Genomic DNA, 144,179 nt, shown 5'->3' with positions numbered 1-144,179 from the left:
TGGGTAGTGGAAACATCAGCTATGATTCTCAGTTTATCCCAGTGGTTAGCTCCAGAGAAAAACCTTACAAGCTATGCTTCTTGGTATTCTGTTATGTTTTGGTTCCCTTTCCCCTCTCACTTCCATATATGGAGAATGGCTGCAGTAGCTTCAGGAGGGAATGAATCCAAATTGATACTGCCCATGTTGGTACTTCCTAAACTTATCTTTCCTAGTTGCAGGCACAAGTTTTTCACCCAGATGAGAACAACTGGATATGGAGAGGCAAACACACCAAATCATCATGCACTACAATTAGAAAAACACAAAAACACACTCTATACTCTCTGGCTTCTGGTCATGGGGAAGCCCAGCAGAAGATGGGATATAAGAAGGGCTTTTACCCCTTGTCTCCCTCTGGTGAAGTTACCTGGGGTTGTCTGTGTCCTCTCCAGATGTCCTCTGTCTTTTTCTCTTCCCCCCTTACCATCTCTGGACATGGGGTGGGAAAGGAAAATAAGAGCTCTATTGCTGCTAACTTCTGGGACCCTCTGTGATCCTAGCAATTTCCTAAACTCCATTCATATCTTGGTCATTTGTTTCTGTAAATAAACACTCCTTAAGTTACTCTGAAGTGAGTGGACCATCTGTTTCCCGTGAGGAAGGTCTCAGACTGACATTTAGATGACTGATAACAAACATGCCAAAACCAACTTCAGAATGCACAGAGGCAAATTTGGCAAGCTTCACAGTCAAAAAAGAAATCCCTCTGTTGTGTATCTTTTTTGAAAAAGACGTCACTGGGTCATCTAGGAGAGCACAGGTTTCAGCCTCCGATCATTCGTGAAATGGTATGGTGCTACTGCTCACATTCCACATTAGCACTGTGGAAGAGCCCAGCCGTGGACATGCTTTGAAGAGAGAGCCCAGCCCCTGACTTCAGCTGCTTCTCTCAGTTCAGAACATGCAGGAATGGAGGCAGTAGGTTCCTAAAACTTTAAAAAGTTCTAAAATATACTTCACTTAGCACAAAGGCACTTAGTGCAAGGATCTTTTGATCCCTCCTCTTCTCATTTTACATTTGCTTATTCACACTAATTATGCTTGACATTGTATACATCATGTACTTGGAGAACTTTCATATATGATGGTGGATTTTTACTGATTCAATGTCATTGTTTATTTTTCAGGTAACTAATATCAAGTAAAGTGAGATGGTAACTCGTTAGTAATTAAATTTCTTACATGGGTTATTAACTAATGGGTTAATAAACTTCTACCAAACTATAGAAATACATTTCCAGTTATTCAAATCTATTAGGTTCTCTGGCTCTTACCTAAAAACTGGAAACAAATAAAAAGAAAAATGTCCTATGTTAGATCAGTCTTATTTGTCTTTTATTACTTGACATTTTCATGAATGCAGCCAGCATTTGAACACTAAAGTATGAGCTCAAGTACTGGTGATGAAAAATAAAGATAAAGGTAAAACAAAATAATATCATACTATGCTTTTGAAGTCTCTAATCCAGTTGGGGATTTCCATAGTAGGAGGTGAATGCTGTAGTAAGGTGAATCACATGCACACAGAGCAAAACCACCTACAACTAGTGGAACATTGATTGCCCAGATCTTGGGACATGGTTAGAAAAGTTTGGGAGGATAAGCACAGTTAGATAAGCCTTATAAAGGGATGTGGATACTTTTGGAGAAGGGCAAAGACAAAGACAGAAACTTCTGAAAGGGATGAAGTGTTCAGGACCTGCTGCTGTTGCTTTATACCTGGAGAAAGGGCAGATTAAGAGTAAGCAGGAATCAGGTCACAAAGCCTGGGCCAGTCTATGATGACACTTTACAGTTCTAGGAACTACAGTTAGAAGCAGCAAAACCTTTCAAGGTAAATGACATAACATAAGGAAGCGCACTGGTTTGGAAAATTGAAAACCCAGGACGGTGGTGGCTTCACAGTGAGCTAAATGCAAGTGCTCTCTGAGATTTCCTGAGGGTTCCTTTTTTTGTGTGTGTTTTTTTCTTTTTTGTGGGTCCCACCTCAGGTTTCCAAAATGCCTCAGGGGAAAAAAGTAATTTTTCAGAGAAAGATAAAAAGCTTCTAGCCTACTATTAGAGGTGAGAGTTCTGACTTTTTAGGTCATCTACGCCCCATTAAACAAGTGAGTACCCTGCCACAAAAATTTCCCATGAGGAACACATGCCAACTTCTTAAAACTTATTTGGGTCCTTGAGCAAGGCTTAAATTCTTCAAGTCTTAATTTTTCCTCCTTATGAGATATACCCATGACTTGAGCATATTGCAAGATTATTATAATCAAACAACTTCATTAGAAAAATGTTATGCAAGTATAAAAAGAAAATATAGCAAGGTAGTATGACATTTATCACATTATTATTCTGTTTTTCTAGTTAAACAGGTGGAAAGAATTCATTTTCTACCACCTCAATTTTGGGAGTATTTAACACCGTGAGTTTAAAATTTTTTTGTTTTTGTTTTTGTTTTTGTTTTTTGTTTTGTTTTGTTTTTTTTGGTTTTGTGTGACAGGGTCTAGCTAGGGTGCCAGGCTAGCCTAGAACTGCTGGCCCAAGTAATCCTTCTACCTCAGCCTCCCAGTAACCAGGATGACAGGGGCTTGGGACTATACACAGCTAAGCACAGCTTTAGGATAAGGAGAAGGTGTGTTTGTGTGTAGAGCACCTTGATGATGGAGGTGCAACAATGCTTCCCTCCGGTACCAGTCTCATCTTCTGGGGTGATTGTTTTGTAGGGCACTGGGGGAGAACTGTTGAGGACTCAAGCAACATTGAAATTGACTCAGACTTGAAGAGACCAGTTTGTACTAAAGACCATTATCTTGATCAAGGCATCTTGTCTAAATTCTTGGTCTGTCTTTTCAAATTAATGCCCCTGTGACTTGGGTAAATTCTGTAAACTTGCATTTTGTTTTGTTTGTTTGTTTTTGTATTTTGCCCTGGAAAGAAGAGTACAAAAGACATACCTAAGATTTTTTACATTCCTTTTAAACTTATTTTTGGTTAACTCTCCCCGTCTCCCTGCCCCCTTCCTGCTTTCATCCTCCCACTTCAAGTATTACACTTTACCATTCCTATTACATAAGATCTGCTATCTCCCATGCCCTTCCCCCTTAAACACTCATTTTCCCCTCTCTCATAGGCCCCTTTCTAATTTTTTGGCATTTACACACACTTCCTCAATCACACACATATATAGAAGTTATAAGCTAGGATCCACCTGTCATGTGAATCTCTGGTTATCAAGTTGACAGGATTTAGAATGACCATGGAAACCAATCTCTGCTCCTGTCTGTGAGGGATTATCTAGATGAAATTATCTAGATGGAAGGATCCACCCTCTCTGTGGGGGGCTCCATCTCATGGGCTGTGTTTTTGGTCCATTCAAAAGGCAGAAAGCTAGCTGAGCATTCAACATTTATTCTTCTCTCCTTCCTCCATACTGATATGACAATGTAACAAGTTGTTTCCTACTTTTGCCACACTTTTCCTATTATGTTGGACTGTATGCCTTCTGGAACTGTAAATTGAATTAAACCTTTTCTTTCCTTAAGCTGCTTCTGGTCAGATATTTTATTCCAGCAATGAGAAAGTAATGGATGTACTGCATATGAGAGAGATTATGGTTGTCATTCTATCCTGGGTTACCTTGATTAATGAAATATTTTCAAGGTCCCTCCATTTGCCAACAGATTTCATTTTTGAAAAGCTGGATATAAGTTCACTGTATGTATGTACCATATTTTCATTATCTATCCCTTCTTTGATGGACATCTGACTGATTCCAGCCCTTTGCAGCTGTAGAGAGTAGCAATGTACATGGACAAGCAGCTCTGCAGCAGGGCACAGAATCCTTAGGGTATGCCCAGGAGTTGTATAACTAGCTTATATGATAGTTCAAATTTTAGTTTTCATAGAAATATTTTTATTTATTTATTTGAAAGGAAAGATATATATATATATATATATATATATATATATATATATATATATATATATATATATAGAGAGAGAGAGAGAGAGAGAGAGAGAGAGAGAGAGAATACACCAGGGTTTCCTGCCACTGCAACCAACTCCAGATGCATGTGACACTCTGTGCATCTGGTTTACATGGGTAAAGGGGAATTAAATTTGGGCCTTTGGCTTTGCAAGCAAGAACCTTAACTGCTGAGGCATCTTTCTAGCCTCTAATTTTCAGCTTTCTGAGAAACTTCCACACTGATTTCCATAGTGGCTGCAACAGTTCATAGCCCCACCAACAATGACAATGAATAGTTCTTCTTTCTACATACCTGGCCAGCATTTGAGATTTACTGTTTTCTTGCTGATAGCCATTCTGACAGGTGTCACATAGAATCATCAAGCAGTTGTTATTTGTATTTTCCTCATAGCTGAGGATATTGAACACTTTTTAAAACATCCTTGGCCATTGAAGGCTGCACACTGAGAGCCTTCAGATTGACCTTCATTTCCAGCGAACTGTACGCAGCTGAGAGTGCAGGCCTTCATTTGCAGGAAATTCTGCATCCCCAAAGCCACCTTACTTTCAAATAAAGATTCTAGGAATATAATAATAAAACAAGTTACTGATACTGTTTTAGAGCCAACAGATATTCAAAAAACTCCATAAAGGATGCTAGAATTTTGATTTTTGCCTTCTTATGTCACCAGAAAATGTAGTTCAATTTTTATGTACGTAGTTACTGAAAAAATTAGAAAATGCTAATAGCCACAAAACAAACTTAAATAATCTTAATTTCACCAACTATATCTTACCAACATTAAAAAACTAAATACATTTTTCCATAAAATCACTCACAAACCAAATACACATTATAAACAAATATAACAGATATAAACTGATTGGTAATGCTGGTAACCTGTTTTTACAGACTCACATAACAGAAACATTTTTTAAATAATAATCAGATTTCCTCTGTGGAATGAATTTCATGAGGATAGGAGGACTTTTTTGTTGTTGTTGTTCACCATTACTTTCAGCATGAGTTATGTTTGTTGAAGAGAGAAATGAATGCCTATAAAACCACTAAGATTTCTGTTTTTCTTAATATTTTGTTATTTATTTATTTGAAAGAGAGAGAATGGGTGTACCAGGGCCTCTAGCGTCTGCAAATGAACTCTGGCTTATATGGGTCCTGGGAATTTGAACCTGGGTCCTTTGACTTAGCAGACAAGTGCCTTATCTGCTAAGCCATAAGATTATTCCTTTTTTATTTTTAAATTTATTTTTATTTTTATTTTTATTTTTTTACTTTATATTACTTACTTGAGAGAAAAAGAGAGAGAGAGAGGCAGACAGACAGACAGAGAGAATGGGTGTACCAGGGCCTTTAGCCACTGAAAATGAACTCTAGATGCGTGTAACACCTTGTGCATCTGGCTTATGGTAGAACTGGAGAATTGAACCTGGGTTGTTTGGCTTTGCAGGCAAGTGCCTTAACCACTAAGCAATCTTTCCAGTCAAGTGATTATTTCTTATCTAATACAATTCAGGCCATGTAGTGCATAAAGAGGAAAGATCATATCAAGATGATTTCTTTATATGTGCTCTTTTAACTTAAAGCTTCTAAAAGGACTGTATATAGTTCATTCACCTAATCATTCACAAAAATCTTGATGAATTGATTTTTTTAAGGCCTTTGCCATTTTGACAGATAAAAATTTGTATCACATGATTATTGGCATTATATGAAACCAAATAGAGAAGTCGGGTGCTAGATATATTTTAAGCTCTTTTACTAGATATTCTCTTTCTTTTCCTCCCTCCCTCCTCCCTCCTTTTCATTCTTATTTTCTTTCTGAAACAGGTAGCCCAGGAAGTCCTAGAATTCCTCCAGCCTTAGCCACCTGAGTGCAAGTGTTATAGCTGATAGCTGACCACCACCAAGCCTAGCATGATAAGTCATTTTCTCTTACTCAATTACATTGGTCAAAGTGCCTTGACACATTAGGAAACAGTATATTATATGCAAAGGGGAAACAGTCTTGTCGAGTATCATAAATTTGCAACATTGCATAAGCTACACCCATGCCAGTTAAATGATTTTATGAGTGTGTATATAGATTTGATTAAGTTTTATTTACTGTTTGTATTAATAACAGCAGATTTTCTCCTTCATACTTGTTTCTTCTACATTTGTCCATGTTTCTGTGCCTGTGGACAAGAATGGTCAATTTCTTCTTAAATACTTTCAGATTTCTAACACTTGTTTGAGTCAACTTTTGCACACAACTTCCTACTGATTATGCATTAACATTTTCATAAAATGATAGATTTTTAAAAAAAATTGATTCTTTTAATTAGCATTTAGATTTCATTATGGGATTTTCAAACTTTATTTTAAAGATAACATTAGTGTTTTCCTTCTCAATTATTTGATATATCATCTACATATGATTGAAAAGTAAGTCATATTTTAAAAATCAAGGTAGGAAACTGCTTAAACATACCCTTACTTGTGTTCATGATTAAACCAATTGTCTTGCCTGAAGATGTCCTGTCAGTATGACATTACGCCCACATATCTGTTAATGACATCTTCCTTATACAAGTGGTTTCCATTTACCATTGTGGCAGATGATCCAAAATACCAAGTTGAGAATTTGTTTATTAAATTTCCAGACAATTCTAAATTTATAGGAGTAACAAAAAATTGGTTACACATAAACCTGTGTCAACAATTTAGAAAATCCAAGGAGTTTACTATGTTAAGGTATTTATAAGACTACTGAAGGACAAAAATCACAAGACTTTTTACACTTGCACATGTGTAGCAGACAGATTCAGGTTCACTGAGATGAACTTCCAGACCAGGCACAGTTATGGAGGAAGGGATATTTATTGAAGCCTACAGTTCCAGGGGAAGTTCCATAAATGGCAGAAGAAGTTGGCCTTCCTTCACAGGACCAAGTAGAGAAAGAGAAGTATAAGCCTAAAGGTTAAAAGCTACAGCACACTTCAGGAACTCCAGCTAAGCACACTTTGCATATCTTTAGATTGAAATCTGAAACTCATCACCACACCTTAAGATTCACCCAGTGATACTGCTTCCAGTCAGGTGGCAGCAGATGCAAACTACAAATAAATAAACAACTGAATATATTGGGGGCCTTCTATTCAAACCAACACATTCCACCCCTGGCCCCCAATTGATTTATAACCATCACACATTGTAAATTGTACTCAGTTCAATTTCAAAGGTCCACATAATCTTGACCAATTTAAGATTTTAAGACCTGTAAAATCAAACAAGTTAAACATTTCTAACATATAAAGGCACAGAGTAAACATTTTCAACTGGTATAAGACATAGCAAGGAGAGACTAAAACAATTCAAACTCAACCACCATCAAACAAACATCAAACTTCTGCAGTTCAAGTCCAATACAACCAAAGACTGACAGTCTCCACATTTTCCAATTCTGCCCATTCAGCTGGACAGAGTAGCCAGGGAACACTTCCATCTCAGGCCAACAGTGCACTGTAAGGTAGAACTCGCACAGTCCTGGTATATCCAAAACATCTTGAGGTCTTCATGCAAACCATGGTCCATCCTCCAAAGGCTCTTTCAGACTATCAGGGCATCATGTCCTGCGTCATGTTGCATCTCAGCAGCAGCTCCTGGAACCATGTGAAATTCATGACCACTCCTCACATTTTTCATGCTTCTGAAACCAATACCAGGTGTGCAGGACACAGCCATATTCTTAATTCAGGGATGAAACAAATCATAGCCTTGAAAAGCAGGTTCCTTCTCCAGTCAACTCTGCTTGCATTTCTATAATAGTCTTTCCTCAGGCATCCTTTCCATGGTAAAGCAACTGGACCATCTTCCTTAAGATTGCTAATAGCAGATTCAGTAACCTAAAACCAGTCTCAGTGCCTGTAATTTTAACTTGCTTGAGATTTTCCAGCTTAAAATCTTAAATCTCTTAGTCCAATATCTCTAGCCAAGCACATCAGTCCATTACAAATTTAACCTTGATCAAACTCTCTGGGCCTGGGCAGCAGGACACAGCCAGCCCTTATGCCAGTAGCCCAGTTCCAACAAAGTCCTCTGTAGTCTTTCCTTCCCCTTAGAAAGCTCATAAGCCAGGCCTTGAAGTTCAATGCTATCTGAACTTAGCATTCTCAGACTCATCAGAATAGTCCATAAAACTTGGCTTACCACTCCAGAAGACATCTTCAGTTGCAAGTGCCAAGTCCATACCTATTCCTCCAAAACAAAGGTTCCAAAAGATCAATATCCACATGGTCAGGTTCATCTCACCCTACTCGTGGTACCAAATGGAATGGCATGGCTGGAAGCTAGAAGAGAGTCAGTCCCAAGACAGTCAGCGCGTCTAGTGCCAGAAGGTGCTACATGGGCTACTGAGGGAAAATGACCAATATCTGTCCAAGCAACCCATGGTCTAACCTACTTAACAGCAAATAACCTATTGTGATGCTCACACAAGTGCAATATTAGTGCACAGCCATGGTAGAAAAGCAACTACTCTTGATTTGGCTGATCCCCTCAGTGGAATGGGACCCATAGCTAGAGCTGGGAAATAAGTCAGAACCATATCCAAACATGAATCTGCTCTCCATTATCAAGCTACCCCAACTCGTGTGCTACAAGAGGGCCTACACCTATTAAATTCTCTATAAAAAAAAGGGGTTATCCCATCTGGTGTTAACTTTACTCTCTGTTGGAGAATCTGCTTCTCTTTTCCAGATAGATGCAGATCTTAGGAGAGAACCACCTCATCATACCTCAAAAGGACCCCAGCTGAAACTAAGAATAATTTGCAAAACAAGCAAGGGTGCTGTTTCCTTGGTGAACCTGGTCCCAGCACAAGGGTGAAGGGGATTGACACAGAAAACAACCAACTCCTACCAAATCAGATATCCAGAGACCCAGAGGCTCCCAACACCTCATCACTCAAGCAGACACAAAATGAACCCAACATGGCTCAGAGAAATTTTGTGAAAGAGGGGGAGGAGAAAGTCAGAGCCACAGATTGGGTCATGATATGCAGAGACATTTCTCCTACCCATAACAGTGGGCTAACTCCACAATGCATGACCCATATACCTCAACAAGAAGGAGCCAGGTGGAGGGGTTAGGACATGGATGAGCCTAACAATGGTGCCAACTTGACTGTATTCACTGAATGGAAAAGTAATTAATAAAAATAAATTAATTAAAAAATATTCACTGTGGATATTCTGTGCTGTGAATGATTTATGTAAAGACCTGCAAGCGAACCACATGGCTACCTTGTTTCTTGCTATCTGCCAAAGTCCATCTGATACAAAATACAAATAATTCCTTTATTAAAATCCATGCTCCCTTGTGTTAACTGTAGCATGACTTGTAATTGAAGCAAATAATTTGAGAAAGTATCTGGTGAGAAAACATATATATTCAGTGACAGATCAATTTCATGAAAAGTCCTTTATGAATGATTGCAGATGATATTTTAGTGGCAAGGATGTCAAATAGCTCTCCAGACATGTGAAGTATTTCATACCCAGGACTTCCCAGCAGCAGTGAGGTTGTGGGGTTTTCAGGACGCTCATGATGTTATTAAACTGTAGCAACTGCTTTTGCACTTCAGCCATTTACAAAATTATCACTCTGTTTGTGCAAATATGCACCAAGATCTCTTGTTGCTGCAAATGAATGCCCACCTGGTTTTATTTGGGTGGTTGGGGAATCGAACATTGGCTGACAGGCTTTGCAAGCAAGTGCCTTTAACCACTGAGCAGTTTCCCCATCTGCAACTATGCTGCTTTTAAGGTAAATAAATTTTAGTTATAAGTAAACAAAATAAACAGAGAAAATTTTAGAAGAATTTGTTAAGTCATATAATATCAATATAATTATGTTCTGAACTGAATTACAGAATCACTGAATATTTGGTTTGATTTTTTTAAAAAAAAATATTTACACGTGTCTGTGTGTGTAGGTTTGTATTTGTATGCCAGGGTCCTTTGCCATTACAAATTACTGCCATATTCTTAAGAACTTACTCTAGTTCACTTTGGTTTCTAATAATTTATCCCTAGCACTATAGAATAATGTAATGTAACCCTCCAAGAAATGAATACTTACTCAAAGTATTATTTATGATCATGCTGTTATGTGGAGTCTACCTTCTAAGCTACTCAATAAGCCAATGATTAAACACTTATACTTTCTCTTTTACAATTACTACTTCACTGTATGAATACTGTTTGCTCATAAGGTTAAACTAAGTAACATGCTGCTATAGGAAATTGTGATTCACCTTCTGAAAGCATAACATGCAAAAGTGTGGATCAATTAGGAAAATGTATATTTCCTCTAACACATGATATATCTCTCAGAAATCATCATTAAGGCTATCTTCCCATCTCATTTTACACCAAGCAACAAGAAGCCAGATGGTTCCTTCAGCACTCTGCCTAGTAATCACCATCTGGGTCACCTAGGTCATGAGGTACATTCCCACTTTCACATTAGTGTAGGAAATGTGTCACTCTCTAACAGGGACCGTTTTCTTCCATTATCCAGTAACATTCCCTCACTTACCCTCAGGCTGTCCAAGCAGCCTCCTTCAGTGTGGTTTGGCTTTAATGAAAGTCTTTCCTGCCTTTATTAGCACTCTCCACTGACCCCTGCTGCTTCTTTCTACAATGTTACTCTCAAAGGTGCGGCATATCTGAGACCGCTTGTGATAGCATCTTGACTGTGTATCATGGCAGAAGGCATCATCTCAAAATGGAATAACATAATATAATATGATCCATCATAATTTTTTGAGTGAGGATCTGGGAATAACTTCCTGGGAGCTGGGATTGTGGTCTTCCATGAAGTTCAAGTTGAGCTAGGAAAGTCATGATCTGCAGGTGCAAAGGAGGCTGGAGTCTCCTTTCCATGGAGCTCAGACACTTGGCTAGCAGAAGGTGGGTTTTGGATGAAGGTTTCAGTTCAGCAGCTCATGGATTCTTCTTAGGACTGCCAGGGCTGGGAGACAATTTCCCATGGTTCTAGCACAGCCTGAAAGCAAAGAAACTGAAACTTTCTTCTGTTTTAAATAATCTTTTCAAAGATGTTTGAATAACAAATGGTCTTGGTAGAGATAGTTGCTCTCTAGAGCAAAGGGTAAGATTATTTCTTTCATCTCTGATATAATAAAGATAACTCCTTAAATCAAAGATCAAACTATTTTATGACATATTATAAAAAAAAAAAAAAAGGATTCCCCAAACTTCAAGTTCACCTCCTTTGACCCAAGCCACTCAATTTATAGGCATGCGTTGGCCCTCTTAGCTCTGGCCTGTGCACAGTGGGGATCGAGCGGCTGCACATGTTTTACTTCTGGTTGTTGGCCATTGTTTCCGTAACCAACCCTCTTTTGGCTATAACCCAGCAGTTCTCTGGGCCTACAACCATCCATGAAACTGTGGCAGGATCATTAGCTAGTTTGTAAATTGTAAATCTTAGATACTATATAGCTCTTGACAGAGCTTCCTCCAAAATGAGGGATGCAACAGGTCAAAGCAGAAGCTTCTTAGTGTTGTCTTTGAATCAGCTGAGTCACAAGCCACCATTCCCACTGCAGTCTCTTCTGCTGGAAATCTCCACTCAGTGCAGGAAGTGATGATCAATACAAAGTTGGAAGCACCGGAAAGTAAGGAACATTGAATTCCATCTTAAACTTTCTATCACAACTCTCCTAAAAAGTGTAAAAACCTGACCTCAGGGATAATGTACGGAGAATCTTCATGTTCCTTGTAGAGATACCACTAATGACTTTATATAGTATGCAAATGCATTTATATAACATACACTTTAAAGTGGTTATTGGCTGTCTTTGCTCTCAAATGTTTTATGTGGTGTTGGGAGCAAGATTCCATATGAAATGTGATGAGTCAGCTTATATAGAAAATATTTCTTAGTTTACTTTATGTTACCTAATAAGCAAAAGTCTCAGCACAGAAACTAACCCTGTCAATGTCCCTGCCACATGAGTAGCTAATTTGATGACCTAGGATTTTCTGTTTTATAAATATACTCTGAACACTATAGAATGAAAGCTGGAGAATAAAATTTATGGAATTTGTAGCTAAATTTTAACACACACACTCATATGAGTTTTTCAAAGGGCAAAAGGGAAAAGGACAAAAATAGTCAATTCAAGGGCTGAAGAAATGGCTTGGTGATTAAGGTGCCTGCCCAAAAACCCTAGGTACCTAGGTTCTATTCCCTAGTCCTCATATAAACCAGATGCACATGGTGGCATATGCGACTGGAGTTTTTTTGCATTGGCTGGAGGCCCTGGCATGCCCATTCTTCCTCTCTGTGTATGTAATAAATAAGTTTTTTAAAACTGCAAAAAAAAAAAAAAAGTCAAGTCATTTAGCTTAAATGATGAACAACTGGCCAAATGAAAGATTTTCAAGTGCTATGTAGGAGTACTTCCTGAACTCTGGCAATCTGAAAGCTGAGGCAAAGAGTTTGTCCCAAGTTAGAGTCCAGCCTGGGCCACAAAGCAAGTACTAGGTCAGTCTGGGCTGCACAGCAAAACCCTGTCTCAAAAGATAGAAAAAGCAAAAACAAAATCAAGGTTTTCTTTTCAAACAAAAATGTAGCTTTCAACATGAATTTTACTTCAAAGATATTATAGGATTGATAATCAGACAAGGGTAAATGACTTGTGCTATTCCTTGGATGGCTCACAGGAATATTTATGAAGATAATTAAATAATTTTTTGGTAGAAAAGTATTAGAATTCATAAAAGTAAATGAAGTAAGTTAGGGAACTCATATAGTCATGATTCATTTAATGCATATTTGAATTTTAAAGTTAAACTTTACAAATTGAAAAGGAAAGTGTTTTTTTCACAAAGCAAAGTCCTTAACCAGAAGCAGATTATTTGTTCTGATGGTGAGTCACAGGCACAGCAGTCTACACATCCTCCTGGAGAACAATGTGCAGCAGAGAGTCTCTTCAGAGATAGATCTATACCCAGGTCATCTGCACTCCAGGCACAGTTTAAAGAACATTCATATTTAACTTTGCCATTAGGATTCTTTCTGTATTGGGTATTCAGAATGTAATGTCTAAAAATATCACAAACACACAGTGTAATATTCTTAGAAAAATTTGAGGACAGGAGCAAAGAGAAGTGCATATGGTTCAGCTTTGTATCTCCATGTTCCTGGATCTGTCAGCTGCCTGGAAGTTCTGTTGGCTTGTTCAGGTCAGCTGGTGGCACCAACTTTGAATCCAAGTGACTGAAATTTATCCCAAAAAAGAAGAAAAAGAAGGAAGAGGAGGAGGAGGAGAAGCAGCAGCATCAGCTGCTGCCATGAACTCAAGGGAAATAATTTCCAAATTCTTCTACAGTTATTATATTTCCTGGCCTGGGAGTATAATGAGGTTAAAGCGTTAATTAGGAACACAGTCCATCTTTCACCACCTATGGTTTAGCTGTTTAATTAAAAGGCCTTGAAACCTTCTGGGCAAAACTGTGGGCACATGGTATAATCATGTCTCCTTATTCTCTTCGCTTTGTACCTCCTCAAATGTTTGGAATGTAATTCATTTATTCTAGGACTATTTGGCACTACACACTTTGCAAGCAGTAGACAGAAATCAGCAGGAGATAGGTTTGTGGATCCTTGGAGATGGTGATTTCTGATGGACAAAGACAGTCATTCATTACACATTGTTTGTTGAAGGCCAAGTAAGGATCATTGCAGTGTGCTGGGTGTGCTGAAGTAGTGGAGGAATCTGATAGAGCTTCTTGTTTACCCCTCAAGGCATGTTCAGGAAGGAAGGTGAGATGAGCCAGGGACATCCCAGTCTACAACCAAGAGGCAAGTGGCAAGGGCATGGGGCGGTATATATACAATATATACACACATGTGGAAGTCAGAGGACAACCTTGGGTGTCAGTCTCCACCTTCTACCATGTTTGTAGCAGTATCTCTGTTCACCAACTTGTTTTCCAGACTAGCTGGTCTGGAAGCTCCTGTCTCCACCTGCCTTCTTGTCATAAGTGTGCTGGAACCCAAGCCCACAGTGTCCAGCTTTATGTGGGCTCTTGGGATCCAAACTCAGGTAATTCCATTTGTACAGCAAACATGTCACCCACTGAGCCTTCTCCCTACCACAGAAGTTACTTCATGATGGAAGAAATGAAGAAATGGTACATGGATGATGTGGCCTTTAGGTCCCACTAGAAAGTGGTTAGAAAGACAAAGGCTGCATGAAGGAGAATGGGATACAAAGAGCAAGTAGGCAGTGATTGTGCGGTGTGAAAAGGGAAACAAAATGTATTAGAGAGGAGGAAAGACAGGGAATCTGGATTTCTGATTGTGTAGCTCGTAAGCCACTGAAATCCTTTTGTTTTGGTGCTTGTTTTTTTTTAATTAGGATACTGATGTTGTCCAAGTTTGCCTTAGGATTTGAGAACAACAGAGTGAAGGTCATGGGGCCACTTACAGGTCATTCAGGGTTTTGTTAAATATTTTACCTCAAAACCAAGAACAGAATATTACAAGGCTCTTATTTGCCTTCCAGAACTAGATGATAAAACCCTTGAGACACTACATGCTTTGGTTGTAGGACACTGAGACATCAAGCTGGAGGCTTCCTCTCTTCTGACTGGCTGTCATAGTTCTAGAAAGTGCTATACAGTCTTAACCAGCAGTGGACCCTGGGAGCTATACAAGGGCCATGCAGGCAAGATGTGCCCACTGGTTCAATTGTGGCATGACTATAACCAACTGTTCTCTAACTGGATTTGAGGCTTGCTCCATAGGAAGGAACTGAAAATCTAGTTAAAAGTTTATGGCTAAGAAGCTTATACACCTTAGGCAGGAAACTAGTACTGTTCTTTGGCTAAATGGATATGTTGAGTCCATAGACTTGACCTCTAAATATTATGTTTATGCCTTTGGATTAGTGATGCTCTTACCATTGGTCAGAGAAGTTTCTTTTTGCATATGATGGTGACTACTAGGGAGACCCAAATCTTGTCAAATTGCTGAGAAGTGACTATTAAATGCTCAGCACTGAATGAAACATCTTTATTACCTCTTCCAAAACTCAAGGGATATTGAGATTGTGTGTGTGTGTGTGTGTGTGTGTGTGTGTGTAATAGCTGGAGATGGGGAGGAGTGCTTTTGAACACTGTCTTCCATATATGAAGGGGGCATTGCATTCTTGACATCCCAGGAGCTATTGTCACCTGCCTAAGACTTGCACAATAAATATTGGGCCCATTAATATTTCATCAGATATGATGGAGGAGGGCAGAAAAAAAGGCTTACAAAAAAAAAAAAGGCTTCAAAAGGGGGAAAAAATAGAAGAGGGACTAGTTGGGAAGAAGGGGTCCAGTGGAAGTTGGTGGTGGAGCCTTCCCTTTATGCTAATAATCCGTGTTAGACATTGAACCCCTCTGGCTTGCTTCTGTGACTGTGTTATGATATCCACTTACTAGTCTCTTCCTCTCCTTTTGGCCACAGCTGCGAATTGCCCTTTGTTTCAGGTGATTCAGTGCCTTCTGCTCACCCAGGACATTCAGTACTCTGCCTGGGAGGAACGAGGGTGAGCGAAGGTGAACGAATATTACTGCCAATTGTTATTGGGTTGTAGATTTTTCTGAGCTTACCTCAACAGTTGTTGTGCATGTGTGTGTACATTGCATCTCAGTACTGTGTAGAAAGCACAAGCACTCATGCATGAACGGCAGGAGAGTGGCTGGTGACTGCAGGTAAGAGATACAGGAAATCAGAATTAAGCCTTAGATTCAACAGTTTGAAACTTTTAAGTTTCAATGGGAATAGCTGAGGGACCATATGTGAAATAAATATTCTACTTGATTTTTGCCAAATGATCATTTGAGTGAATTCCGAAGGGCTACGGGAGAGCATGTATGGATACTTTCCCACCTACTGTCTTTCTTCTGTATAATTTGATTTTTGATTGAAAAATACTAATTACATATATATGTATGTGATACAAGATGCTGTTTCAATATTCTGATTTGATCATCAGCTATTTACTTTCTTAAAATAAGAGAACAGGGTCTATAGTAAAAACCCTAGCCATTTAAATGCCTGTGAATAACACATTTTTATACCTTTTGATTAAAATGATGATTGTCAAACCCATTGTAAATATAACCTGTTGTTAAGTGACAATACATCTTCCAGGGAAGGAATAGATATGGATGCAAGAAAATTCTATGATGTCATTTATGGCAAATTCCTCTGAATCTAAAAAGTAAACAACTATAGCAAGCTTTATCAAAAGCAGCCGGTGCATCTCATGAGAGACTCTCGACGTTGGGCCATTCCTGCATAGAAAAAAGGGTGTGGGGGAAGGTCTTTAGACCCCAACCTAAGCAGCTGCATGACATGATGCAAGAAGTCTCAGTGCTTCACAGGGAGAGAGAGTAGATAGAGGGTAAAAAGATCAAGTGACAGCCAACAGCATTTAAGCAGTCATGAGGAGGTTGCCATCCAATCTGGGTTGAGATTTCTTGATGTTACGGCTGCTTTGGGGCTCCATGTTCCTATAAGTAACCTCTCACCCTGCTTTGTAAGTAACCCCATTAAACTCATTGGTCAACACTTCCACTATGGCATGATGTAAATAGATCACCTATGTATCGTTGTAGGTGAATAAACGTGAATCGAAAGAGGCTGAGTCTCTTGTTCAAGGTGTCATGGCAATGTGCCATTGTTCATACAACTTATGATCAGGGTAATGGTGAGCTCACATTTGTGAGGATGACAGAATAAGCTTGAGACCTCGTGAACAAAAATGGTGATGATGTAGAAGAAAGGATGCCATGTCCTAAGGCTCATGAGTACCACTGCTACTTGATTCCAAAGCTCTGCATAATGACATTCATAAACCTTTAGTGTGTGTAACATACATACTTGACTAGAATGAACGCCATGCATCCATGACAATTAGGTATAAAGTAAACATTTAATTTAAGAAAAGTTCATTAGAAAATTATAAAAGAAAGATCCATCAAGATATAGTGCCTCGTCATGTCATTCATTCAAGTTGGTTACAGGTTGTTTGCATGATTTAAAAAATTATATGCATGTTGCTGAATAATTATAGGAAATTTTATATAACAGTAGCTGTATTTGGGGATAGAGGTATAAAAGTGCATGCCTACCTGGATGTGTTAGCCAGTGTTGCACAGAAAACAGATAAAATTAAAATTTGCCATTCAATTATAATACAAAGTAAAATGTGGTGGTTTGATTCAGGTGACCCCCATAATTAGGTGTTCTGAATGTTAGATTACCAGATGATGGGAATTTGGCAATTAATGACTTCTGGAGTCAGTGTATTATTGGGGGCAGGCTTATGGGTGTGATATAGTTTCCCTTGCCAATGTTTGGCACACTCTCCTGTTCCTGTTGTCCACCTTACGTGGGCCAGGGGGTGATGTCCACCCTGTGCTCATGCTGTCATTTTTTCCAGCCATCGTGGAGCTTCCCCTCAAGCCTGTTAACCAAAATAAGCCTCTTTTACCCACAAGCTGCTCTTAGTTGGGTGATTTCTACCAGCAATGTGAACCTGACTGTAACAGTAAAGGGGTACCGAGGAGTGGGTTTGCTGCTAGACACTTGATTATGTGGCTTTGGTCTTTTGGAGCTGATTTTCAAGAGGAATGTGGAAAGATTTGAAACCTTGGCCTAAGAGCTGCCTTGTAGTGCTATAAGTACAGCTTGATGGACTATTCTGGTTAGAGTTGAAAGGCCTAAATGCAGTAAGGACTATGGACTATGAGGTTTGGTTTATGAGGGTAAGAAAAAGCTTTGCCTGTACTGGGCTAGCAGTTTGTGTGGGAAGCTTGTTGTTATGCCCATGTCCTGAGAAGTTGTGCAGGTTTGCTTTACCTAGAAATGAACTGGTGTGAACAGAGGGATATGGCACAGAAAAATTGAAATTGGTCGGCTTAAACTGCTGCCCATCCAGCTGCAGTTGAGAGATTACAATCTTTGAGATTGGGCCAGCTGATCTGCATTGGGGAAAGAGGAAGAATGTATACTCTTTTGAAGGGGCCTGAGTGCTCAAGGAGTGTCCTATTCATCAAAGTCAGCTTTATTGCACCAGGGTTAAAAAATTGGCACCCTACCTGGTATTGTGGAGTGTAAGAAATGCAGGAAAGAGAGGGTCATTGAGTTTGCAACATGGTCTTGTGTTTTGGAAATGGCCATGGGCAGTGTGAAGTGTGTTTACTGGTTGCCTGCATGATGAGCCCACGGGGCCATGAGGATGAGCCATGGCTTACAGTGGAGACCCAGGGGAGATGCCAGGACCATGAGATGGCTGCTAAGGAAAGCTGCTGGCCCTGGATGAAGTTTTCCAGGACAGTGAGTAGCCTAGCTGGAGGGGTGGAATTGGAACTCCAGAGACTTGTTGCTGGTTAGCATTATCAGACTTGGAGACTTGTTAATGGCTAGAGTTGCTGCACTTGAAGCTACAGAGTTTGTTGTTTGTCCTGCTTGTTTTAAATCATATATTGGCTGAATACTTCTTTGCTATGCACAGTGCCATCTTCTGCAGTGTGAATGTTTATTCTGTACCATTATGAGTTTTTTTTAGGTTTTCTATTTTTGGCATTATGGCTCAGTTAAAAGATCTTGGACTATGGGGATGTATGGGCATCATTGGAATTGATAAAAAAAAAAAAAACAACTATGGGAACTTTTAAAGTTAGATGAATGCATTGCATTTTATATCATGCATGGTTATCAGTTTATGGGGGCCAGGCATGGAATGGGGTGGCTTGATTCAGGTGTCCTCCATAAACTTAGGTGTTCTGACTCCTAGGTTCCCAGCTGATGGAGATTTAGGAATTAACATCTGCTGAAAGCAGTGTATTGTTGGGGACAGGTTTATGGGTGTTATGGCCAATTTCCCCATGCCAGTGTTTGGCACACTCTTCTATTCCTATTGTACACCTTATGTGGTTCAGGGGGTGATATCCACCCACTGCTCATGCCATTGTTTTCTGTTCCATTGTGGAGCTTCCCCTCCAGCCTGTAAGCCAAAATAAACCTCTTTTCCCCACAGGCTGTTCTTGGTTGGGTGATTTCTACCAGCAATGTGAACCTGAATGCAACATAAAAATAAAATTATTCAACCATAGAAAACTTTCAAAACTTTTCAGCATTTTCCTATATTGATTTCCTGACATTTGCTGATTAATTTATGAATGCAACAGATATTTACCCATTGTCAAATACTATAGAAATTGATAGTATAGGAAGAGAAATAAATCACACATATATCTTAGACAAACTCAGCTAATTTCTATTAAACTCTTCCCCCATTTTTATATGTGAGAAAAAGACACATAGTATTTTCTGTAAATATTTTATTTTAAAATCTATTTGTAGACTCACTTTAAAGAATCTTATTTTGGAGGACTTCCGGTTAAGATGGTGGTGTAGGTACCATGCCAAAGTAGCCTAGGGGGAAAAAGACCAAAAAAACTCAGCAAAATACACACTTTTACTAAAAAATGAGGTATATAGGAAATTGAAACAGCAGCGGAGAAGTAGAAGAGATCTAGAGCATCCAGAGCCCGCACAGACTGGCAAAAGTGGTCCCAGCAGGTCTGCTGACACCAGAAAGCTGCCAGGCTTGGCTTGAGCTGCAGGAAAAACCAGGTGAGGGGAGCTTCCACTCACACTGGAGCTCTCTGCAAAGTCTAGAAATGTGAAGGGAGAGCGGCAGTGAACAATGGAGGAGCAGATAACAAGGCAGAAGAACATATGGAACAGTGAGAGAACTGGGAGCAGCATCGGCTCCCTCCCCTCGCAACCGCCTGTGCCCAGCTCCAGTGAACCAGTGGTCCTGGGACCCAGCCATGCCACGTTGAGCTGACAGCGGGACCCAAGCAGGAGCACAGTCTGGCAGCAACATCAGCAGCACCAGCAACAGTGGCCCCAGCAGCAGCAGATCTAGCAGTGGCAGCTTCAGCAGCAGCAGTAGCAGTTCCAGAACCAGGGGTGCCAATCTGCAGGGCCACAGTTGCCAGGCTCGGTTTGCCCCACAGGAAAAGCCAGTGCCCAGTTCCAGAAATCAGAACAGCAGCCCAACAACCCAGCCAGCAACTTGACTGAGACCAAAATCATCCAAAAACGTAACTGGGATTACACCAGGGAAGGGTCTCACTTGGTCACAAACTGACTTGAAACCTTCAACAGACCAGAAATCTTAACCTCTTTGTTGATAGAGGATCTGGTTGTTATAATACCTACTCTTACATAAATACTCGGTGCAGTTTTGATTGAATGTGTACAGTGTTTAGTTAAATTTTAGAATCTACCTATATTTTATTCCACTCAGCCTACTTGAATACTCCCATAGCAGGCAAACTCAACCCCTAGGAACACCTTTGTAGATACCCTGAGAGTCTTAAGAGTTACACCTAACACCTTAAGCTCCTACCCTAAAGATCAATTGATACAGCTAATACCCAGCTAGCTAGAAAATCCAAGCATTAACTTAAAGCAAGATGCAAAAATATATACATTATAACACAAGAAACACTAAAAAGTAAGAAAATATAAATCCACCTAAAAGTATTAATACATCAGAAATGACCTCTAGTGGGTTAGAGGAAATGCCTGAGAAAGATTTCAAAAGAATGATTATAAATATGTTCAAAGAAGTCAAAGAACAAATCAAAAGAGTCAAAGAGGAAAGCAAAGAATACACAGGACACCAATTTCATGAAATAAAGAAGGCAATACAAGACATAAATAAGGAAATAGAAATAATAAAGAAAAACCAGTCAGAATTACTAGCAATGAAGAACACAGTTCATGAAGTAAAAAAACTCTGTAGAAAATCGCACCAGTAGAATGGATGAAGGAGAGGACAGAATATCTAAGCTAGAAGACCAGGTGGCAGATCTAATGCAGTCCAACAAAGAGAAAGGCAAACTTATAGAAAAGTATGAGTGAGAATTTCAAGATATTTGGGACACTATGAAAAGATCATATATAAGAATTCAGGGCATAGGAGAAGGAGAAGAATTCGACTCCAAAGGTATAGTAGCCGTCTTCAACAAAATAATTGAAGAAAACATTCCCCAAATTGGGAAAGAGGTACTGATGCAGATACAGGAAGCCTTTAGGACCTCAGCCAGACAAAACCTGGGAAGAACCTCTCCTTGCCATATTATAATCAAACTACCAAACACACAAACCAAGGAAAAAAATATTGAAAGCAGTTAGAGAGAAAAATCAAGTTACCTACAAAGGCAAGCCCATCAGGATTACAGCAGATTATTCAACACAAACTTTAAAAGCCAGAAGGGCTTGGAGTGATGTATTCCAAGATCTGAAAGATAACAACTGTCAACCAAGGTTACTTTATCCTGCAAAGCGATCCATTCAAATAGACGGAGAATTAAGGACATTCCATTACAAAAGAAGGTTAAAGGAGTATTTGAAGACAAAACCAGCTCTACAGAAAATACTTGAAAGACTCGTCCATGGTGAAGAAAAGAAAAAGCACACATATAAGGAACCTACAAACACAAGCAATACTCAAATACTAGTTAACACAAAAGAGCAAAGGTAGAACTGGAACCATACACACACACAAAGAAAAATGGCAAACATAAATACACAGCTTTCAATAATATCTCTTAATATCAACAGCCTCAATGCCCCAAGCAAAAGATAGGTTTGCAGACTGGGTTAAAAAGCAAGATCCTACAATTTGTTGTCTCCAAGAAACTCACTATTCTACAAAGTATAGACATTACCTTAGGGTGAAATGTTGGAAGACAGTGTTTCAAGCAAATGGGCCTAGAAAACAAGCAGGGGCTGCTATTCCAATATCGGACAAGGTAGACTTCAGTCCAACGGAGGTCAAGAAAGAAAAGGAAGGTCACTTTGTATTGACTAAGGGCACACTCCAACAGGAGGACATTACAATCCTAAACATATATGCACCTAACATGGGGGCTCCCAAATTCATCAAACAAACACTATTAGAACTAAGGTCGCAGATAACACCAAACACAGTGGTGGTGGGTGACATTAACACCCCACTCTCATCAATTGACAGGTCAGCCTGGGAAAGAATAAACAGAGAGGCATCTGGACTAAATGAGGTCATAGAAGGAATGGACCTAACAGATATATACAGGACATTTCATTGAAATATTGCAGAATATACATTCTTTTCAGCAGCACATGGAACATTCTGTAAAATAGACCATACATTAGGACACAAAGCAAATCTTAACAAATTCAGGAAAATTGAAATAAATCTTTGAATTCTATCTGAACACAATGGAAATAAAGTCTAAATCAATAGCAAAAAAGGCTATAGAGCATACACAAAATCCTGGATACTAAACAATACATTACTAAATGACGAATGGGTCAAAGAAGAAATCAAGAAGGAAATCAAAAAATTTATAGAGTCAAATAAATGAGAACACAACATACCAAAATCTCTGGGACACAATGAAGGCAGTCCTAACAGGTAAATTTATAGCTTTAAGTGCCTATATTAAGAAATTAGAAAGGTTGCAAGTAAATGACCTAATGCTTCACCTTAAAGCCTTGGAAAAAGAAGAATAAGGCAAACCAAAAATCAGGAGGTGGGAAGAAATAATAAAGATTAGGGCAGAAATTATTTAAATAGAAACAAAAGAAAATCCAAAAAATTAATGAAACAAAGAGTTAGTTCTTTGAAAGAATAAACAAGATAGATAAACCTTTAGCAATTCTGACCAAAAGAAAGAGAGAAGTGACACAAATTAATAACATTAGAGATGAAAACGGTAACATCACAACAGATGCCAGAGAAATTCAAAATACCACAGGGACATAATATAAAAGCATATACTCCAGAAAGTATGAAAATCTGAAAGAAATGGATGATTTCCTTGATTTATATGACCTACCTAAATTAAATCAAGATGAGATTAATCACTTCAATGGACCTATAACAAGCATGGATATCCAAACAGTTATCAATAATCTCCCAATTAAAAAAAGCCCAGGCACAGATGGATTCACTGCTGAATTTTACCAGACTTTCAAGGAAGAGCTAATACCATTGCTTCTTAAGCTTTTCCAGGAAACAGAAAAAGAAGGAATTCTACCAAATTCCTTCTATGAAGCCAGCATCACCTTGATACCACAACTAGGCAAAGATAGAACAAAAAAAGAAAATTTCAAACCAATCTCCCTCATGAACAGAGATGCAAAAATTCTCAACAAAATATTGGCAAACAGAATACAAGAATATATCAGAAAGATCATTCACCCTGACCAAGTAGGCTTTATCCCAGAGATGCAGAGATGGTTCAATATACGCAAATCTATAAATGTAATACATTATATAAATGGGTTGAAGGACAAAAATCACATGATCATCTTATTAAATGCAGAGAAAGCATTTGACAAAATCCAACATCCCTTCATGATAAAAGTCCTACAGAGACTGGGAATAGAAGGAATATATCTCTATATAATAAAAGCTATTTATGTCAAGCCTACAGCCAACATATTATTCAATGGGAAAAAGTGGAAGCTTTCCACTTAATCAGAACAAGACAAGGGTGTCCACTGTCCCCACTTTTATTTAATATACTTGTGAAGGTCTTAGCCATAGCAACAAGGCAAGAGACACACATAAAAGGGATGCAAATTGGAAAGGAAGAGATCAAATTATCATTATTTGCAGATGACATGATTCTATACATAAAGGACCCTAAAATCTCTACTAGCAAACTGTTAGAGCTGATAAAACCTAGACATGTAGTAGGATACAAAATAAATACTTAGAAACCAGTAGCCTTCATATATGTTAACAACAAACACACAGAGGATGAAATCAGAGAACCACTTCCATTCACAATTGCATTAAAAAAAATAAAGTACCTTGGAATAAACCTAACCAAGGAAGTAAAGAATCTCTACAATGAGAACTTTAAAACACTCATGCGAGAAATTGCAGAAGACACTAGAAAGTGGAGAAACATCCCTTGTTCCTGGATTGGAAGAACCAATATTGTGAAAATGACAATTTTACCAAAAGAAATCTATATATTTAATGCAATCTCTATCAAAATTCCAAAGTCATTCTTCATGGAAATAGAAAAAACAATTCAAAAATTCATTTGGAATCACAAAAAAACCTAGTATATCTAAAATAATACTGAGCAACAAAAATAAGGCTGGTGGTATCACAATACCTGATTTTGACCTATACTACAGAGCCTTAGTAATAAAAGCAGCGTGGTACTGGCACAAAAACAGACATGTAGATCAATGGAACAGAATAGAGGACCCAGATGTAAGTCCAGGTAGCTATAGCCACCTGATATTCATAAAAATGCCAAAAATACTCATTGGAGAAAAGGCAGCCTCTTCAGCAAATGGTGTTGGGAAATCTGGATATATATCTGCAGAGGATGAAAATAGATTCTTCTCTCTCTCCATGCACAAGAATTAAGTCCAAATGGATTAAAGACCCTAACATCAGACCTGAAACTCTGAAACTGCTAGAGGAAAAAGTAGGGGAAACCCTTCAACATATTGGTCTTGGCAAAGACTTTCTGAATACAACCACAGATTAATCACTGGGACCTCATGAAATTACAAAGATTTTGTGCTGCAATAGACACAGTGAATAAAGTAAAGAGGTAACCTACATAATGGGAAAAAATCTTTGCCACCTATACATCTGATAGTGGATTAATATCTAGGATATACAAAGAACACAAAAAGTTAAATAATAAGGAATCAAATTAGCCAATCAAAAAAATGGGCTATGGAGCTAAATAGAGAATTCTGAAAGGAAGAAATAGGAATTGCATATAAGCATCTAAAAAATATGTTCTACGTCTCTAGTCATCAGGGAAATGCAGAATAAAACCACATTAAGATTCCATCTCACTCCTGTCAGATTGGCCACCATCATGAAAACAAATGATCATAAATGTTGTCGAGGATGTGGAAAAAGAGGAACCCTTCTACACTGCTGGTGGGAATGCAATCTGGTCCAGCCATTGTGGAAATCAGTGTGGAGGTTCCTAAAACAGCTAAAGATTGATCTACTATATGACCCAGCTATAGCACTCCTAGGCCTATATCCAAAGGACTCATCTCATTTCTTTAGAAGTACATGCTCAACCATGTTTATTGCTGCTCAATTTATAATAGCTGGGAAATGGAATCAGCCTAGATGTCCCTCAAGTGATGAGTGGATAATGAAGATGTGGCACATTTATCCAATTTACTCAGCAGTAAAGAAAAAGGAAGTTATGAAATTTGCAGAAAAATGGATGGATCGGGAAAGGATTATACTAAGTGAGGTAACCCAGGCCCAGAATGCCAGGCGCCACATGTTCTCTCTCATATGTGGATCCTAGCTACAGATGATTGGGCTTTTGTGAGAAGGAAAAAACTCAGTAGCAGAGGCCAGTAAGTTAAAAAGGAGATATAAAGGGAAGAGAAAGGAAGGGAGGAGGGTACTTAATAGGTTGGTACTGTATATATGTAAGTACAATGATTGAGATGGGGAGGTGATATGATGGAGAATGGAATATCAAAGGGGAAAGTCTGGTGTGGGGAAGGTATTACCATGGGATATTTTTATAATCATGGAAAATGTTAATAAAAATTGTGAAAAGATAAAAATAAAATAAAATAAAATTACCAAAAAAGAAAAATAAACATGAATAAAAGAGAGTCTGATTGAGAGGGGAAGCAGATATGATGGAGAGTGGAGTTTCAAAGGGGAAAGTGGGGGAAGGGAGGGAATTGCCATGGGTTATTGTCTTCAATTATGGAAATTGTCAATAAATAAATAAATAAAAACAAAAAAAACTTATTTTGTTATTTTAGACTTTGGATTTGGTTCAACTTTCCCTACTATAAGATTTATGAAGAATTATCTCATATATTTTTATAGTATGTTGTGGTTTCAATTTTATACTTATGTAAAGTTTCTACAATACAGTATGAAAATGAATTTTTAAATGCCTAGCACTACTTAGTATTTTCTCTACTTAAAATGTTACGATATAAATTACTCTCACTCTTGGGGGAGGAGTTTTTAATTGTTTATTATTTTAGTATTTTATAGCTATCATTGAGAATTTTTTGTGAACTTTTCAATTTATTTTAATCTGACTAGATACCAGTGACAATTAAATCCTCTTTTGGGGACTGGAAAGATTCCTCAGTGGTTAAAGCACTTACCTGCAAAGCCTAATGACCCAGGTTTGATTCCCCAGTACCCATATAAACCATATGCAAAAAGTGGTGCATGTCTGGAGTTCATTTCAGTGACTAGAGGCCCTGGAGTGCCCATTCTCTCTCCTCTCTCTGTCTCTCTCTGTCTCTCTCTCTCTCTCTCTCTCTCCATCTCTCTCTCTATCTATCTATCTCTATTTCTCCTTGGGAATAAACATATCCTCTGTGTTGGCTTGATTCATGTGTCCTCCATAAACTTAGGTGTTCTGAATGCTAGGGTCCCAGCTAATAGAGATTTGGGAATTAACACCTCCTGGAGGCAGTGCATTGTTGGGGGTGAGGCAAAATCTTTACCCATGGAACCATCTCCCTTAAGCCCTCTTTTAATTGTTGAAACTGGAATTGGGCTTGATAGCACCACCGTTTCACTGTGCCTCACTGGAGACTCTCAGCACCCCTGGTCAGCACTGTTTCTATTGCTATACTCTCCCACCTGTCTTGGGAATAGTTAAAATTGTAAAATATCTCATCAATATGTCTTCATTTAAGAAATGTATTAACAAACTCGTGTGGCAGATACAGCCATGACTAAAGCTTGCATGTTTTCTGTACATGCCAAACAGGCGTGGACCGTCAAGTAGTGACAAGTGCTGTGAAGACACCATAAACCTGGGAAAGGGCAAGAAGTGCCACTTGACAAGAGTAGTCCTTCTAATGCCTGAGACTAGAATGTCCTAAACTGAGGTTAGAACACATACTTCATATATGACAAGTACATGTAACTTCTGTGTGAACTTTGGTGATGTCTCGTAAGGTCTCCCTTAGGATCCTCTCCACCACAGGTCCTCTATCTTTTAATTTTGTTGATGTAAGAAATCATTTTCCTATTTGTGAGACTCTCCTATGTGGTGGTTTCACTTCTTTCTCAACAGCTTGCTTTAATCATTTCATCTGTCTCTGTCTCATTTTCCTTCTACTATCATTTACTTGTAAATATATAAACATGCTGATGTTTCTCATATCTTAAGATAATAATTATGATAATTCTAGAACATATTTCCTTAACCTTCTAATCTCTTAGCAACTTTTAAATTACTCTATAATTCCTTTATAGTAAGCTACCTATTTTTATTACCTTCTTTCTCTCAATCCACTAGTCTTGTTTCCATCATGCCAGAAGATTATTTTTCAGTGTATCTGACAGTATGCCATACCTTGGATTCTAGAAATGAGGAGCATTACAAAGCATAAGATGATAGAAAAATGCTGTAGAAAAAAGAACATAAAAGTTACACTAGAGATCAAAGTCATAAAGAGCCTGTTGTAACGTGACAGGTTAGAGGTAGACTAGGTTTATGATGGGCAATTTCCACATGAGTCCATGGGAATGTTGGCAGAAAATGGAAGGGAACTTAAGGTCAAATGACATGGTAAACTGTCAAGAGAGAGCTGTTTCATGGATCACTTTTACCAGCTTCAGAGTATTATACCAGTGAACCAGATAATAGGTTTTCATAATGATGAGGGGATACTGATACGTAAAAGAAGCAAATGAAGAATAATTGGTTCTGGGGAGATAGTTCAGTTGGAAAAGTGCTTGCCTCACAAGCATGAGGCCTGAATTCAATCCCCAGTTTCCATGTAAATGCTGGGTGCAGTAGCACCTGCCTCAAAGCCTAGAGCTGGCAAAACAGAGACAGGCGGATTCCGGAGGCTTGATGGCCAGCCAGGCTAGCCTATTCAGAGAGTTTCAGGCTAATGAGAGGCCCTGTTTCAAAGGCTTTGGTTGGTGTTCTTGAATATAACATCAAGGTCATTTTCTGACTTCTCAACACATGCATATGCCCTTGCACCCCCCACATAAATATTCCCCCCAAAACATGCATGCACATGTATAACACACACACAATGTCTTTATGAATGGAAAAGTTTTCATACCTTTTCCGAACATGGTGAGGGTCATAGGCATTAGCTATGTAACAAAAGACAGGCTATCACAGAAGGGTACAGCTAATATAGTTTGTTCCTTCAGAAGCTCATGTTGAAGTCAAATGCTCCTTTGACATGGTGAGAGTAGAAGGTTCCTCTAACTATAGTGTCCAGAGTATGGCTTTGGGGAGGTGGACAGAATTAGATAAGGTCGGCCATCAGAACACACATTCATGCATGACCTCCTTGTATCTAGTTACACAGTGCCACATGTCACCTCTAGCTTTTGCCAGCAAAAATGCCATCCCCAGATAGGGCTCCTTGTCCTTGAATGAACCAAAATAAGTTTTCTTTATAACTCTTCCAGTTTGTGATACTGTGTTTTTAGTAACAGAAAATGAGCAAAGAAACAAATATATTCAATAAAAATTTCATGTGATAGGGGAACAATCAGAAGTGAAGGCCCAGAGGAGATGCTTATTTTCTGTTTAGGTTTGATGAGTATCTTTGTTGACTTGTGGCCAGACAAGAGTATGAACTAACTGTAATACACTGAGGGGGAACCAGTGACACTTGTCTCTTAGGTTTTTCCCTATGTAGCATTTTTCCCTCTTGGGCAAGGGGCAGGAACCCCTCTCCAAAGAGGATTCTGTCCTACATGCATCAGACTACATGCATCAGAAAGTGCTTTGTGGCCAGCTCAATGGGAGGGGAGGATGGGAGGTCAGAGAGAGATGGCTTATGAAGCTGAAGTTATTTCCAGGGCTTTCCAATCTCCTTTAATTCATAGTCCTCAGCATGCCAAAGAGCCACACTTTGAGGTACTAGCTGAATCCCCATAACTGTAGATGTGTGATTGACCCTGAAATAATTGCCTAGAAGTAATTAAGGGAAAACCATGTGCCAAGTGAAACAACTCTTCTCTAATTACATCATAAATTATACAAATCAAGGGATTTAAAAAATATATTACTTAGTATACCCACTATCCAAAATTGACCATTTTTATGTTCTTTGCTCCTAACAAAGAGTGCTTAAGAATCTTATTTAATATTTTTACAGAAGTAATGATATGGTGTCATATTTAAGGAGGAGGTCAAGAGTACACCTGGATTAGAAGCCAGGCTCAACAATTGACTATTGTATGATCTTGGGCACATCATTAGCCTTCCAGATACTCAGTTTGCTCATTTGTAAATTAAGGACAATAATAGTAACTGGCTCATAGAACCTACAAGAGGGTTATATTAACTTATAAATGTGTTATGGTTTGAGTCTGAAATGTCCTCCACAGGCCAGTGGTCTGTATATCTAGGCCCTTGCTTTAGTGCTATTTTGATGGCCATGGAGCTTCCTTTAGGACATGCAACCTGGTCAATTACTAGCAGAGGCTCCAGACTGCACTTGCTGTTTGTTACCAAGTGAACAGGTCTGTCACATGCTCCTGCCACCACAGGCAAAGCCATCACTGCTATGTCTTCCCCATCACAATGGACTGAAATCCCACTGAAACTGAGCCAGAATGAAGACTTCTTCCCCATAAGCTGTTTCTACCAGATATTTGGTCACAGCAATGCAAAAGTAATGAATAAAATATGTAAAAGTTTGTCAATCATATCTGTAATGTGGTAGGAATGTGATAATCATTGTTATTGATAACAGCATTATTATAATATCAGAGCAGCAAAACCTACTTTCTTGAATGAAGGAAATGTCTTACAGTTAGTTATATAAAATATTCCAATATTTCACAAATAAATATATAAATTCATTGCTTTTTTAATACTTTAAATTTATCCAATGATGTGAAGGTGGAAAAACACAGAGCATACCATTTTATTATTTTTTAAAAATATTCTATTTATTTGAGAGAGAGAGAACAAGGTAGATACAGAGAGACAGAATGGGCATGTCAGGGCCTCTAATCACTACAAACAAACTCCAGACTCATGCACCACCTTGTGCATCTGGCTTACATGAGGTACTGGGTAATAAAACCTAGGTCGTTCAACTTCACAGGCAAGTGCCTTAAGCACTAAGCCATCTTTCCAGCCCCCATTTGTTTTCAATTTCATTTATTATATGTCATAACTAATGCTTTAGCTGCTAATATTCTTAAATATTAATTTATATATAATTTATTCATTCTCTGTGTGTCATTCTAGCAGCAGATGGTTTAGTTGCTCTCTCTAAATTTAGTATCTTTTAATTTTTTTTATAATTAACAACTTCCATGATTATAAACAATATCCCATGGTAATTCCCTCCCTCCCCCACTTTCCCCTTTGAAACTACACTCTCCATCATATCCCCTTTCCCCCCTAAATCTGTCTCTCTTTTATTTTGATGTCATGATCTTTTCCTCCTCTTATGATGGTCTTGTGTAGGTATTGTCAGGCACTGTGAGGTCATGGATATCCAGGCCATTTTGTGTCTGGAGGAGCACATTGTAAGGAGTCCTACCCTTCCTTCGGCTCTTACATTCTTTCCACCACCTCTTCTACAATGGACCCTGAGCCTTGGAAGGTGTGATAGAGATACTGCATTTCTGAGCACTCCTCTGTCACTTCTCAGTACTGTGATGCCTTCTGAGTCATCCCAAGGTCATTGCCATCTGAAAAGAGAAAGTTCTTTAACTAAAAAGTGAGAGTAGCATTAATATATGGGTATGAACATTAAGAGAAGTGCTTACTGGGCAATTCGATGAGCATAGTGTATACATTTAGCTATACAGCAGCAGACGTTACACCCCTAGGGCTCATGACTACCCCTGATGTAGGTTTTCAGGATCGGGGGTGTATTCCGTTCCATGGAGCAGGCCTCCTGTCCAGTTAGAGGGCAGTTGATTTCCCCCAAACAGATGTGCCACTATTGCACCCATTGGTTCATTTGGTCCATTTGACCAAATATAAGGCTTGCAGTGTCCACTGTGGAGTATCTGTGCTGGTGATTTCTCTCTTTCCCATTGAACTGAACACAATATGGATTTTTCCAGTTTTCTGTCATCTGGTCTACATGATGGAGGTTTTTAGCTCAGTTACAGCAGGATTTCTCAGTGATCTTGCAGCCCAAGTATATAGAGTCTTCAGCAATAGGGTCTTGCCATCTATTCCTGGTGGGAAACCAAGGTCCTTGACAATGACCTGTAATGTTTTGGGGGTATCAGAGACCTCCCTGGCCAACAACTCACTGGAAGATATCCCATCCCTGGCACTGAAAATTTTCTAGTAACAAGCTATGGCTTCTGGGTGTTCCACTGTCCAAAAAAGTAGGTTTCTACATGATTAATTTATATCCTCTTAGATTTTGATTAGCCTCCCTCCATCTTTCCTTTACTCAAGTCTCCTCCCCTGACCTCACTTAGGCCTTTGCACCCCGATTAATCTATTCTTATACTTACATATATAAAATACCATCCTATTAAGTTCCTGTCTCCCTTCCTTTCTATTCCCTTTATATCTCCTTTCTAGTTTACTAGCCTGTGCTACTGAGTTTTCTTCTAGCTAGAATCCACATATGAGAGAGAACATGTGACATTTAGCTTTCTTTTCTTCTAAATTCTGAACTATAAAGTCACCTTGTGAAATCAGAGTATTTTAAAAATACTTTGAAAGTTAATGACACAAAAAATAGGTCATGATGGTATAAAGTTAAATACCAAAGCAGATAGGGAGTGATACCCATGCATTAAGCATTAAATCATAAAACACAACAAAAATGAAATGTCACACTTGACTTTTAGTTTTAGAAAAGTCAGTTGTTTTGTAAATCTCTAGTATGACAGAAAGTTGGAAAAATCTGGAACTCACAAACTGATAGCAAAAGAATAAAGAGACATAGTACTGAAGTGGATAATTTCTGCAGCATCAATCAATCAATATTTATTTATTTATTTATTTGTTCACTTATTTATTTTTCCATGAGATCCTCATAAATTACTGGCTGGTTCATAACTTATGAAGTAGACCAGGCTAGCCTCAGACTTACAGTAACCTTCCTAAGTATTAAGATTACAAGCATGTCTTGGCCACCTACCAATATTTAAAAGACATACAGTCTTTGATCCAACAATCCCACATTTATGACTCTCAGGTTAAAAAAAAAAAAAAAAAAAAAAAAAGCCCACAAGTGTTACAATCCAGGAAGGAGTCCAGTGTAGAAATCAGAGGAGCATGGGTCCTGAGCTGCTTTCAAGAGAAGGCACCTGGTCACTGTGCTAAAGGCCACTTCATATTCACTAAGCTCCTTTTGTTACCATGTGAATATGTATCCTAGGAGATCTACTTAAAATGCAGATTCTTGGATGATTTTCTAATAATCACTAGAAGATAATGGTTCTGAAATCTCACTTTAAATACCAAGGCTCAAGTATTTCCTTCTATGGGAGTTCTTTAAAGGTGAAAAAAAAATATATGGCCACTGTAGTCCTCACTTTAACATTCCCTACCATCAGACAATAGCAATTCACTCCAAAACACCTATTCTTCAGTCTATTTTATTGTATATTTTGACGAATTCACTGAATTCATACTTTATCTTAGATCCAGCCAAATGTCCAACTTTTGAACTATAATTGCAAAGTTCTACTTGAAATATGTACATATAGATATATTCATAGGTTAAGCCACCTTTTACGTTGTTTTAATCTGAGGGAAGGGTTCTTGAGTGTAGGTGTGTTCCAGAGTCACAGCGCTGCTACAACAGACCTCTCTGAGTCTGACACCCACATGTTTTGCTTCAGAAAGTCTGAAATGGGAAAGTGTCAGATCCTCTAACAAGCTCCCAAGTGATGCCAGTGCAGCTTTTCAGGGACATCAATCTGACAACCCCTCAGCCATCATTTCTATACAAGAAGCAAAAGGACAAAAACATATACCAAGTGATGAATGCCAGAAAGTTTGAATCAATTCTAAAGAAATATTTTTGTTTTTTTCATAACTCAATCTGGAAAAGCAGGGTCATTCAATCTTCCCAGAAGAAAGATAACTTCAAAGCCAAGGTCATTCCCCTGGGAAATACTTCACTTCCAAGCTGAGAGGATTAGAAGTGTGAAAGAAAACCTTAATCACTTTCTGGAGGAAGAACAACATTGATTCATAAGATATGTAATGCTGGATAAGGATCCATCACATCGCCACAGAAGGAAGGGAAACCTGAAATGCACTCATATTAAGATATTTCACAACTATTTTCCTGATAAATCTGTTAATATAAAGTATTCAAGTTTGGGTGTGACTCAATATCAACAGGAAGAAGAGAAGAGGAATTCTTTCACCTTCTTGCTTACCTCAAACATTTTGAGGACTAAAGCAGCAGAGGGGAGCAAACATAGAAAGATTCTCTGTGGTAATAATACCTCTGGATCCTGTAAGTTTTTATTTCTGAAACAAAGCCTTTAGGAATAAAATTGTTTTCCTAGAGTTTTTTTGGGGAAAGTAATGGTAGTGGTGGTGTCTATATATATATATACACACACATTTGCCACTTACACTGATTTGAATTTTAGAGCACTAACATGGACATTTCCAAGCTTCTGTGTGAATCATTTTTATTTCTAATGATAATTGAGTTAACAATGAACCACCAGGCATTTATCCAAAATGATTCACCATATCAATTAGACATCTGTTGCATGAAACTTTTCCCTGGGAAAACATGAACATGCTATTCACCCCAGATAGGACTCAGACAACAAACCAAAGTATGATTATACCAGAACCAATTTTTGTGAACTAATGAGCTTATGAGGGTCACTTATGAGAGCATGGGCGACTCAAAGGCACCTACATCTTCACAGAGTCCCACCCTGTCCCACATAGTAATCACCTGCAAGCTGCATCATCAAGTCCCCTAAATTCTACATCTCTAGGCTCTCTTTAGATCACTTGCAGTTGTGTGTGTGGAGGGGGACCAGGAAGGTAAAATCATTGTCCCACGTAAGGGTCTTGTGACTGTCTCTCCTTCCCTTTAATAGGGAGTGTTAGTAACTCTGTTACTGTAGCCATCGACTTGGGTATCACTGGGTTGTTCTGCTCCAAAGTTGCCATACCCACCCAACCACACCGTTCTTCACTTCAAGATGGCAGCCTGTTGTGTCTGGGGGAAAATGTCATATAACAGCAGCCATTTATATATATTTTTTCACATTCTGTGTCTATTTTGTGCAGGTTTGTGTGTGATTGTTTTCGTAGGCCATGGGGGCATGTGTAGAGGCCAGGGAACCGCACTTAGGTGACAGTCCTCCCCTCCACCTTGTTCAATGCAGGGTCTGTCATTCACACTGCATTCACTAGCTGCCCTGTGACCTTCCAGGGATTCTCCTTCTTTACCTCCTCTCTCACTGCAGGCATGCTGGGATTACAGATGCTGCTGCTTCAGGGTCTGGCTGCATGAGGGTGCTGAGGGTCCAGAGAAATGCTTGCACAGCAAGTGCTTTATCTACTGAGCCATCTCCTCAGCCCCAAAATGCTGTATTTTCAAAGATGAATTAATGTCTTATCTTGAGGGGAAAATCCATTTACATTTGAAAATTGTAAATTAAGCAGTAGGATTAATTATTGCCCTAAATACATAAAATACTTCAGGAAGATTATCAACTTGCTCTTTTAAAAAGGAAATGTGTTACATTTATATTTTTTTCAAAGCAGCATCTATGACCCTTTTAAACCCTCTAATATTTTATTTTTGCTGTGTTTAAATATTTGATGATTAAACAAGTATATAAAATTTATTAAATGTTGATATGTGAACAGTTCAATGAAAGTTTTCCAATACCTGTTAAAGAATTTAATAGTAGCTGATGGTGGCGGAGGGTGGGTAGCATGAGAGAAAGTTCAATCAAAGTGTTTACCTGGAAATCATAAGGACCAGAATTCAGTTCTTAGAACCCATATGTGAATGCCTGGCATGATGATGTGCTGTTGTAAAAACACATGGAGGTGGAGGCAACCACATTGTTATGGTACACTGGCTTGCATAGTTTGTAAGTTTTCTCCTTATTTCTTTCTCTAACACACACTTTTCTTCTCATGTAACGTCTAGCCAACCTGAGTTGGTTGGCCAGCTTGCTCATGAAGTCAGAGATTCTGGGTCATAGCTTTTTGTATATTATCTTAGTCTGTATGGTGGAGGCTAGATTGTCACATATCTATATAAGCTTATGAGAAGGGAACACATAGAAAAAAGGAGAATGAAATGTGTGGTCTCTACTTAGATATCTATGGGCAGATTTTAGTGATGATGTTCAGAATGCATCTTGGCATTTGGGAAGACAGGATGACCAAGAAAATATGCCTCTTTTTCCTTTCTTTCTACCCAGACACAGGTCATAATGAATCCTTAGGGTGGGAAGGCGGGGGGGGGGGGAAGTAAATACATGGAGGGCAGAGTTATATGGGGGATATGTCCAAAGTACAAAAGTACATTATATATTTGTATAAAATGTCCTTATCAAGCCAGTACCATGGACAATGAGTTTATATTGATTCCTGTGATCTTTCTCTAAAGTAGATTGTAAGATCCTATTCCAGAGAGCTATCCTTCCACCTTACACATGGAGGGAAAAAAGCCATATAGTGAAGCCCAGAAAAGGCTGAACAAACAGGTCTTCCTTGGTCCCCAGTATATTACCATCTGATCATGTTATCTTGTCTTACCTTTGACAGCTGTCCATAAAAATTAAGTTTCCACATTCTCTTCATTTCTGATGGTTTCCATGACATAAAGTTCATATTCAATAAATATTTCTTTTCTCTTATACTCTATATATTTTACAAGACTCCTGGTCCCTGCCAAAAATTCAGCAATGACTGAGAAAAGAAATTTTCTCTGATTCTTCTGAGAGCTGGACCTCAAGTAGAGATACTTGCTTTGACCCAAACTTCTAGGCATTTGGCTTATAAGTGCCACACATCATACAGTATTTTCAAAGATTGAGTACAAAGTTTTTATTCTATCTGGTACGTAGTTGTTCTTGTAGGAACCTGAGGCTATGCTAATTTCCACAAGTCAAGATAATGACTCTGTAGTAGCAGCTACAATTAGATGGTTTTTTGGTGATTCAGTCGTCACTCTCTAACATCCACTTCACCTTCTTTCCAGGGGCTGACTCACAGAGACCTTCTTCAAGAAACTCCTAGACCTGGAAACTCAATGGAAAGCTATTAGTCCCAAATTCTGTCCTGTCTTGGGTGACTCAAATCAGATTCCTGTGTACCTGATGCACTTTCCACTGTGTAGATAAAGACAGGCCTGCTGGATGCTCTGCCATGTTCTGCTTCATTCCAGCAACACTGTCACTCACCAGCCACAGCCACAGGTTTCTTCAGGTCCAAATGCTCTCACTCCATCTCTGGAGCTGATTATGGTCATTGGAACCACCTTTTTTGTGCATGTGGGTGTATTATGTTTTGTGTGTGTGCACATGTGTGTGCACATGTGCACATCTCATTCACATGCATGTGAAGGCTGAAGGAAGACATTGGGTGTCTCTTCTATTACTTTCCCACCATATTTCCCTGTGTCAGAGTGTCTCACAGTGCTCAGAGCCTGGAGCTCTCCCAGTTTTCCCGTTATACTGGCTAACTAACAATCCCCAGCAATCCAACCTGTCTCTGTCCCTCTTAGCACTGCAGTTAACAGGCGTGAGTGGTCATGCTCAGCCAGTGTTTCGTGCTGGTGCTAAGGATTGAACTTAAGTCCTCATGCTTGTGCAGCAAGCGCTCTTACCTGATGATTCATCTTCCAACCCATACTCACCTGAGGGCTATGCAATATCACATGACCTCTTCCAAACCCAAATTGATTTTCTCCTCTTAAAATGAGGGATTGTGACGTAGAGGTAACATTGCCCACGGTAGTCAGGTTGCTGAAGAGGACCACCATAGTCACTGGTGTTTAAAGAGGTTAGAGTCTCCTCTGTGAATTTCTTCACTATTGCCTTGTTGGAAAGAATGTTTGTTTTTTGGCAATTCCTAGTGGACATGGAAGGAAGGTATGTTAATTGTCTATAGTAAATTTATTTCAAGAGTTTTTGGATTCCATTCTTCATGGTAAGGCTAGAAAATTCTAGCATCATAAAATGGTGGTTTTTCATTAAATCCAGGCTCCAATAGCCAACAAAAGAAACTTCTAGAGATATCTAGTAGTTTAAATGAATGAAAGGCCCCCAATATATTCAGGATTTTATTACAGTTTTTAATTTAGATTTGCAGCTGTCTGCATGGAGGAGGTGTCACTGGGCAGATCTTAGGGTCCAGCCCTAAGGTGTGGTGGTGGATTTGAAATTCCATTCTAAAAATAGGCAAAATACCTGGAGTTCCAGAAGTAGTGCATGGCTTTTGAATTTTTTTTTTTTTTTTTTTCTCTTGAGGCCTCTCTCTGCTTTGTCCTGTGAAAGCAGGCTAGCTTCTTCTGCCATTATGGAACATTCCCTGGATCTGTAAGCTTCAATAAATATCACTTTCTCCATAATTATGCCTGGTTTGGAAGTTCATCTCAGTGACCTGAAGCTATCTACTATGAGGTACTTAAAGTGCTTTGGCCTGCACACTAAATTCAAAATTCTAAGTTAGTACACCTTGTAGGAAAGGTTGGCAGTCCATACTGATATTTTATTTCCTTTGGGATAACTCTCTTCAACAACATGCCTATGTAGCTCATCAGGTACCTGATGGTGAACTTTTGCAAGATCCTTTAAGCCTTAAATTATGTTCTTTGAACCTTCTGGAAGTAGGATTAGTGATTTCCTACCAGAGGGATGCTGGTCCTGAAGCAAGGACAGATAATAGGATAGATCTTGAGAACTAGCATCTCTTTGTAAATCAAAAGCTGAAATGAGGCCACCCAAAGGACTTTTTGCATGGAGAAACTCTTTTTCCTCAAATAGGAAGAAAGCCTCCTTCTTTGTACAAAATAATCTTGAGAAGATTTGGTGACTCAAGTTCATGCTTACCATTTACCTGCATGTTTTCATTCCAGTTCATACAGTTTCTTGACATTACTTTTAGGGCCTTGTTAATGTTACACATTTATAAGATGTGAATTTCTGCCTTTTCCACAATTGCATTGTGGGCTCATTCCCCAGGCATGTCTGCCCTGTAGTTACCAGGCATAAAGGATTCTTTTAATGTCATTATAATAGGGCTCTAGTTCTCCACTATATCTTTGAGCTTTAAATATACCTCTCTGTGCTTGTCCTTTATTTTCTTTGTAAGCACCTCAGCCTAGTCATAAAAGCAAGTCAACCCTATAGTCTTTTAAATTACCATATTTCCAAAAGAACCAAATGCAAAAGCCATTTGATATCTGACTCTCCATTCCACTCTGGCACTGGCACTAACCTGGGTAATTATGACACATAGCATACCCTTTTCCTCCAGGAAGGTCAGGCACTTCTCAAATAACAAGTCAGCTCCAGAGCTGCACTGAGACTATATTTTATGTGGATACCCCTGCTATTAAGTACAATACCATGGAGCATCCCTATGGGAATCAGAGCTCTCCCAGAATGGTTTAAATGAAGAGACTTGAGTTAAGAATTGCAGTGGACATGTGTGTAGAGCAAATGGTAGTGAATCAGCCACAGACTAGCATCAACAGGAAAGCATGCTTTTCATCATTCACAGTGTTTTGAGCCAGAGGGAGCCCAGAGAAGAAAGTATGATGTGGGCCACTTTGCAGAAGCTTTGGCTTTCAAAGGATGCAGCTAGTGCTAAGTACACCTGACTAGGCAAGAGACATACTAACCTCTGATAGCATCCTTCAATCTACTTCCAGTGACAGGAGGCAGCTTAGGGGTGACAGACTTCAAAGTGAATACATTTATGTTGACTAAGTCCAGGAATTGTCTTTGGGCCTGTAGGAGAAAGTGTAGGCCATTACACTTTACTACAGGTCAGAAACATTAGAAGGACCTGGCCTTTCCTTATCTTGGCTCCTTAGGGAGTCCATCCACTTCCTTCTTAGAGAATTAAGATTACTGAGAAGATGACTGCAGACACTTGACACCAGGCCTAGACTGGCTACATCAGCTGCCCATCCATGGGCTCATAAAAATCCCAAACCTGAGTCTGGAGGTGGGCTTCTTGAAACCCCTCTTGCCTCCCTGAGCAAGAGGTCTGCCTTACTTCCTGCTTCCCAAGCCCCATCTTACCTCTTTGGGCAAGAGCTATGTCTTCTTTTTTTCTTTTTAAGCCTCTTTGCTCTTAAAGCTCTCCCCACTTACAGCTCTAAGATATAATAAAATCTTTCTGAACTTTATCATCTGGTCTATGGATTTCTTTCTTCAAAATCATAAGACAAGGATTGGGAACACCTCAAACTATTGGTGTGTTGGCCTATGTTGGTACATTGGTAGGGAAACCCCAAAATTCCTGTATCAGGGTTTCAATTAGCTGAGCTAAAGTAGAAACCAATCAACTAGGGAAAGTGGGATATTTATGCCATGGTGGTCAACCTCTTGAACACAGGAAAAGGCAGTGGAAGGGACAGATGGATTTGTGACAGAGTGCATGCATGGTATGAAATCCAAATGCATAATTATTATGCACCATCTCACTTTATGCTTGCATGACTGCCATTGCCACACTTCACAAATTAAGAAAGTATACTGTTCAACTTCCTGTTAGTCTAACAAAACAGCTGACATGAGTTTATGATCCTAGATCAAGATTCAGATACTCTAATTATTTGGGCTTCTAGTGAAGGCAGCATGCCATATTGGGAGTTCATGTTGGAGTGAGGGGTCATATTTCAAGCCCGAGTGTGTGTGTGTGTGTGTGTGTGAGAGAGAGAGAGAGAGATAGAGAGGGGGGGGAGAGGGAGAGGGAGAGGGAGAGGGAGAGGGAGAGGGAGAGAGAGAGAGAGAGAGAGAGAGAGAGAGAATATGATGGGATCTCATAGTCTCCCTCAAGAACACACTGCCAATGACCTAGGGACCTCCATGAGGTCCTGCCTCTTAACTAACAGTCTACAATACCTTCCCATCCTGCCACACTGAAGACCAAGCCTTTGACTAACTTATAGGCTTTTCAGGGATATTTCCCATTCACAGTATAGCAGAAAGTAAGGGCCAATTTGGCTAAAGTGTTTAAGATCACATACTTAGCAACTGGGCAAAATGGGCATGAAGCAAGTTTGTCCAGTGGATATCTCTTTATATTCTATTCCACTGCATATATATAGCACACCATCTCGATCTAAACATGGCAATGACAGGAAATTGAAAATGATGGAATTGAAATAGAGGAAGGGCACAAATAAAGCATCAATATTTTATGCTCTTTTAAAGAGTTTTAAATGTTAAAGACTTTTTTCTGATAGAACCTATCAATATCTATAAATGCTCACAAACTTATGATCTATTTCCTTATTAGAATGTGAGGATACAAAGGATAATGACTTTGTTGCTTAGTTTAGGGATGAACATCATTGAAAAAAAACACTGTCCCCTTAGCTTTCAGTTCTGGCCTTTACTGAAGCATGCAACTGAATGAATGCCATCCACCTATATTACAACCTCAGTTGTGAATTTTTTTCATTAATGTGAGCAGAGAATAAAGATGCATAGTGGCAAAGGGAAGAGCCCAGTTTGTCTAAAGTTCCACCGGGTGACGGAAGGAAGCACTGATGGGGCAGGAGTCAGTCTGCTTTCGTCACCTTTCCAGGGAAATCCTGTGTCTACTCAGCCAGGCAGAAATGCTTGAGATTCATTCATAAGTTACAGTGTATCCCAGTCACGTGTTATGGAAAAGAAAATATGAATTTGGAAAAAATAAATAAAGGGAAAAAGAAATGTTATTCTCTTGGAAAAATAAATCAGCAGCATGCTGTGAGCTGAATCTCACTCAGAGTATCTGTTTGCTCTCATCCTGCTAGGACAAACTGAATGGAAAAACTGATCCACTGTTTTTAAAACTGGAAAATAAGAAAGTTACTTTTCAATACTTTTATGAATATATAACTAATGAGAAATAAACTTAGTTACATTCTTTAACTCCTGCCTTCCCCCACCCCCAAGAGTGATGGCTTTAATCTAGCATGACGTGCTGTTAGCTCAGGAAATTTCCACCCTGAGAGCTCCTAGCAGAGTCAGAATCAGTCACAGTCAGAAACAGATAAAGACTATTTTTATGAGAGTGCTCAAAACTGCATTGCAATTCTATCCTTAAAAGTTGCAAAGTGCTTGGCTAATGATTTTCCATCATGTCATTTTTAAACTATTTTGGCATGCTCTATGAATACTACATACATCGACTATTCAAAAATTAATAAAAAGTATTATATTTCTTGGAACAGAGTATCTTTGAGAAAGCAAAATCTACTATCCTAACACATAGGCGTTGTCCAACTTACTAGAGGTGACAGACATAGGCCTGGGATAAGCTTAGCCTGGCAGTGAATTAGAAATAAAAGAAGAATTTGGAATCAGCTTATCTCACAGGAAAAGCCATGGTGCAGGCTCCAGGTAGAAGGGCTGCTGCATGGGTTTCGGAAGTGACTAAACTCCTGCTCCCTATTCTCCAAAGATGTTCTTTATGTACATCTCTGGGCCTAATAGACAGTCTTAGAACCCATTTAGTTTCTCTTTCGTTGGCCCTCTAAATACGTAGGACTTCTCAAGGAAACCCAAAGAATAGACAGAGGCAGTAGAATAGAGATGAGGCTATAGGGAGATGTGGCTTGGTTATGAAATACAAGTGACTGGACAAAAACAAGAGCTCAGAGTTGTTCTTTCCTCATGCTGGGATAGGAATGACAAAGTGGAAGAGGAAGGAGCTCACAGATTATTGGAATTTTAGTAAGAACAAAAGAAATCAAAAGGATTCAAAGAATATTTATTTAGTCCATATCCAATATTTGGAAACAAACTTAGTATACTCCATACAACATGCAAAGCATAAAAGCAATATAAATTTTGTTAAGATATTAAACTTCAAACAAACTCTGTCAGTCAAAGCTATTGACATTTTCATGAACCTATCTTTGCCTACTTGGAATACGAGCTGAGTTGTCCAAACTTAAGGATGTGGCTTCCTTCCCTCCTTCATGAAATTCTTCCAGCTTCACAGACAACAGGATTTTGCCTGCATTGGGTTCTGATTTCTCCTCAGGTAGAAACTGGAATTGCATTAGAGCGGGGGTTGAGACCATCCTCCAACTACCACAGGCACTTCACATAGCACCCAGTGTGCTAGAAGTTTCATTTGCAAAATTGCAAAAAAAAAAAAAAAATATTGTCAAAAATGACAGGCTATCGACCAGAAGACAAGGGACTTAACACATGACTCTTCTATGCTGCTTGGCTTTGGCTTTGTTTGTTGATTCTGGGAATGGAACCAGGGCCTTAACTTAGTAGGCAAGCAGTCTCATACTGGGCTAAATTCCTAAGCTCTGCTTGCTCTATGAACTATTTGAGGAGTAGGAAAAAAGAGTGTCTGGCGGATGGAAAACAAAAGAAATCTAAAAAGTGGACCTGGCTTACATGCATGAACAAGGGGCTGCCGGGCAGTGACCATGGAATGCCCCACCCAGGCACATTCAGCTCAGAAGCACTGGTGGGCTTCTCCCCAAAAGAGAACAGGGAAAAGATTCACCTTAGTTTGTTGCAGATGTCCTCATGAAGCAAAATCTTGCCTTTGGTAAGGAAACAAAGGGTTGAAAAGCATCACATTGGGTGAGGGTGGGGGTGTAGGGCGCTTCACAGCAGTAAGATTGCAGAACCCTCCCCCAACCTCCAACTGTGAAAACTCCCAGAGTTCATGAGAACAGGCAAAGGTACTTCTGTGACTCTGCATAGTGCCCAGTGTTTGCTTTTAGTAATAACTATCTTCCAAAGGTTGACTTTTTGATTATTTGTAGCATTTGTTAAAGTTTACAGATGTTTTGTTTATGTGACTCCATAACCAGCAATAATCAATTCCAGATAACCAAGAGGTGATTAATTTCGCAAAGTATTCTTGAAGCTCAGTCAAACCCTGACCATGCATGGCATTGTCCCTAAATGAGGATGTCAGTGAAAGAGGCCATGGATGGAATAACACATGAAACATGGGAAAATTCCAAGTGCCTACTTGAAGTACTTTAAAGCCTGCTGGACATTGTGAATTATGTAGAAAGCTATAGGATATCATTGAAATAATTTTGTACTTAAAGATATCTTAATACCATGAAACACACCCCAGCAAACCTTCAAATGCTAATATGAGCTTATATTTTATATCTGAGAAAAATGGAGCCTCACAAAAATCCAATTTTAGCTAATTTTAATGTCAAAACTCTTTGAAACTACTGAGAAGCACATGTCTCTTATCAGAATAGGGACAAGTCTGATCAGCCAAGAACTTACCCCTCAAGTGTCTCATGGCTTAAAAGCCACAGGGAGTACAGTCAGAAATTTAAAATTTTATGCAAGGAAAAGTTCCACCATATTTCACTTGTAATGGAATATTTTTCTGGTTCTATTTATTTAGCAAAAACAAAAATATTTCAAAAAAGTGACAAATGATTAAAAATTTTCAAATGAAATCGTCTAAATAATATGAAAGAATCACACAAAATTATACCTGTGTAGGAGACTCAGAAACTAAATCACAGTGGTTTAGAAGAAGATAAGGTGTTACTATGTATTAACTTGGAGGATTAAACACACCATGGAATTGTTTTCTTTTTGAATTGAAGTTAAGTCAGTGGAAACTTCTGATAAAAATCACACGTTTGATAAAAATGCATGAGTAATTCTGCTTCTATTCATAGCTACAGTTTTATGAAAACAATTTTAAGAAATCACTGAGGCACTATCCAAGCCTATGAAATAGCACTTATTTCATATATGCCAATCACAAATAGATAGTTCTGAATAATTTAGACCACCTTTTCCCTATGTTTTTTTTTTTATGACGTATTCAAGGAAAGGATGTAATAACCTCTTAAATTTTTCATATGTCTCTGACAATGATAGCATTACAGTTTTGCATAGCATATAATATTTACCAAATAATTTTGAAAAAATATATAGAAAGTCACAAAACTCCAAAATTACAAGATATTATAGAAAGAAAATTTCTTCATAGAGAAATAGATACTTCCTTGCCATTTCCATTTTCTCATTTCTATAATTTGTTTTTCCAACATCCTACTTATAAATGTTTGCACAATCTTGCAATGTCAGAAATCAGAATGTCCAGGTTAAAATATAATATGCAAAAACATCTATTTCAATCTCTTTTTTTCATCAACTCTGTTTGACCTAAATGTTTACCTATTGCCATGTTTTAATCCCAATTTTGTACTTCCCAAGAGAATATTTCTTGAGGAAGCCATGTTATCACCTAAATGGTACAGTTATAAACAAAACTTATTGCTTCTTCCTCACACTGAGTTTCCACTCCAACTTTGGGCAGCAGTCAGGGACACAGTATCTATGCTATTCTCTCAAGCCAGGAACTTAAGAGTCATCTTCTGTTCTCCATCTTTCCTTTCTCACATTCACTCCATCCATCCTTCCCAGTACATCTTTCATAAAACAAGCAAGTTTTTCTTTCTTTTTTTTTTTGAACAGAGTTTACTTTTCCTTCTCACATAGTTCTTTGACATATGTGTCTTCTTCAGTGGAAAACACAAAAAGCAGTTGTTTTAGAATACAATATCAATCCCACTAGTACCAAAATCACTGAATATAAACTGAATGACTAAAACTTTAGTATCATTACACTTTGCCTGAAAAAGGTGTTTGTAGCTACATACATGTATCTGGTGTCAAATAACTAAACAAACCCTGGATAATCAGGAGCCTGATAAAACAGGTGTACATGTGTATGTATACACATATATGTATGAATATGAAATTATAAACTAATGCACTTAAACAGTTGAACCTATTCTTTAGCAAACACTTTGATATGTAGTTAAAAGTGCTCTCAAGTTAGTTTCTTGTTTGGTTTCAGGTTTATTATTATATACTGTAGACAGAATAGCTTCAGATATTTTAAATAACAAGTTACTGGTATCTGTGCTTCTTCAACACAAATATGATATTTAACTGTCCACACTAATTTCTTTGAGACAAACTTTTTCATTCCTCTTTCTGAATGATAACCAATGATAATCCTCGCTCGCATTTCTGACAAGATCATTGATCTGTTGCAAGAAATTTTGCTGATTCACACTAAAACTCCCTTTGCAAGTGAGTACAGTGACTGTGTTGGTGTGGCTACATGGAAGATAGGCACCAGGGAAACTGTTGTCCTATTGAAGATGTTTAGCCATCACAAAGGAAAGAGAAGATAGTTGTACACAAATAAGGTCAGTTTAGCTTATCCACGGATTGACGTTGCTTTTCTTCGAATGCCATTTCCTTGTTTTTTAGTATAAAAACTTCACTTAAATTAGACCAAGTTGGGCTGGAGAGATGGCTTTGCAGTTAAGCACTTGTCTGTGAAGCCTAAGAACTCCGGTTTGAGGCTGGATTCCCCAGGACCCACATTAGCCAGATGCACAAGGGGGGTGCATTCGTTTACAGTGGCTAGAAGCCTTGGTGCACCCATTTTCTCTTTCTCTCTGCCTCTTTCTCTTGGATCGCCATGTCACCCTCAAATAAACAAATAAAACTAAAAAAAAAAAATTTTAAATGATCAGACTTGGAGACTTTTAAAAACAATTAGACCAAGTTATTGATACACAGACAAGTTTAATCAGAAGCAGGGCAGTCTCACTAACAGAAATCATTCATCAGTAAACAGTAAAATAATCAGAACTAATTAGCCATAAGCCCTTTTTCTGTAGTCATTTTACTAATTAAATTAGATGTGAAACATAAGGAATAAAAATTGAAAAGTTCTTTTCCTAATGATAGCTTCAGTGAATTTCAGTGAGCAATGCACTGTTGGCTTGTTAAAATTTCTGTGAGATGACATTTCCAGGTGTTAAGGAGGATTTGTTTTTTTTCTGTCTTAAAGGTGAATGGATATTTTATAGAACCAGACATATATATATATTTGGTCAAGTAACTTAAATGCAGAGAAAGAAATTTTGAAAATGCATATTGACCTTATTTGTTATCCCATTTAAGAAAAATATAAGGGTGTGGTGGTGCATGCCTTTAATCTCAGTACTCGTGAGGCAGAGGTAGGAGGATTGTCATGAGTCCAAGGCCACCCTGAGACTCCATAGTGAAGTCCAGGTCAGCCTGGGCTAGGGTGAGACCCTACCTCGAAAAACCAAAAAAAAAAAAAAAAAAAAAGAAAAGAAAGAAAGAAAGAAAAATATAAGGAAAATTCCAACCCTTAAAGTGACTACCATGTGTCATTTTGTTAAATATCTTAAAAGTGTCAAAGCAAAGTTTCAGCCCATCTCAAAGAAATAAGGTATTAAGACTTATCTACCTTAAGAACCAAGTTTCCAGTCTCTAACAGAAACAAAAGAGAACAAAGCTGTAAGTGGATGGGCTTGTTGGGAGAGTTGTGTATGTGGATCTGAAAATGAATGCAAAAAAAAAAAGAAAAAGAGAAAGTTTAAGAGCGTTTTGTTCAATTAGGTCCCTATGTTTTTAGGGTCCTCTGATTTGTATATGGGGCTTTCACAGAGCCTTACCTCAAAAACTATGCTGTGGAACAGAGGCCCCGGTAAAGGAAGACCCTCAAACATTTTTCAAGAGGCAAAATTACATAAATACTCAAAGAAGACAGGTCTTCGTCTGTGTGGAGAATTTCACAGCACCTGTGAGCACCCCATGTCAGCATCTTGACTGTCCTGACGTCCTGCCTTGTTCTTTAAGGCCATTCTTTCTCTCTGCTCAGATGAGATTGAGAACATCTGGTCCTCATTCCTATTATAATGACATTTCCTGCTCTAGAGTTCCTTTTAAAATCACCCTAACCTTCTCTTCTTTAGGCTAAATTCCAGGTCTCCTCACCCTTTTTGTGCCTCACGTGCCAAGCTTTTAAAAGATCTTTGCCTTGCTGTGAATTTATCAAGAGCCTTTTTCTGTAGGCCAGAACTGTCACCTTGGCAAGCAGAAGCCATCCCCTGTGTCCCCAGCCCTGCTGTGCGTCACCTCACCGGGCTCACCATCTTTCACCTCTCTGCATTCATCGTCATCCTCAAACACTCCACTTCTGTTTCAGCCAGACAGTTCTTTTGTCCCCTAGGCTTCCTCTCTCAGTCCCAGGGGAAGAGCACAGAGCCATGGCTTTGGGAGGCCAGGGGCAGACAGCTGTGGCCTCAGCTTCCAGAGGGACTGGAAGGTCCAGGGAAGCATGTCCAACCGCAGGCTGTTCACGTGGCCCGGAGGAGGCGATGACCAACCCCTAATAAAACACGGGCTGCCGGACATGCCATTGGGCCTGGCACGCTAATTGAAACCAGCAGGCCTGGTCTGCAGCTCCTGACTCGGCTCTCGCAGTGGAATAGCTTTTCCTTCCACAGGAACCTCTGTGCTTAGCCAGGAAAGTTGCTCTGCTGTTAAAAAAGTAAAATTAAAAATAAATAAGAATCAGGGCTGGAGGGATGGCTTAGTGGTTAAGCGCTTGCCGGTGAAGCCTAAGGACCCTGGTTCAAGGCTCAATTCCCCAGGACCCACGTTAGCCAGATGCACAAGGGGGCACAGGCATCTGGAGTTCCTTTGCAGTGGCTGGAGGCCCTGGCCCACTGTCTCTCTCCTTGCCTCTTTCTCTCTCTGTCACTCTCAAATAAATAAATAAAAATTTAAAATAAATAAATAAGAATCAGAACAACCCAGCACCCAGGTTCTAGTTGAAGATCAAGAAAAATGATGTTTTCTTTTTCATCTCCTATTAAATTTCTTTTCTCATCAATTGGGTCGAATTTTAATACAACTATGCACAGATATTTTATCATATTAGGATGGACGACATTTATCAGCCCAAATCATTTTTCAGTATCTTAGTAGCCTTTTACTGCAACTCATTTTTATTTCTAAATAGCAGTGACACAGGTACAAGTTCAACAGTTTATACTAGTTTATGGAGCAGGAGTAAACTACACATCTTATGCATTCCTTCTTTCCTTTCCAGAACCTGTTTCTTTGAATTCTTATAATTATTTCCTTTGATAACTCTGTTTGAACAACATGATTGTTAGCTTGGATTTTCAATTTTATTCATCATAGGTTGACTCTTGACTGTGGAAAATGGACAACTGTCACTATGCCTTGTCTTCGTTAGTCTTGTTTCCCTAGCCTCTTACTGCAGTTATGTCATAAATGCCATCAAATAAACAATACTAGGTGTGGCTCGGTGATACAATACTTGCTTAGCCTTAATTGAGGCCAAGGGTCCATCACCATTATGGTAAAATGAATATTTGCATTACTACAAATGGCATATACATAAACTATATAAAATAATGTGATTATTTTTTACTATTTATACCAACTATTTTTTCTTTACTTTTATTTTATTCATTTGAGAGAGAGAGAATGAGTTTGGGCATGCCAGGGCCTCCTACCACTGCAACCAAATTCGATACACATGTGTCACTTCGTGTATCTGTCTTTATGTAAGTACTTGGGAATTGAATCTAGGCCTTCTGGCTTTGCAAGTAAGAGCCTTTAATGGCTGAACTATCTCTCTAGTCTTGTTTTCTTTATAGCTTAATTTTTTTTTTCTTATTTTTTGCTGGTTTAAGTTTTTGATATGCTTTCTTACTAAGTCATTCTCAGGTTATCTATACTCCCCTTCTAAATGTTCTAATATGTAAAATATTTTTTTAAGGGCTGGAGATATGGCTTAGCAGTTAACGTGCTTGCCTGTGATGCCTAAGGACTCATGTTTAACTCTCCAGATCCCACATAAGCCAGGTGCACAATGGTGAGGCAAGCACAAGGTTTCACATGCTCACTGAGTCAGGCAAGCATCTAGAGTTCAATTTCAGTGGCTGAGGCTCTGGCTTGTCAATTCTCTCTTCTTTTGTCTCTCTGTCTCCCTAAAACAAAACAAAATAAAATAAATATATTAGCACATTTAAATATTACTATATTTGTGTAGATATGTTTCTTCCATAGACCATGGTGTGCTCTCATCAGCTCTAGTGACCCAGTCTATACATGGTACTGACATGATGTGATCTGATCTGAGCTGGAGTTTCTCTAGGCCAGGTGCCTACCTGACATCATAGTCTCTTCCTTCTCCATCATGCTGCTGATTCATTTTGTCACCTTCTTGAGTAGATCTGTCATTTCACATATCCCACCTCTTATTTTTTGACTTAGCATTGAGGTGTAGAACATTCACTCCTCAGAATTTACACATGAATGATAAACTTTTTAGAAATCTTTTGAATTTGAAGCCTCTTTGTATTTCACATTCACATGAATTGGCAGGTTTTTGTCACTCAGCCTTTCAATTGTCATCCTGTTGCAATATTGCCTTTAGCACACTAAGCCACAAAATTCTGGATCCTTTCTGTGTGATCCACTTGTTTACATTCTAGATGCTTACGGGATCTTTTGTGTGCCTTGGTGGAATGCACTGTTGGCATGGTGAGGAGCATTTACTTGACAGTTCAATTCTGTTTTGAACTATTTACTTTATGATCTGTTCCCCTCAGCTTTCTCTGTTCTTTCCTTCCTGGAATGTTTTTAAATGTTGGAACTCCCAAATCAATATTCTAGTAATATTTTTTTTCTTAAAAATTTTCCTTTCTGGGCTGGAGAGATGGCTTAGCGGTTAAGCGCTTGCCTGTGATGCCTGAGGACCCCAGTTCGAGGCTCGGTTCCCCAGGTCCCACGTTAGCCAGATGCACAAGGGGGCGCACGCGTCTGGAGTTCGTTTGCAGTGGCTGGAAGCCCTGGCGCGCCCATTCCCTCTCTCTCCCTCTATCTGTCTTTCTCTCTGTGTCTGTCGCTCTCAAATAAAAAAAAAAAAAAAAAAAATTTTCCTTTCTACTTCTTGTCCCTAGCTACTATCCTTATCTTCATTCCTTCTATTTGATCATAAAATTATACAAACATGTTTCCATTTCTATTTCAATTTCAGGAAGCATATGTTTTTAGTTATTATTTTAAGGTAATAATGTCTATAAGGGGCTGGAGAGATGGCTTAGCGGTTAAGCGCCTGCCTGTGAAGCCTAAGGACCCTGGTTTGAGGCTCATTTCCTCAGGACCTATGTTAGCCAGATGCATAAGGGGACACATGCGTCTAGAGTTCGTTTGCAGTGGCTGGAGGCCCTGACACACCCATTTTCTCTATTTCTCTCTATCTGCCTCTTTCTCTGTCTGTTGCTGTCAAATAAATAAATAAATAAAAATTTTAAAATGATTAAAAATTGTCTATCAGTTCACGTTCTACTTGACATGATCCTATTTTTGTCTCTTAAATGCTATATTTTCTGTCTGATAATAATAATGGCTTTTTTTTTGTTAAGCTTTTTGCCTCTCTCATAGACTCTCTTGGAATCCACATTGCTATTATTCTCTCTTTTGCAATGTTTACAAGTTCTGGAAAATTTCTTTAAGTAATTGACAATCTTAACGTTAAAGACATGGTACATATAAACTGATTATAAACATTTTTATATTCACATCAATAACACACAATGGGTCCAATTTCTCCTCATTGCCAACATATATTATTTCCAATTTTGTATGTGTATGTGAACGTATATATGTTACACACAATGTGTTACACAATGTATTAACATGCACATTATATATATGTTAACCTGATTTGAGTATGTATATAGCGGATGTGAAATGTTGTATTATGGTTTTGATTTGAATTTTCCTGTTCATTAAGGAATATCTTTTGCTGGGCATCTGTTCATATCCCTCTTGGCTATTTGTATATATTTGTTAGATAAATATCCATTCAAGTCCTTTGGCCTCCCCCAGCCAAATTGGGTTATTTCTTGTTGGAACTGAGTGATAAGATTTCTTTCTATATTTTACATTTTACCCTTCAACTATCAATGTGGTTTGAAAATATTTTCTCCTGTTCTACTGGTTGTCTTTTCAGTTTGCTAATTGTTTCCATTGTTGTGTAGAGAGTTTTTACTTTGATATATCTCATGTGTCTATTTTTGCTTGAGCTGCCTATGTTTTTGTTAAAATCAGTAACTTTTCCCTCGTGTTGTTTTCTAAGTTCAGTAGCTTCAGGTGTTCAAGGCTCCAGCTTACATTGGTTAGTTTTTGTGTGCTGTCTAAGGTTGTCATATAATTTCATTCTCTTGCACCTGGCCATCCGGGTTTCCTAATGGCATTTTGAAGGGCGTCCTTTCCCACTGCATAGTCTTAAATGAGCATGAGGTCTTTGTGTGCTCCTCCTTCTGTCATGTTAGTCTGGTCTGTGTCACAGTTTTTAAACCAGTACTGTTACTAGTGTGATTACTAGGATTCTGCAGCATGGTTTGAGGAAAGAAATAGAAAGCCTCAGACATCTTCCTTCTCAAGATCACGTTCTTTATCTATAGTACTTTCTGGATCCATATGAATCACAGGGCTATTGTTGATATTTCTGTAAAAAAACATTTATTGATATTTTGATAATGATGGCTTTAGATAGAATGGGCACTTTGGAAGATCCCTTCTCACTGCTAAAACAAAACACCTGACTGGAAGCAGCTTTTGAAAGGAGTTTATTTATGGCTTAAAGTTTTGTGGGGAAAATTCACCATGGCAGGGAAAGCACAGCAAGAGTAACTACCTGCATCACGTCTCCGCAGCAGCAGGTAGGCATTATCTTGAGCTGTGTGTGGAAGTGGGATGGGCTATAACACCCCAAGGTCTGACCCAGTAACACATCCTCTCCAGCAAGGCTTCACCTTCCAGAGGCTTAACCAGTTGGGGATTAGGAGAGAACTTAATCATAAACATTAGGGTATGGGGAGCATTTTGCATTCAAACCACCACCATTACCTAAATATTTAAATATTCTATTTCATGGACACAATGGTTTCATTTATTCATGTCTCATGTGATTTATTTCAACACTATTTTACGCTTTCCAGTATACAAAAATACCTCATAGTGTCATTGTATTTTTTCTTTTCTCTATTTCTTTTTGTACCCTAATCTTTATTAATTCTTACATTTTTATAACTATGAGTTTAGTTTTTCTTTATCTAATACCTTGATATGTGTGGTGGTTTGATTCAGGCATCTCCCATAAACTTAGGTGTTCTGGATGCTAGGTTCCTCAGCTGATGGCAATTGGAACGGGCTTATGGGTATTATAGCCAATTTCCCCATGCCAATGTTTGGCACACTCTCCTGTTGCTATTGTTTACCTTATGTTGGTGGGGGTGATGTCCACCCTCTGCTCATGACATCATTTTCCCCTGCCATCATGGAGCTTCCCCTTGAGTCTGTAAGCCAAAATAAACCTCTTTTTTCCCACAAGATGCTCTTGGTTGGGTGATTTCTGCTAGCAATGTGAATCTGACTACAACACTAAGTGACAACAAGGAGCTGGATTGCCGCTAGACACCTGACTATGAGGCTTTGGCCTTTTAGGGCTGATTTTCAAGAGAAATGTGAAAGGATTTGAAACCTTGGCCTAAGAGTCACCTTGCAGTACTGTAAGTACAACTTAATGGATTATGCTTGTCAGAATTGCAAAACTATGGACTGTGAGGTTTGGCTTATGATGGTGAAAAGAACTTTGTCTGGACTGGGCTAGAAGAAGTTTGTATGAGAGGTTTGCTGTTATGGCTGTGTCCTGAGAATTTGTGCAGGGTTGCATTGTATAGAAATGGACTGGTGTGAGCAGAGATATGACACAGAAAGAAATTTTTAGGCTGAAAACTGCTGCCCATTCAGCTGCAATTGAGAAATTACAGTCATTGACATTGGGCCAGCTGAACTGCATTGAGATAACAGAAAGATGCAGTCTTTGGAAGGAGGATGAATGCTCAAGGATTGTCCTGTTCTTCAAAGTTTGCTTTATCCCCCCCCCACCCACCAATTGACAAATTGGCACCCTACCTGCTAATGTGGAGCATGAGAAATGCAGGAAAGAGAAGGTTATTGAGTTTGCCATGTGGTCTTGTGTTTTGGAAATGGCCATGGGTAGTGTGAAGCAGGTTTGATGCACACCGGCATAGAGACCCATTGGAGCGATGAGAATGAACCATGGATTGCAGTGGACACCCAGTGGAGATGCTGGGACCACAAGGTGGCTGCCAGGGAATGCTGCTGGCACTGGATGAAGTTGTCCAGGACTGTGAGTAGCCTAGCTAGAGGGGCAGAATGGGAATACCAGAGACTTGTTGCTGGTTAGAATTATTGGACATGGAGATTTGTCACTGGCTAGAGTTGTTGGACTTGAAGCTACAGAATTTAGTGTTTGCCCTGGTTGTTTTAAATCATGTATCAGATGAATACTTCTTTCCTATGCCCAAAGCCATCTTTTGCAGTGTGAATGTTTATTCTGTGCTATTATGGGTTTTGGGGGGAATTTTTTTTTTTTTTTGGTATTATGGCTCAGTAAAAGACCTTGGATAAGGGGGATATTTGAACATCATTAAGATTGATAGAAATGTGGGGGCTTTTAAAGTTGGATGAATGCTGAATGCATTGCATTTTATATCTATCATGTGTGATTATCAGTTTATGGGGGGGGCAAGGGGACAATGTGGTGGTTTGATTCAGGTATCACCCATAAACTTAGGTGTTATGGATGCTAGGTTCCCCAGCTAATGACAATTGGAAATTAAAGCCTCCAGAAGGCAGTGTATGTTGGGGATGGGCCTATGGGTGTTATAGCTAGTTTCTCCACGCCAGTGTTTGGCACACTCTCCTGTTGCTATGGTTTATCTTATGCTGGCCAGGGGGTGATGTCCACCTTTGGCTCATGCCGTTGTTTTCCCCTGCCATACTGGAGCTTCCCCTCAAGTCTAAAAGTCAAAAGAAACCTTTTTTCCCCCTACAATATGCTCTTGGCTGGGTGATTTCTTCCAGCAATGCAAACTTGACTGCAACAATATTTAAAGTTAGGACATATGTTTGATTCCTTTCTTCTTATTTTTCAATGCACACATTTGCCACTGTGAATATTTTACTTAGGACCATTTGGACTGCATCCTTTAAGTTTTGGTATGTTCTGCTTTCATATTCATTTGTCTCAAGATATTGTCTAATTTCTTATTCGATTTCTTTTTTGACTCATTGGTTGTTCAAGGCTATATTGTTTAGTTTCTACATATTTGGGAATTTTCCAAAATTCCCTCTGTGATTGATTTCTAGTTTCATTCCTCTGTGATGAGAAAACAGTGTTAGTAAAATTTCATTGTTCAGGCTGGAGGGACGGTTCAGTGGCTAAGCCTGCAAAGGTTTAAATCCCAGGTTCAAATCCCAAGGACCCATGTAAAGCCAGATGCACATGTTTCTGGAGTTCATTTGCAGTTGCTGGAGGCCCTGGCATGCCCATTCTCTCTCTCTCTTTCTCCCCTCTTTCTCTCTCTCAAATAAATAAATACATATAAAAGTAATTTTAAAATGTTATTGTGTTTTAGATTTGTCGACTTGTTTGTAACCCAACATGTTACATGTGTACTCGAGAAGAAAGTATATTTATTATTGCAATCTTGTGGGTTGGTATATTTATTAAATATGTTTGATCTACAATATTTTTATATTCTATTTCATATTATCCATAATATTTTAGTTTTTTATCCATTATTAAAAATAAGGTGCTTAAGTCACTCTCTATTATTGCATTTCAATTCTCATTTCTGTCAAAAGTTTGTGTTATATATTTTTGGGAGTGTACTATATATATATATATATATATTTAGAATCTATTTTACTGGTTGTTTGACTCTTTTATTATTTTTATTATATTATACCTTTCTTCTTGAAGTAGCTTTGACTTGAACTCCATTCTGTCAAATATAAATATAACACTTTTGGTAATTGTGGGATAACATTTTGCATACTTTTACTTTTAAACTATACCTATCATGATATCTGAGGAAAGTTTCTTACAGACTAGGGGCATTATAACCTATAATTTAAGGTAATTACTGATATGAAAGTGACAGTTCTTATTCTGTTGTTTTCTGTCTATCTCATAGATTTTGTCCTTTTTTTTTTTACTACTTTTCTTTGTGTTTCATTGATCTTTTTAGTGTAATGTTTATATTCCTTTATTATTCTTTTGTGTCATCCTCTATAATCTATTCTTTGTACTCATCATGGCACACACATCTAAAATTTTCCATGGCTCAGGGACCATTGCAGAAGAGGTGGCAGAAATAGTGTAAGAGCCAAAGGAAGGGGGTGTGTACTTCTTACAATACTCTCTTCCAGACATGAAGTGTTTTTGATATTTATGACCTCGTAGTGGCTGACACTACCTAAACAGAATCTACATAATAGGAGGGGGGAAATGATGTCAAAATAGAAGAGGGATTAATTGGAAAGAAGAAGGGATTCAGAAGGGGATGTCAGAGATGAAATGGGTTGGTGGGAAGGGATTATGATCATGATATAGTATCTATACTTATGCAAATTTTCAAGAAAAGTTAAGAGGGGCTGGAAAAATGGCTTAGTGGTTAAAGTGCTTGCCTGAAAAGCCTAAGGATCCAGGTCCAACTCCCCAGAACCTTTATAAGCCAGACACACAAGGTGACATATGCATGCATGCACATGTGTCTGGGGTTTGATTTCAGTGGCTAGAAGCCCTGGCATGCCAATTCCCTGTCCCTTTCTTTCTTTCTTTCTTTCTTTCTTTCTTTCTTTCTTTCTTTCTTTCTTTCTTTCTTTCTCTCTCTCTCTCTTTCTTTCTTTCTTTCTCCTTCCTTCCTTCCTTCCTTCCTTCCTTCCTTCCTTCCTTCCTTCCTTCCTTCCTTCCTTCTTTCTTTCTTTCTCTTCTCTCTCTCTCTCTCTGTCTCTCTCTCTTTCTCTCTTGCTTTCATAAAATAAAAAAAATAAAAAGGTAAAAATAGAAAAACATCATACTTTTATTTTCCACATATTTTATGTGAAACCACAAAATAAATTTTAATTTTATACACTCTTTAATATATTCTACAGTTATACTTATTTTTATGCTTTTAACTTCTGCACCAGAATTGACCATTATATATGTTCTAAAATAACAGTATTATAGTATTCTACATTGTCTATAGTTAACTTTGCAGAAAGCCTTGTGTTTTCATAGACTTTTATGTTGTTTGTGCATTTTCATTTTCACTCTAAGGACTCCTATTAAATGTACTCCTCCCAAGTTAGTTCTAGTGGTGAAGATCTTCAGATTTTCTTTATTCAGGAAAGTCTTATTTATCCTTCATACTTTTGTTGTTGGTGGTGTTGTTTTGTTGTTGTTGTTGCTATGTGGGGGGGAATATGATGTATGGTATTGTACCTGAGATTGTTCATGTATGTGAGTGTGCAGACATGCATTCCTCAAGCACACACCTTAAGAGTCTTGAGAAGTGTAACAGGCATCTTCTTCTCTCACTAATCTGTGTGTTTCCTTGAGACAGTCTCTCACTGAACCTGGAGCTATCATTTTTGTTTTGTTTGTTATTTTTTAATATTTTAAAAATATTTATTTATTTATTTGAGAGAGAAATTAAGAGGCAAATAGAGAGAAGGAGAGAGAGAGAGGAAGAGAGACAGAAAGAGAGAGAACGGGCATACCAGGGCCTTTAGCCATTGCAAACAAATCCAGATGCGTGTGTCACCTTGTGCATCTGGTTTTATATAGTTATTAGGGAATTGAATCTGGGTCCTTAGGCTTTGTAGGCAAGCACCTTAACCACTGAGCAATCTCTCCAGCCCTGTTTATTTTTAATCAGATTTGCTGAATGTGAGCCTTAGTGATTTTCTCTGTTACCTGCTCTCCACAGAACTGTGGTTATAGGCAGGTGTGGCCATGTCTAGCTATTTGTCTCCATGGGTATTGAGGCATCAAAGCAAGGAAAAATGAGGCCCTTTTAGGCCCTCATGCTTTCAGGACAGACACTCCTACCTGCTGCGTCATCTCTTCAGCCCACTTCTGTTAGAAGTAGACAAAAGGACAGTTTTGTCTAATATTGCATTCTTGTTTGGCAGGAGGATTTTATTTTTGCTTTTATTTCTGTTTTTTAAATATATGTATCAATGTATGATCCACTATCTTTTGAGCTGAAAAGTTTCTACTGTCAACTTTACTGATAGTTTCATGTGTGCTCCCTCGTGTGTGATAAGTCATTTCTTTTGCTGTTATTAAAATGCTTTGTTTCTAATTTTTTGACAATTCAATGTTTCTCAGTGCTCTCTTCTTTGTTTTCCTCTGATTTGGAGATTACTTGTCTTTTTGGAGGTGGATGTCCATTTTCCTCTTGAGTATGGTCACTTTTAGTTGTTGCCTCTTCAAAGAATCTTTCTCTTGTTTGCTTTTCCTTCTATTTTTATAGGACTCCTGTACTTGTCCATCTAATGATGTTCCATAAGTTCATAGACCTTTCTCTCTCTTTCTCTCTTTTTTTTTTTTTTTTTTTTGGTTTTTCAAGGTAGGGTCTCACTCTGGCTCAGGCTGACCTGGAATTCACTATGTAGTCTCAGGGTGGCCTTGAACTCTCGGTGATCCTCCTACCTCTGCCTCCTGAGTGCTGGGATTAAAGGCGTGCGCCACCACGTCCGGCTTCTCTCTTTTTTTTTTTTTTTTTTAACTTAAAAAATCTCTTAGATGAATAACTTCAAACCAACTATTATCAAATTTAATAATTCTTTCTTTTTGATCAAATCTTCACTGAAATTCATTTAGTAAATCTTCTAGTTAGCTTATTTATTCTTCAGCACCCAAATTCATAATTTGTGAGGTAACTTCTCTTTCTTTCAGGTCAGTGTATGAGACTGAGTGTGTTGCTTTAGTTGGACAAGTTTCTTTTTTTTCTTGTTGAGTCATTACTTCATGTTGACATGAATCAGAATATACAGGTCATCTCTCCCAGTTTTTGTAGATTGCCCTCATGAGGGAATTACTGTAAAGTAGGCAAAGACGTTCTAGCTCACAGTTTCCCTCTTGGGATGGTGTGGAAGAATGAAACATACATGCAATATTCTGGCTTTCAGGGAAGGGAACTTGTTTCTGTCTTGCTTGTCTCCTAGCAATGATGGGACTTCACATAGTCTAGATGTATGAAGGAGTGACTTCTCACCAATCTTAGAGCAGTGACAGGTTCTGGCATAATCAAACATCTTCATTAGTCAGTTCTGGTAGAGAGAGTCTAAGATTCCTTCAAACATTATTTATGGATGTGTTTCCTTTGAACTCATTCATGGCAAATTATCAGGGAAGTTTGGTCAGTTTCCTTTTGTCAGGAGCTCATAACCTGTTACAGAGATATCAGCCTAGAGCAGTACATCTTTGGAGTTCCTATGAACTATATGGATCATTTTTCCTTATCAATGGCACACTCAGATATCTAGATTATTCCAGACCCTGTCACTGCTCTAAGACTGGTGAGAAGTCACTCCTTCAGACATGCCTCTTAGAAGCTGGAATATTGTAGCCATGCTCCACTTGTTTCTCTGCCTATTTCCAACTGAAAATCCATCAAGCTTATTTTTCTCTGCTTGACCACAGGTCTTCTTCTATAGACTCAGAAAGTTTCTCAGTTCTCCTTTGTTCTCAGCAGTCTAGACTATGTGAAGCCCCATTGTTGCTAGGAGACATGCAAGACCGAAACAAGTTCCCTTCCCTGAAAACCAGAATATTGCATGCAGGTTTCATTCTTCCACAACCCCCAAGAGGGAAGCTGTGAGCTAGGATGTCTTTGTCTTCTGTACAGCAATTCCTTTGACATCAATGGTTCTCAGGCATGTAGAGAATTCCAAGTCTCATCAATGCTACAAGTCAGGAGAGATAGAAATCACCCACTTGGGATACTGGAGGCATTAGTACTCTTACTTCCCCCTTTAAGGAAGAAGCATCTAAGCTGAACTGATCTTTGTGGTACTACTAGTCCTCTGGAGGAAGAACAAAGGATCTAGCTGTCTGTTGTTCTCAGCAGCTCCAGGCATGTAGAGTATGCCAGGTCCCACCAGTGCTCCAAGACAGAAACCAGTCCCTTGAAAATATGGAATGTTGGGTGTCTGCTCTGTCTCATGCCTTTTCCAAGGAAAAGCTGAGATTTGGGAGTTTTCTCCTGTTTGCTTCATGCTGAGGTGAAGTGAGGAACAACAGTGAGAGCTTGTTAACTTAAGTTGTTGCCTTTGCTCCCAGTGGTCCCCAGCACAGTGCCTATCCCTGTTGGTTTATATTCAAGTAAGGCAGAAACAAGTCTGGGACTGGTAGTCAATCCCTTAAAGATTGAATGTAAGACACCTGTTCTAATCTTTGTTTTCCCTCTAGGTAGAATGTGTTGTATCAGGACAAGACAAGTGAGTTTCACATATTTTTCTACTAGCTTTTCTTCAGCAAATTACAGTTTACATGGTATAGAGGAATGTCATAGGTCTATTCTGTGTTTATTACAAAGGATATTCAGCTATGTTATTGTTGAATCAGTATTTTCACTGGAAAAGATGAGACTGCCATTTTCTATTCTCTGTCAGTTTGATAACTGGCCTCACTTAAGGGAAGATTAATTTTGTAACTAAGGACTAATTTCTAAGCTAGCAATGGTGGTGCATGCCTTTAACCATAGCACTCAGGAGACTGAGATAGGAGAATCACCATAAGTTCCAGGCCAACCTGGGGAACAGAGTGAGTTTCAGGTCAACCTGGGGGTAGAGTGAGACCCTGTCTTTAAGACGGTTATTAAAAATTGCTGGAGATATCTCTTCAGTTAAAGGTGCTTGTTTGCAAAGTCTGCCAGCCTGAGTTCAATCCCTAGTGCTCCTCTATAGCTAGACATACAAAATGACACTTGCATCTGGAGTTCATTTGCAGTGGCAAGAAGCCTAAAATGCCTATATTCTCTCTTTTTCTTTCTCTCTCCCTGAAATGTTTTTATTAAAGAATTAATTTCTTTAAAATTTCATGTGAATATTACAGTATACAAATAGTAGGGGCCATTTTCAAATTTCTATTTATTTTATTTGCATATAAAATAATGGGGTGCATGACTTTTACATGCACATACAACATTGTACTTTGTTCATATCTCTTTTTACACACAACCTTTCCCCATCCCTCTCTTCCACCTTTGTCAAGTTCAAGGGGTGCTTTGATAAGGGTATCTCCCCACCTTTTCTACTCTTTCGTTTCTAGCTTACACTGCAACTGAGCTAAAGGCTTACAACAACAACAAAAAAAAAATGTCCTGAAGAAAGGGGACCTTACAAGGAAATTTTATATGAAGTCTTATTGTATTTTTAGAGCACCCAAAATAGGTATCTTGTGAAGTATGTTTCTAAAATTTTATGTCTTTTCTTTCCTGCATTACTCAGTCTTGAAGTTGAAAACAATATATCATATTAGTAGTCTTACACAATGAGTGTCAGAACTTTGTGTTATAAATAGTTCAAATCACTTCAGTCTCTATTATTTTTCTCAGATATCTTTTTCATGGAATGATGAGTCCCAACTGCAAAAGCTATATTAGCTGTCAATTTTCCATTGGCCAATGGTATACTTTCTCATTTAATAAATCACTTCTTACTTTATTACACAGCCAGAAACCTCCTGGTGAACTTCCAGAACAATTGAATCGAGTTTGATGTTCTCAGAGTCTCCTTGAATATTTGGAAGAAGATACTGCAGATCCTCCAAGCTTCCATTAGGTTGCCCAGAGAGCCAAAGAGAAGCAAACTGTACTTGAAGGAAAAGCATTCTGTTGACCAAAAAGTAAAATGAGCACATCTGATTGCCTATTCTGTTTAGAAACTGAATTCTGTTTTATGCATATATGTATGCATATGTACTTTTAAAAAACGCTTGGAAAGTCAGTGAAAAGCTATATTATACAAAATATTTCCTTGATTTCTACCACCTGGGGAATATGTTACATTTCTATGCCAGATTCCCACTGTCTTGTAACTTTCATTGTTCCACCTCCAATTTCTGAAACTTACCAGCTATAGTGAGCTGATAAAACCTAGCATCAGAATTACATCTCTACTCAAGTAAAGATGAACAACAGATAGTTAATTTAAAATACTACTACCCAAATAACTTTTTTTCAGACAGGCAAACTAACTTAGTCTTGCAGACCATGATGCTGTTGGTGGCTATCTCATGCTCCTTGGCTATAATGATATTGGTAGAATTTTATCCACATACTGACTTAAGAAGTAATATCAGAAAATAAATTGTGACATTTCTGAGAATTTAATGTATACCAGGAACATTTCTAAGTTCCTGACACACATAAACCTATTGTCTTTGAAATGGTCAGAGAAGTGACTTTGTTAGAAGTTTCCCACTAGCTAGTGGTAGAGCTAGAATTCAGGTGAGCAGAGACAAAGCCTAACTCATAAACATGTTACTTTGACTCACTCTTGGGTATCAATGAGAAAAACACATAATTAAGTCATAAGTATTAAGAAAGGATGTGAGAGGAAACCAAATCTGATATCATAATGCAGTAAATCATTATATATATTCCTTTACTTTATATATGCTTTAAAAAGCCTCTTTTCATCGCCCCTCCAAAGCCTGAATTAAATGCACTATACCATCTGAGAGCTCTATCCAGGGAAGGATAAGAAAGCTCATGCACTTTTTTTCCTAAATGGCAAAAAGCCCAGACTTTTCCGTTACTGTTCCACAGTAAACATTTGTCTCTCCAGTCACCCAAGAGCCATGATTCATTTGTTAGGGGCTTAGTGGGCACATTTTGGCCAGCAGCCTGCCATGTGCCCATGCCCAGCCTTGAGTGAGTTCTGTACAGAGGAGGTGTCTTTTTTTGACCATACAAGAGCATGTGCGTGGGTTTTCCAGCCAGACACAGTTTAGCAATGAGATAGGTATGTGGACAGGAGGCACCTCGCCCCGGAGGCGTACTCAGCAGAGAGCTCCCAGGAGCTGCCTCCACTGGTCCAGCACAGCCACCACGTGGTCTTCGCCCTACCTGCTGGGCAGGACACAGAGTGGTGGCCTCTTCTTGCATGGGAAGCAAGCCCCACGTGTTGCACCACGTGACCACCACCGGGAGCTTCTGTTTCCTAACGATCCCTTAACGGTCTTCTGAGCTAGGCAGCCTCATCATTTCCACCGTTTCTCTTCATCACTGCCACCCTCATACTTTGATTTCCACACCTGTAGCCACTTCAAGGCAGTAGTAGAAAAACAGCCAAACGCACAGTAGCTGGGAATGTTCATGTAGAGACAGTGGAGGAGGAAGAGAATTATTAATGAGGGCCACATCCTTTCTTTATTACCTTCTAACTTCCAATGAATGATTGCTGAGTGAGTTTGGGATTTAGACATTGCTGCACGGACAAGCAAAACTGGAGGGGAAAAATTTTGGCATACAGAGCACATTGAGATGGAAGCAGGCGCTACTGGTGTGCTGATAAGTGTAGATTACACCAAGAAATAAGTATCATATACTGAAATGACTGACAGTCTACATAGTTCCAGTGAGAGAGAAATAAATACAAAGAAGTTCCCACATAGACTTCTGTGACCATTTTTGTCTACAGCCAGGCCTGTCTGTACTCAGGAAAAGAAAAATGAATATGTATACACCAATCCTTCCTGAACTCAGAGCTCTGTCTCAAGTATAATAACCACAGTTCAGCTTAATTACAGGCAATGGGTTTCAGGTGAAGAGAGGCTGTAATTTGAAATGTTTTCTTTGAGAAATTATGTTTTAAGAGCCAAACCATTTCCAAGCAGACTTTGAGGGCTGGGCGCACCTACATGGAATCATTTTCTCTACCCTTCCAAGGTTATAATTCATCATATAGCTATATGTCTAACTGAATGAGTATGTACAATTCAATGAGCATGTTATAAAAGGTGGGCTGGTATGTAGCAAAATTTCTTTCCCTGCAGTCAAAAGTTCAAGACCATTTTCAGGTGGCATCTTGCTTCCTATGATAGACTCAAAATATTTTTTTTCAGTTTCTGGGATAGGATTATAGTGTATATATATTTTTGTTTACAAGCAGAACGAGGGAGGGAGAGGAAGAGAATGAAAATGGGTTCATCAGGATCTCCTGCCACTGCAAATGAATTCCAGATGCATGTGTTATAGGTACTGAAGAATCTAGTCTAGGCTGTCAGGCTTTGCAAACAATTGCCTTTAGTCACTGAGCCATCTTTCCAGCCCAAGGACAGATTTTAAAAATCCTAAATAAGCATTAGTAATAAATGAATAGCGTTATGAATACTTAAGTAGTTTCTCCTTAAGACTAAAGTTGCAAATTTCTAAATAAGATTAAATTATTCTTTAAATCCCTAGGACTCATCCAACCTTTACTTTGGTAAATATAGTGGATCAGTAAAAGGCAGGATATATTTCAACTGTACACCAAGATTACCTAGCCCACTAACCCTATATACTTACATTCTTGAATTATTTTTATGTGATTTTTTTGGTACAATATCAACTTAACTGCTTAGCATCCCTGGTGGTCTAGTAGTTAGGTTGTGGTGCTCTCAACTTAGCTGCTGGGAGAAAAGAATCATAAATCTGGTTGCTGTTCTCATGACATAGGGTCTTATTTCTCCACAGATTTTCAGACCCAAATACCTTATAGACTTAGTTACTCTTTAGGCATCATGTTTAGAGACACTTCAGCAGAAGTCATGGGACTTCATTCTTTGTTTTCACAGAAACTGAGGCTAAAGTGATGAATCAGAGTGGTTGTTAAATCTGAATTAGTATTGTTGAGATTCCACTGGCAATGAACTGCTGATTTGGAATATCTTTTGTGACTTTAGTACATGTTAGCCATGAAGATTGAGTGCAAAATATTCTAGCATTTCATAAAACCTTACAGTTCATTTCAGGTCAGTGTTATGGTTCTCCACATCTAAGTACAGTAGTAAAAGTCCAATATGACTGACATTCTGAGAATTAACTGAAAAGGTTATTCAAATTTTATCAATATAAAAATCACAATATAATGAATATACTCCCCAAATTCCATTAACATAATATGGGGGACCCCATTCCTGAGACTGTGCTACCCTCAGAGGGGTCTTTGTGGTAATATTCAGAGAATGGCAGTTCGTGGTCTGTCACCTTACCACTCAGAGTTTGGGATTTTATGGAAAATCCTGAAAATATCTGAGCCTTGACCTGCATTTATGCAAGCTGAAGGGGACACATGAAGTCATATGGAGGTGGGAGGAGGACTAATGAGATCCCAGACCAAAAGCACACAAAGAAGTGGCCGGGATGAAGCAGCTCTGTGCTAAATGGAAGTTGTATAGCTATCTGCATGAGGACAGAGCTGTCACACCCCGGTGCGCATGTCAGTCACTGTAAGCTTGTGAGCCCTGGGCCTGCATCCTAAGACACTTAAGGAAAAAAAAATGTGGCCTTTCCTTAGCTTGGGTATTTATGTAGATAACTTGTGTTTATAGTGCATGAGACATGTAAGTTCACTTCTCCAGTCTCTTTCATTCAGTAGTTCAATGCTCTCAGCCTCCTTCTTCTTAATGCTTATTTGAAGGTTGTGTATTTACTGCTCAAAATAAGATGGACGATAATGATAATCATATTAAGAGGATCCTGCATCAGGTTTACTTGTGGAAGTTTTACTTTTCTTGAGCCTAGAAATGCCTTAGCTTAAAGCCTGGCACCTTAAGAAGATTCTGAGAAATTGTATTGTTAGAAATTGCAGGAAAGGCTATGGGGGTCTTAGAGGGGATAGCATATAAATTATCCCAGCAGATTTCTGACCTCCTCCTGCACACAAGGACAGCCCTGCCTGTGTCTGTCCTTTGTTGTCATGGTAGCTTCAGGTCAAATGAGGCTGTATGGTTTAATCACAGCAGCCCAAATGACTTTGTTCTTTAGTTATAGGATATAACCTCATTAGAATACAATTGAGCAAAATGTGCCATAAGTCCTGTTGACTTCTAAATATCCACATCCAGTTGAAATCAATGCATGGATTCACAGAAAATAACTTGAAGAAAAGCAACATAAAAAAAAAGAAATAGAAGAAATAAAATAAAGAAAGAAAGAAATAGAAGCAAAAATCTTCATAGCAGATCTTTCTGTAGTCATGTTGGAAATGACCTAATTGCTCTCCAAGAGTTCATGGTTGGATAAATATCAAAGCAAACCAATGAAATATTATATATTTGCTAAAGTAATGATTATTAACAGTATGAAGAACATGACAATGTTTTGGGATAATGTTAATTAAAAATAGAACATATTGGGAGCTGGAGAGATGGCTTAGTGGTTCAGCGCTTGCCTACAAAACCTATGAAGGACCCCGGTTCAAGGCTCGATTCCCCAGGACCCATTTTAGCCAGATGCACAAGGAGGTGCACGCATCTGGAGTTCGTTTGCAGTGGCTGAAAGCCCTGGCACGCCCATTCTCTCTCTATCTGCCTCTTTCTCTCTCTGTCTGTCACTCTCAAATAAAAAAATCAAAATGAACAAAAAATAAAAATAAAAATAAATAGAACATATTTACTTCATCATTACAACTGCAGAACATATGTGAGCATATGTTACCAGTAAAAACAAAAAAAATTATAATGACAGAAATTGTATTCTCTTTTCTTTGTCTTATTGCTATAATTATGTTTATACAAAAGGAATAAATATTGAGTAAGAAATAAAAACAAGTTGTGTAACAGTCTACAAAGTATGTTTGGGCCCAATTCTATATATCAAGGAGTAACTTGAAACAACAGAAATTACCCATCAGAGGACAGTTCAATACTAGTCACTTTTGTTTTTCAGTTAGTATATATAGAAACAATAGTAGATATTAGTGAATTAAAAGTAGAAGATATGGGTCACTGCCTCCACTGAGCCACTGACAGGTTAGCCTGAGATAGCTTATTTATCTGAAATGGAATTTTCTCAACTTCAACATTTATGAGTTTGAATGCAAGGGCTTTAAGGATTATTTCCAGCCTAAAATTTTGTGGCAGCTACCTTATAGTTCTTTATTCCAACCCTCTTTCACATGTATACCTCTGCTTCAGTTACTTTTCTCCATGCTAAGAATAGTCCTACTATTCCTGTATTTATAATGTGCTGAAAATGTGACTGTTAGGCCTTAAGTGATCACAAGTCTCATCACTATGGATTTTTTTTTTCCTCAGCTTTCTGTCAATACTAGGGATTTGATGCTTGGAGCTATTAAAGCAAAAAATAATCAATAAATAAAATAAAAATAAAACAATAACAACAACAAAACCAGAGAGATGGTTACTTTTTCTAAAATTGAAAAATAAGAATGTTTTTAATTATACATTCTTTTGTGTTTTAGAATTCCCAACATGAATAATTTTGCACCTAATTTTAATGTTGAAACTGGATTAGGAGATCAGTAGAATGACAAAATAAAAATTGCCATAACATACAATGGCTCAGATAGATTTTCTTTTTAGTAGTAACTGCAAATAGCTAAAAGTTGATGAGAATTAGGAGTGAGCTTATCAATTTGTTTGGGAATCTAAAACAAAATTACCAAGGTATTTAAAACTAAGTTCCAGTCAGAAACTTCAGAGATTCTATAAAGCAAAACATGATTTTGTCCACTATAAATGAGAGTGGATTGCTACAAATGAGCTACAAAGTTCAGGCCACAGAAAGGCAGTTTCCACAGAGAGGAAGCTTGCTTTGGGCATGTTCAGTGTCAGACAGGAAACAAAATGCCTCCAATTAGGGACTTTGGTAATAATGGTAGTTCAGAAGCTCACCACCTACAGGAAATGAAAGCACAAAACACAGAATCAGGAGAGCAGTTAACCTTTCATCTCCACGGGACGCCATTTGCAGCATGGTCCCCACACTCTGCTCTTGACCGACCTGGTGTTCATAATGGTCACAGCATCTCACCAGATCCTCTTTCTGACTCTTACTTTCATGTTGCATAGGAAACTCTTCCTTCTAGAGAAAAGCTCATGAAATTTTATCCGATATGGCAAGAGGTAAAGCTGAATAAATTACACAAGTATTAGTCTTCATGAGAAACCATTTTAAGGTATTTCTCCAAGTCTCCAAGTAGCTCTCATGCCCAAAGTCACATATTCATTGAGGACCTACTGGATAGTTATTTTTGCCAGACATAATATTTTTTAAATATATTTTACTTATTTATTAGAGAGAAAGAGACAGATGGAGAGAAAGAGGAATGGGCACACCAGGGCCTCTAGCCACTGCATATGAACTCCAGACACATGTGCCCCCTTGTACATCTGGCCTACATGGGTCCTGGGGAATTGAACCCTGGTCCTTAGGCTTTGTAGCCAAATGCCATAACATAGCTAAGCCATTTCCCCAGTCCCCAGACATAATATTTTTAAACATAAAAGCCCAATAACACAATGGATAGCAACCCCACATTTAAAAATCCCATGGGCTTTGATTATTTCACCTAAGATGTCTGTCAGATGAGGGAGATTCTGGACACTCTATTTCCCACATCATATTTGTGATATAGAAACTTGGGGACTATATGCTCTGTGAAGGAGCAGAGGACAGCATTTTCATCAGAGCTGACAGAAAGCTTGGAGACATTATGACAGGTAGTATAAACTCTGCCCACAACCTTCATTTGCCACTTCACAAGTAACTCTTCCCACAGAAGACAAGGACAGAGTTGATACATGTTTGCCTTATGTCATTCATCCATCCAGCATGCACTAAGTCTCTCTCATAAACCAGGCACAAGATCTGGCAATGACTATCAAGACAGCCCTTAATTGGAGAACATTTTCATTTCATGAGCGGCTCTTCTGGTTTTTATTCACTGACCATCCACCCAGATCTTTACAGTTTTGTCATTGATACTTATGGCTTTTAAACTCAGACATTTGAAATAAGGTTAAGGAAGCATTACATGTTGACAAGGAAAGCAAGGATCTCTACAGTTGTCTCCTGATTTTTCTTATGAAATGCCACACAGTGACATTTACATAACAGAAATAGCTGCAGACTACTTATTCCAAATTGGAGGAAAATGTTTAGTGCAACTTGACTGGGGGTGAGTGAACAAGGGGAAAGTGAGAACTTAATTTGTCCCAGTTTTTGGATTTATTTTTCCCCTTTTTTTCTTTTAGTTGAGTGCCAGTGTCTAAACAGTGTGTCCTTTTAACTACAGTCCTCCTAACTGACCAAAAGTTTAGTTGTGGAAAAGGCAAGATCATTGTCTATTTGACAGAGCTTACCCAGCTAGGAGAAGCACTCACTAAGCTCTCTGTTGTTTCTTTATTTTGATCCTCACCAGTAAACTGAGGATTTGATGACAGGCCTCGTCTTTGAGATACAGCTTAAATTTGGAGGTTACTTCTCAGTTCACTTATTAGTATTTATTAGCTTTTAGAGTTCTGGATTAGGATTAATTACAGTTCATGTCATCATTTCAGTACATTTATGATAAAGACATTGAGAATTTATTTTTTTCTGGGTCAAGGTTTACCTCCCATCAGAGCTCTTTCTGCCCATCTTAGCCTTAGGTTTTCAAGATTCAACATTACAGATAATTATACCCAAGCTTTGAAAATGACTATTGTGATAATAGCCAGTCTTATGAAGTGCTGGTCTCTAGGCAGAAAGAGGGAAAGAAAGAATTCTCCATGCTAGTTGCTTCCAGTCACCAGGAAGAACAAGATTTTCCTATACGCAGGCTTGTCTCTGCTGAAGGCCACAACTTCTTTGTAGGATATGAGATTGTGTGGGGAATCACCGAGAAGCAGTTCAGAAGTAAATTCTGATGCTGCCAGGTTTTATTTAATAATACCCTTGTGGTTGGCTACCGAACATACATTTATCTAATGACGTGGAACTCCAAAGTCATGTTGGTAACTGAGACTTCTCTAACCTGTAATTAAATTCAGGACTTCTTTAAGTCATAAAAGTTGCTTTGGTAAAGAACTTTGAAATTCAAAAAACTATTAGTGTATTAGATTAATAAAACCCAGATCAAACGTTATTCCAACTTAATTAGAAATGTATCTTTAATCTTCTGTGGTTACAGATAGAATGGAATAATTTGTTTCTGCTTCTAAACCTCACTTGACAAAGAACTAGTGAGACATTCAGTAGTTGATAAATGTCCTTCCAATTACATTTCTAAGGAAATGTCATTTTACTTCTGAGTTATTTTCTTTGCTCATACAGTTAACACAAAGAAAAATAAACCCTGAAAAGTCCACAATAACAAAAATGAGGTACAAGAAATGGAGTAAATAAATAAGAAAGGGAAAAAAATGCTAAACAATTAAGCTTTCTTTCCTAACAGGGAGGCTTGGGTAGAAGCCGATGTTCACACTTCTGTAGTTCAGGGTGAGGCCATGTGGGCAGAGCCCCCAGAGTCCTTGCTCTCATCCCCATTGTTTGGCAAGCTTTAGCAGATGCTTCTGTCATGCAGTAACCCTTCTCCTTGGATCCACTTTTATCTTAAAGTGATCCACAGACATTACACCTTCAGTTATTGAAGTCCTCAGGGCACAAAGTATAAGCAGAATGAATGTCATCATGGGAATATCCACAGTGAGACATTATCATCTACTATTAAATATGCCAGAATCAGACTTCCTGTGGTACCACCCACCATTTCACACAATTCAGCCAGGCTGACTCATTCATAACTCTAAGGCACATCAGAATAAATTAATGAGTCATTACTAAGAAAGGGGCAGAGGGTAAAATAACCTTGAGTACTTCCAAAACAAATATATCTTAACTGCATCTTCTGGTAAGTGACTAAGTCTATGTGTATTAGTTTACGCACTTGGAGAAGACACAAAATTTTCGGTCCTGACTTACCACAAAGCAGGCAAGGGAGCTCAAATTTAAAAACAAGATTTGCCATGTATTTATGAGAAAAAAATTATCTGACGAATGGGCTTTGTTATGATTCTTAGTAATGAGTTAGGGTTTTATGTGTAAGGAGGGATAAAATTATCAGAAAACATGCTGGCATGTCTGTCTGTGTGGTCATAATTCATGCCAAGAAACCTTTGTTTTGTCTTTGACTTTAGAATTCATGTGCATAAAAATATTTTTCATATTAGTCAAGTGATACAATGATATGTGTGTGTGTGTGTGGCTGGAGAGATGGCTAAGTAGTTAAGGTACTTACCTGTGAAGCCTAAGGACCTAGGTTCAACTCCCCAAGACCCATGTAAACTAAATGTACAAGGTAGCACATGCATCTGAAGTACATTTGCAGTGCCTGAAGGCACTGGTATGCCCATTCTTTCTCTCTCTCTCTCTCTCTGATAAATAAATAAAATATTTTTTAAAATGTATATAAGGTCAGCATGCAAGATTTTATGTGTAAACTATGATGTATTATTGATGAAAGCCAAAATAGTTATTCAATTGATTAGGAATAAGCAAAAGTTCACCAGGAGTCAAAATTTTAAAGGAAAGCTTATTAATCAAGGCTCATTTTAATAGCGCCAATAACTTCAATTATTCTCCCTTTGCTAGGTTTTAGTCATTAGAAATATTTTAGTCAGGCACTGTGGCACACAACTTTAATCCCAGCACTCAGGAGGCTGAGGTAGGAGGGTCACTGAGTTTGAGACCAGTCTGAGACTATATAGTGAATTATAGGTCAGCCTTGCCTACAGAGGGACACTACCTAAACAAATATATATATATATAATTCTTCTACTGAAATGCAACTTAATGAGTTTTGGTAAAATTTAGAAATATACAAGTATGATTGAAAGTCAATTTTAGACAATATAATTTTAGATAATATTGATCGTTAATTTCTATTTTCAACCACTGATATAACTCTTATCTATTTGGTTGTCTTTTTCTCTATAAATTTCATTTAAAAGGTATGGTGGGTAAAATACAAAACACCCCAAAGGTGTCCACACCTTAATCCATGTACATGTTACCTCAGATGGCACAAAGGGCTTCACATATGTGGGTAAAATCTTTCACATGGGAACATTACCCAGAGTTATCTGGGTGAAGCCAATCTACTAATGCCAGCCATTAAAAGCAGGGAAATGGCTGGATCAGACAATTATGGCACTGATAGAATTCTGGATGAGATAGCTGTAAGGTGAGAAGGACTCACCCTTGAACATTCTCCTCTACAACCTCCACAGTCCTTTTAATACCTTTATTTTAACATAGTTAGACCATGCCCGACTTATAAAATAATAAATTTGTATTGCTTTAAGTATTAGGCAGCAACTCTTAGGACAACAAAAGAAAACTTACGAAAAGGCTTCTTTTATTTACTAGTCTTTAAAGATTTACTCATCTTGTTATAGGGATCATCCACTTTTATTACTGATTATTATTCTATGCATAGTACATTTTGCCTCTGCAAGTCACTGATGGTTGATAATTTGCCTATGTTTCAGTTTTTAACTAAATGATGCTTATATATGAATGATATGCATTCATGAGCCATTGTTCGGGTGGCTATATGTCTTCATTTCTCTTGAATAAATAATAAGTTTTAAATTGCTGAGTTATATGGAAGTAATGTTTAAGAAATATTTATTTGTAAGTGTGGGAGGTATGTGTGTATTGGTGTGCCAAATTCTTTTGCTTTTGCATTTGAAGACTGTTTCCTCTAGAACTGGTTCTCTCCAGCATTTAGTCAGACCGTTCAAACTGAAAATATTAACATTTGAAATATACCATGTACCTTGGGCTCTGAAAAGCGTCAATATGGTACACTTGACACTGAAAACAGTGAACAAAGAATACCATTCTCTGTTTCATCATACAGATGTAGTACTTTTCCCAACACTTACGGGAGAAATTTGGGAAGAGAGTTCAAGAGTGGAATGCGGAGTTATGTCTTGAGAGCATCAAGTAAAGCAGCAGGGAGCCATGTAGAGACTTCTACTTCTTCAAGTTCTAAGACGTGCTAGAAATAATGAAAACATGCTAAGTCTTTCATGGGCCTAGATAATAACCCTTCCTGAAAATTATTTTTTGTATGAACTAATGGTTGAACATTAGTTTTTGCTGGTGTATCTGCTGAGGTGTTTTTGAATATACCATTCAAAAAGAGCAGCAATATTTGTGTTTGGAAAATTTCAAATTGATAAACCTACATTCATTTCATAAAATTAAAAAAATGAACCCAACATGGTTCAGTGAAATCAGAAGAGGGGGTGAAAAGAATGTCAGAGCCACACGTTGGATCATGATACTCAGAGACATTTCTCCTACCCATAACTGTGGGCTAACTCCAGAATGCATGGCCCATATACCTCAACAAGGAGGGGCCAGGGGAGGGGGTAGGACATGGAGGAGCCTAACAATGGTACCAACTTGGCTATATTCAGTGAGTACAAAACTAATTCATAAAAAAAGAAATAAATAAGTTATATATAAAAAGTTTTGTATTTCACTTAAATAAGAGGATAAAGAACAAAGCACAGTAATTTCAATACTGAGATTAACTCAGATTCACTCTATACAAAATTTCAATTTCAACTGAGATAGATATTGGTGTGCTTTAAAGAAACCTAACTGTTGTAATTGCCACTAGAGTCTTACCATTAAGATCAACTAACCTGAATCCTTGCTGACTGATCTATCACCCATCCCTAAACACTTTTCCTAATATAAATTTTTATTATCTTGTGGCAAAAGTAGAATTAGTAACAATCATAACCCAGCTTTCCTTGTTGTCTAGGGTGTTATCTCTAGGCTTTAATAAAAATGGTAAGTATATATAAGTATTCATTTTTCAAACCAGTGAATCAGATTGATAAATATTAGAAGTGACTTGCTGCTCTCAGAGAATTCTGCCTTCCCTGCCTACTTATCATACTAAATAGCCCCACTTCTCATAATTCAGTGTGTTATGCCCTATTCAGTATGGGGAGTCAGTATATAAGGATGTTTTTCTTTGTTTCTCTGTTGACATAGCCTTGGTCTTGATCTTGCCTGGTATCTTGACAAGTCCATAAGATGAAACCTATACTCTGCTATCTCTTCCTGTTGGCACAGACATTTTCATTTTTTTTTTTTTTGATAGTTGAACAGCTCTCTCCATTTATTGTCAGTGAAATGGGTTTATAAGCATCCAAAGGTGGGGGGAAAGGCCCTAAGGGGATTGGATGTACCAAGTTCATTTCTGATGCCTAATTAGTATATGGGGACATTAATTCTAGCATGTAGGCAATGGTGTGTGTGCGTGGGGGAGGGGTGTCAGGTGATCTAGGGTCTCAGGATTCTATGAAGGCTGCTGGCTGATTAAGTAGTTTCCTAGGCAACTGGCCAATGGTCACAGGGCTATGGTTAGAGACTAAGTTCAGGTGTGCTGGGCTAATAGAGGGAGTAGCCTCCTGTAGCCATGTCTGGAAGCTCAGTCCCCTCTCCTGAAGTCTCCAGCCTGTATTGGCAGTGCCCAACAACCCCCCCCCCCCTTTGTTTTTATAATGGGGTAGTGTCATCCCAAATGATTTCTTTATAATTTACCATAGGTCCAGATAGAGTTAGGTGGTTTACAAGACCTGATTAGTAGCAATGTTAGCAATATTAGTTATTTGTTATCTGAGAAATTTGATGAGACAGGGGGCTATAAGCAATAGGGTTCATATAGTAAGGAGGGGGCTAAGGAGTAGCCAAGTAATTAAAGGGTTAGAGAACCAGGTGGTGGGGTCCTCAGGCTAGTCTCAGTCAAGCAGCTTAATAACATTTGATTTGTTAACAAAGAAAACAATATTTTTGTCCCAAGACCATACATGCCCCCCAAGTTCAGCAGTAATGAAGTCTAAGGCTAGACGGGTTTTGAAGTACCACACCTGTGAGAAAGTTCATTGTCTCTGGAGAGATTTGAGGCTGTTGGTCACTGGAGGCACCCAGAGACAGCATCACACAGAGGTCCACCACCAGAGGGATGAAGATCTCTGTCAGTAGGCACTGGTGGTTGGCACAGGCAGAGTTTATAGATTTTTTTGTAGAGATACACTTGTGAAGCAATCAAGACTGGGGAACAATAAGTGGGAGAGGAAATATTCATGCATGGAGTGGTTACTCCTTTTGCACCAAAGGAGATTGGGTGTTTGACACAACTAGTCCTGATTATGGAAATATTGAGCAGGCATTCCGTCCTGGTCCACTTAGAGCTGGACAGGCAGAGAACCATAACTTGACCAGCATCAAAGAGGGCGAGGCCTGTCCTTTGCAGAGCCAGGGACTCAGAGCACGCATGGAAAAACAGTTCTTTGGAAATGGGCAAGAGATAAGAAAACTTTTCTTGTCCTTTTTACCTTCAGGGGTCTAGTCACCCAAATTCCATCCCCCTTTATTTCTCCCTCTCATGAGAATACACTCTAACTGCTTTTGGGGGACAAGGGACAAAGACATCAGATCACTTGCTATTTCCTGCTGAATGGGGCATGAAGTGGGGACTTGTTGCAGTTACAGAGTCTCTCCCAGAGAGGGGAACTATTCTAATAGATCCCAGAGTGTAGGAAGAGAATATTGGGAAAAAAGAATAAAAGTAAGGAGTTAATGAGAAGTGAGCACACAGCAAACTGATCCTTTTTCAGGTTGAGGTAATCCAGGGAGACAGGTTTGGATTTTCTCAGGACCATCTGAAGATGAACTGGCTGAGATTTTCTTCCAGAAATGTTCATTAAGTGGCACAGTAGTATTCAACATGGCTTGTAAAATAGATGCGATATTAGCAGAGTTATCAGAAACATATACACAACATTTAGCTTTGATAATAGAGAGCCATTGGGTGTCATTTAAGGTTGTACAAATATATCTTTGGTCTCAGCACTTGTTTATATGTTTTAGATATGAAAATAACCCTTTTGACATCTATAGGTTTTTTTTTTTTAAATTATAGAATTAGAACTATGGGGAAAAGATGTTTTAATGTTTGTTTCCCCCTTAGAAAGCTCTTGTTATATTACTTAATAGGCCATTTATATATTTAAGGTTTTTTTTTTTTAATCTTTGGCTATACATTTCTCTCTGATTGTTTAAGACCATATAGATAGCCAAAATTTAATTAAGTATTAATTTGGGAGATCACTAATGGCTCTCTAAAGGAGACTTTAGGGACCCAGGAGTAGCCCTATAGCTTGCTTGTGTTTTATGTCTGTTAGGATGAATCGGGGCCATGCTGGCCAAGTAGTTTTCCCTTCTTTGGGAAGTGAGAAGGACTGATTGCTCCTTAATTGTGACTCTCCTGTTTCATACTGTACACCAATTTTGTTTGGGTCTCTTTATCCTCCCTGCTCAAGAAGACAGGTGGCTTACCAAGTGGCCAGTGTAGAAGTGTCCCATCATCTCCAGTGGCCTCATGACCCCCAAACTATTGGCCCCGTTGCTCTGATGATTTCAATTGGCTTTGGCTTCTATGTAGGTAATTAACACACTTACAAAGGCGTTACACCAACCTGGATGTATGTACATATAGTGTGCATTTGATTATTGAGGTAGATTTATTGAAAGAATGGCACAAGGTTAGAAAAGTGATTTAAATAACAGTGCAATTTCAAAACTGTATAATGCTCTTTTGATGACCATGTACAGAAGTTTTCTTTCCTTTAAGTTTCTCATGCATATGAATATCTTAAGCACAAATGGACTACTAAGCATGTTTTTTTTTAAAAAAAGATCCTAACAGAACATAGCATAACAATACTGATCTTCCAGGTGTTATTCATTTCAGTTACGTGTAGGATACCAAGAGCCAAGTATGTGTCTATCATTTCTTTCAAGAGCTGCTTCACTTTTATATGTCTATAACTAGTTGGTCAGCCCTTCAATATGTAATTTGAATAAATATATATATATTCTGTGAATTATGCTGAAAGTTTTAAACAGAATGACCTCATAGTTTTTAATAAAGAAGATTATTTACCTAAAATGTACCAGTAGCATCTTGCCCAGCCATAAAGCAATAAAAATCTCAGTAATCTTAATTTTGACATTTGAATAAATGGTGGAAACTTTCTATTTTAAGGGCATGTATTCCATCAGTTGGAATTAGCTTAAAAGAAAAAAGCAAAAAATGAGGCAGCTCTTCAATAGAATTAAGTGATACAAAATGTTTGATACAGGTAGTACTTTTATAAAATATGCTGGAAATTGCTCCCTATATATTTTTAAATAAAAAGTCAATTATGTGTTAAAAAAAAAAAGAATGGCACAAGGGCTTCTAAAATCATTTTGTCCAATTTTTTAAATTTTTGTTGTACTGTGGCAGCACAAGCCATATATCAGAGGTATAGAAAGTAGGAACATCTCATGCTTTAAATAGTTAACATTTATAAATATAGGCAGAACCTGTTACTGGTCTTGAAAACAATACCAATTAATTCTAAAATGAACTAATTAATTTAACCTAGAAATTGTCAGAAAAGAACAAGTAAAACAGTATAAAGTATTACCACCTGTGTTTGAAAACAACTTTGATTAGTTCAGATACCTGTGTGGGTACCAATGACCCAGAGAACATTGGAAACAGAATCAGAGCGCTTCAATATTATTTTTGTCAGATGAGGAACATTGTTTAAGCATGAGGCTGTACCCTAAAGTATGTCTTAAGAGTTAATTTTGTTATAAACACTGGTCGTAATTGAGAAAGATACTTAACATACAATAGAGCAGAATCTGTTCTTTTTGAACCAAAACAGCTAGCTAAATTTTACCAACCCTTGACTTAATTTTTTTTTTGATAAAAAAGACACCATTTGACAACCAATGATTTTGGCTTAATCTTTTTTAAAAATTTTTTGTTTGTTGCATTTTTATTTATTTGAGAGTGACAGAGAGAGAGAGAGAGAATGGGCACACCAGAGCCTCCAGTCACTGCAAACAAACTCCAGATGCGTGTGCCCCCTTGTGCATCTGGCTAACGTGGGTCCTGCAGAATCGAGCCTCAAACCAGGGTCCTTTGGCTTCACAGGCAAGCACTTAACCGCTAAGCCATCTCTCCAGCCTGATTTTGGCTTAATCTTGATAGATATTGATTTTATGTACCATAGCAATTTTATTATCATAAGACAATTTTATGTTTTACTCATGACTTAAATTTCATTCAGCTTACACAAGGTATCCCAACATATTTTAGCCTGAAAATTAGCTTTTCATTCCTTAAGAGTTTGTAAACAGTTGAAAAATCTCTAATTTTAGGCATTGTGTTTAGGTTTAGCCTGAAAATTCTTTCCTACATATGCACATCTTTATCCACATGCTTTAATATCCTGATCTAAGTACCACTCAAAAAGCATTTTTAAAAAAAAATTGTTTATTTATTTGTTTAAGAGCAACACAGAAAGAAAGAGGCAGATAGAGACAGATAGAGAATGGGCGGGCCAGGGCTTCCAGCCACCACAAACGAACTCCAGACGCATGCGCCCCCTTGTGCATCTGGCTAACGTGGGTACTGGGAAATCGAGCCTTGAACCAGGTTCCTTAGGCTTTAGAGGCAAGCGCTTAACTGCTAAGCCATCTCTCCAGCCCTCAAAAAGCATTTTTAACAAGCATTCTATGTCCCAACATTGAAAAATTCCTTCCCAGTTTCTTTAATCAACTCATCTCACCCCATTATTAAGCACCTTTCTTATAAGGTTAGTAAGAAAAACTACACCAAATTGATTAATGCTATTACTCACTAACAAGTAAATAGTCTACAGACAATTTTATGACATTAATACCAGTAACAGACTTAGAAATGATTTTATTAGGAGTAACTACAACAAATTTTGTTGCTATCTTGAGGCAGGCTGTCCTATAAGTTAGGTCAGTTGCCTCCTCCTTTTAAGTAACAAGACATGCAATCTCTCTTTTTTTTTTTCCTTAATTTTATTTTAAAATACCTGACTAATTGTAAGTTACCACTTCAGAGAGAATTCTTTTGTTTTCAGTAATCCTCTATGTAAGTTGAAGTTGACCTAGAACATAAACTCAGTAATTATATTTATGATATCATGTAACAAAGTATGACATTCTTTATGTAAAACTTCAGTTCACCATAGGCTTTAGTTAAATGTGACCTTTTTTTCTATTTTTTTTTCTTTCTTCTTGCTGGTTTTTGGTGTGTTGTAGCAGCTGGGTGGGGCTTGTATACACCTTAGATCAGCCCTAACTGACCCAGACTAGTACACATGGAGGTAATGGTTGAGAATGGCTGAGACCTCCGAGTCTGGCTACCTGAAGGGGACAGAAGGGAAGGGGGGGTCCCTTGGACCGTGGGTAAAAGAGGGGCCTCTTTGGTGTGTGACACCATGCCTGGCTCCACAATGTTATTATAGGGACAGTAAACAATTATACATCAGAAATTTTTATTCAAAAATATAGGGTCACTTGTATGTTTCTGTATATGATTACATATGCATTTAAGCTTACCTGTGCACCAACATAAAGTTTTATTAAATGAAACTTTATTATTTTTTAACAAAGACAACTCAAATTTTGCTTGCTTTAGGACTTATAGATTCACAAAATAATGGAAAACAAGGGTTGTCCTTCCTAACTTGTAATTTGTTTTAACTTTTCCCAGTACTATGATGTACTATTGTTTGGCTTACTTTTTTTTTAACCTTGTATACCAAGTCAAGTAGAGGCAGACTGTAGAAAAGCTGTGTGTACCAAACACTCCAGTGCGTTTAAGAATACTTGCCGTGGGCCTGGAAAGATGACACAGCAGTTAAGGCATTTGCCAGCAAAGCCAATGAATCCAGGTTTGATTCCTCAGTACCCATGTACAGCCATATGCACAGTGTGGCACGTGCATCTGAAGTTCATTTGCAGTGGCTAGAGACCCTGGGGTTCCTCTCCCCCACACTCTTCCCCCACCTCCCTACCCCCCACCCCCTTCTTCCCCACCCCCATCCCCTCCCCCACCTCCCCTTCCCCCACCTCCCCTAGCTAGCTATCTCTATCTCAAACAAATAAAATGTTAAATGAGGGCTGGAGAGATGGCTTAGCTGTTAAGCACTTGCCCATGAAACCTAAGAACCCCGGGTTGAGGCTTGAGACTCCAGGACCCACTTTAGCCAGATGCACAAGGGGGCGCATGTGTCTGGAGTTCGTTTGCAGTGGCTGGAGGCCCTGGCGCGCCCATTCTCCCCACCCCCCACCTCTTTCTTTCTGTCTGTTGCTCTCAAATAAATAAATAAAAGTAACAAAAAAAAATGTTAAATGAAAAAGAATACTTGCCTCCTGTCAGTGTAGCCTGATTGAGACAGCGTTAACATTTACATCTCTAGTAATAATATCATGTGGTCTTAGGAAATTCATTTTATTACTTCAGTTTGTTTCTATGTATAATATAAAAGTCATGATCGATAAAGTATAAGATAGAAAATCATCAAAATTAAGTTATAATTCTTTGGGAGTTAAAATTTAGTCTAGTACCCTTTTCTTTCAACGTAACATTTTCTTTGAAAATCTGTGGCAAAAATTGGGAAAAGAAAGTCGTCCTAAATAAATATAAACCATCTTAAGGTTTGTGTGTTATAGATGCATTGACTATTTTGGGAAAAGAATTTCCAATGACATGACATTAGATACTGCAATAAGCCTCATCTAGACCATATATCTTCTTGTTTATGATGATTTCCAACATAGTTATCTCAATGGCCCTTCTTTTTTGGGCAATTTATGTCCTAATGGAGGATTCTAGGTGAAGCTTTTCTTCCCTGCTGGATTTAGCAATGACTGAAGATGCATTAGGTGAGGTGAGCTTGCTAATAAGCAGTCATGCAGTATTGCATGATTCCAAAGCAGTCTGTGTGTTCTCCCACAGGTATTACTAGATAAATTTTGTTGCCAAGTTACATATAAGAACTGAACTGGAAGTTTGTGGTGTATAGTTCACTCTCAGAATTTTGATGAGTCTTTAATCCTTGAATTCTAACTTTGATCACCATCACCTGTGTGCAGTCATCTACAAAGGTGACGCAAACACTTTTAATTTTTTAGCATAAACATTACCACCTTCTTTTTCTATTATTTACAATATAGTAAAGGTCTGAGAAAGTTAGCAAGATGAAAATTAATATTTTTCATCATGCAATTCCAGAGTAAAATTCCATTTTGAAATTTTGTTATGAGGCCAGATTTTCATGTTTTCTTATACAGCTTCCTCATGCATAAAAAAAAAAAAAAGGACTAAACAGCTAAATAAATAGTAGTTAGTAGGGCCAGCACAGCTCAAGCAGGATAGAAAGAGAACTTCACCAATAACCATAGCATGTGAATAATCTGCTCCCCAAAGGTCCATGTGTCTTTTGGGGAAATCACAGCACCCTTTACCTTTCTCCCACCAACCCAAAGTTGAAGAATTTTGTCAGATAGCATGTGAGGCCTGCAACAGAAAACCACCCACACTATGCCCCCTAGAAACCTAGACCCCATAAAAAGAAGGCCCTGGACTGGAGAGATGGCTTAGTGTTTAAGTGCTTGCCTGTGAAGCCTAAGGACTCAGGTTCAAGGCTTGATTCCCCAGGACCCACGTTAGCCAGATGCACAAGAGGGCACACTGGAGTTTGTTTTCAGTGGCTGGAGGCCCTGGCGCACCCATTCTCTCTCTCTCTCTATCTCCCTCTTTCTTTCTCTGTCTGTCACTTTCAAATAAATAAATAAAAATGATTTAAATATATATACATTTTTAAAAAGAAGGCCCCCAAAGTAGCCCTGGCCTCTTGAGTACTCTGACCCTAGAATCCCAAATCCCTTTTCCGGGTATCCCCACCCCTTGAGCCTTCGCTTTATTATCTAATTACATTCTTCCTACTTTGCTGTCTGTGTGTGCTATTTTAATTCTTTGAGGGTGAAACACCCAGACAGAGAACACTGGTAACACTAACATGTGCCTTCCTTCCCAATTCAATCAAAGGAAAGAAAAAGCATGAAAAGAGACAGGTTGCAAACAACTCGGTTTGTGTGTTCAGATTTTCCACCCCTTTGTATAGTCTGGCTGCTGTGACTAGATGGGCACCTGATTTTCAGAATGCTAGGGGCAAGGGATTGGTAATGTTATCTGCTGTGGACCTGCTTGACTTGGGGCCTTGAAGGAGAAAAGGACACCCCCACGTCACTTCACATGGTGGTGCTTCAGTGTTGACGTGACAATGTGGGTGGCAGTGGTAGTACTGAGGTGGACATATTTGTCCTGCTGGAATGTGTAACAGATAGTGTACAAGGGGTGTGAAAGATAGGGAGAGGGTGGAGGAGGTGCCAACGTGCAAAGAAAAGCAGGGTGGACTTCCTTCTGCTCCTGCAGATGTTGGCACAAGTGGACGACTATGTGGGTTCTGTGGGGACTGCTGTCAGAGCTCCTGGGTTGGCATGGGCAGAGTTTCTGACAGGGAGGTGCACAGGCAGCTCAGACTGCACAGAGCACCACAGGTGTGTGTGTGTGTATGTGTGTGTGTGTACTTGACCTGGAAAAACTTTCTCTGTTTCCTGATTCCCCTGCAGTTTTAGGTGTCCAGGAGAGGCCATGGGTCCTGGAGTGACTGGATGATGCAACCCAAGATCCTTTCCTGGAAGGCAGGTTCTGTTCATTTCTTTTTAAATTTTTTTATGTTTATTTATTTATTTGAGAGCAACAGAGAGAGAGAAAGAGGCAGAGAGAGAGAATGGGCATGCCAGGGCCTCCAGCCACAGCAAACTAACTCCAGACGCATGTGCCCCCTTGTGCATCTGGCTAACTTGAGTCCTGGTGAATCGAGCCTCAAACCGGGGTCCTTAGGCTTCACAGGCAAGCGCTTAACTGCTAAGCCATATCTCTAGCCCCTGTTCATTTCTTTGTACTCATCTGCTAAAAGCATATTGAAGTGCTGGAGAGGCAGCCATTTGGTATAGTGCATGGCTGACATACTCAAAGCTCTGGGTTTGATATCCAGCACTGCATAAACTGGACATGGTGGCACAAAGTTCCTAATCCTAGCACATGGGATGACAAGGCAAGAGAGTCAGAAATTCAGTCACCTTTAACTACATAGAGAGTTGGAGTCTACACCCTGGGATGCATAAGACCATTGGTAATTCTTAACTTCCCTGATTACCTATGACAACTTAGGTCCTTTTAGTGAGGCTCACAAGGTCTCGTTACTCCTAGTGTGCAACACCCTGAGGCCTGAGAAAATGGCCTGTTGAGATCCGTCCCCCTCCCTGACAGAAGGATGGCCTCCTGTTGTGCAGGTCACTGCTGATCATCACTGCTGCTGTGACTGTTTGAGTGCAAAGACCAAGTCATGTCCACAGGAACACATTCCACTGCACTCCACCCCAGCCTCTGATGGCTACATGCTTTCTGCCACCTCTTTCACAGACTTCAGTGAGCCTTGGAAGGTGTGGTAGATCCCATTGGTCTCAACACATTGCCCACATCTTAGTCTCTAATCACTAATATTTTAACTGATTTTGGTCACTGTATTGATGGGTGAGATTTAATAGCTGTACTTTTGTTTACAATCTTTATAAGATTGGGGAACTCACTGCCTGCTTCTCTTATCACGTAACTTTTTTGCATCTATCCTATGAACCATCTGCATGATATAAACTGATCTTTTAGGATTGGTAATACTCCCTGGTCTGGCTTTTTAGATTTATTTCTGACAAAATCTTATCACTTTTACTTATTTATTGACAAATGGCTATATATGTTTACTGCTGGACTAACTTTTACAAAGTAAATTACAGAAAGAGAGAAAATTCAAATATCAGGGATGAAAAAGGAGTTGTTACAACAAACTGCAGTGAAATCCAGAAAACAATTCAGAAATACATTAAGAGCTCACTTTCACAAAAGCTGAATAACTTAGAAGAAATGGATAAATTTATAAGCACATTTGAGCTATGAAAATTAAAGCCAGAAGATATAATTTAAACAGCCTCACAGTAAATAATGAGATTAAAGCAATTAAAATTCTCCTCACACAGATAAGGGTAGGAACAGATAGATCCTCTATTGAATTATCCAAGTTTATTTGTAAGGGTCAGTCACTTCAGATACATTTGAAAGGTAAACATATGTTGAGCCTAAAATCTGGTCACTCCATTCTCTAGTCCTTCAAAAGACCATCAATAGCAGTTTCACTTTTAGTAACAAAATAACACAAACATTATAAATATGTGAATGAATATAATAACTTTGCTATGTCCAGAGTACTACTGAGCAAAATCAGTTATTAATACATGGAACATTTTTGATTATGGGCACAGTAAGTATTCTCAGTGAAAAGCCCTTCTGCGGAAGGCAGCATAGTCTAAAGTCATTTACATTTCTAGGGAGGAAATGGGAAAGGTGGAGAAAAGAGTATATCCAGGATTGGGGACACATCTATCCCAATACCAGTGTATTCATTCTCTTAATTGTGAAAATGATTTTGTAGGAATCCACTTATATTAACACTTGTCAAACTGAGTACTTGAATTTGGTGAATTTAATTATAATTTACTAGAGCCCACTGCCTTCAAGGTTGAAACAGGCTTACTGGCCATCCTGAGGAGGTAATGTGTGAACATTTTGGTACTGTACTAATTCCAAGGGGTATACCCTTATAAGGCATGTCTATGGTAACTATAAGGTTGCCTTTTAATCATCCCATTGATATGGAAGCAGAAGAGGTTCTGGCTGTACCTTTGAGTCCTGCTCCACTAGGTGAGGTTACAGACCCCATGAAATTGGGTGTGCTGGGCTGGTAGAAGGAGGATGATCTGAAGTCCCCAGCGCCACTGACTCCTGCAGAAAGGATGAAGGCTGATGTGCCTGGGCCAGCGTGAGAAGCCATGGCCACTTCCCCCAGAGCCAGTTCTATATTAACTGTGTTCACATCAGTGCCTATAATGCTTTTGGAAGCTCATGGGTGCTTCACCGCAGAGCCCCTCATTGCATCAGTGGTGGAAAAGGCAGGAGTAGGAAGAAGGTCTGTGAATGAAGTGGATGTTGTGCCCCAGAGCTGGTCAGTCCTATGTTTAGGGTGAGCACAGAAGTGGGAGTGTACATGTGTGATGCATGTTGTCTGCACTTCTTGGTCACCAGGTTGGTAGTGGGTGTTCCAAAGCCAAGAGGTGGTGGTGTGGCTGAAGATGTAGGATGCCGCCTGCTGTCACTCGAAGGTTGAGCTGCTGGTGTTGCTTTTCTCACAGCGGCTGATGGGGCGGCTTGGTCACATCCGTGATGGAATGATGAAATCATGGACAGATACACAATGTCACTGTTCATCTGGGCCCAAAGATGGGAAGCACTAGAGACAGAGATCTTCTGCTGGTGTTCACCAGGGGTCCCAAGTGCAGGATTTGCAGGCACTTCTCTTGGTTAAAACCATTCAGTGTGGCAATGGCAAAATACATGCTGCCATCTGAGGGTTATTGGAAAATGACAGCATGCCACTGAGGAGTCGTACCTATTTTGGTGTCATTATCAGTGTCTACAGCTGGAAGCCTGGCCAGGCCTTGAGATGCAGCTGTCATCATCAAACTGTAGAAGGGTCGCGAGGGGGAGAGGCTAGAGAAGAGGCAGGAAAGGAAAGAGTAGGAGGAAAATCTATTTCCATTAGAGTGGGACATTATTGACTGTTTGAAGGGGACTTGAAGAGCAAATGGTCTGGCTGAGGGGGTGTGAGGATGTGGGAAAGGGGAGGAGGTACAGAACTGACTGAATGGATCAGAGGTTCCATTGCCATTCAAAGTAACTCCCAGATGGGGATGGAGCCTTCACAGGTGGGAGGGGGAAAGAAGAGTGAAGGAAGAAGAAAGGGGATTTGGGGCATGGTAATAAGTAATTCAAATTAGATGACATGATCTTATATGTAAATGACCCAAAAGACTACATCACAAAATTCACAAAGGTGATAATTTCTTAGTAAAGTGGCAGGATACAAAATCAATACACAAAGATCAGTAGCCATCCTATACAACAAAGTTAAACATAGAAAGAGAAAAATGACTCCCATTTTCAATAGCCACAAAAAATTTTAAACACTTTTGAATATCACTCACCAAGGAAGTGAAAGACCTATACAAAGAAAACATAAAAACACTGAAGAAAAAAATTGGGGAGGACATGAGAAGATGGAAAGACCTCCCTTGCTCATGTATTGGAAGAATTAACATTGTGAAAATGGCCATTCTACCAAAAACAATATACAGATTCAATGCAATTCCAACAAAATTTTCAGTAATATTCAATACACACATAGAAATAGTAGTATCAAAATTCATATGGAAGAACAGAAGGCCTCAGGTAGCTAAAAATATCCTCAATGTCTATAGGTATCATCATACCTGATTTAAGATATACTGTAAAGCCATAGTAACTAAATAGCATAGTGCTGGCACAAAAGCAGGTATACAGATCAATGGAATAGAAAAGAAGACTCATCTCTAAATAAGCAATGATCTTTGACAAAGAGGCCAAAAGTACCAAGTGGAGAAATGGCAATATCTTCAGCAAATAATCCTGGAGAAATTAAATAACCAACTATAGAAAAACAAACTTAGAACTATTTCTCTCAACTTGCCCAAAATTCAACTGTAAATGGCTTAAGGATCTTAATGTAAGACCTGGTACTGGAAACCAAGTCAGAATGCCATAGTCAGGAAACAGACTTCAAAGAGAAGCCCCCTCTGCTCTGTGGAGAAGAAGAGTGAGCTTGCACACCAAAAAAAAAAAAAAAAAAATTTCTTTTTCCTCAAATTTGCATACTGCACTTTAACTCAAGCTAGTGTAATTCTTGTTTGGAGAATCTGCTTTATTTTACAGATGGTAGAGAAAATGGAGGAGAATCCAGATCCATTGATAAGAAGTTAGCCAACTGCCCACCATGAGGCTTGCCACCTCTACTACAACTTCCACGGCCCAGGAGAAATTGCAGGGGAAGTGGTAGCATGAACGCTTCTCATACTGCTAGCCTGGCAACCAGCCCCATGTTGATGGTCATAAACATAATGATCAATCAAAACCTATAATAAATCAAAAGGCTATAGAGAACTCAATACTAAGTCAGACTGCCAATAGGCTTGCTATGGCTCAGGGAACATTGTGGAAGAGGAAGCAGAAAGATTCTAAGAGCCTCAGTGTGGGTAGAAATATCCTGAGGCATGCCCCCTCTGTCATTCCCCAGTGACTGACTGAGGCTTCCATGACCCTACACACATACCATAACCCCACTGAGGAGGGCCTCCAGGGTAACGAGAGCTGGGACAAGGGGATAAAAGAGAATAAGCTGTTATAATTTATATAAAATGTTTTTTTCTCTGAGGTGAGGTTTCTCATACTTTCTTGGACAACTTCTTCATCCAAACAACAGAACTAGAAGGCTAAAGAAATCCTAGTTAACTTGTTTCTTTATCTGTTTAAAATGAGGCTGACCTGTGAAACACTGAGCAAGAATTAGTACAGGAAGTGCATTGAAGCACCGAGCTGTCAAGCACACAATGTGTCATGAGAGATGCCATGGGAACATTCTTCAGAAATAGCAACACTTACACGTGTAGGACATGTTATGATATCTGAAACATGTGAAATAAGGCAGATGTTATATCCTGTACTATGGAAACAGCATCTGGGATGCATATTGGTCTCAATGTTCTATTTTCTTATAAATACCCATTTTGACATGTGTGAAAGTATATAGCTGTGTGGCACGGGTGCACACAGATGCTGTAGAGGTGAGATGCATAGGATGAAAGATTAAACTTGCTTCACTTGTTCTGTGAATCAGATTACTGTGGTTTCCATATGTTTAAATGGTGACAATAACAATTGTCTTGTGTTATCAGATTATGAAAATAATGGAGGTATATGAAAGGGCCTGTAATGGAACACACCCATGAGACCTCTATTTAAAGTTTGTCAGTGTGCATTTAAATAGAACACAAATGCCATTAAGGCTGTTGTTGCAGTCATGTTTGCATTGCTGGTAGAAATCACCCAACCAAGAGCAGGTTGTGGGGGGAAAAAAGAGGTTTATTTTGGCTTACAGACTCAAGGGGAAGCTCCATGATGGCAGGGAAAATGATAGCATGAGCAGAGGGTGGACATCCCCCCCTGGCCAACATAAGGTGGACAATAGCAACAGGAGAGTGTGCCAAACACTGGCGAGAGAAAACTGGCTATAACACCCATAAACTTACCCACAACAATACACTGCCTCCAGAAGGCATTAATTCCCAAACCTCCATCAGCTGGGAATCTAGCTTCAGAACACCCAAGTTTATGAGGGATACCTAAATCAAGCTGCAACAGTTGTGATGATTTACATTTATTGCCAACTCAGCAGGAATTACCTCGGAACTTAGTGTCTGGAATGCTTATGATGGATTATCTAGATTTGGTTAGCTCCTGGACTGTTCATGGCAGACCATCCTGATGAGGTTAAATGAAGTGGAAGAACACACCTATCTGTGGGAAGACCATTCCACAGGCTATAGTCCTAGACAGGATCAAAATGAGAAAGTGAGCTGAGTAAAAATATGTGTCACTCTGTTTTCCTGAATGATGGAGTGATGGAATGATGTGACTGGCTCTGTTTAATGCTCCCATGGCCCTGATAACTATTACATCAAACTCTGAGTCTTCACTTCCCAAGTTGTTTCCTGTCAGCTATTTGGTCATAGCAATTAGGGTCCTAATAGAACAGGTAAGACATGATCTTTGCCTTCAGAAACCTTTCCTCTATTAAACTGCTTCTTGTCAAGTATTTTGCCTCAGCGATGAGAAACGTTAACTAATAAAAATGGCCTAGCAGAAAAAATCTAACAAAATGAAAGTACAAATCAGTGCATTGTGGAAGACTGAATGCCCTTGTAAACACCACAGATGAAGACATGGGGCTCTGCAAGAAGCCTGGCTAGTAAGAACTGCAGTGAAAGTGCACAGTTCACTATGCTGACCTTGATAGAGAATCCCCATGTATTGCTCCATAACCTTATCACCTAAGTGGGCAAAATAGGACACAGAAGCTGAGTCTTACCTACTTAAAAACAATGCTTTTTCAAATCTCTGTTAATCAACCAGATCCCTCTTCTATTCCTTTCTCTTCATTACAATAATTAGAATTTTTAAAAATATTTTTTTTTATTAATTAGTTTCGTATTCAGCAAATACTATCAGTTTGGTACCATTATTAGGCTCATCGTGACCTACCCCCTCCTCTTGGCCCCTCCTTGTTGAGGTATATGGGTCATGCATTGTGCAGTTAGCCCACAGTTATGGGTAGCATAAATGTCTCTGCATATCATGATGCAACATTGGCTCTGACATTCTTTCCACCCCCTCTTCCGAAAAATTTCCCTGAGCCATGTTGGCTTCGTTTTTGGTCTGCTTCAGTGATGAGGTGTTGGGGGCCTCTGGGTCTATAGCTCTCTGATTTGGCAGGAGTTGATTTTTCTCTGTATTGATCTCCTTCACCCTTGTGCTGGTAACCCAGGTCACCAACAAAACAGCACCCATGCTTGTTTTGCCAAATTTTCCTAGTTTCAGTTGGGGCCCTTTTGAGGTATGATGGGGTGGCTCTCTCCTTAGGATCTACATCTATCTGAAAAAGAGAAGCAGATTCTTCAATGGAAAGTTAGCACCAGGACAAATGAGATAACCCTTACTTTTTTAATAGAGAATTTAATAGGTATAGGCCCTCTTGTAGCCCAATATTGATGGTAGCTTGATAATGGAGAGCAGGCTTATGTTTGGATATGTGAGGACTTCTGCTTTTCCATATGAAATTTGAGATCATTTTTTTCTATCTGTGAATAACACTGTAGCGATTTTAAATGGAATTGCATTAAATCTGTATATTGCCTTTGTTATGATTGCCATCTTCACAGTGTTAATTCTGCTTATCCAGGAGCATTGGAGGTCTTTCCATTTTCTCAAGTCCTCCTCCATTTCTTTTTTGAGTGTTTTTATGTTTTCGTTATATAGATCTTTCACTTCCTTAGTTACCGTTATTCCAAGGTTTTTTGTTGTTGTTGCTATTGAAAATGGGAACATGTCCCTTATTTCTCTGTATCTTTGTCACTTGCATGTAGAAAGGCTACTGATTTTTTGCATTCATTTTATATCCTGCTACTTTGCTATAGGAGTTAATCACCTTCAGGAGTTTTGTGATGGAGTCTCTTGTGTCTTATGTCATCAGTGAATAGAGCTAACTTAACTTCTTCCTTTCCAAATTGTATCCCTTTTATTTCCTTTTCCTGTCTTATTGCTTGAGCTAGGACTTCCAGTACTATAGAGGTGTGAGTGGACAGCCCCGTCTTGTTCCTGATCTTAATGGGAATTCCTCCAGTCTCTCTCCATTAAGTATTATTTGGGCCTTAGGAGCTTTTTATATTGCCTTTATTATGTTAAGATATGAACCAACCATGCCAATTCTCTCCAATGTTTTTATCATGAAGTGATGTTGTATCTTGTCAAAGGCTTTTTCCAGATCTATCGAAATGATCATGTGGCTTTTGTGTTTAACCTTTTTTATGTGGTGTATTACATTGACAGATTTCCATATGTTGAACCACCCTTGTGTTCCTGGGATGAATCCCACTTGGTCAAGGTGGATAATGCTTTTGATGTGTTGTTGGATTTGGTTTGCAAGGATTCTGTTCAGGATCTTTGCATCTAAGTTCATCAGGGAAATAGGCCGGTAGTTTTCTTTTCTTGTGGCATCTCTACCTGGTTTTGGAATTAGGGTGATACTAGCTTCATAAAAGGAGTTGGGTAGATTTCCCTGTTCTCCAGTTGTGTGGCACAGTTTGAAAAAGATTGGTTTGAGTTCTTCCATGAAGGTTTGATAGAATTCAGCTGAGAAGCCATCTGGCCCTGGACTCTTCTTTCTGGGGAGGTTTTTTTTTTTTATTACTTTTTCAATCTCTATGAGTGTGATGGGTTATTGAGATTAATCTGCTCTGAGTTTAGCTTTGATAGATGGTATGCATTCAGGAATTTATCCATCTTACTGGCATTAACCACTTTTGTGGAGTAGAGGTTTTTGAAATAAGTACTGATGATTCTCCCAATTTCACTTATGTCTGTTGTGATCTCTTCTTTTTCATTTTGAATTTTGTTAATTTGAAGCATTTCTCTTTTTTGCTTGATCAAATTGGCCAGGGGTTTTCAGTCTTGTTTATTTTTTCAATGAACCAGCTCTTTGTTTTGTCAATTGTCTTCATTGTTTTCTTGGTTTCCAATTCATTAATTTCTACTCTGATTTTATTTATTTCTTTCTTTCTGGAGCACTTTGGGTTGTATTTTTCTTGTTTTTTTCCAGTGCCTTTAGGTGGATGGTTAGGTTATTAATTTGGGATCTCTCTGTCTTTTATATGAAGGCATTGAATGCTATGAATTTTCCCCTGAGGACCACCTTCATTGTTTCCCATAAGTTTTGGTATGATATGCTCTCATTGTCATTCAATTCTAGAAATTCTGCAATTTCATTTTTTATTTCATCCACTATCCACTTATTGTTTTAAAGTGTTCTATTCAGTTTCCAGGTGTCATTGGGATTCTTGGTGGTTCTTTTGTTGTTGATTTTTAGCAATATAGCATTGTGATATGATATCATGCAGGGAATTATGGCAATCTTCCTAAATATGTGGAGTCAGGCTTTGTGACCCAGTATATGGTCTATTTTAGAGAATGTTCCATGGGCTGCTGAGAAGAATGTGTAGTCTGCAGATTTGGGATGGAAAGTTCTATAGATGTCCAATAGGTCTAAGTGATCTATGGTTTTGTTGAGCTCTCTTACTTCCCTGTTGAGTTTCTGTTTGGATGACCTGTCTGTTACTGATAATGGTGTATTGAAGTCCCCAGCTTTGACGGTGTTGGTGGTTATTTCTGTTTTATTGTCAAGTAGGTTTTGTTTTATGAACTGTGGTGACCCTTTGTTTGGTGCATACAGATTGATGATTGTACTATCCTCTTGATGGATTGTTCCCTTGATAAGTAGGAAGTGGCCTTCCTTGTCTTTTTTGATTATCTTTTGTTTGATGTCTATTTTACCTCATACTGATATACCTATGCCTGCTTATTTCTTGTTCCCATTTGCTTGGAATATTGTTTTCCACCCTTTCACCCTGAGGAGGTGTCTGTCTTTAATGGTGAAGTGGGTTTCTTGAAGACAACAGATTGAGGGGTATAATTTTCTGATCCATCCTGTTAGCTTGTATCTCTTGGTGGGTGAATTAAGCCCATTAATATTTAGGGTAATAACTGTGAGGTTTGATTTGATCCCTGCCATATTGTGATGGTATATGTGGGTTGGTGTTTTCATGAACTTTGAAGTTTTTTGTGCTGAGTTTGGTTATTGTGATCTGCTTTTTGTAGGCATTTGAGTTTGATAATTTGTTTCTTCTCTGTGGAGAATTTCCTTAAATACTCTCTGTAGGTTTGGTTTTGTGTTCATATAGTTACAAAGCTGAGTTTTGTCATGGAAAGTTTTTCTTTCACCATTTATTATGAAGGATACTTTTGCTGGGTTGAGTAGTTTTGGTTGGAAGCCATAAGTTCTTAGACTTTGCAGTGTTTCATTCCAAGTCCTTCTAGCTTTCAGGGTTTCCATTGAGAAATCTTGAGTAATTCTGATTGGGTTACCTTTGAAAGTGGTGTGCTGTTTTTCCCTAGCTGCTTTTAGGATTTTTCTCTTTGGTTTCAATGTTTAGAGTCTTAATGACAATATGTCTTGGAGAGTTTCTCCTTTGGTCCAGTCTGTTTGGAGTTCTGTTGGCTTCTTGTATCTTGTTGGGCCTTTCTTTTAAGAAACTGGGGAAGTTTTCCTCAATTATTTTGTTAAATAAGTTCTCCATGCCTTTAGTATGAATTTCTTCTCCTTCTGGTTTTCAAATGATCCTGATATTAGGGTGTTTAAGTGTATCCCACAATTCCCTCATGTTGTGTTCACAGAAACTTTTGAACTTACTGAAATTTTGAACTCTCGTACTGTTTCTTCCATCTTGTCTTCCAGATCAGCATTTCTATCTTCACCTGGCTGACTCTATTCTTGTGAGCTTCTAGAGTGTTTTGGACTTGTTCAATTAGGTTTTATTTTCTACTACTTTTCTATATATAATTTCCATCCCTCTGTCAAGCTCCCTTTTCACATCATTTTCTGATTTTTTGATGCTTCTTGGAATTCCTCCTTACATTTCTTTATGTCTTCATTTAGCATGGCCAGCTGATTTTTGAGGTCTTTTTTTTTGTTATCCCTCAAATCTCTTAACTGTCTTTGAACTCCTTCCATTTTCTTGTCTATTAGGTCTAGTCTAGTGATGGCAGCACCCACATGATTATTGGTCCATTGTTCCTTTTCTACAAGTTCTACCAGTAGCTTGGTCAGTGTTGCATTGTTCATAGTTTCATTTTGTTGTTCTGATCCTTCTGACTCTTCTATGCTTTGATTAGAGATATTCATTGTAGGACTGGGTGATCTAACCGTATTTTCTTGCATTTGATTTTTCATGTTATTTCTTTTGCCCTGTGGTCTGCCCATCATAGTGTATGGGCATGTAGGTTGGTGGATCAGCCTGGGCTCAAGCAGAATGGGAATCTGAGGCAGCCTGAGGCAGTTGCCAAGCATCCTGGGCTTTGGCTCTCAGTTGGCAAAGCCACCTGATCTCCTGCCTTGCCAGGACACCAAAGTGGCCTGAGATATCATGTGGTAATGCACTAAAGCTGCCTGTGCTTGTGCTAAGAGGGATACTGATACACCAAGCACTGAAGCAGTTCAAACTCTGGCAGCAGAAAACTGGGACCAGGAAGTCGTCTGTACTCCCCTGCAACAGTACAATGGCGGCCGGCCACTGTGGTAGACAAGTAGGGGACGGCACCTTAGGTGGTGCAAGTGACAGACACAGTCTGAGCTTACATGGCAGTTGCCATGGGCCTGGGAACAGGTGAAATTGCAGAGCAAGTGGGCAGAGCAGTCTGAACTTCCATACATGCCGGGATCGATTGGCAAGGTAGTGCCGTGGGTATAGCGGCTACTTGGGGGGAGAGGTGGGCTACTCGCCTGCGAAAGAATCAGAGATTCCCTGTTTTTTCCCCTCTGTGCCCTCCCATTGGCAATCTATTGGAAATTTCTCTCCCTTAATATATTGCCTTTCATTCCCCGGGATCTGTCACATAGCTAGGAGGTTGCCATCTTGGCTGAAAGTCATGTCCTCTAGCATTTTTTATACTTGTACGTTTTTTTATTTGAGAGAGAATAGGTGGGCAACAGGGTCTTTTAACTACTGCAAACACCTGCAGGAACCACCCTGTGCATCTGGATTATGTAGGTACTGGGGAATTGAACCTAGGTACTTAAGCTTTGCAGGCAAGTGCCTTCACCACTAAGTCACCTCCCCAGCCCCTTCCTGACAACTTTGTTGCAGATGCCAAGTATTTCACACTGGAAGTTTGCCACAGCCTGGATTTTGCTGCTGCATACTCAGCAGTCTTCCTGGTTTGTCCACTTGTTTCCTGCTGATTGACAGCTGAATCCAGGTGTTGTGCAGAATCTTACTAATTTGGCAAGGTCACATACAGTTCATGGGGGATTTTTTTTTTCTGTATCTATGTCTAGAACTTTTAGTTATAAGACATCATAAAAGATTAATACCCTATTTCTGCTATGTATTTTTCACATTTATCAAAAAAACTTCATAAAGAGATATTTTTCCTCATATGCTGTTTGTTCAGTGATGTCTGTATAGGTAATGCAAGATACTCATCTGATTATAATTACCTTTATGTACCAATTTTCCAGGTAATGTGTGATAGGTATTATCATTTTTTTTTTTTTTTAATTCCCTCTCATCCCAAGAGATTGAACTCTGGGCCCTATGGATGTTTGGCAAGCACTCTTTGTTAAGTTACACCCCATACCACATTATTGTCCTTTGAAACTCAAAACCTTCCATGGAAACTTGTCCAGTTAGTTCCTATACCTTTCTAGCCTGACCTGCTTACTCCTTGAGTGTTTCAGATTTAATATATATATTGTTTGACAGAGATAGAGAATGAGGATGCAAGGTCTTCCAGCCATTGCAGACACATGTGCCTCCTTGTGCAGCTGGCTAATGTGGGCCCTGGGGAATTGAACATGGGTCCTTTGGCTTTGTAGGTAAATGCCTTAACTGTTAAGCCATCCCTCCAGCCCAGGTTTATCCCTTTCCCTTTCATTTGCTTCTTGAGACCTGGAATAGATCCATTTCTTTCTTTTTTTTTTTTTTTTTTTTTTTTTTTTTTTTTTTTTTGGTTTTTTGAGGTAGGGTCTCCTCACTGTAGCCAGGCTGACCTGGAATTTCTACAGAGTCTCAGGGTGGCCTCGAACTCATGGCAAGCCTCCTACCTCTGCCTCTCAAGTGCTGGGATTAAAAACATGTGCCACCAAGCCTGGTTTAGATCCATTTCTTGATAAAGCCTTATTTTAGGTAACAAAGGATGTTTCAAAACCACAAGTGAACTTCCACGAACTTGTGGGTTTCCCCCTCTTTTTTTCTTTTTTTCCTTTCATTCACTCCACCATCATTTCCAATTCCTCTTAAAAGGACTCAATTCACATATGAATACAAGTTCTATGTCTGCATTTGTCATTGTCTCAACTTATTTATCTCCTCATTTATTGCAGACTTAAAAAGTTATATTTCTATTGTCAACTTTTATTTCTCTTAAAACATTATTTATTTTTCATTTGTTTCCTTTAGTTTATTCTTCATTTCTGAAATTGTTTCATTTTCAATTCATTTCTGAATCACATTACCTCATTTGTAGAACTGTTAATCCAATTTATATAATTTTATTGCTGTTTTATGAACTTTTCTATGTTTAATAGGTAATACACCTATTACCTGTTCTGTGAACATTGTTTTTGCCACAACCTCTTTGTCTGTAGAGCTGATGTTTTCTTTTCATGCTCTTTCTTTTGTCACCTGTGTGCTTTAGCATCTTCCTGTTGTTACCCATCGTTTCTATAAAAGACAGCTGTAGCCTCACCTCCCTGTTGTTTTTGTCAAACTCACAAACGTACTGTGACTTGCTTTCATTGTATAGTGTTTCCTTATCCTTCCTCATCTTTATATAGAATTTTGCTTTTATGTATGCCTTTTGCTTGTATCCTTTTACAATTTTGTTTGCATGTAGTAGTTTTTCCTCACTGTGGGCCTTTTCTGGAAGAGAACTTCTTTAACTGGTCAGTTTCCAAAGTTGATGTGTCTCAGACTGCTATCAGATATTAACAACATACCTTGCAGCAGGTAGAATTCTAGAGACTCATGTGCCCTGGTTCCTCAGTGAGACACTGATCTGAATAGTCCTCTACTGGTACTTTACAGATATGGTTAGTTACTAGACTAGTCAACTGACTTTAAAAATGTGACGATTACTATAAATTAGCACACCGAACCAAAATTTATTCCCAAAGCCTTTAAAAGCATAGACGTTTCTTAGAGTTAAGGGGTTTGAGACTCAGCAGAGGGTATCTCAAGTACATGTGCAGTATAAGGAGACAGACCTGCCAATGCTGCCTTTGACCAGGAGACAGCAGCCTCAGGTATGAGCAGCTTCAGAAACAGAGAATCAACCCTGGTCAGTAGCTAGTGAGGAAACGGGGAGTTCATTTCAACACTGAATGAAATGTTGCCAAAAAACTGAATGAGAGTGGAGGTAGATTTAGCCTCAGAGCCTCCAGAATGGAATTCAGTCCTAGTGACACCTTGATCGTGGCCTTGTGTGACATGAAACAGAGAAACATCTGAACCCAAAGGACTTTTGACTTATCTGCCTGTGGAATAATTTATTTGTGTTTTAAGCCCATTAAGTTTGAGGTACATTATAGCAGCAGTAGAAAACATAGAGCTCTTATATTAAGCTACAGATTTGTTACTGTTCTCAAACTGAGCCATAGCTCTTCAAAGTTAATACTACAGCTATTTGGAGATTGCCTTCTCCATCAAGCACTAAAACCCTATTTCTGCTTCTCATATCAGCACTGATGTAGTCCAGGTCTTTTTGCTATAGAAAAATTATCCCTAGCAGTTTGTATCCTGTGGCTTATTAAAAAGATTATAAATTAGTTTTGATGACAATTTCATGCATAGCTTAAATTTTGGATTTAGCTCCTTTGTCAATTTTTATATTCTCATTCAGAGAGATTACAAAATAACTGTGTTGTCATTTTCCCATAATAATCTGGCCTTACTACTCTTATTGGCCTATGACTGTGACCCAAACTGAACCTTTTATAAATATTTTATAATTAACCTTACCTGACCCATGTCTGCCAGGAAGAGTTTACCTCATCTATCTCAGCAATTTTGAACATCATTGTCACACATTTTATGTGGCTGTGTGCCTATTAATATGCTACTTTGAAACTGAAGTTTGATTGTTCCATACTGAGTGATATTTAATATTCCTATGCAGAGAATAATGAATGTTTTAGTCGCACACAGCAGGCATTTTATACATTAGCCTAAACCTCTGATGCAAATGACAATACCACAATGAAGAAGCAAGGAGAATCTCTAGAAAATAATGCTAAGAAAAACTTATAAATGCATTTGATAATTGTGAATCAATAAAACAAGAAATATAGAAAATATCATGCATTTCTAAAATCAAAGGGGACTATGATAACAATATTGAGTTAATGAAACAAGCAAGGCTGTGATGGTTTGAGCACGTTGAATATGAAATGTCCCCCACAGGCTCTTATGCTGAATGCTTGGTCCTCAGCTGGTAGTGGTATTGTGAAAAGTTCTAAAAATTTCAGGAATTGGTGTCCAGCTGGAGGAAAGAATTCCCTTGGGGCATGCCTTTGAAGGCTACACTTCAGCTTCTTTTTTGTCTACCATGAAATAAACAGATTTCTCTTCCACATACTCCAACCGTCACGATATTCTGCCTCAGTAGGTATCAGTGGAGCCAAGAAATTTGACTAAAATATTTAAAACAATGAGACAAAATAAATCTTCCTCTTTCAAGACATTCTATTAGCTATATTGAATCTAGTTGTAAAAATAGCTAACCTTATGCCATGTGCATTATGAATGTTAAGAATATCTGATAGGGCTGGGGAGATGAATTAGTGATTAAAGTGTTTGCCTGCAAAGCCAAAGGACCGGGGTTTGATTCCCCAGGAAGCCAGATCTACAAGGTGGCACATGCATCTGGAGTTCAATTCCAGTTGCTGTAGGCCCTGGTGTACTAATTCCCTCACTTTCTCTCTCTCTGCCTCTTTCTATCAGATAAATAAAAATATACAAAAGAATAATATTTCCATGCATCAACTTTCTATGGTTATACTATACCTTGAGGCAATCAACTTATAAAGTGAAAAGATTTATTTTGGCTCACAGTTTTGAAGATTCCATGTTATAATGCCTGTTGCTGTGAGTGTATGGTGAGGCAGCATGTTATATGACAGCAGCAGAGTAAAATCAGTTACCTCATGGGCAGGAAGCAAAGGAGAGAAGAGAAAGAGGCTGAGTCTCCACTATCCCCTTCATGCTTAAGCTCTTAGTGACTTGAAGACCTCCTCCAAAGCGCTATGACTCCACCACCTGCCATAGCACCTGTCAGTAGGCCAAGCTTTTAACACATGAGTTTTCGAGAGACATTCCAAACTACACCATATGAGTGTGAATAAGACTTGTTCAAAATAAGGGCAATATAACTATCAAAAATGTAACTGAATTTGCACATTGTTATAAGAAATTTCTTAAAAGAAAGACTATACTCATTAGTAATAAGGCAGAGATCATAAGAGAAAGCTGAAAAGTTTGGCTCCTTTATTTCTCCCATATGAAACTCAACTATTGTAAGTTATAAATCAATATCAAAATTTAGAAATAAAATACCCTGAGAAAAATATGTATGAAGTTTAATAGTCTTTGCTGGTTACAATATATGTTTATCTGGTCTATCTCAAATACCTTCTTTAAAAGAAATATTTATTGAAATGAACATACCCACATGCTGTGCCTTGAGTAGGGACAAACAACTATATTACACACTTCCTGAGCTGTTCACGTTTCCCAGCCCAGACCTGTATAGAGACTGCTTAGTCAAATATGTAGGCCACAGAAGATCTAGAGGAATGCTCCCTCAGTACCCATTCAAATGCAAGGGTACAACCAGATGAGATCCTCTCTACAAGGTATGCTCAGGTCACATTCTCCAGGATTCCCATTCAAGAACCCTGCAAAGATTGCCCATGCTCAAAGTCAGCTGCTTAGCTTTTGGAATGCCCAGATCAGACACGTGTATACTGCTAGTCTATGCCACCCAGATCAAGAGTGACCAGGCCACTCAACACAGGCCCCACTAGAGCTGCTGTTGTTGCATTCTGAGCCAAACAAAGAGATTTTCCCTGGATGGACTAAACCCAACACAAAATGAATAACACACAAACACACAAAGAAAATCAGGGCAAGATATCCCCACCAGGAATACCTAGTCCCACATAGAAGCCTCCACCAAAAATTACCCAAGACAAGAAATACCAAAATGTAATTGTGATAAGTATATTCAACAAACAGCTGAATGAAATGAAAGAGAATTGACAAAAAGAACTCAATAAACAGTGTGATGAACTCAAAGAGGACAAGATTACATCATACAGGAATGAATTCAAAGAGAGCACAGACAATCAAATGCCATCTGAAAATCTAAAAAATAATAATGGAATTAAGTTAAGAGATGGAGTTACTAGACAGGTTTGGACACTGGGACGCTGGTGCCAGCAAGGGCCTAGCTGCCACCTGCACAGACACAAAGGGATGCAGCCAGGACTCTCCAATAATGTTATAATGCTGTCAAATGCACATGGTTTGTATATTTTTCCTGTAATCTTGAGAACATAATTTGAACACTATAGAGCCAATAATCCTATAGAGTAGATCTTTAAACATATACAGTCTTATATACCTTCACAATGTGCTTTTGCTGCCTTCTATATAATTTACTTTGTAACACATTGCTATACAGATGTCAATAACTTATGTACCTTTACATTACTTTCATTTATTTGTAAAGAAGTAAATTAAAATGCTAAAAAGGAGAGGGAGATGCTGAAGAAAAACCTAAAGGAAATGAAATAACTTATTTAAAAGGCTCCCAAGACAGCCTCACCAACAGAATAGACTATGTGGAAGAAAGATTATTAAAACTTGAGGACAAGGCAAAGGAAATTGATTTAGAGGCCAAAATCAATGACAAGTTGAACGAAAAGTATGAACATAGCATGGGGAAATATGTAACACCTTATAAAAACCAAACATTTGAATTATGGTCACACAAGAAAGGACAGGACTATAAGTCACTGGTATATAAATTATCCTCAATAAAATTGTGAAAGAAAATTTTCATCTTATGAAAGAGAAGCTCATTCAGTTATGGAGAGTACACAGAACACCATTTTGGGGATGGGACCAGAGAAGAAATTTTACATGACACTGTACAGTTGAAACACTAAACACAGAAAACAAGAGAGAGTACTAAAAGCTGTAAGAGAAAAACAGATTATCATTTATAATGGTAAGAAATTAGAATTATATCTCTTTTCTAATGGAACGTCTAACAGCCAGATGGGTTTGAAATGGAGTATTTCAAATTTTGAAAAACCTCAGTTTCCAACCCGAATTACTATACCAAGCAAAAGTATCTCTCATAATAGAGGGTGAGAGAAAAACTGTCCATGATGAAGCTGGCTTTATGAAGATAAGAGTACTATACCAGCCCCACAGAGTATCTGCGTGGAATACTTTGCTGTGAAGAGAAGAATAAATGTACTCAAGAGGCCACAGGAAAGAAAAAGAAATAATTAAAACTACAACAGATGTGACAGCATATGAAGCTAAAAGAAACAATAGCCCAGTTCCCCAGCTCCTGCTGGTGTGGGGCAGCTGGGACCCTGCGGTATGAGTAGGTCTTGGCTTCTCATTCCCCATCTCAGGATTCCCTGACTCCCAGTTACCCCACCACTGGTGTGGGGTGCATGGGACCCTGTTTGCAGGTGGTGTGAATAGGCCTGGGTTCCCAATTCCATGGCTCCCAGTCCCAGAAGCTGGTTTGGGTTGGCTGGCACTCTGAATGCATGTGCAGTGAGAGTAAACCCCTGATTCCTGTTCCCTGGTGGGGTGGGAAGGGAAGTCTGGACCCCCACAAAAGATGTGTTTTGGCAGGGTCATAAGCAGGGATCCACCTGAAATCATCTCAACCTTAAACTCTTGACCCAGGCAGGCCCAAAGACCACCATGACTAAGGGTTAAATCACCAAGTGGGATACCTTCTATCCCCTCACTCTGCCTTCAACCACTTGCCATAGCAAAGGTCACTACCAGGGATCAGGAAGCAAGTACAAGAGAGTCAACAGTACCCTCTCTGGTCACTGAATTGAGGTCAAATATCAAAAATATCATCCACCTCAATCAAGTAGGTTTCATTCCATTGATGCAGGGTGGGTTCAACACATGGAAATCAATAAACATAATACATCACATAAGCAGACTCAGATTCATGAACCACATGATAATCTGTATAGATGTAAAATAGGCCTTTGACAAAATTCAACATCCCTTCATGATTAAAACACTAGAAAATATAGGGATGGAGGGACCATTGATGAACATGATAAAGGTAATAAACAACAGACCTAAAGTCTATATTATACTAAATGGGGAAAAACTTCAAACATTCCCATTAAGGTCTGGAACTAGGTGGATGTACTCTCTCACTACTGCTTTTCAGCATAGTACTTGAAGTCTTATCTCCAGCAATAAGATAATAGAAGAAAATAAAAAGGATACACTTTGGAAAGGAAGAGGTCAAACTAGCCCTATTTGCAGATGACATGGTTCTATACCTAAGAGATCAAAAAAAAAAAAAAATCCACCAAAAAACTCCTAAAAGTGATAAGTGCTTTCAGCAAAGTGGCAAAATATAAAAAAATCCAACACACAAAAAGTTGCTAGCTTTCATACACTTGCATATATATCAATGACAATAATTTAAAAAAAGATGTCCCCTTTACAATGGCCACAAAAAATAAAGTACCTTGGAGTCTCCCTAACCAAGGAAGTAAAAGACCTATATAATAAAAAACATAAAAACATTAAAGAAAAAAATTAAAGAAGGGATGAGAAGATGGAACAACCTTCCATGCTCATGTATTGGAAGAATTAATATTGTTTAATGGCCATCCTACTAAAAATAATATACAAATTCAATGTAATTCCAGTCAAAACCCCAGCAACTTTCTTCACAGACTTAGAAAAACCAGTCTCAAAATTCATATGGAAGGACAAAAGGCCCTGGATAGCCAAAAATACAATTAGAAAAAGAGTACCTCTCATGGTATCACCATACCTGATTTCAAGTTATTCTATAAGGTAATAATAATAAAAATATCATGGTACTGGCATAAAATCAGGCACATACTTCAATGGAATAAATTGAAAATCCACGTATGAGTTTGAGTAATTACAGCTACCCGATCTTTCACAGAGTGGCCAAAAGTGCTCACGGGAGCAAAGATAACATCTCAACAAATGGTACTGGAGAAACTGGATAGCCATATGTAGAAGACTGAATTTGAACCCCCTCTTCTCACCTTTCATTAAAATCAACTCCAAATGGATCTGGAACCTCAATCTAAAAGCTAAAACTCTAAATCAACTAGAAGAGAAGGTTAGGAGAACACTCCAAGAAATAGGTGTAAAGAAAGTCTTTCTGGGGAAGTCCCCAGTGGCCCAGGGAATTAGACAAACAACAACCAGGACCTCATGAAAATATAAAGCTACTGTCCACCAAGTCAATAGACAACACTGAATGAGAGAAAATCTTCACCAGCAATATCCCTGATGAAGGTTTAATATCTAGAATCTACAAAAAAAAAAAAACCCTCAAAACTCTAAATAAAAAAATCAAGCACCTCACTCAAAAATTGTGATAGGGAATTGGACAGAAGGTCCCCAAAGAAAAAATACAAATTTCCACTAACCACTAAATACACTAAACATGTCTACTCATCAGGGAGATGCACATTAAAACTACTATGATATTTCATCTCTCTCTAGTCAGAATGGAAACCATAAAAAATACAAATGACAGTACATGCTACCAGCAGTGTGGAGAAAGAGGAATGCTCATCCACTGCTGGTGGGAGTGCAAACTTGTACAGCCACTATGGAAATCAGTACAGAGACTCCTCAAAAGACTTAAAAAGGAACTACCTTTAGATCCAGCTATACCTCTTTTGGGCATATACCCTAAAGACTGTACTACACAGAAACTTTTTCAACTATTTTTATTGCTACTCTGTTCACAATAGACAAGAATTGGAAGCAGCCCAGGTACCCATCAATCAATGAATATTTAATGAAGATGTGGTACATATATATAATGGAATTCTACTCAGCAGTATGGAAAAATAAAACAATCAAATTTACAAGAAAATGGAGGGACTTGGGGAAAATTATGCCAAGTGAGGTCACACAAGCTCAGAAAAAGAAAGGCCACATGACCTCTCTCATATGCAGTTCCTAATGTGGTCCAGAATCTGTTAATTGAAAGCCATCAGGCCATAGTAAATATCTATAATTTGGACATGGCATTATAATGAAAATAAGAAAAGGAAAATAATGAGGGAAGGGAGGAAGAACTACTGGACAAAAAGTCAATGATAAGCAAAAACAAAGAAAGGTATAAAAAGGCAGAGGTGGAGAATGGGGGGGGTAGTGAGGAATATACAAAATTAATGGTAACATGATCAATCCTGTAGAAACTTTCTTTGGGATACCACTCTATAAGTCATTACGCTCAATAAGGGCTGGAGATCACAGCAGAAGAGCTCCACAAAATGTGGAGAAAGCATTAACCTAAAACCATGGATGCTGGCTGGTAATTCCAAGGGCCATAATTTGGTCCACTACCCTCTTTCCAAAGTGAGCTATTGGTCAGGGAGACAAAACAATACAGGCTATTAACAAAATGCTTGGTTTCCTGCAAGTACTAAAAGGTAAGTCCCAGTTACTGAAAACACTATGAGCCTACAGCCACAGGACATCAAGTGATCATGTAAGAACTGAGAAGGGATCTAGTTCCCTCTTCACTAGCCCTCATAGTAAATGCTATGGGAGCTGCTGGAGAATATCAGTTGCCAACTGATTGATTAAGCAAGAGATCCTGCTAATTACAAAACCAACCAGCTAAGCAAAAAGTATACACTTGTGCAATAGTAGCACACAGCTGGTGTAGGTAACCAGCTGCTCATACATTGAACATGAGGCCTGCTTTTAGGATTTGGGAACCAAGCTAGATACCCTAAAACAGGAAAGCAAATAGGCTCCAGAGAGAACCTCCACTACTCTCTAACTAAGAAGAATGGACATACATATCAATATATCTTTCTAATGACTAGGCTTATTTCCTTTTATTCAAACTGTTCTCACTTTTGGTTAGAGAATTTGTTCTATTTTATAGATGGAGGAGAATACAGACTAGAACAAGGATACATCAATACATCAAGAAGACAGAGCCAACTGTCTACCAGAAGATGGGCCAGTCACCTCCACCTCATCTGCCTGAGCTCAGAAGTCATTATAGGGGAAGTGGTGATACAAATACTGCTGTCACAGCTAGCCTGTAAACTAGTACCAGGGAAACAGCAACAGGCACTGTGATCACTCAAACATTATAAACACTGAGATCCAGAGTCTACAGAGAAAGCAACACTAAGTCAGATTTCTATTTTGCAACCCTAAGTCAGATTTCTATTTTGCCCAGCAAGTCTCAGGAAGTATCAAGAAAGAGAGGGAGAAAGGACTGTAAGAGCCTCAGGGTGGTTGGGAATAGCCTGAGACACCACGTTTCCCACATCCCTGTAGAGACTGACTAAGGCCATTCAATTCCCACAATGAAGACGAATAACCCAACCAAAGACTCTCATCAGAATTGGGGCAGTAGAGAGGGAGCCCTATGTGTGCAATCTTTTTTATAAAAATATCATTTTTTAAAAAAAAAGACAACACTAAACTCCACAAAATCTTCAAATTGACAGAGATTAATTCAAACCTCTCAGTTATAACTCTGAATATCAGTAGACTCAACTCTCCAATCAAAAGACACAGATTAACAGACTGGCTCAGAAAACTGGATCCATCCATTTTCTGTCTTCAAGAAACCCGTGTTACCATTAAAGGTAGACCCCACCTTACAGTGAAAGGGTGAAAAAAAGATATCTGAAGCAACTGAAAATAAGAAGCAAGTATAGTTAAAATAATATCTGTTAAAATAGAATTTAAACCAAACTAATCAAAAGAGAGAAAGAAACCACATTATACTCTTGAAAGAAATCAAACCCAGGTGTACCACAGTTTATCAAGAAAAATCTGCTAGACTTTAAATCAGAAATAAATCCCAAACACAATAACTGTGGGTGATTTTAATACCTCCCTGCTGTTAATAGACAGACTGACTAAACAGAAAATAAAGAAACAATAGAGTTAAATAAGACCAAGATCAAGTGGAGTTAACAGACATCTACAGATCATTCCATCCAAACTCCACAGAATACATATTTTCAGTAGCTCATGAAACCTTCTCTAAAATAGGCGATATTTAGGATACAAAGCAAGACTGTACAAGTTGAGGAAAAATTGATGTAACTCCTTCTATTAAATATGACCCCAGATGGCTTAGTGGTTAAAATGCTTGACTGAGAAGCCTGAGGACCCATGTTCAACTCTCCAGATCCCAGTGAGTCAAATGCACAAAAGTGAGACAAGATGGATAATCTACCATTTTCATGGGTTAGAACAATTAATGTTGTAAAAATGGCTATTCTATCAAAAGCAATACACAGATTCAGTGTAGTTCCAATCAAAATCCAGCACCATTCTTCACAGAAATGAAAAAGAAAAAGGCTCAAAATTCATATAGAAGCACCAAAGGCCTTGGAGAGCTAAAAATATCCTCAGCCAAAAGAATACTACTGGTGGCATTACCATACCTGATTATAAGATGTACTACAAAACCATTGTAATAAACATGGCATGGTACCGGCCCCAAAACAGACACATTAGGTCAATGGAAGAGAATATGCACATATAAGTTCTAGTAACTACAGTCAACAAAGAGGCCAAAAATGCACACTGGAAATAAAGACAGTATTTCCAACAAATAGTGCTAGAGAAACTGGATGACCATATGTGGAAAATGAATATAGATCCTCTCTCACACTCTACACAAAATATCAACTCCAAATGTATCAACAACCTCAATATAAGGCTTAAAACTTTTTAAAAAAATTAAGAAAAAATAAGAAGAACATTCCAAAGTACGTAAAGATTTACTGAATAGGACACCAGTAGCCCAAGAATTTAGGCTAACCCTCAACCACTGGGATTTCATGAAACTAAAAAGCTATTGTATAGCTAAGCAAACCATCAAGAGAGTAAATAGACATCCTAGAGAATGGGAGAAAATATTCACCAGCTATACATCTGGCATAGTTTTTGTTTTTTTTAATCTAGAATATAAAAAGAACTCAAAACCTAAGTAATAAATTAATCATCAACCCATTTAAAAATGGAGTGGGGGGCGGGAAAGATGGCTTAGCGGTTAAGCGCTTGCCTGTGAAGCCTAAGGACCCCGGTTCGAGGCTCGGTTCCCCAGGTCACACGTTAGCCAGATGCACAAGGGGGCACACGCGTCTGGAGTTCATTTGCAGAGGCTGGAAGTCCTGGTGTGCCCATTCTCTCTCTCCCTCTATCTGTCTTTCTCTCTGTGTCTGTTGCTCTCAAATAAATAAATAAATAATTTAAAAAATAAAAATAAAAATAAATGGAGTGGGGAATTGAACAAAGAGTTCTCAATGGAAGAAATCAAATTGTCAATAAGCATCAGACAAGATACTCAAAATCTGTAGTCTTCAAGGACATGCAAATTAAGACTGCTTTCAAATCCCATCCCAGTATGGTCATCAAGAAACCAAATGGCAACAAATGCTGGCAAGGGTGTGGGGAGAGAGGAATCCTTACCCACTGTGGGTGGCACTGTAAACTTGTACAGCTACTAGTGAAATTGTTGAAGAAGATACTATGAGGTTGTTCAACTGATGGGAAGAAAGGGTTTGTTTCAGCTTCTAGTCCCAAAGGTAAGTTTCCTCATGGTTGAAAAGCATGGTAGAGTAGGTACTGGGTATCACATCTCGGCACAGTAGCTGTCAGAAAGCATCAAGCATAAATTCAGGCTGGAGAAATGGTTTAGCAGTGAAGGTGCTTGCCTGAAAAGCCAAATGACCCGGGTTCAATTCCCCAGTACCTACACAAGCCAGATGCACAAGGTGGTGCATGTGTCTGGAGTTCGTTTACAGTGATTAAAGGCCCTAGCATCTCTCTCTCTCTTTCTCTGCCCCTCTCTCAAATAAATAAATAAAATATTTTAAAAGAAGAGTGAACTCCCTCATATTTATAGGTATGAATAGTCTATCAACTCGGCTTGGATCTGGGTTAGAAACTCTATCACCAGTGACTCACCTCCTTAATCAACTCTCCACCTCCAAAATTTCCACCACCTAGGGACCAAGTAGTCAAAACACATGAGGCTACAAAGAAGATTTAACATTAAAATTACACAAAGGCTATCACAAAGAATTAGGAAAAGACTGAATTTATAAACAGTCTTTTAAAACAGATGCACATTTTTATTCCATGAATGTTCATTTGAATTAAGCCATGATAATTTTATTGAGAAATTGAAGCCAAAATAAACATAACTCAAATACAAGAAACAAGAAGGACAAAGAATGTGGTATTTTTTAAAGTCAGTGATCTTATCTAAATTTTAATGTACATCAAAGTAGCAATAGTATTAAAGATTCTCCAAAACTGTAACTGTAAGTATCCTGGGAGGAAAAAATAATCAATTAATCTAAGAATTTCTGTTCTCTTAATACTGTGCTAGCTAAAGCTTATTCTGAGTTTATGAATTTTATTTTCAAATTTAAATCAGCAAACATAAGCTCTTTCATTTAATTATATGAAAACTAAATCATATAGTATCTGCATTAAAGAAACATACAAATTCACCAAAAAGTATCTGAAAGAGTGTACCAAGAGTATTTTTGTTTCAAATGAGAATAAACTCAAATTAACACTTATTGGGACACATCAGTTTTAGCCTCATTTTCTCATTAAAATAATCTCAGTTGAATTAGACAAATGTACATGAATTTAAAAAATTGCATCCTGTTTTTTAAAAGGCTTTAGTGTGTAATGTCACATTCTTGTCCTAGTTCTGTTTGTGAATGATCCCTTCCTAGATTCTCCTCTAACTAGAGAGGGGAGCAATGCCTTCTAACCAAAAACTGTAGGTAGAAGTTATTATATTCAGAATACTTCTGTAGACAAGAAGGTTTATGTAAACACAGTCCTGTAATACACTCAGACTCTAACTTGGTCATGAGGTTTCTAACCTATCTCTTGGGGATTAGAATATATCCAGTGAGCTGATCAAGAGGAAATGCTTGGTTCAGGAAACTAAATTCAATCTTTAGAGTTAAAATATAAGCAACAAAATTCATATTAAAATTAATATTCTAACATTGATATTTAAATAAATGCTCCAAAAATAGGCTTATTAGAAGTGAATATGTGCTTTGCTTTGTTATTCAAATAATTTTCTTTTTTAATTTTATTAACAACTTCCATGATTGTAAATAATATCCCATGGTAATTCCCTCCCTCCCTCACTTCCCCCTTTGAAATTCCATTCTCCATCATATCCCCTTGCCCTCTCAATCAGTCTCTTTTATTTTGAGGTCATGATCTTTTCCTCCCATTATGATGGTCTTGAGTAGGTAGTTTCAGGCACTGTGAGGTCATGGATATCCAGTCCATTTTGTGTCTGGAGGAGCACATTGTAAGGAGTCCTACCCTTCCTTTGGCCCTTACTTTCTTTCCACCACCTCTTCGGCAATGGACCCTAAGCCTTGGAATGTGTGATAGAGATATTTCAGTTCTGAGCACTCCTCTATCACTTCCTCTCAGCACTATGGTGCCTTCTATGTCATCCAAACGTCACTGCCATCTGAAAAGAGAAGATTCTCTAGCCAAAAGTGAGAGTAACATTATTATATGGTTATGAACATTAAGAGAATTGCTTACTAGGCAATTTGGTGAGTATAGTATATATATTTAGCCAGACAGCAACAGATATAACAGGGGTTCATGACTACCCCTGTTGTACGCTTTCAATATCAGGGATGTATTCCCTCCCATGGAGTGGGTCTCCAGTCAAATTAGAGGGCAGTTGTTTTCCCTCATAATAGACATGCCACTATTGCATCCATTGGCTCATTTAGCCTGGCTGGCCTAATACAAGGCTTGCAGTGTCCACTGTTGAGTATCTCCGGTGGTCATTTCTCTCTCTCCCATTGAGCTGCATGCAGTGTGGCTTTTTACAGCTTTCTGTCAGCTGCTTTACATTGGAGGAGGTTTTCAGCTCAGCTCCAGCAGGATTTCTCAGTGACCTTGCAGCCCAAGTATGTGGAGTTGTTAGCAAGAGGGTCTTACCACCTATTCCTGGTGGGAATCCAAGGGCTTCGACAATGGCCTGTAATGTTTTGGGGGTATCGGGGACCTTGCTGGCCAACAACTCACTGGAAGGTATCCCATCCCTGGCGCTGAAAATTTCCTATTAACAAGCTGTGGCTCCTGGGTATTCCATTGTCCAAAAAAGTAGGTTTCCATATGACTTATTTATATCCTCTTAGATTTTGATTAGCCTTCCCTCCACCTTTCCTTTACTCAATCTCTTCCCCTGACCTCACTTAGGCCTTTTTATCCCCCTTAATCTAAAGCGCTACTATAAAGCTGATTTTCTTTTCTATGCCTTTCTAATAAAACAGCTGTCTTATGAAAGACCAGGTCATACCTAGGAAGTAACATTACTTCTACATGCCTGCTTCTTGGGAACCATCAGCACTGCCTATGAAGCTTTCCTTCTTTTGCAGTTTATTTTTTTTAATGAAGTTGAATAAACTGTGTGATTATAAATTTTTTTTTTTGTTAAGTGTTGGCTCCAATCCTTTATTCTCAAATATCTACTAATAATGTACTTTTTAGCAGTGTTGCTGTCTATTTGACAAGATAAATAATCTTTATTACCAAGTTATCTCCTTCCTTAAATCATGCAAAGAAATTATTCTGAACTATGGTCATGAAAAAGTGCCGATGTAACATCATTAGCATGAAGATATGATGACAGTGGAGGAGGCTGTGGGAGATTGAAGCAGAATGTTTCTCTAGAGGGGCTGTATTTTCCACTATGAAATTAAACTGCTACTAATTAAAACTGCTATCAATTTTAAAGGGTACACAAATACAAATCTTATGTTTATAAATTTTCATAATAACATCTCAACCATTGTGTTCATAGTTGTAGAACCTTAAGCTATTTGCAAAACTTATGTTCCCAATTTTTGTATTGTTTTGTTTTACATACTTCTTTCTTTAATTGTCTATTAACAGATATAATTTATCTCTAGAACATTCATTTCTGTGCTGATATTATTTCTGAAATGTCCTGGTAATGGCTCTCTATCCATCTTTGTAAAAGTCAGAAAGACATGAATTTTCTACTTCCAGGAATATTACATTTCATGTTTCACTTTTGTAGAGAAGTCTGCTATAAACCATTCACCCATCTGTTTGCTCAATAGAAATTTTCAGTCAATGGGGCTGTGTCTGGAGCCAGGGAGGCCTGGTGGCACTGGGCTTTAGCCAAACATCTCAAACCATTTCTCTAAATGTTTCTGATCCAGCAAAATACAAAACTGTTTTACCAAATACTTTTTCTCTTTAATTTTTAAATTTGTGCACATTGTGAGGGAAATGTAATCCTTCTGTTTAGTTGGAATGTAATTCAACAAATTAATGTTTTGTAAGAGAAATGTAGTGTCCAAGAAGTCTTGTAAGCCTTTCTTCTCTCCCCACTAGAATCCCAGGAAAGTGGAACTTTCCAAAGGCAGATGAACCTCAGGGTATAGAAGGTATAATTTAGTGAAATTTTGTGATGATAATACTTTTCATCCTATTAAAATGTCGCCCAGTACCACTGGAAACATTAACTTAAAATTAGCCTGGTAGATTTGATTATTAGGTTTTTATTTCCATTTCTTGGTTTCATGTTAGTTCTTTCTTATCTCCACTCTCCCTATGTAGTGTGGTACATGGTTCCTAGCTTGTATAATTTCTTTCTTCTCTGCTCTTAGAATCTAAAGGTTATGTTTTTTCTACCAAAAGCTGTGGCTACCTCTCGGTGATCCTATTTCCCTGGAGCCTGGCTTTGAGTGTACACGAATGTGCTTGCTTTGTCCATACAGGAATGCTGCAAATGTATTCTATGTCATCGGCTATGCATGGTTAGGGTGGATAATGGATTTTAGAAAGAGACTTTGTGGACTCATAAATTTTGAAAACACTAGGCTAAAGAAGACTAAATGGATTTCTTTCCTTCAGAATCACAGAACCTCTACTAGTTTAGTGAGCACTCTAAGTCTCTTAGGGAGGGTAGCAATGGAGGGCTGCAAACTGTGTTCTGCCAAGAAACAGGCATTTTTCAGAGCTCTGCCTAGACTAGAGCTGTGAGAAAAAACTTGAGAAAGGCTGACCTAAATCTTTGCTTGGTGTATTTATTTCATTACTCTGTGGTGTCTAGTGTCTATTGTTTAAAGACAAACAACAGACTCTTTTCTTTTAAGTTTTAATTTAATTTTCTTTCCATTAGAGAAGACAAGATTGTTCTGTTTAACTGAAGAGACCTGAAGAGGAAATCCTACCATAAATAGACAAAATGAAGTATCAAAGAATATGTTGCCACTATTTGAATGGAAATGCCCAATTGTAGGCTTGGTGGGTGGTATGGTAGCTTAGATACAAAGACTATTTCTTTCTTCCTTCCTTTCTCCCTTTCTTTCTTTTTTTGTTTTTTGGTAGGGTCTCACTCTAATCTAGGCTGACCTGGGATTCACTCTGTATTCCCAAGGTGGCCTCAAACTCATGGTGATCCTCCTACCTCTGCCACCTGAGAGCTGGGATTAAAGGCGTGCGCCACCACACCCAACACAAAGACTTTTTCCACAGCATTTTGTTGTGAGAAATATCTATGTTTTTGTAAGTCAAATGTGTTAGAAGATGTGCACATTTATCACTAACCTGGGAAATGAGGAAGTAGAAAGATTTTTTTTAAATATCCTAAAAGTAAAGTGAAATAATTTTAAAGCCTTTTCTGTGATGGAGAGTTTGATGTGACTATCTACTATTTATCTAGTTTTCTATGTGTACATCTCAAGACTGAAAATTTTGAGATTGTTTTCTTTTTTCCCCCAAATTATTTTAAGATGAGCTGCTCTAAAATGCCTCTTCAGTATTTGCTATCTGGCTAAGGAGCCACCTTGGGAGGTGAGTGGGTGGAGAAACCTCTGCTCTGAAAATACCCATGAGAACAGTTGCATGCATTGTGAGAGCTCATATAAATCATTTGATTCACAAATGCCTAGGGACTTATGGGTTGTGGTAGAGGGGATGAACATAAGGTCCTGACTCAGAGAAAGGAAGAACTATGGTCACCCACTTCAAGTACCACAGAAGTGGCACCTTCTCTATTGAACAGCATCTGTTTGTTCTAATCCTAACTTCAGTCTCCACTGTCAGGACAGAAAATGCCTCCGGAATCCATGACCACTGCATCCACTGTGTGTGGAAATCACCTCAATCAGACAGGAGCCATGCTGTAGAATGGTAAATGAAGGTGTCCTTTTCCTCTGAGTGGGTTCACTATCTCAATGTTGTGTTCCATAAACGGAATATTAAAAGGGATCTCTCTCATGTGTATGCATGCTCTCTCTCAATCTCCTTTTCAGTGTTTGCATTGTGATTTTTGAATTGTACATGCCATAATAGATTCATGCATCCATTCCTAACCCTACTAACAGGGCCCTTCATTAACTCACATGTTCTTGAATGTATGTGTTTACCCATTTAACGAACTTTTATTCAGCACTTACCACACAGAGTTTAAGCAGTATTCAAAGTTTCTCACTTTCCAAACAAATTAAAGTTATCCCAGATTTTCTTTCTGCTAAGGATTTCCAGATGAAATATAAATACTAAATGGAATAAATGTTAAAGGCCATTAGCAATACTAATAATTAGTTTGGTTCATTTAGCATAGAAATGATGTTTTATTTTTTCCCTAGGATTAATAATAGTTTTAGAATTATAGCAAACCAAGTCTTACATGAATGTAATATTTCAATAGCAGAGTCAGTACTTAACACTTTCATTGTACTCTAGCATGGAAGTTAACCTTTTGTTTTAGTGCCTGAGTGAAATACCATTTCAAAATGAGTTTCTTAGAATTAAAATGAATTCAATAAAATTAAAATTAATAATAAAGATTAAAATAAGCTGGGTGTGGTGGTGCACACCTTTAATCCCAGCACTTCAGCAGTAGAGGTAAGAGGATCGCTGTGAGTTCAAGGCCACCCTGTGACTACATAGTGAATCCAGGTTAGCCTGAGCTAGAGCGAAACCCTACCTTGAAAAACAAACAAACAACAACAACAACAAAAAAGAATAAAATAAATGCCACAGAATTAAAATTAAATCCTAAACTAATATACAATCACTTTTATTTCCTGTTATTTTAAGTTAAATGACTAGTTTTGGAAAAAGAAAATAATTTCTCTAAAGAAACATTCATAATATCTTTTTTTTCAAATAATTAAAAAATTTTATTAAAAAAATTTTAGTTGGCATACAGAGATTTAGGTATCATTAATTCTGGCATTAAATAACTTTAAGCAAATTCTCCATGCAATGTTGAACTAGTAATTTCAAAGAGAACAAGATTATCAGATACACACACTCCAGTACACAGGGCATGACATCCTAGGTAAGCACTCTACCATTAAGTGACATTCCCAGCCTTCCTTTTAATATACATACATATATATATAATGCATGTGTGTTGTGTGTGATATGGTGTGTGTGGTGTGTGTGATGTGTGGTGTATACACATATGTGTACAGAGATGAACACTGAAAAGGCCAAAGAAGGACATCTGGCAACCCTCTCTTTTTTTCTCAATTTTTTTTCCTTTAAGCTGCTTCTTTTTTTTATTTATTTATTTTATTTTTTAATTTTTATTAACATTTTCTATGATTATAAAATATATCCCATGGTAATTCCCTCCCTCCCCACCCCCACACTTTCCCATTTGAAATTCCATTCTCCATTATATTACCTCCCCATTACAATCATTGTAATTACATATATACAATATCAACCTATTAAGTATCCTCCCCTCTTCCTTTCTCTTCCCTTTATGTCTCCTTTTTAACTTAATGGCCTCTGCTAGTAAGTATTTTCATTCTCACGCAGAAGCCCAATCATCTGTAGCTAGGGTCCACATATGAAGGAGAACATGTGGCGCTTGGTTTTCTGGGCCTGGGTTACCTCACTTAGTATAATCCGTTCCAGGTCCATCCATTTTTCTGCAAATTTCATAACTTCATTTTTCTTTACCGCTGAGTAGAACTCCATTGTATAAATGTGCCACATCTTCATTATCCACTCATCAGTTGAGGGACATCTAGGCTGGTTCCATTGCCCAGCTATTATAAATTGAGCAGCAATAAACATGGTTGAGCACGTACTTCTAAGGAAATGAGATGAATCCTTTGGATATATGCCTAGGTGGGCTATAGCTGGGTCATAGAAACATTCATAATATCTTAAAGCAATTTTTTTTTCATTTGTTTATATCACCAGCTTTCTAAATACTTATGGTGTGCTTCTCTTAGTATTGTGCGCATTTCTGTTTCTATTTTTATCAGCTCTCAACAGGAGTCCTATCTCTGCTGTATGGCTTCAATTACTTTCTTTTTGTTTAAGTTTGTTTTCTTTCTTTTTTTATATATATATTTATTTATTGGAGAGAGAGAGAGAGAGAATGGGCACACCAGGGCCTGCAGCCACTGCAAATGAACTACAGATGCATGTGCCACTACATGCATCTGGCTTACTTGGGTCCTGGAAAATCAAACAATCTTTCCAGCCCATTTCTTTCCTTCTTCATGTAAAATGAATTCTAGTTAGGGCTTACCTCAACCACCCTTCCTACCTCTAATCTATCAGCTGCCCAGGTTGAAGACTTTGAGAGCCATCCTTGACTTTGCCTCAACTCTGAACTTGGAATGAAGTTGTCTAAAAGACATTTTTCACTGAGGCACTTCCTGTCCTACAGGTCATTGCAGACAATGTCTGAGCCTTGTGGAGATGTTCTGGAGACCAAATAAGAGTCACTGAACTCAGTGCTATAAGTAAATAAAATGATGCTGACTGCTGGCACTGGCCTGGGCAGTATCATGCATATTGTTCCATGAATTCCATGCCTTGTCTAGGTGGTAGTGCCATCAGTGCAAGTCCAACTCCAGCAGAGCAGCATGGATTTATGCCAGCCCCCATCAGTACTTAACTGCTTGAATTACTGCAGTCGTCCTCACTTTCATGCTGATACCCAGAAATCTGTTTCCTTTTCACATGCCTACCATGGTCATCCTCCAGAAAGAGAAATTATAGCACACTACTCCACTATGAATTCTTTCCTACCCCAGACTAAAAGGCTCAACAACCTGTAGCCTTGGCCTCCTTCATTGTTCAATTTCAACTTCCATAGCCTTGTTTCTCACCCCACTATGGCTGGGTTAGTAAGGCCATGGCCAGTAAAGTTCCCGGCCTACCATACTTCCCCTCATATAATTGCTTAGCCACTGGCCTCCTGCCCTATAGGTCAACTCTCAATGTCACTCTCTCAGTGGGCTTTCCTTGGCCAGCCCCTGAAAATTGGAAATACTCACGTCCCAGTGTGTCCTTTCACCTACTTTTAAATTTTTTTCTCCAAATACTTTTTAGCCATCTGATATACTGTGTATTTTACAGTTTCTTTATTTTTTGTCTTCCTTGTTGACTCTAGACCATGAGACAAGTTTTATTTGCAGCTCCTTGCCAGGCCTATACTTCTCGGTACATGCTGAATAACTGTGGGTAGGATGATAAATTAGTATCTGAAAACCTAGTTAATTTGAGCTCTTGGCACAGGAATTATTTTCCTGGTCAAACACCTGTTGTTTATAAAAACAAAAGTCTTATTTCATAATACCAGGGAGGTGCTGAATTCCAAATGTGTGTTGGGTCTAAGTAAACAAACATACTGTCCAAGCAGAATTAAAGACAAGAGCCCATAATTTCAGAATAGATTATTGCTTTTAAATTGACTTCATAAATTTATGCTTTACATTGTGAGAAAATCAAGTATCAGGTATCAATTAGAAACTGTAAAATGAGATTATTTCCTGGATATACAGTCTTCCAAAGTTAGATATGGTTTCCTGCTGGGGCTCCCATGGGTAATTATGTGGAGAATCTTTAAAGTTCAGCTCTGAATCCACATATCCAGCTGCCCATGCATCTATGTGGACATCCCCAGGCACCTGGAACTCATCACGTCAAACGCTGACACTTTATAAAACCTGTGAGAATCCTGATTTCACTGACTTGTACAAGTACCAACTTAAGTAAAAAAATAAATCCACAAAATACTAGAAACCTGGGAGACATCTTTATCTCTTTTGGATCCATCAGTCTTAGAAACTATCTAAATACCAATTTTTCCCCCATTGAATTGTCTTCTTTTAATTCTTCCCTCCCTTCCTTCTTACTTCCTGCCTGGCTTCCTTCCCCCCTTTCTCTTCATCTTTCTCTTCCTTCCCCTTTTCCTATATCATATTTCTCTTTCCAAAGTGTTACAAGTAGGCAAGGCTGTCCCTTAGTCGAATCAGACCCTCTTAACTAGGCTGAGGATGTTGCTCAGTGGGTAGAGTGCTTACCATGTAAACATGAAACCCTAAGTTTGATCTTCAGTACCTCATAATCCAGGTGTGGTGGCACGTGCTTATAATCCCAGTACTGACTGGACAGGTGGAGGCAGGAGACTTAGGAGTAGTTCAAGGTCATCTTTTGTTACATAAAAAGTTATAAACAAAGAAACAAAAAGCAAGCAAGCAAACACCACCAAGCAGGAGCAGTGTGCCTTTCTGCCTCCCACTGTTCTGAAAATGAAGTTCAGGCCACATAGCTATCTCAGGTCAGATACAGTCATTCGTACCTTATTCCCTCTTTCTGGCCTCAACTCTAGCCATCTTTTCTCCCTCTAGGCTGTGGCTGTACCAAATGGAATTGTCCTTAAAATCAGTAATAGGGCAGGCTGGATCCCACTGACCTTCTAGTATAATTTTCAAAGAAGTTATCTCTGACTTCCACATCAGGATCCTCTACTGTACAAACGCTCTACAGATGGCTAAAGTCAGCATTTCTGTTTTCTATTTCTACAGCACTGGGAATCCTATCAGAATATGTGTGATATCTTACAGTAGTAGTGTCTTTAATCATGTCTTTCTCCAACTCAATAATAATAAACATTATGTGTAGTAGGTCCTACTTAAAAATTAATACACAAAACACCTATATTAGTTACCTTATCATTGTTGGGACAAAACACCTGACAAAAATCATTTTAAGGGAGGAAGGAATTATTTCAGTTTCAGGTTGAAGTCCATTATGGTGTCCAGGAAGGCAGTAACATGAACCAGAGCTGATCATATTCAGCTCTCAGAGAAGAAGTAGAGAGACCAATGTTGAATGCTAAGCTAGCTTTCTCCTTTTTATATAATTTGATATCCAGCCCATGGCATGCTGCTGTCCCTAGTTTGGGTGGGTCCTCCCACCTCCACTAATCTAATCTAGAGAAATTGCTTTCCATGGTAAATTTCAGTCCTGTCAAGTTGACAACCATAGATTAACCATTATATCACTTGATGAGATGGTTTCTGCTTTCATCCTGCTTCATAATTGAGGAGATTGTATTCCAATAATATGTGCAGGTTCACATATCCAAGTGGCAAAATCTGTATTTGAAGAAGAAACTCTTTAATGCCTGTGTGTTTGCAAGAGAATACAACTCAGACATACCTCAAAAGTCAGATTTTGTTTAGGTGTAAATAATTTCACAATTAATATAGAAAACACAAAAGTAGAAACAAGAAAATAAGAGACTCAAATTAATCTTAGTTTATAATATCATTACTATTATTCATAATCTTTCTGCATTTGTGCTGCTCCTTATAGCCCAACCCACTTATAAAGGAAATACACATTTTAGTTTCTGTCTTTCTGCTGTCTCCCTCATTTATAGCTCCTATTGAGTTACTGTGGAAAGTAATGTTTGGGATTTCAGTTAATATATTCTTTTGGTTTGAGGATCATGTCAATTTTATCACCAGATTTCCAATGTCAAGCAAGCTTTCCGGGCAAATATTGTAATCAAATCAATATTCACCTACTGACTACATGAATCTGAGAACCGAGGAGAAATTGTTGGTAGTGAAAAAGATGTATTCAGACAGGACATATTTCATAAACAATCTCCTAAAGATATTTTTATTCGTGTATGCATTTGTAGTGTGTACATGCATGTGTGTTCCTAAGTGTGGGGATGTATGTATATGTGCATGTGTGTGAGATCCAGTGTGTGGAGGTTAGAGGTTGATGTTGAATGGTGCCTTCCTCAATTTCTCTTCACCTTTTTGACTGTTTTTTTTTTTTTTTTTTTAACTGGGTTCTTTACTAAAACTAGAGCTTATTGATTTGGCTAGACTTGCAGGCTGTGATCCTCAGGGGTCCTCTTTTCCCCACCTCTTAGGATGGTGACTATAGGCATGAAATACCACACCTGGCCTTTACCAGGGTGCTAAGAATCTGAACTCAGGACCTCATGCTTGTGGAACAAGCTATCTCCCTAACCTCATCATGTTTTTGTAAGTATGCTAATTGTGGCGGAATTTTCTTTGAAACCATGGTTTATTAAAGCTTCTCTCTACTTATGTATTTTGTTCTTCAACAACACTTTCTTGGAGTAAATAATGAACCACCTTACTATACTCTTTCTACTTTCCTCAATTAAAACAGTTGAACATCTTTACTGATTTTCATTTTTACTACTGTGTGAGCGATGTGCTGTTCAACAAATCAGTTAACATGTTTTATGTGAGTGTAATTTCATATGACAATGATCAAATACAATTCAAAACTGATAGGGCTGGAGACATGGATTAGCGGTTCAAGTCACTTGCTTGCAAAACCTGATGACCCAGATTTGATTCCCCAATACCTGCATAAAGCCAGATGCACAAAGTGGTGCATGTATCTGGAGTTTGTTTACGTGGTAGAAGTCACTAGTACCCCCATATTCTCTCTGCTTCTTTCTCTTTGTCTCTCTCTGACTTGAATAAATAAATAAAACTATTTTTTAAAATGAATGATAACATGAAAAAGCTGGACATGATGACATATGCCTTTAATCCCAGCATTTGGGAGGCAGAGATAGGAGGATCATCATGAGTTTGAGGCCACCCTGAGACTACCTAGTGAATTCCAGGTCAGTCTGAAATAGTGTGAAACCCTAACTCAAAATGAAAAACCAAAAAATAAATAAAGAAATAAAAAAGAAATAATAAAATGATATTGTGAGCTGGTTAGTATTGTGTTGTAGCAAATATTTTTTTTTTTAAATTTTTATTAACATTTTCCATGATTATAAAATATATCGCATGGTGATTCCCTCTCTCCCCATCCCCACACTTTCCCGTTTGAAATTCTATTCTCAATCATATTACCTCCCCATTACAATCATTGTAATTACATATATACAATATCAACCTATTAAGTATCTTCCTCCCTTCCTTTCTCCACCCTTTATGTCTCCTTTTCAACTTACTGGCCTCTGCTACTAAGTATTTTCATTCTCACGCAGAAGCCCAGTCATCTGTAGTTAGGATCCCCATACGAGGGAGAACATGTGGCACTTGGCTTTCTGGGCCTGGGTTACCTGACTTAGTATAATACTTTCCAGGTCCATCCATTTTTCTGCAAATTTCATAACTTCATTTTTCTTTACCGCTGAGTAGAACTCCATTGTATAAATGTGCCACATCTTCATTATCCACTCATCAGTTGAGGGACATCTAGGCTGGTTCCATTTCCCAGCTATTATAAATTGAGCAGCAATAAACATGGTTGAGCATGTACTTCTAAGGAAATGAGATGCGTCCTTTGGATATATGCCCAGGAGTGCTATAGCTGGGTCATATGGTAGATCAATCTCTAGCTGCTTTAGGAACCTCCACACTGTTTTCCACAATGGCTGGACCAGATTGCATTCCCACCAGCAGTGCAGAAGGGTTCCTTTTTTTCCACATCCCCGCCAACATTTATGATCATTTGTTTTCATGATGGTGGCCAATCTGACAGGAGTGAGATGGAATCTCAATGTAGTTTTAATCTGCATTTCCCTGATGACTAGTGACGTAGAACATTTTTTTAGGTGCTTATATGCCATTCGTATTTCTTCCTTTGAGAACTCTCTATTTAGCTCCTTAGCCCATTTTTTGATTGGCCTGTTTGATTCCTTATTAGTTAACTTTTTGAGTTCTTTGTATATCCTAGATATTAATCCTCTATCAGATATATAGCTGGCGAAGATTTTTTCCCTTTCTGTAGGTTGCCTCTTTGCTTTTTTCACTGTGTCCTTTGCGGTGCAAAATCTTTGTAATTTCATTAGGTCCCAGTGGTTAATCTGTGGTTTTATTGCCTGAGCAATTGGGGTTGTATTCAGAAAGTCTTTGCCAAGACCAATATGTTGAAGGGTTTCCCCTACTTTTTCCTCTAGCAGTTTCAAAGTTTCCGGTCTGATGTTAAGGTCTTTAATCCATTTGGACTTAATTCTTGTGCAAAGCGAGAGAGAAGAATCTATTTTCATCCTTCTGCAGATATTTATCCAGTTTTCAAAACACCATTTGCTGAAGAGGCTGTCTCTTCTCCAATGAGTATTTTTGGCATTTTTATCGAATATCAGGTGGCTATAGCTACTTGGGCTTACATCTGGGTCCTCTATTCTGTTCCACTGATCTACATGTCTGTTTTTGTGCCAGTACCATGCTGTTTTTGTTACTATGGCTCTGTAGTATAGTTTAAAATCAGGTATGGTGATACCCCCAGCCTCTTTTTTGTTGCTCAGTATTATTTTAGATATTCGAGGTTTTTTTATGATTCCAAATGAATTTTTGGATTGTTTTTTCTATTTCCATGAAGAAAGCCTTTGGAATTTTGATAGGGATTGCATTAAATGTGTAGATTGCTTTAGGTAAGATTGCCATTTTCACGATATTGATTCTTCCAAGCCAGGAACAAGGGATGTTTCTCCACTTTCTAGTGTCTTCTGCAATTTCTCGCTTGAGTGTCTTAAAGTTCTCATTGTATAGATTCTTTACTTCCTTAGTTAGGTTTATTCCAAGGTATTTTATTTTTTTTGATGCAATTGTGAATGGGAGTGATTCTCTGATTTCATCCTCTGTGTGTTTGTTGTTAGCATATACGAAGGCTACTGATTTCTTTGTATTTATTTTGTATCCTGCTACATTGCTGTAGGTTTTGATCAGCTCTAACAGCTTGCTAGTAGAGTCTTTAGGGTCCTTTATGTATAGAATCATGTCATCTGCAAATAATGATAACTTGATTTCTTCCTTTCCAATTTGTATCCCTTTTATGTGTGTCTCTTGCCTTATTGCTATGGCTAAGACTTCCAAAACTATATTAAATAGAAGTGGAGACAGTGGATACCCTTGTCTTGTTCCTGATTTTAGTGGAAAAGCTTCCAGTTTTTCCCCATTTAGTAATATGTTGGCTGTAGGCTTGTCATAAATAGCCTTTATTATATTGAGATATGTTCCTTCTATTCCCAGTCTCTGTAGGACTTTTATCATGAAGGGATGTTGGATTTTGTCAAATGCTTTCTCTCCATCTAATGAGATGATCATGTGATTTTTGTCCTTCAACCCATTTATGTAATGTATTACATTTATAGATTTGCGTATGTTGAACCATCCCTGCATCTCTGGGATAAAGCCTACTTGGTCAGGGTGAATGATCTTTTTGATATACTCTTGTATTCTGTTTGCCAATATTTTGTTGAGAATTTTTGCATCTATGTTCATGAGGGAGATTGGTCTGTAATTTTCTTTTTTTGTTCTATCTTTGCCTGGTTTTGGTATCAGGGTGATGCTGGCCTCATAGAAGGAGTTTGGTAGGATTCCTTCTTTTTCTATTTCCTGGAAAAGCTTAAGAAGCAATGGTGTTAGCTCTTCCTTAAAAGTCTGGTAAAATTCACCAGTGAATCCATCCGGGCCTGGGCTTTTTTTAGTTGGGAGATTATTGATAACTGCTCGGATCTCCATGTTTGTTATAGGTCTATTTAAGTGATTAATCTCATTTTGATTTAATTTAGGTAGGTCATATAGATCAAGGAAATCATCCATTTCTTTCAGATTTTCATACTTTGTGGAGTATATGCTTTTATAGTATGTCCCTATAATTTTTTGAATTTCTCTGGAATCTGTTGTGATGTTACCTTGTTCATCTCTGATTTTATTAATTTGTGTCTCTTCTCTCTTTCTTTTGGTCAGATTTGCTAAGGGTTTATCAATCTTGTTTATCCTTTCAAAGAACCAACTCTTTGTTTCATTAATTCTTTGGATTGTTCTTTTTGTTTCTATTTCATTAATTTCTGCCCTAATCTTTATTATTTCTTCCCGTCTACTACTTTTTGGTTTGCCTTGTTCATCTTTTTCCAAGGCTTTAAGGCGAAGCATTAGGTCATTTACTTGCGACCTTTCTAATTTCTTAATATAGGCACTTAAGGCTATAAATTTACCTCTTAGAACTGCTTTCATTGTGTCCCAGAGATTTTGGTATGTTGTGTTCTCATTATCATTTGACTCTATAAATTTTTTGATTTCCTTTTTGATTTCTTCATTGACCCACTCATCATTTAGTAGTGTATTGTTTAGTTTCCATGATTTTGTGTATGCTCTATAGCCTTTCTTGCTACTGATTTGTAGTTTAATTCCATTGTGGTCAGATAGAATGCAAGGAATTATTTCAATTTTCCTGAATTTGTTAAGATTTGCTTTGTGTCCTAATATATGGTCTAATTTAGAGAATGTTCCATGTGCTGCTGAAAAGAATGTATATTCTGCAGCCTTTGGATGAAATATCCTGTATATATCTGTTAGGTCCATTCCTTCTATGACCTCATTTAGTCCAGATGCCTCTCTGTTTATTCTTTCCCTGGATGACCTGTCAATTGATGAGAGTGGGGTGTTAAAATCACCCACCACCACCGTGTTTGGTGTTATCTGTGACCTTAGTTCTAATAGTGTTTGTTTGACGAATTTGGGAGCCCCCATATTAGGTGCATATATGTTTAGGATTGTAATGTCCTCCTGTTGTAGTGTGCCCTTAATCAATATAAAGTGACCTTCCTTATCTTTTTTGACTAACTTCGGACTAAAGTCCACCCTGTCTGATATTAGGATAGCAACCCCTGCTTGTTTTCTAGGCCCATTTGCTTGAAACACCGTCTTCCAACCTTTCACCCTAAGATAATGTCTATCCTTTGTAGAAAGGTGAGTTTCTTGAAGACAACAAATTGTAGGATCCTGCTTTTTAACCCAGTCTGCAAATCTATGTCTTTTCGTTGGGGCATTGAGTCCGTTGATATTAAGAGATATTATTGAAAGGTGTGTATTTATGTTTGCCATTTGTGTGTGTGTGTGTGTGTGTTACTTGTTCTACCTGTGCTCTCTTCTGTTAACTGGTATTTGAGTATGGCTGGTTTTTTATAGGTTCCTTATATGTGTGCTTTTCCTTTTGTTCAGCATGGGGGATTCTATCAAGTATTTTCTGTAGAGCTGGTTTTGTCTTCAGATATTCCTTTAACCTGCTTTTGTCATGGAATGTCTTTATTTCTCCATCTATTTGGATGGATAACTTTGCAGGATAAAGTAACCTTGGTTGACAGTTGTTATCTTTCAGAACTTGGAATATATCACTCCAGGCCCTTCTGGCTTTAAAAGTTTGTGTTGAATAATCTGCTGTAATCCTGATGGGCTTGCTTTTGTAGGTAACTTGATTTTTCTCTCTAACTGCTTTCAATATTTTTTCTTTGGTTTGTGTGTTTGGAAGTTTGAGTATAATGTGGCGAGGAGAGTTTCTTTCTGGGTTTTGTCTGGCTGGGGTTCTAAAGGCTTCCTGTATCTGTATTGGCACCTCTTTCCCAATTTGGGGAAAATTTTCCTCTATGATTTTGTTGAAGATGCCTACTATGCCTCTGGAGTGGAATTCTTCTCCTTCTACTATGCCCTGAATTCTTATATTGGATCTTTTCATAGTGTCCCGAATATCTTGAAATTCCCACTCATACTTTTCTATAAGTTTGTCTTTCTCTTTGTTGGACTGCATTAGGTCTGCCACCTGATCTTCTAGCTTAGATATTCTGTCCTCTCCCTCATCCATCCTACTGGTGAGATTTTCTACAGAGTTTTTTATTTCATTAACTGTGTTCTTCATTGCTAGTAATTCTGACTGGTTTTTCTTTATTATTTCTATTTCCCTATTTATGTCTGTATTGCCTTCTTTATTTCATTAAATTGGTGTCCTGCCTCTTCTTTGATTCCTTTGATTTCCTCTTTGATTTCCTCTTTGATTTCTTCTTTGATTGTTTTCATATATTCTTTGACCTCTTTGAACATATTTATAATTATTCTTTTGAACTCTTTCTCAGGCATTTCCTCTAACTCTTTCTCACTGGAGGACATTTCTGATGCATTAATACTTTTAGGTGGATTTATATCGTCTTGCTTTTTAGTGTTTCTTGTGTTATAATGTATATATTTTTGCATCTTGGATTAAGTTAATGCTTGGATTTTCTAGCTAGCTGTGTATTCTTAGCTGTATCAATTGATTTGATGTAATATATTTTCAGGGTAGGACCTTAAGGTATTAGATGTGGCTCTTAAGACTCTCAGAGTATCTACAAAGATGTTCTTAGGGGTTGAGTTTCCCTGCTATAGGAGTATTCAAGCAGGCTGAGTGGAATAATATACTGGTAGATTCTAAAATTTAACTAAACACTGTACCCATTCCATCAAAAACAGCCCCGAGTATGTATGCAAGAGTAGTTATTATAATGACCAGATCCTCTATCAACAAAGAGGTTTAGATTTCTGGTCTGTTGAGGTATCCAAGTCAGTTTGTGACCAAGTGAGACCCTTCCCTGGTGCAATCCCAGTTACCTTGGGTGATTGTGGTCTCAGTCAAGTTGCTGCCTGGGTCGTCGGGCTGCTGTTCTGATTTCTGGAGCTGGGCACTTGCTTTTCCTACGGGGCAAACTGAGTCGCTGCTGCCCCCTCTGCAGCTGTTGTAGCTGCCACCCCCGGAGCCCCCACCGCTGCTGAAGCTGCCGTTGCCGTGTCCACCGGTGCTGCTCACCCCGAAGTCGCTCCTGGGTCCGCTGCTGCTGGGGCCACTGGTACCGGTGCTGGAGCCGCTGAAGTTGCTGCCGAATTCTGCTCCTGCTTGGGTCCCGCCGTCAGCCCAAGTTGGCGTGGCCGGGTCCCGGGCCGCTGCTGTGTTCGCTGGAGCTGGGTTCAGGCGGCGGGTGAGGGGAGGGAGCCGTGGCTGCTCTGGATGTATCGCTTCTCCACGTGTGCTTTTACCTCGCGGTCCGCTCCTCCCTCCATTGCTCGCTGCCGTTCTCCCCTCACGTTTCCCGAGTTGCGGAGAGCACGGTGTGAGGGGAAAATCCCGCACCTGGCTTGTCCTGCGGCTCGAGCCGAGAGTCCGGCGGTTTTCTGCCGCTCCGCAGTTGCGGCGGGTAGCCGAGCCGCCCTGGAGCCGCTGTTCCCGGCTGTGCAGGCTCTGGATGCTCTATAACTCTTCCACTTCTCCGCTGCCACCTCAACTTCCTATACACCTCACTTTTTAGTAAAAGTGTGTATTTTGCTGAGTTTTTTTTGGTCTTTCCCCCCCCCAGGCTGCTTTGGCGTGGTACCTATGCCGCCATCTTAACCGGAAGTCCCTTGTAGCAAATATTTTAAGCACATGCTTCAAAGACTAAGGGTGATAGCGATGGCGATGGTGATTGTGATGGTAGACGTCACAGCACGGAGAACGAGCAAGCTCTAAAATCCCTGTTAAAGGCTGGTCTTCCAACTTCTCCCTTCTTTTAGCATGAATTTTCTCTGCCCAGCACAAGTTTATACCATTATAAACTGGAGAAAACTCTTGCTTCCTGAAATGTTCTGATAAATAATGAAGTCATGTCTGAAAGGCACTATATAAAAACAAAGTATGATCATGATTTGTTTTTTGATTGGAATTAGCTTGTTTCCCACAGTTTAAAACTTATCTTTAATAACTACTGGACAAGCATAGTATTTTTTTTTTCACTCCTTTTGGAGGCTACTGAAGCAGGTCCTAGGAATGTTAATGTGTCCATACATCACTTCATTTGTGTAAGCCACACCATGCATAACCCAGTGAAATACAAGTATGGTACAAATTATTTCTGTTGAAAAAAATTTGAAAGGAGCTTGCTTCATTTTTATTCTTTTCTAAGCTAAGTACTATAACTTGCATCATTATATTACTATATTCACTTTCAATAGTAAAGTTTCTAAACTTTAGTTGTTGAGAAGAACACCAAGGAGGTACTACTTCCTTTGAGCCAAGCAAACAAACAACAAAATGTTGTAGCTTCAAACAAAAGAAATCCCACTGGACAGCACTGGTGTTTTGGAAACCAATTTAGTGTTGACGCAGCAAATCTTAAATGGCCTGTTGCTTAAAGATCAACCTGATCTCTTAATACTATTTGTGGGGCATAATGGTATTTATAAAACAGTTTGGGACTTGGAATGGGATACTTTTCCTATTGTTGGGTAAATATTTACCGCTTCATGAAAATTTAAGTTAATTTAAAAAGTTTGAGATATTTGAGGGAATGTCTTTATGGCTTTTGTACCTCAAAATTTAAATTCCAATTTCCATGATGCAAAATCAGTGTTCTTTCCAGGTAACATATCAGGTTTAGAATGTTAATTATAGTGGAGCTTCATTGAGATGTGTTCAGATAAGTACAGATGCATAAAAGATGTGTGAAGTTTAGTAAAAGATGTATCACTAAAATCTTATTTTTGTGATTACTTTCTTGCACTTTTGTAGTTGACTCCTTTCCTACTAGCCATTCATATATTACTTTTTCTGCAATCAATTTCTAATTTTAAAAGGTCTTTTCCAAAAGAGTTTCTGTCTTCTGTTTGCAAAGAAAAATGAATTTCTTTTATTTCTTTTCATTGAAAACATATTTGCTTTGATCACTCTACTCTCTTTCTGATTATTAAGAACATAAGTATGGATACATCATATGTTGGTATCATTGTTTCCCCCCCACCCCCGTCCCAATTCAGCAGGGTGCCTTCCTCAGTGAGGTTGCTGATATTCCCCATGGTGTTGTGGGTTATGCCTTGTGGGAGTAGCAGTCAGTCTGGGTGGGGGGGATGCAGTGCCTCTGGGCATGACATCCCACACCCTGGTTCTTACAGTCTTTCCACCTCTTCTGAAAAATTCCCTGTGGCTTGGTAGGTGTGTTTTAAGTCTACTTCAGTGATGAGCTCTCAGAAGCCTTTGGACTTCTGCTTTGGTATATATTTTATCCTCAGTATGTCTCCTTCACCCTGGTGCTGATTGTCAGGCTCACCATGGAGGAAGCACTCTTGATGTCTCCCCACTTCCTCTATGGTTTCACCTGGGCCTTGACTGAGATGCGAGGGGTGGTTTATCTCCTTGGATCTTGCTACCTTCTGAAAAAGAAAAAACATATTATCCAATGGACAGTAAAGTCAGCATCAGTTAAATTGCATAAGTGTTATTAACTTAAGGAGAATGAGATGGTTGTAGCCCCTCTTTTAGCTAAAGACTAGTGGGAGCTTAACATTGGAGAGCATAATCTTTTTCTCTATAGGATTGAGACCTGGGTTCTCAGTTAAAGATAAGGGTTTCTTTCAAAACACTGAGTGGATGTCTTGATTGTTTCTGAGTAGCTTAGATCCCTGCTTGCTCATACTGTTGTTGTCTACTTTTCCCCAGTAGCTCACATAGCACTTTCCAGCACTAGATGGATTAACTCTTTGGGGACTGACTCTCTCCCAGATTCCAGCCAGGATGGCAGCATATGGTGTCTTTAGCAATAGACTCTTAACTTTTATTTCAGGTGGATTGTCAAGTGCTTTGACAGAAGCCTGTCTTGTTTTGGGGACCTCTTATGTCTCTCCAATCAATAGCTTGATGTAGGTACCACCTATTTCTGACACTGCAAATTGCAACTTGACCTGTAAGTCAGAGCCAAAGTTTTTTAATGTTAGGCTTCCTCCCACCCTCTCCGTGGCCCTTCATTTTGGGTGTTCCCCCATACTCCTGTTGTAGTTTATATCTTTTAGTCTACTTTCAAGGAGAAAAGTTTCTATGGTACCAGTTCATTTTGGGTTTAGTTTTATGTTTATTTCCCACCCTTTTTCCTCTCCCCCAGTCCCTTGCATCCCTATTGTCTGGGTCTCAAGTTGTCTATTCAGTATGCCAGCAACTCAAGCCAACCCAGGTTAGGAACTGCAGATGAGTGAAAACATGCAATGTCTGTCTTTCTGTGGTTGTCTGTGTTCACTGAGTAGGATCTGTTTATAAATCCATGCATTTTCTACAAATTTCATGGTATCATTTTTTTTTTTAACCTCTGAGTAGAATTCCATTGTGTAAATGTACCACATTTTTGTTAACCATTCATCCCATGATGGTCACCTGAGTTGATTTGAATGCTTAGCTATTATGAATTGACCAGTTATAAACATATTTGAGCAAATATCTCTGTACTGAAGTGTGGAGCATTTAGAGTGAATGCCCAGTAAGGAAAAAACTGGGTCTGTTAGTAGTTCTATATTCATCTTTTTCAGGAATCTCCATGTTGATTTCTGTAGTGGTTGTACAAGTTTGCATTCCCATCAACAATGAATGAGGGTTCCACTTTCCCCACATCCTCACCAATATTTGTTGCCTTTTGAGTTTTTAATGATTTTTATCCTTACTGGAATAAGGTGGAATCTCACAGTTGTTTGAACTAACAGTTAAGGAAATTTTGTTAGGTGTGTTTTAGCCATTTGTGTTTCTTCCTCTAATAACTCCCTATTCACTTTTCTACCCCAGTTTTTCAGTGGGTTGTTTGATATTTTTATTGTTTAGTTTTTTGAGTTCTTTGTAGATTCTAGACACTAGACCTCCATCAATGGTATAGCAGGCAAAAATTTACTCACATTCTGTGGGTAATCTATTGGCTCTGCTTATGGTATGTTTGTCTCTGCAAAAGCTTTTCAGCTTCATGAGATCCCATTGGTTGAGAGATTGTTGAACTTCCTGGGCTACTGAGTTATTGTTCAGGAAGTCCTTCCCCACTCCTATGTCATAGAGAATCCTTCCTAATTTTTCTTCTAGCAGATGAAGTGTTTTAGGTCTTATGTTGAGGTCTTTAATCTATTTGGAGTTGATTTTTTGTATAATGAGATAAGTGAGTCTAGCTTCATTTTTCTACATGTGGTCATCCAATTTGTCTAGTACGATTTGTTGAAGATGCTGTCTTTTCTCCAGTCTACATTATTGGCACTTTTGTCAAAGATCAAGTAGCTATAGCTACTTAAGGTTTGGGTCTTCAATTCTGTTCCATTTATCTATATTTCTGTTTTTATGCCAGTTCCATGCAGTTTTTGTTATTACGGCTTTGTAGTATAGTTTTAGATCAGGTATGGTGATACCTCCAGAGCTGTTTCTTTTGCTGAGGATATTTTTGGATATCCAAGACCTGCTGCCATTCCATATGGATATTGAGATCATTTTTTCCACCTCCATGGAGAATGATGCCAGAATTTTATTGGTATGACATTAAATATGTATATTGTTCTGGGCATGGTGGCACACACCTTTAATCCCAGCACCAGGGAGGCAGAGATAGGAGGATTGGCATGAATTCGAGGCCACCCTGAGACTCCATAGTGAATTCCAGGTCAGCCTGGGCTAGAGTGAGACCCTACCTAGAAAAAACAAACAAACAAAAAACTATATTGGTTTTGGTAGAATTGCCACTTTCACAATCTTAATTCTCCCTATCCTGGAGCATAATGGGTGTTTCCATGTTTTCAAATACTCCTTAATTTCTTTCTTTTTTTAAAAAAAATTTTATTTATTTATTTGAGAGTGACAGACACAGAGAGAAAGACAGGTAGAGGGAGAGAGAGAGAATGGGTGCACCATGGCTTCCAGCCTCTGCAAACAAACTCCAGACGCATGTGCCCCCTTGTGCATCTGGCTAACGTGGGACCTGGGGAACCGAGCCTCGAACTGGGGTCCTTAGGCTTCACAGGCAAGCGCCTAACTGCCATGCCATCTCTCCAGCCCAAATACTCCTCAATTTCTTTCTTGAGTATTTTTATTTTTCATTATATAAGTCTTTCACATCCTTGGCTAGTGTTTTTCCAAAGTGTTTGATGTTTTTGTGGCTATTGAAAATGGAACAGCCTTGCTAATTTCTTTCTCAGTATATTTGTCCTTTGTATATATAGAAAGTCTACTGATTTTTTTATGTTGATTTTGTATCCTGCCACTTTGCTGAAGGAAGTAATCACCTCTTGTGATGGCAACTTTTGGGTCTTATATATAGGATCATGTCATCTGAAATAGGGCTAATTTTACTCCATCCTTTCCAATTTGTATCCCTTTCATTTCTTTCTCTTGTCATTTTGATTGGGATAGTACTTCTAATACTATGTTAAAGAGCAATGTTAAGAGTAGGCACTGTGTCTTCCCAATCTCAGTGGGAACACATTGAGCCTTTCCCCATTAAGTATTATTTGGGCTTTTTGTGTGTTGAGATATAAACCATACATGGCCATTTTCTCCAGTATTTTAATCACGTGTATTTTTTTTTTCAAATACCTTCTCTGCATCTATTGAAATGATGATGTGGTTCTGGTGTTGAACAATCCCTGCATTGCTGGGATGCTGGGATGGATCTTGCTTGATCGTGATGGACAATGCTTTTTTTTTTTTTTTTTTGATAATGCTTTTGATGTGCTGTTGAATTTGGCTTGTGAGGATTTCGTTCAGGATCTTTGCATCTAAGTTCATCAGGGATATATAGGACTAAAGTTTTATTTTTCTTGTTGCATCTCTGTCTTGTTTCTTGGTATTAGGGTGATGCTAGCTTCATAAAAGTAGTTGGGGAGGTTACCCTGTTTTCTGATTATGTGAAACAGTTTAAGAAAAATTGGTTTAAATTGTTCAGTGAAAGTTTGGTAGAATTCATCTGAGAAGCCATATGTTCTTGGATTTTTCTTTCGGGAGAGGTTTTTTTTTTAATATTTTTTGTTATCTTTATTTCTTTATTTAGAGCAACAGACAGAGAGAAAAAGAGGCAGATAGAGAGAGGGAGAGAGAATGGGCGTGCTAAGGCTTCCGGCCACTGCAAAAGAACTGTAGATGTGTGCGCCCCCTTGTGCATCTGGCTAACGTGGGTCCTGGGGAGTCAAGCCTCAAACTGGGGTCCTTAGGCTTCACAGGCAAGCGCTTAACCACTAAGCCATCTCTCAAACACTTGGGAGAGGTTTTTTATTACTATTTCAGTCTCAGTGCATGTGATAAGTGTGGATAGGAGACTAATCTGCTCTGAGTTTAGTTTTGCTAGGTGGTATGTTTCTAGGAGTTCATACATTTCTTCCAGATTATCAAATTTTGTCTAGTAGGGGTTTTGGAAGTATTCCTGATGATTCTTTCAATTTCACTGATGTCTGTTGTGATCTCTTCCTGCTCATTTCTCATTTTGTTTATTTGAGACTTCACTTGTTTTTGTTTGATAAAATAGGCCAGGGGTGTATCAATCTTGTTTATTGTTTTTCAAAGAACCAGCTCTTTATTTCATCTATTTTATTTCCTTAATTTCCAATTCATTAATTTGTACTATGGACTTTATTATTTCTTTCTATCTATAGTTCTTAGGGTTGAATTCTTCTCTCTCTCTCTCTCTCTCTTTTTTTTTTCCAATGCCTTTAAGTAGATGGTTAGAATATTAATTCGGATCTTTCAGTCTTTGTTATAAAGTCATTTAGTGCTATGAATTTTCCCCTTACAAGTGTCTTCATTGAGTCCCCAGGTCCTGTAGCAGGGATACTGGGCCCAAGGAGTTGTGAGATGGGTAGGAACCAGGTGCTCTGGCCTACTCAATTTATATACCCTCTGGAGTAGGGAATCTGGGAGTTGGGAACCCAGGGGCCATTCGGGCAGCTCCTCTCTTTAATTAATTGAAGAAATTGGAGGTCTGAGGAAGAAATTTTAAAACCCTAGAATCAATTTTATGGTGTTGGTAGTTTTGCCCTTCTTAATTGAAAAAAAAAAAAAACAAACTTACAGACAAGAAAGAGATCAGGGGACCTTAGGATAGCATCCATAGGGGTCACCAATAGTGACTTATGTTGTATGGAATCAAAGGTACAGTCTCAATTTGCAGTTGAAGATGAGTAGGATAAATGATATCAAAAGACTCCACCAATATTGAGGAAAGAATGAAGGGGCTGGAGAAATGGCTTAGTGGTTAATTAGTTGCCTGTGAAGCCGAAGGACCCTGGTTCAAGGCTTGATTCCCCAGGACCCACGTTAGCCAGTGCAGTGGCTGGAGGCCCTGGCGTGCCCATTCCCCCCCCCCCCCTTTTCTCTCTCGATCTCTCTGCCTCTCACTCTGTCTATTGTTCTCAAATGAAAAGTTTCAAAAAAATTATAAATAAAAATAATGGAGGGCTGGAGAGATGGCTTAGCGGTTAAGTGCTTGCCTGTGAAGCCTAAGAACCTGGTTCGAGGCTTGGTTCCCCAGGTCCCACATTAGCCAGATGCACAAGGGGGCGCACGCGTCTGGAGTTCGTTTGCAGAGGCTGGAAGCCCTGGTGCACCCATTCTCTCTCTCTCCCTCTATCTGTCTTTCTCTCTGTGTCTGACGCTCTCAAATAAATAAAAAATTTAAAAAAAAAATCAGAAAAAAAAAGAATGGAGGCTCTCAGCATCTTTATCTCCCATGGGCCTGTATAACTCAATCATTTCCTGGCACAAGCTGCCCCTACCTTACCAGGACCCTCTCTTGCCCAGGTATATATTTTTCATCTGGAGAGTGCTCATGGACAGACAAGTTGCCAGCCTAGAGAATGTTTTTCCTCACATGGTGGGGTCTTACAGACAAGCTTTTTTGTAGCTAATTAGGAACTGAGCAAAAATCCCAGAGAATAATGTAAGGCTAGTGTTCCTCTTGGGATGTTAGAGATCTATAAGATACTAGGATGTGCATTTGTATTCTATCTTACTGGTTTTCACTCAGAGCTTTTGGTCCTTTCTTCCTCATACCCCTTCTTCATATTACTTTGCAATATCATTCTTTCTAAGATTTTCAACAGTTTTAATCAAATAAAATATTTTAGTTTGGCTAAAACAGTCTGTGAGTCAGATGGACATGAGTCCTGTTGGGTACTCTTCCCCCATGACAGTCACCACAGGCACAGGTTAATCCAGAGACTGCTAGATGACCAAAATATTACATCAACATTAAAATTAACCTCAAGCACAAAATGCAAGTGTGTGCACACAGAGTGAGCTTTGAAAGAAGTTGCAGAGACTATGAGGAACATTTAAGAATGGGGCCTTTCCTTGCTTATTCCAGATTTTGCCATGTTCTCACACATACTCTGTCTCTGAAATATAAACCAGTACTGGAGGTCTGAGCACTGAGGTCTGATGGAAAATCTTTTCTGTTCTCAATGAAAGGAATTTAGATAAATGAAGCTCACTCATAATATTGGGCGAGAGTAAGAGCTGGGGGCTAATACTAAATAACCACTGGAGTATTTTGTGAAATCAACCTTAATGAGTAGCTGAAGTAGATGGTCTTGCCTTTAACAATTCTCGGATTTCTCATTATGAAGATGATTACATTCACCTCATAAACTACTGGGATGTGAATAAATGAGGTCCAACAGCACCTACAGCCTGTGTGGAGCCTCCTTGGCTGGACTCACACAGACATTGCAGGCACATTCCACAGGATGGATGTGATCTCAGACACCCAATTCCAGTTGACAAAATCTAGGAGTCAGGTGACAAAGTGGTGACATGGTCCCTCATGACAGCCAAGAATCAGTTCCAAGTTAATAGCACATCTACAGACATATGCTGGCTGCATTCTGCATCACATTGTTATGTGGCAGAGACAAATTGCAGAGACACACACACAATCCCCCACCTCAACCCACAGACCTGCACAAGGCCAAGGTTTGCTGCAATGGCAAGTCTGAGCAGTCCACCCTTCAGAAACCCAAAGTGGACCTAATGAACTCTTCCAAACAAAACTAACTGTGGATGCTAATTATGACTTCACCTCACAAGAGTGGTAAGAAAAAAAAAAACAGCAATGTGCTAAGGAAACAGGGAATCTTCCTCAGGCTTGTTTCTCATGACACACTACTCTTCTATTCTTGAGAACACAACAGCCTGTTTTGATAGAAACCTGCACATTCACCATTAGTCACCTGAGAGCCGTGTTCTGGGCCCCTCTCTGCAGCAGTTCAGTAAATAAGGACTGGGAATATTCCAGAAGATTCTATTGTGTTCTCATGTGTTTCCTCTTATGAAGAAAGGTCTATTTTTTTGGTTTGTTCTTCAAGGTAGGGTCTCACTCTAGCTCAAGCTGATCTGGAATTCACTACTTTTCGTCTCAATGTGGCCTCGAACTCACAGCGATCCTCCTACCTCTGCCTCCCAAGGGCTGGGATTAAAAGTGTCCACCACCATGCCCAGCTGAAAAAGTCCTTTTTATAATTTATTTTATTTTTTGGTTTTTTGAGGGAGGGTCTCACTCTGTTCCAGGCTGAACTGGAATTAACTATGTAGTCTCAGGGTGGCCTCAAACTCTTGGTGATCCTCCTACCTTTGCCTCCCAAGGGCTGGGATTAAAGGTGTGTACCACCGCACCCAACTTGAAAAGTCTATTTTTAATGTGACGTTTTTGTTCCTTATCACAGGAGCCTCACTCTGTGGGCAAATCACATGATTCATATTTTCTTGCTCTATAAAGACAGGCCAAAATATTTTCCTCCTGCCAAATCATGGCATGTTTTCCACACAGATAGTAACCCAAAGCTTTATGTTTTATCAAGATCACCTCTTCTATTACATCACTCCATGGCTAGAATGAAGGGAGAACTGATTCAATCTCAATCATAACACTTGTACACAGAAATGAACAAGTTTTAGACATCAGTGAAGGTCTAGAAAAATCTCCTCTCCACCTTCATGACTTTACAACCTTGAATTCACCACTTCATGCCACCTCACCCTCTTACTCGTGCTCCTCTTTCCCAACATCCTAACCTGCCCCTTCCTCCCTGCCCATTTCTGACAAAAATCTGAAGGTGTGCCTTATTCTGTCGTGAGTTCAACTGCAGAAGCAGCAGGCAGGAAGTGTGAGGTGAATGAGCATTCTCTATTATACTTTTATGTCATATTATACTTTTATGTAATATTTGAATTTTCTCCAAAAATCTCTCCCTATTGAAAGCACTTGTAAAAAAAAGAAATCATTCTAAAACAGAGGTTAACAAACTTCTCCTCCACAGAGGTACACAGTAAATATTTTAGGCTTGCAGCTCATACACATGATGATCTCTGATCTCAAATGTTGAGACAAGGCCCTCATCTGTAGGTGAATATAGTCCAGGGACCCATGCATAGCAGAGTGCGTAGCCACTCTAAGCATCTGTGAATATCACAGTGCATTGGTCTTGTTGCGCCCACCTCGCCAGCAAGGAAGACACCACAATCAGGATTCTTCTGTACACACTTTATTGGGGACTGCCAAGCTGCTAGATGCGAAGACCTTGAACCAGGAAAGGCCACGGGTTATATAGGGTTCTTGACTGCATGTCCACTAATGATTGGTTACCAAAGGATATGTGACCGCCAGTGATTGGTTACTCCCTGGATACCTCATTAGCATCTGCACACACCAGGTCGCTTGCGTAAGTGAACATGCGCACTGTGCTTATTTACTTCAACTGTGACCAAGAAGAAACCAGACACCAGCGCCATCTTGTAATGGCATCTGCACGGCTCCTTACAGGTCTTAAGTACTTACTGCCTCTTACTATCTGTGCATCAGTCTCCTCATCTACATATTCATGAGGAAACTTTGATACCATTGAATGTTTTCTTACCCTATGTTTTGGTTGCCATATACAATTAAACTGCCAGAATAGCATTACCTATTCCAATTTGGGGGGGGGCAATAAGCACAATAGCAGGCATCTGTTGTCATAGGTTTGATCTGAAGGGGGGAGCTGGTAATCTGAGGAAAGTCAAATATATGTTTTGGTAACTAATAATAAAGTTACATTTTACTGAAGTATCTTATGTCCATTTTTCTCATCAGATACATATTACAAAATTAGACAGAAAGAATAGACATTTTGTTATTTGTTTTTTCAAGGTAGAGTCTTGCTTTAGTCCAGGCTGACCTGGATGGTAATCTCAAGGTGGCCTTGAACTCACTGTGATCTTCCTACCTCTGCCTCCTGAGTGCTGGGATTAAAGGTCATATAACACTACGCCTGGCAAAAATAGACATTTTGTTCTTCATCTTTCAAATAAGAAAGTAGGGGATTAGAGAAATTAAATGACTTACAAGTGTCTCACCTCTAATACCTAGCTGATTAGAACAGGTTTTAATTTTCAAACATGTCAGTCTTCTTCTAAAACAGACAATTTTGAATTTCTTTAAAATTGACTATAAAGTGAGTGAACCATAGTGCCCAAGTGATGATTGAATGTGCACATAGTGGTACATATATTGTAACAGAGTTTCAGGAGGTAGGAAAATGAAACAAAATACCCAAATATACCTGTGAAGCCTATGTGCTCACCAGATAACAGGCCCCACACACTACAAAGCCGAAGTGTTCAGGCCAAGCTGAGCTTTTCCAATGCTGTCCACATTTACAATGAAAACCCAGTTTTGCTTTCTTGGAAAAAGTAAAAAAAAAAAAAAAACAACCTATCAATATAATTTTAATTAATTTCCTTCAAAAGAAAAACACATTTATAAATTGGATAAAATAAACTTTTGTTTATTTGTTTATTTATGTTGGTTTGTCAAGGTAGGGTCTCACTCTGGCTCAGGCTGACCTGGAATTCACTATGTAGTCTCAGGGTGGTCTTGAACTCATGGCGATCCTCCTACCTCTGCCTCCTCCTGAGTGCTGGGATTAAAGGCTTGTGCCACCACGCCCAGCTTGAAAATTTTATTCTTAAGGTGAGAACAAAATATCAACTATTTCAGAAAAGAAAAGAACATTCTTGTTGCTTTAGTCTTCTTGTTTTCATGTTTTTCACATTCCATCTAGTTTTATAAATTCAGTATCTTTTCCTCTTAACCAAGTTTTTTTTTTTTTTTTTTTTTTAATGCACATGCATCCCACTAAATCTTCAAAGCATTTTAAAATTGCTACCAAATTGGAATTTTCTGCTGGTCTAAAAATCAGCTCCTTCATGTTTTGCTCATGAGTCTCTAAATTACCTTATTATATGGCTTTTCTTTTGTTTTCAAAACAAGTAATTTCAGTTCTGTACTTAAACAAATTGTTTATATGTCATTCAGTGTTCATTAATATTTTCCAAGCTTTTAAAGAAATTGGCCACTACAAGACCAGTTTTGTTTTTATTTTTGCATATGCTCAGTATTGGTTTAGCATATTCTGGGTGTCACACAGTGTGCACTGTGAACACTGATATCCAGACAATGGAGGGACGGCCTTTGAGGAACTCTTGGTCATTGAGGAGATAGACACACACCAGTCAACAGCGTCATTACTGGTAGGCTGTGGTAAGTACAAGGATTCCACAACCATGACCACCAGAATGTGGCCAGTGAAGGTGAGGACAGCAGAAACAAATGCTAAGTGTTCATGGGTGACAAAGCATTTTCTAAACCCTTTTACACAGTCACGTAAGCTATCACCACAAACTGTGGGAAATGGAAGATATTATGTAGTTACAGTGGGGTAGGGGCTAGACATTAGTCTCACCTGCTTGGTTAATATCCAGCAATTTTGTCATTATAGTATTTTGAATACTTTTCAAATATTTTATTGCCTTCACTTGCTTTATCAGCTACCTTTATCACACATGTTTTATTTCCACACTTTTTAAAAAAATTTTGAAATCTATGAAAGTTTCCTGTTTTAGGGAGAATAGTGTTCCCCAAATCCACACGTTGAAACCTGAGTCGTCAGTACCTCAGAACATGATGGCACTTGGAGCCCCCTCGGCGAGGTGGCTGAGTTAGAATGGTGTGACGGGGATGAGTCTTGACCAATGAGTGTGTGCAGCACATCATTTGAGCAAGGGGAAACAGATGGGTAGAGAGGGAAGACCAGGAAGCAGACAGACATCAGCAAGCCAAGGTGAGACGCTTCAGAGGGAAGCGCCCTTGCAGACACCTTGGTCTACTGTTAGCCTATGGCATGTGCATTAAGAAAGCATAAATAGCTCTACAATTGCATAAAATTATTAATTTTCTTAATAGTAAACATGTATGTATTGGAGAAAATAGCTATTATTTTCTGGTTGCTCATATAGATCAAATAAAATTTGTCTTTCATGCTAAAAATTCTTATAGCTTAAATGCAGAGAGTTAGATCTTGACTGTAAACACCAAATGAGTGTGGAGGACTTAGAGGTGTTAGTGAAAACAAATATTACTGAACAATATTGTTACTTACATGTTTCTGTATCAAACACCCTTTGTCTCCAGTTCCTGGTTCTCTTGCCTCTGCCTTGTCAGGACATCAGATCTGCTTCTTCCCAAAACCCTGCATAGCACAGAATACTACAGTCTAATAAAATGCCTGAACACAAAAGCACTACATGGGAAATTGGCATTACTTACTTGTAACATGTTAATTGGATGTCTTTTTCAAAAAATATTTTCCTAGGGAATATATTTTAATTACTATTAACTTTAAACTCTGTGAATGATTTTAGACTTCTGGAGAGAAATTAATCATCAATTTAGGTATATTCTGCAGTTTAGCTTTCCCTTCATTATTTAGTGTCCTTTATCCAGCTTTTTTCATATTTCATGTCTGACAGTTATTTGTATCCTTTATCTTTACCATCAGGATTATGGTTTTGTTTATATATTATTGTTATTTTTATTTTTTTTCTGTTTACTGGTTAATTAGATTAAACTATATTAACTTTTTATATTCATTTTATTTTTTTATGTTCTTAGGTTCTTATGTTAAAAGCATAGGTCATTTACTTTAAATTTTCTTTTCAAATAGATATGTGTGTACAGACTTTTTTCTTGGTCCTGCAGCAGCCAGCTGACAAGTTTTGTCATAGAGCATTTAACTGTTTAATTCAGTCCCAGATAGTTTGCAAATTGTATGTGGATTTTTTTTGCCTTAATCCAGTAATTGTGTGTCTCTGTGTGTGTGTGTGTGCACACATGGATACATTTACTAAATTTCTTCATATATAGTATATTATTATTATTGTTTTCTGGTGAGCAGAATTTCATGTAATTGATTGGTAAGTAAATGCAGCTTGTATACCATCACCTTTATGGAATTTGCTGACATTTTCACTGTGGTTGAGTTAATGGTAAACTTGTGGTTATAGTTTTTCTGCTTGGAAATGACACATAGTTTGTACGACACAGACTTCTCTGTGTAGATGCGTGGTCAAGCTTGTTGAATGCATTACACAACTCCTCCATAGCCCTCCCTGTTAGTTGGTGGTTTCTTGGTTGGTTTTGAGAGAAGGATGCTCATGTAACTTTGAATTCCTCTGATGTACTTTGCCGGGTTTTTGCTGATGGCTCTACACAGCCCCACTGTGGTGCCCCAGTAAAGCATCTTTTGGTTTTCCCTGGGCTCTGTGATCCATGATGTCTAGAAGCGGTCAGCTACTTCTCAGCTTCTGCAAGGAAAAGTCATTCTGCTCATCTGTGTCTATCAAATTTCACCCCTGCTTTCAGAGTTCCTACATGTTCAGTCATCTAAGAATTCTCATTCTTGCTTTAGGGGCCTAGAATTAAAATGTTCTTTTCTAAGTCTATGAGGATTCTGTGGAAGAAGCTGGAGGAAAAGCTATATACATGCTCATTTCAAACCTTCAATATTAAACTTGAGTGACTCTAAAATACCTTTGGTTGCCTTCTTCTCCCACACCCTACCCTTCTAATCATGCCTTCCCTTCTACTGAGTTGAGACCCCTAAACATGTACCAGTTGCTTGGTGAAAAAAGCTTTCCCCTTGACACATGAGTTTTCTCTGCCTAGAACTGCCATTTCCCCACAATTTATCTGTTAGCAACACTTACCTTTCAGGAGTTAGATTATATTTCATTTACTCAGAACCTTCTTGGATAATATAATATAAATCTGATCCCTTATTCTACTTTCTTACAATCTTTCTACTTCTCTTCTTTCTAAGAGAACACACTTTACAGTTGCATATCTTTTTGCTAGTCTTTCATGTTAGTTTTGAACCCTAGTTGGGTAGAGATAATGCGCATTTGCTCCCTGGGTCTTTATTGTCCACATGGTACCAGTACAGTTGTTGATAATAAAAGAAGACTTAGCTGCCAACTACATAGTAGCCTCAAATAGTTTTATATTTTAGGTCTTGGTTGGGAAAGACTATCATACAGCTAAAATCATATGTAAAAATCATTATCAGCTGCAAGTTATACAGTAAAACCTATTTATATAACTGGACTTAATCTTTACAATAACATTGAGCTTTAAAGATATGTAAACTGCAGATTAGTGAAGTCCAGAAACTTAACCTCAAATTCAGTTATTAATAGCAAAATCAGGGTTCAAAGCTGTATTTGTTTCCAAAGCTTGTTCTTTCTTTATGTTCTATCTTATGCATGGTTGCTTTGGGTTTGTTTTAAGAATAATTTACTTTAAGGATCCCCAAGTGGAATTCCCAGGTTGAAAACTGATCTAAACTAATACGAAGGTAAAATCTAGTTACCTATTCACATTGTTTATCAAATTTTATATAAGTGAAATATTTGGTAAATCAGCTTATACTAAGGGTTAAGATTTTGCAGGCAGAACATTGTTAGTCAATTTCACTAAATTCAATTTGAGTTCAAGTTATCAAAGTTTATAATCACAACTATAGAAGTGAATAATAATGAAGTGTATAAGCATAATTATAGGAATTAATAGTGATATATAATTGCCAGTTTTTGTTTTTTGAGTTAGGGTCTTGCTCTAGCCCAGGCTGACCTGGAATTCACTATGTAGTCTCAGAGTGGCCTCGAACTCATGATGATCCTCCTAACTCTGCCTTCCAAATGCTGGGATTAAAAGCATGTGCCATCACACCCAGCCATGATTACCAGTTTTGATTTCCTTATTAAGGCTTTGTAGATGGGCTCTAATTTAACGTTTTCCCTGGGTTAATTCTGTTACATTACAATAACAAGTCATTTTGGGACATTCAATTATTTCACAGAAAGTTGACAAACAACATCTGGGTAATTGATCAAGCATCTAGATGATTTATTAAATCTATGATTGAGTGGATACATCAACAGGTATTATAAGAACAAATCCAGAATTGTCTGAAACACAGAAATTATGAAAATCAACATTTTTCTTTAAAACTTTTTTTCACTTGCCTAATGAGCTAGCTGTGCCTCAAAAGGCGAGGAATGTTGTGTGTTGCATTCCTATCATCTTTAGAGAGGGCTTGTGCATTTGCTTTCTGTGGATGGATACAAAGACAAAAATGAAGAGAGAAAATTGCTTGAAAGCTTTTTAAATTTAATTTTATTTTCATTTATTTGAGAGAGAAAGAGGGAGGGAGGGAAGGAGGGAAAGATAGAAAGAGAGAGAGAGAGAAAAAATGGGTGCACCAGGGTCTCCAGCCACTGAAACGAGCCCCAGACATATGCACCACCTTGTGTATATGGTTTACATGGATCCTGGGAAATTAAACTGAAGTCCTTTGGCTTTGCAGGCAAACACCTTAACTGCTAGGCCATCTCTCCAGCCCAAAAACTTTTTATGTTTGTTTGTTTGTTTTGGTTTTAAATATAACCAATATTCACTCCACCCTTCATTACAATATTATCTTTATTTAGTCAGTTTTTAAAAAAATATTTTTGGCTCGCTTTTGTTTATTTATTTGAGAGTGAGAGAGAGAGAGAGAGAGAGGCAAATATATATAGAGAGAATTGGCGCGCCAGGGCCTCCAGCCACTGCAAACGAGCTCCAGACTCCTGTGCCCCCTTGTGCATCTGGCTAACGTGAGTCCTGGGGAATTAAGCCTTGATCCGGAGTCCTTAGCCTTTACAGGCAAGTGCTTAACCGCTAAGCCATCTCTCCAGCCAAATATTTAGTCAGTTTTAAAATAAGCAGTTTTACAGTAGAAGCAATAAAGAAAAGATAAAAAAAAACTTAACACCTAATAGATTATAAACAAGCAAAAGGAACAACTTAAGCAGAATTTAATATACCAATATGAAACACAGCTATATAAGAAAAATATTGAGTGATAAAACTATAAAATATATGTGTGAAAGGAGGCAAATACTGAATAAAATATTTTTGAAAGTCTCACATATAATTCAATGACAATTGCTTAATTACTACAATAACATTAACAAAAACACAATATAAGAATAGTACTGGTCATGAACTTAATTTCTCTTATATTAAATTAAAATAATTTATATTTTACTTATTTTATGGTTTTTTTAAAATTTTTATTTATTTATTTGAGAGCGACAGACACAGAGAGAAAGACAGATAGAGGGAGAGAGAGAGAATGGGCGTGCCAGGGCTTCCAGCCTCTGCAAACAAACTCCAGACGCGTGCGCCCCCTTGTGCATCTGGCTAACGTGGGACCTGGGGAACCGAGCCTCAAACTGGCGTCCTTAGGCTTCACAGGCAAGCGCTTAACCGCTAAGCCATCTCTCCAGCCCTATTTTACTTATTTTAATTACTAATTTAAAAAGTTTATTTTATTTCCCTATGCCATTCCCTTGCTCATTTCTCTGATAGTCACTCTCTATTGTTTTGGCTTTGCTGGAAACCTTGGACTCAGACTAGTATAGTCCATTAGAGCAATATCATTTCAGGACTTGAAGAACAATGTGTTGCTACTTTAAAATTCAGACATGAGATATCTAAGTCAATAGTTAACCTACCTGGTTTCCTATCATAACAGTGAAGTGATGTGGTCAATGAAAAAGCAGAATGTGCTGACATATTTAAGGATTTTACTTACTAAAGACCATTTCATAGATCAAGTTATTCAATTCTATCTAATGTTGAGAAAGGAATCTCCATTAAAACAGAAATTATGATTTATATACCTCTACTATTTGCTACTGCTAAGTAAGACCTGAGATAAAAATTCCCTGTAGATTTATGTCTTTCAGGATTTCAGAAAAATTTTCATTAAAATCTTCATTAGAAATTTGGTGATGCCACTTCAAACATAAATCCTATGAAAGCTACATTAGCATATGTAAACTAAACTTGAAAAGATTTAATTTTGAAGTTTATAGTAACTAAATTATGTAGTTTGGGCCACAACACTTTTTATTTTATTTTTCTTATTTGAATTTTATGGCATAACCAAAAGACAGCAAATTTTAAAACTCCAGTCAATATAGACCCCCTTAAGCCCTTCTGCACTGGCCAGTTCCTATCATCCACATAAATATCATTAGGTTTTATGTAGCATGCTATTGAAAAAGTTTTAAAAGCTGTGATGAATAAAATTGGATGTTTCCTAAAACAATAATTATATAACTGTATAAAACCAGAAAGTTCTAAGACATATTTTGTATAATTCTGCATCCATATTGTGTTTAGTTAACTGTAGATTTTATATCAGAAAACATTTTCCAAATGTTTCGAACATACAAAGCTTCTAGATACAGAGGTTTCATCTCAGACCACAAGAGGAGACAGGAATAGATATATGGAGGCCATGTAAATGTTATGGGAGTTTAGTAGCTAAGAGCCGATGAAGTCTAAATGAAGGAGGTGTTGTTGCAAGTACAGAAGTGGGAAGACTTATGAATTTGAACTAATGGAGTTTTGGTTGATGGATCTGATGTGAAGAGTAATGAAGAAAAAGAGAAGAATCATGATTTCTGATAAGCAAAACTCATTATCAATGGTCCCATTGAACAGCTCTATCTTGCCCAAGGATATGGTGGTAAATGGAACTCTATCAGTCCTCACCTTGATCTCCAGAGTGTGGTGGTGATACACAGTACTGTTCTTCAAACACAGCAGTTGCTTTCTCATTGCTGGAATAAAACACCTGACCCAAAGCAGCTTATGAGAAGAAAGGCTTTGTCAGCTTCCAGTTTCCAGGGAATGTTTCATCACAGCAGGTTTAAGCATGAGAGAGCAGAGGCTCAAATCACATGAGCTGGTAGGCAGAAGCAAGAGTGAACTAGCCAGTGGATCTCCAGTGGGACTGGACAAATAAACATCAAGATCTATCCCAAATGACATGCCTCCTACATCAAGACTCCACTTTCCAAAGACTACACCAGCTGGGAGTTTACCATGAGACTAAATCACAAACACACGAGGCCTTGGGGGACATTTTACATTCAAACTATCACATTTTGTCCCTTGGCCCCATAGACCCATTGTCGTCTCATGATGGAAAATGCTTTAAGTCCAACTTTAAAAGTATCCATAGTCTTTGCAATCCCAGTACCATTTAGAAGTGCAAAGTCCAAAGTCTCTTCTGAAACTCAAAGCTTCATAACTATAAACCCTATAAAATTAAACCCCGAGTTGTGTACTTCCAATACTTAACAAAATAAACATTTCTA

Source organism: Jaculus jaculus, chromosome 9 (assembly GCF_020740685.1).
Source record: "Jaculus jaculus isolate mJacJac1 chromosome 9, mJacJac1.mat.Y.cur, whole genome shotgun sequence".
NCBI lineage: Eukaryota > Metazoa > Chordata > Mammalia > Rodentia > Dipodidae > Jaculus > Jaculus jaculus.
Note: the sequence above shows the minus strand (reverse complement) of the source record.